Source organism: Cheilinus undulatus, linkage group 23 (genome assembly GCF_018320785.1).
Source record: "Cheilinus undulatus linkage group 23, ASM1832078v1, whole genome shotgun sequence".
In the NCBI taxonomy this organism is placed as follows: domain Eukaryota; kingdom Metazoa; phylum Chordata; class Actinopteri; order Labriformes; family Labridae; genus Cheilinus; species Cheilinus undulatus.
Window position 1 is genome coordinate 10,992,800 of NC_054887.1, and position 144,179 is coordinate 11,136,978.

A 144,179-nucleotide genomic window follows, 5' to 3' on the forward strand; every position below is an offset into this window, starting at 1 on the left:
CGCCACAGGCAGAAGGTCACTAACTGAGAAGAAAACTTCACTCATGGTGCAAAAGTGTCTGACCACAAAAGCGACTCTAACACCAGGAACATATGCAAAAGAACCCTCAGTGATTACTTCAAAACAGACATCAGAACACATTTAGACCAAGCGGGAACCTCCAGTCCTGAAAAATGAAGCCAATGTGGAAGTGCAAAAAAATTGCAATACAACGAGTGTCCACTTGAGACTGGCTGCAGGAACACACGAAGTCCCATCTGTGCACCTGTTAAACAGCTGGTTTCTGTCAACCACAATGCTAGCTAGCTAGCTGACAAGAAGTCGAGCTTAGTGGGCGGGTCATTACGTTGATCCAAAGTTTGGTTGAGACGGCGATTTCAATATGGAAGGCGCCACAGATTGGCTTCAAGAGCAGTTTGAGTCCGCCTATTGAAAGCAGACGGCTGACGTCACATCGGGTTTGTCCAATTCTTTCTACAGTCTATGATTTAGACAGTTTCTTTAACTGTTTAGTCCAAAAGTATGATACCCAAGGGCATGTTGGGGGGTAAAAAAACTACCAATGCAGTCTTTTCTCAATGACAACGTCTGTATTCGGAATAACTGATTGATAGATAATGTGTTGCCATTTATTTTGATAATTAACCACTTAGGTTATTTTTAAAATGAGTCTTCTGGAGTACTTTCAGTGTATACGTTACACACGTTAACCGTGCACATGCTGATGCAATGTTTCCAACGTTGCACAGAACTTCAGCGCCCTTGATCTGCAATCTGGAGATGAAATGGCATCCCTTTGCTCAACACAGACACTGAAGATATCAAGGATTACTTGGGAAATCTCCCTGTTATGCTGCAGTATGCATCAGAATTTTTGGTGTAAAACTCTGATTCCTGAGAATATTGCTAAAGTGTTAAATTTAGAATATCCATGTATAAAGGCTCACCATGTCTGATGTCACACCAGTTAACAGCCTTAGGACAAGAACGAGCACTTCTTGTAGTATATAGCACCAAATAGTTTTAAAATATACAGCCTAGCTCAAAATATAATAATATTATGTATTTCTCAAAATACACTGCCTCCCCTGATAACCTTTGCAGGTCAGATGAAATCTGCTCACGAGCCGGGCTGTATGACACACCTGATATAAAACAGTCCTCAATGTGTGGCCATACAACACACAGACACAAATAACATTTATGATAATGATAACAATGATAGGAAATGGGTCTCAGACGAGATCGGATCTTCATGCAAAATGGCCAACTCTTTGAATCGGCTCGTTCATGAATGACCCATCACTAAACCCCATACCATCAGAGATGCAGGCCGTTGAACTGTGCGTTGATAACAACCTGGATTGCCCCTCTCCTCCTTAGTCTGCAGGACACAAAGTCCATAGTTTCCAAAGAGAATTTCAAATTATGATTCATCTGACCACAGAACAGTTTTCCGTTCCAACTAAGTTCATTTTAAATGAGCTGATGATGTTGTTTCTGGATCGTATTGACATATGGCTTCTTCTTTGCATGATACAGCTTTAACTTGCATTTGTGGATGGCAGGGTCAACTGTGTTGACCGACAATGATTTCTGGAAATGTTCCTGAGCCCACGCAGTGATTTCCAGTACAGAATCATGCCTGCTTTTAATGCACTGCCCCCTTGAATTCCTGCTGTTGACGCCAACATGTTGCTCAGAGGATAAATTGAGCTGTGTTGTGTGGATACTGATTAAGAATTGGCTCTACATCTCTACTTGCTCTGGAGTACCTGAGTATGGTTGCATTCACATCTCCATGGACCCCGCTCAAGTGCAAATGAATAATACCTGACAGCCCCTTGAAGCAGACCACTGTGGTACCCTTGTGTTTAGACTTAACTGATGACTGGATTTGGGGTCAAGTGTGCTCAGATCTAGGCCAGGATCCCTGATGTGCAACCACTTTAAGTACACTTTATATTGGCTCTTGCTCAGTGCCATCACAACACTCATATTTGCCACACATTCTCCTCTAAAAGTAGATTGTACATAATTATGGGGTTCATCCTAGTAAATAAATCAAGATGAAGCTTTCTAGTGTAGAAGATGAACCTGATCAGGGTTTTTTAGCCTGCATGTAGGCTCTTTTTTGTTTAAGTGCTTATCTGTATGGAGGTGGTGACTTAGTGAAGGAGGAGAAAACATTTGTTATGGCTTTAAATGAATTACTCCGATAGCGGCCTGCCTGTGAAAGCTTTTCTCTACCCATCTTGAATATAAATGTTAACGTAGCCGTACTATTCTGACTCCTGCTCTCTTGATGAGTCACTGGTGCTCTCGGGGAGGACTCGCCTGTGTGGTCTGCAGGATGATAAGCTAACGCTGGCTGACAGACGTGAGCGTCTGCAGGTCAATTTCATTCACCCTCACGGAGCAGACTGCAGCTGTTCACACCATGTATTAAAATTCAGTGCTGCTGCGAGTGCTTACTGACACGATTATTCCACATAAAGAGAAAACGGCCTCATAAACTAACTTTATTTCAGGCTCCATAAAGGCGCTGGCCTGTGGGACTGTGTCTGATGAGCACAGCAGTTAACTAAAGGAGCAGACAGGTGCACCTTGAACTGTCTCGCTCATCAGCGAGGCAGCTCTAGGCTCACGGACGGAGCCATAAATTTACCCAACACAGCTGCCTTCACGGCTGCGTGCATCCACTGGAGGCTGAGACTGTGCTCTGTTTGTCCCTGTGCTAAAGCTTAATTAGCAGCTAATGACAGCGATTGAAACAGAGCTAACCTCTGGGCCATGGCAGAGACCTGAACACTCGTCCTTGTATCTCTTACTTTCTCTTAAAGCAGCAAAACAGCAACACGAGGTTATAACTATTTCTGGTTCTTTAAGCTGGGTTTAGGGGCAGTAATCACCCTTACTGGTGCCTGATGTTTGAAAAGCACAGAGGAAGGGCCATTTTGGATGCCTTAATGTTAGATAAACAAACCCTCTAAATGGACAAAATATGACAAAGTTCCTCTTTTGATGCCCTGAATGTAGCCATAATTTGAGAAAGTACCCTCCTTGGTGTCTGTCAGTAGATAAACCTTACAAAGATCCCTCTTTGTTGCCCTGTAAGACGACAAAATTTTGCATCAGAGGACTTTTTTGTGTTGGCTAATTGGGCAAAAATTGGCAATGTGCACTCTTTGATGTCCTGTTGGCATAACAAGTTCATCAATGTGCGCTCTTTAGCACCCTCTACATGGACAAAATTGAACAAAGTGCCCACTTTGGTGCCCCATTAGTGGACAAAACTCGACAGTGCCCTTCTGTTGTTCTCTAAGTTGACAAAACTTGGCAAACTGCTCTCTTTGCTCTCCTAAGAGCAGATCCGTTTCTAGTTTTGTGGGGGTCCTATGCAAGATGCTGTTTGCAGGCCCCTATTGCCAAACTCCTCCTAATCCATTAGATGATCCATGAACAGTCTACAACACTTGAATTATTTATGGTGTGCTGTTACACAGTTAACTTATCTATTTTAAGTTCTGATTTAGACAGTGTCTAAGTTTAGTTTCTGTTTTGCACTGTTGCTTTAAGAAGCTCAGGGAATCAGCCAGTGTGATGTCATGTGACTAAACCAGGAAATAGAGAGAAAAATGACAGCACTGAGGTGTATCATGGCATGTGACTCATGTGAGAGAATCCTGTAACATCTGCCATACGTCTTAAGCCTTTGATAGCATCGTGGGTATGTATGGTTCATTTGTTCGTAATCTTTATCCTCAGTCGAGTATTTTTAGGAGAAATGTTTAGTTTTGTGAAGTTTGATATCATGTTTGTTTAAGATGCATTAGATCCATTAGCTGTCAGGAATACACAAAAATATATAGAAATTGAAAATTTAGTTCATTATGAGAAAGAAGGTTAAAAACAGATGTAATTCATATAATTTTGCATATTTTGATGTGCTTGTGTGCCTAAAACTGATTTGTGCTTTTTGTTTGTTTTAGTTTCACACTTTTTCAGAGTCTTAAAGTTAGGAAAGAGTTTAGCTGTCTGTCAAGATATATACAGCACATGTATTGAGGACAGAACATATGGTCTTAACTTTTTTTTTTTTTCCTGTGGACAGACCTAACAGTCATATGTAGCTTATAAAATAAACACTCAATAAATTAATCAGAATCAATCCTAAAGTAATGTTTAGTTGCAAATATCTGAGAAACAACTTCCACTGGACGATAACAAAGCAGACATCTGCACAACAACACAGCTTATCATTGCAGCTTATTTTATTCTTGTATCTTACATTTATTTTTAAGCATATAAGGGATAAAAACATTTTAATTCTCCTTGGATGAAGCTGAACATTCAGCTTTGGTGCCCCCTAGTGGCTTGGGGGGCCCTGCCTAAGAGTGAAAAAAATAGACAAAGTGCCCTTTTCAGTTCTGTGCAGGTGAACAGAAGTTGACAAAGCGCTCTCAAAGTGGATAAAGTGTGGAAAAAAAATTCTTTGTTGCCCTGTTGTTGGAAAAAAAAACTTGATAAAGATTCTTTTTGCAAACCTGTTAATGGTAACCTTGCAAAGCAGGTGGATACGCCTGTTTCGGTGTTTCTCACTTGCGAATCCATCTTGCAAAACTCCCGCCTGAACCATTAGGGCCCAATTAGAAAGTGACAGGACCAATCAGCGACAAGGGGCAGTACTTTCGGGCACAGGGGAGTCGTGACATAAGCAAGCAGCATCAAGAGACGAGTGCAATTATGGCGCAAGACATTAGCATGGATGCTGCTTAAGTGCCAGTTTTATCAGAACTTGACATCATTTCTTCGTTAAAAGAAGAACAAAGAACAGCACTGAGTTGTTTTCTTTTCAAAAATGACAAAAGTTGTGTACCTACATGTCTACAGTCGCCATGATTCTCGTTATTCCTCGGTAGCTGGGCACATGCACCTCGGTCGCTGCTACATCACGTGTTTTGTTGCTCTGATTGGCCCGTAAAGATGTGACAGACAGAACGTTCATCCAGTCACACTCCGAGTTTTTTTCAAAGCCTCTGACCTTTCCCAAACACTTAGTATTGAAGGTTTTCCAGATGGATTTTGTCCTCCTAAAGGAGGACAAAATGTGAGAAAGTGCCCTCATAGTGGACACATTTAGATAACATGTAGTTCTGGTGGCCTCTAAGTGGACAAAAATCAACAAAGTGCCCTCTTTTGCACATGTCCAGTCATTAAAAAAATGCAATAAAGTGCCATAAATTTCTCAGTATTAGGTTAATTTCCAGAAGCATACACTTTGTGATATTAATAGTTAAATAATACCTCCTTTTCTTTTTTAATACAGTTGTGTTGTAGATTTAATCAGATAACAAAAAGTGTTTTATTTTAAGCAGGGATTTAGTATGTCACAATAAATATTTATTACACCCTCTGCAATGCAGGCGCTCTTTAATTATTTTCAACCCTGATCCTTAAACTTCAAATGGTTTAATGACAACAAGCTGAATGTTCTGGAGTGGCTGAGTCAAATTTTTTACTTAATTTTTGTGAAAAAGGCAAATTATATTGGTTATGATTGTTTTATAAAATCAATGAAAGTGTAAACATCTAAGGGGCTGAATACTTCTCATAGGCAATGTAGTTGCTATTTTTTTTCGTTTACTTTTCTCATCATTGTGCTCTCCAGCAGCCTGATCCCAATCTGAGTCTTTATCTTCTCTTACTATCCGCATTTTTTCAAACACTTCTGCTCCTGTCAGATCAAACCAGGTCAAAAATGCTCTGCGGCTGTTATCCACACGAGAGTCTTATCGTCAGAGCTGTGTTGATGCTGTAGGTGTTTGGCTCGGTACAGTAAAAATACTCCCTCAAATATTATTGCTACAGTAAACTGGAGCCTCAGTGGTCGCCTATCTCTCCCCTCCCTCCCACATATTCAGCCCACATAAGCCTCCACTCAGAATTACAGCACTTTGTGTGATTTATGGGCAAAATCGTGCCGTAGTCTACCTCATGAGTTTACGCTGATAGCTCATGGGAGTCATTCAGTTCAGGTTAGGGAGGGGAACAAAAAACGCCGGGCTGCTGCTTTCCTATTTCATGGTAAATCTCCAGAGAATGAGACAGAGGCGTGCGAGTCAGCAGAAGCCCTGTTCCTCTGAAAGCAGCAATTTATATGCACATGCTTTTTGTATCACCCAGTAATAAAACAGCTGATTAGGAGACTTTTTCACTTTTAATTGCCACTTGAACAGTGCTGTGTGCCTGTAGGCCCGCTGTGCGTGTGCCACTGTTGTTCAGAGCCTATGGAGGAGCACCACTTTGATTATATAGACCTATAGAGAGAGCCCTGCAGTGTGTGAATAATAGGACAATTTCAACCAAAAGCAAAAAACATAACCTGATGGAAATTATTCTTAAGTTAGTTTCTTATCTAGTTGAAGTTCAATTTGCAGCAAAAATATTTGACACATGGATTTTTGTAGATAAAAACATTTTGTCAGTACTTTCCTCAGCTTGATATTTGATTGATTAGAAGCTGCATATTGATTCTGTCCAGTTTCATCATTCTGTCATCAAGATAAATGTTAGACGTCAACCTAGGTAAGCTAAGAACATGGGTGAAGCCTGCTAATGGAGTTGCAACTGCATAATGATCCAACCTATGTTCCTCCCAATACATTTATTTGATAAAAGCATGCTAAAGTTCATAGCTGACAAGCTAGTGCTACAGTTCCCAAAAAAGTACTCACACCCTTGGATGTTTTACCCTTTTATTGAGCTTATAAATCAATCATGGTGAGTATAATTTGGCTTCTTTTGACCAAAAACATTACAAAAAAAGCTCTTCAATGACAAAGTGAAAAGAGATTTCTACGAAGTAATGCCTATTAGATTAAAAATGGAATGTAAAATAAGTGATAGCATACATATTTATTCTGTTCAAATCAGTATTTAGTGTCTGCACACTGACTAAGATTGCCCTCCAGGATTTTCCTATTTTACCGCACTCATTTTGCCCTGTTCCTGTATAAGCCCTCAAGGCCAAGCTGCCCAGAAGCATCCCCACAGTATGATGCTGCTTCACAGTGGGGATGACGTGTTTGTGGTGATGTGCAAAAAAGTGTGTGTGTTTGGTAGCTAATGGGCAAAAAAGCACCATTTTGGTCTCATCATACCAAAGAACTTTCTTCTACTTGATCATGGAGTCTCCCACATGCCTTTTGGTGAACACTTGTCCAGATTTATTTTGAGATTTTTTCGACCGTGTCTCTTGCAAAAAATTGCAATACAGCGAGTGTCCGCTTGAGGCTGGCTGCAGAAACACTGGAAGTGATGTACACAACACATGTTAAAAAGCCGTTTTTACACTAGAAATGAACTGGTTTACTACTTATCTGTCAATCAGAAGGCTTGCTTTAAGGCCCCATGCATACGGAGACGAATTCAGGCGTTTGCTCAAAAGTTTTTTGTCGTATCGGCATTTCATCCACACGGAAACAGCGTTTTGGGTGACTGTAAACGATACTTTTTGAAAACGGGTCCCAGAGTGCATAAATCCGTAAACAACTACCGTTTCGTCTCCGTGTGGACGGCTACCTGCATCTTTCTTGAAACGATTACGTCTCACACAGTGTAGCTTCCTTAAGGCGCCTGCGCTGGTCCGGCCAAAACAATAATAGCGGACTACACAGTTGTGTTCGTGCAGCAGAAGCTACTGAGCTTGTTATGGCTTTTACAGAAAAATCTGATGCTCCTTTACCACCACCGCAAAACGCATACACCATATGTTCTTAAATCCAACGCGGAGAACAACCAGAAGGGCAACTAGAAGAAAGTTTGTGTCAGTTTTCTGTGATGTTCTTCTCTTTTGGTGCATTTCTGGGGCAGCAACACAGCGCCATGTACAGGCTTGGCATATGCACTACAGCGTTTTCAGTCGTTTCCAGTGGTTTCATGCTTACATGGATATTTCCTGAAACGATCCTGTCTTTACGGAAAACTTTTTCAAAACGAAATGGAAATATATCATCTCCATTTGGACAGGGCCTTAGTGATAGCTTAGCTGACAGGAAGTCGATCTCAGAGGGTGGGCTCTTGTCTGCTATTAGGTTGATCCAAAGTTCGGTTGAGACAGAAATTTCAATATTGAAGTTGTCACGGATTGGCTTCTAAAGCTGTTTGAGTCTGTCTATTGCAATCAAATGGCTGAGTCTCTCCCATCTCAGCTGCTGAAACTTGTAACTCCTTCAGAGTAGCCATAGGTGCCCTGGTGGCCTCTCTAACTAGTCTCCTTATTGCATGGTCACTCAGATTGTGAGGACAGCCTGATCTAGGCAGATGTACACATGCACCATATTCCTTTCATTTTTTTTTAATTTTTTTTTTTTTGATGATGGATTTACTAGACTCTGGGAGATGTTCAGTGCCTTGGAAATTTTTTGTATTGATCCCATGACTTAAACATTTCAATAATCTTTTCTCTGAGTTGCTTGGAGTGTTCTTTTGTCTTCATGGTGGAATAGTAGCCAGGAATACTTATTAACCAGTGACTGGACTTTCCAGACACAGGTGTCTTTATATACTAGGTCTACATACTATACCTCAGGACACCGCGTCTGTCATTTCCAAAGAGAATTTCGAATTTTGATTAATCTGACCACAGAACAGTTTTTCATTTTTCCTTCAGCCTATTTTAAACAAACATTGGCTCAGAGAAGATGCCAGAATCTCTAGATTGTGTTCACAAAAGGCTTCTTCTTTGCACAATTCAGCTTTTTTCTAAAATTGTTCCACAATTTTTCAAAAAAAAGTCTTAAAAAAAAAGTAAAGTCTTTTCTAAATGTCTCCTTTCTCCTCAAAAGCAGTCATACCTGCAGCACTGGTACATTTTATCCATCATGTATCAAAAAACCTTGTTGAACTTCACAGGTTACTCTTTGAAGATGCGATTCAGTGTCATTAATTTTCACATTCCAGTACCTATTATTAAAATAGCTTCTTAACCAAAGCTGTGTTACACTGCGAACACCATTTGCAAAGGTTATAAATCCATAACCTTTATAGACCATTTACCTCACTGAATCACTTTAAAGCTGTTTTCATAACATTTTGTTCCACAGAGGGAAGAGTCTGCACTTGTCCAGGTTTACGTGGCTCTTGTAAAATGTTGGCTAAATTTGCTGCACCACAATGTGAAAGATGATACTGCGCAGCTGAAGATGAAGTAGATTCAATTACAGTTAGTGGTGTGGCCTTGAGCAATGCTGTCCTGAATGATATCCACCTGCAGCAGTTAATTGTAACATAAGTGAAAGTCTTTGTTTGGGCACATCGGAAGCTAAACCATAAGTGAGAACATAGTGTGATGTTTTTCTGCCAAAGGCCCTTCTGCTCTGTTTTTTAAACTCAGAAATAAACAACAGCAGTCCTAATCTCATCTCGGCTCTCATATCTGCCCCTGAGCCCTCGCCATGTTGAGACAAATCTCAGCATATGTGCTGCTGCTGGTTTTCATTCATGCAGCCACAAGCTAAGGTAGGAAAAATAGCTTAATTAAGAGCAAAAACAGCAGCATTTGTCTTTAAATGCAGTGTTGTTTTTGTTCTATTCAGGAAATAATATCAGTGAGCAATTTTTTTGGAATTGAGTTTGAAAATTAAAAAAGAAAATGTTGTTTGCCACAATTTCATGACCCTTTTAAACCGACTTTATGTCAGTGATCTAACAAGAGCAGACATAAATGCAGAATGAAAAAGATCATTTTCCTCTGCATGCAGCTGTAGATGGAGTCAGACATATCAAACCCTTACATTTAGTTTATTTCCGTGGATTTAACAAAATTAATATAGCATTTTAAAGCTCCTATGAGGACTTTTTGGCCGGCTACAGAGTGCAATCAATAGATCGTTTCCAGTCGTGTGATGCAGATGAATGTCAGATGGTCAGAGAACATAATTAGAATGGAGGAAAATTAGTAATCAACAGAAAATGTCTACATAAACTGGCAATGATGTCTCCACTTCAAAACAGGGATTTTTCCTACAGGTTAACTAATTTACCTGGTGTATAGGTGATACATATCCCCAATGACCTAGTCCTGCAGTTCTCCTACTACAAGTCTAGCCAGATGAAGGGAGACAAGAGTCTTGAGGAGTCTTGTTCTGAGCTAAGAGGGTGGCTGCACCTCTTTAACAGCTTTTCTCCCTCATTAGAATGCTTTTAATGGAAATGATTGGCTCTATTTAAAAGACACAGATTTCCCGTCACATTAAGAAAAGCTTCATCGACTGTGGAAACAGAGGCAAGATCAAGATTCATGTGATGGGCAGCTGGACCTGAATGTGCTGCGACAAATTGTACTGAACCAAAGTGAAGAAGACGTGTGAGGATCTGGAATAGATGCTGATGAACTGAATGGAGGTGGCTGGGGTGGAGGAGGGTTACAGTGTCCACACTGAAACAAATGGCTGGTCATATAGCCAGACAAGCTAATCATGCCAGCCATTGTCTGGACATGAAACCCAAAAAGACAGATTAGCCTCTTTTACTCTAATGAGGCCAATTCAGATTCAAACAGTGATGCGCAGTGGACAAAAGCACCGCTCCCTGCAGGATTCATACCAGGGCAGCAAGCCACAACATGGAGCTGTCATCTGAATTTTAATTGCAGCTGCAGCAGCCATAATCAGATTTTATTAGAATTCAGCCATGCAAAGCCAGCAGCCGTGATTCAGAGCCAGAGAGTGACATCCAGACATTGATTTTATACCCTTTCCTAAATTATCCAGGCAGCAGCACCGAGGGTTGTGTCTCTGTTCCCTTACTCAGTCTCACTCTTATCAGTTGTCATTATAACAAGCAGCAGGACTGCAGGGGGAGAAAGGGACCCTCTGTGAGCGTCCAGCAGTGGGCACGGAGCAGCGATGAACAGAAATTGATTAGCTGTGCGGCCGTCTCAGACAGCTCGGCTGTGTTTGATAGCTGATGACAGCAAAGCGAATGTCTGCAGAGATAATGAGGTGGTCTCCGCACGCTCAACATGTCAGCCTCCACCAATCAATGGGAGTGTGTAAACAGTCAATAAAAGCGTTCCTGCACGTGTGGATTTGGCACATTTAAACCTGCTGGTAGACACAGGACAGCTCTTATTGGACTGAGGCCTTTTCTAAAGAAAAATGGGGTTCTGGAATTCAGACAAACGAGCAGTGAATGGACTGCTACCAGAACTCCCAGTTTAACTGAAAAAAAACAACAGCTGAAGAAATTAATTCTACAGATTTATATCCTAAAGACATGTTTGAAGTAAATTCAGTGCTAGAGATGCTCTGAATGACCAGGAGCTGATCACTTTCGGATGATTTTAATCAAAAATGTGTGCTGAGTAGATCAGTAGTAAGCACTGTTAATCTAATTAAATCAAAATACAATACTTTTGACTAGAAATTCAAGACAACAACACCACCAATTCATCTGCTACTGCAGTGAGTCAGTCACTGCATTATAACATTACATTCTGGTGTGGTCAGTGTTGGTGAGGAAACCCCATACCATCAGAGATTCAGAGTATCAAGCTTGATGGTCCCTCTCCTCTTTAGTCCACAGGACACTGTCTGTGGTTTCCAAAAAGAAATTTAAATTTAAATTCATCTGGCCACAGAACAGTTTTCTATTTTGCCTCAGTCCATTTTAAATGAGCTATGGCCGAGAAAAGACGGTATATGGCTTCTTATTTGCATGCTACATGTCTAACTTGCATTTGTGGATGGCACTGCCGACTGTGTAGACAGACAAGGATTTCTGAAAGTGTCCCTGAGCCCATGCAGTGATTTCCAGTACAAAATCAAGCCTGATTTTAATTCAGTGCCGCCTGAGGGCCTTAAGATCTCAACTGTCCCCTTTTTAACTTTCTATGCCCATTTTTGCGATTTTTGACCCATTTTCACTTTTTTTTAACCAAATCTTGCCACTTTCAATGTGTTTTAGCTACTTTTCAACCCATTTCCACTACCTTAGACTTCCTCTTTTTAACTTTTCTTTTCACTCTTAGCCCATGTTTGCCACTTCTTAACTGCTTTTCATCTTTTCTGCATGTTTTTCCCTTTATGCCTTTCTTAGCCTATTTTCCCACTGTTATCCCATTTTTGCCACTTTGAACTCATTTATGTCACTCTGTAACTACTTTCCACCACTTTTTCTGCCAATTTTTGCAATGTTTTTGCCACCATTAACCCATGTATCCCATTTTTTGACTACTTTTCATCTTATTTTGCACATTTTTCCTTTTTTTGCTATTCTTAGCCCATGTTTGTCCCTATTATCCCATTTTTGCCACTTTTGACCAATATGTCCTTTTTTAACCAGTCTTGTCACTTTCAACCTGTTTTTGCCTCTTTTTAACTTCTTTTCATCAATTAAGATGTCCATTTTTTTTCAACATTTTGCCACTTTAAACTCGCGCTTGCCACTTTTTAGCTGCTTTCCATCCCTTTCTGCATGTGTTTCATCTTTTTGTCTTTCTTAGCTAATTTTTGCCACTGTTATCCTATTTTTCACTTTAAAGCCATTTTTGCCTTTTTTGATGAAGAAATGCCACTTTTAATATGTTTTTGGTACTTCTGAACTCCTTTCCACTATTCTAGACATCCACTTTTTCAACTTTTTGCCATGTTCAGCCCATGTTTGCCTCTTTTTTTTAAACTGCTTTTCATCTATTTCTGCATGTTTTTCCCTTTTTTTCTTTCTTATCACATTTTTGCCCGTTATCCTATTTTTGCCACTTTACCAGTATTTCCTTTTCTTTAAATCAAATCTTGCCACTTTTAACCTGTTTCTGCTTCTTTTTAACCCCTTTTTATCACTTCAGATGTTTATTTTTTCAACATTTTTCCAGGCTCAGCTCATGTTTGCAACTTTTTAATGGCCTTTCACCTTTTTTCTGCATGTTTTTCCTCTTTTTGACTTTCTTATCCTATTTTTGCCATTATAGTCCAATTTTTTGCAACTTTGAAACAATTTTTGCCGTTCTTGTCTCTTTCATAACTATTAATTCAAGTTTCCCTTAAAGTTATTTCAGTTCATTCTACTTTATTCTCTAGCATCCTGACGTTTGTGCACATAAGCTTAGCCATGAAGTCTGACATAACTTTTCTAATGGCTGATATCAATGTGACCATCGATATTGTTAACAAGGCAATTTTTTTTTTTTTAAATAAAAGGGCTTTACATTTGAAACACAGGCTTTACTGTGATACAGCTAAATAAATAGATAAATAAATGTTTTTTGTTGCTTTGACTGGTTATTATTTTATGTGAAAAATAAAATGTGGTTGTCACAAATGAACTTTACAATAGATGAGCTGACCTTCATGGGCCCCCATTTGGCTGTGCCCCAGAAAGCTCTCCCCTTTATCCCCCCTTATGGGTGGCCTTGGAAACAGGACGGGTGGAGTTAGTTTGGAGGCAAAAGTGAAAAGGGATGTAGGAGATTTGTCCAAAGAGCTTTTGTCTTGGTGTGAGAATCTGCTTTGACAGTAGGGTGTTGCGCCTTAAAGATAGCGACCTCACCATGCTGCTGCAGAAGCCTCTTTCTCGATAATCCATGCAGTCGTTGTTGTGCTGTTTGGACGTAAGTGCTGCACCTAGACACCAGTATAACATACACAGATGTCTGTAGCATCTGCTTAGCTTCAGATGGTAAAACAAACTCTGTCTGTGTGTTTTTATTTATTTCCACTTGGTATAATCTTCTCCCACACAGGCACGGCTGTGGTTTCTTTGTATATAAGAAAATAAAAGGACAGTTGGCACGAACAGCATGGCAAACTTCATCAACAGAAAGATCCAGGGTAAACAAACCAGCGCAGTGACTCAGAGGGAGACATATTCAAACTAAACATGATGTCTACAGGGTGGAAAAACTCAAATCCACTTTACAGCGATCACAAACCCTTGAAATGCGAGGTGAGATATGACTGGAGAGCGTAGCAGTCATAGGTGTTCTTCTGTTTTCTTTTAGCTTTGTTGCTACGCTACATGAACAACACTTTGTTTAGATGGAGTACTCCAGAAGGACCACCAACAAATATTCATATTATTCTTCTTTATATTACACAGCTATAACCAGAGACTCTTTATTCACTGTTAACTCGAAGGATAAATGTACCACATTAACTACAACTGCAGAGACAGATTTTTATTGTTTAACACCGAGAAAGATTTGGCCTTTCCTTTTCAGGGTTAATATCCATCGAGGGGATAATTCAGCGTTACATCACTTTTATTTAGTGCTTCATTTCTTTTTTGTGTTGCCAGATAAAGGAATGAAGGGGCCATTGAAGACTTAAGTGTTTTGTTGCATTTAACCCCCGACCTTCAAATGTACTCTGAGTAAAAGGACAAAAACATATGATGTAAGCTGCCTGCAGGGAGAACATCACATTGTAGTTATTCTTATTAAACTGAAAAAAGATCTGTGTAATGCTGCGGCTTTAGTACATGATGATCAAGTAGAACATGGAGAGAATGAAGCTGAAATACATTAACTGCTACTAAAAATACAAACTACATAATTACATTTTTGCAGGAGGACAAAAGAACACTCCAAGCAACTCAAAGAAAAAGTTATTGAACAGTATGTCAGGGGATGAACACAGAAAAAATCCAAGGCACTTAACATCCTCTTGAGTTCTGTTAAATCAATCATCAAGAAATGGAAGGAATATGGCACATGTGTAAAGCGGCCTTGATCAAGGTTTGTGGCAAGAAAAGCCACTGTTAAAGGAATCTCATATTAAATCCCAACTAAAGTAAAAACAAAGCCATGTGGGGGCGCACAGATGATTGAGTGGTTTAAGGCGCTACCCATGTACGTGGGCGGCCTGGATTCGAATCCAGCCTATGGCCCCCTTCCCCATGTCTCTCCCCACTCTCATTCCTGTTTCCAAGTCTATCCACTGTCCTCCTCTATCAAACAAAGGCATGAAAAGGCCCAAAAATAAATCTTAAAAAAAAAAAAAACAAAACAAAACAAAAAGCCATCTGGGAGACTCCATCAAGTTGAAGAAAGTTCTTTGGGCTGATTTGCTTTTTGGCTGTCAGACATGACACTGTGTTTGGCAGACACCAAACACCTCACATCCCCATAAACACACCATCCCCACTGTGAAGCACAGTGGTGGCAGCATCATGCTGTTGGGATGCTTCTCAGCAGCCGGACTCCTGAAGGCTCATAAAGGTAGAGGGTAAAAAAGTCCTTGAGGACAATCTTATCTTGCTGAAGGTAAAACATCCAAAGGGTGCCAAAGATGGTAGGGGGGTGCAAGGCTTTGTCTACTTTGAGGCTGCCAAAATTAGCAAATATTGATTAAAACCGTGATAAAACAGTTATTATAGTTGTTTATACAAAGGTCTTTTGACAAGAAAAACATGCATAGGCCTTTTTCTGGGTTTTTATCAGTGAATCAATTAAAAGCCATGTGGGTTTTTGACAACATTGTGTCACTTTTTCTTCTCTCTTGGATCTTCAGGTGGCTCTGCTTTTCTTAGGTACAAGTAGGGGGGACTCCTGCTAAGGCAGCTACATCTGCAGCTTTTGAAAGTGATTCAAAAATTAAACAAAGAAATAGAGACCTGCCCATATTTGACCTCTAAAGATAAATTACTAAAGGACAAAATCTAATTTATAAAGAAAAAACTTTTGGACCAAGTAAAATAAAATCTGAATGGTAGTGATTTCTAAAAGGTCATATTTACTACTGATGAAGTAAACAACTTAGCTTTGTGCTTGTTCCCAAGAACAAAGAGAACAGTAGTGATTTTACTTTAAGACAAAGCAACAAAACACCCCCATCCTATCGTCTCTTTCCCTCTCTAATAGATCCCCAGCTTGTCCCAGAAATCACAAAAGTGGTTCCTGGTCCCCACTTGTGCATGTGAGTGAACTGTCAGGTTCATCATCAGCCAGCCGCTGGTGTCAGAATAACGTGGCCAGGGTGGAAGACGCTGCTCGCGGCAGAAAGTCGTCTGATGGACTCTTGAGGACGGGTCACCGTTGTGAGCGAAGGCACCCCAGTAACACAGCATCCGATTGGACAGCAGCTTCTCGGGAGGCGACAGAGTGAAGTTGGCCACAGAGGCAGAGTTGAAGAGAAAAGGCAGCTCGGCGCCGTGGCAAACGTGCTGGTAGCAGAAGGTCAGACCTGACCAGACACGATGGTCTGATGCAACATGGTCGAAGACGTACATCCAAACCTCGCTGCCTGCTGCTGTGCCTGCACGTGACGACCTGCGGGCTGGACACAGGAAGACGTAATCTGTGACAATCTGAAGAAAGAAGAGAAAGATAATGTTAGGCACCAAGCTGAGCAGGATAGGTTGCAGATACATAAGCTCCTAATATTGTCTCCTGGTCAGCTGTTAATAACTCCAACAAGTTCAACACAAAGTTTATAAAACTAGGCTGTGTAGAATGAAATCAGCTTTATTGGCCAAGTATGTTTACAAGTCAAAGAATCTGACTCCAGTTTGCTTTGCTCTCAATGTACAAAAATTCAAAAAAAAAAAAAAAAAACAAAAAATGAAAAAAGTATTAGAAATTAAATCACTGTTGAATGACCATAACAGTAACTCCTTGAGTGTTGAGTGGTCATCAGAGTGACTCTGTGACTGTTGAGTGGTCATCAGAGTGACTCTGTGACTGTTGAATGTCATCAAAGTGACTCTGTGACTGTTGAGTGGCCATCAGAGTGACTCTGTGACTGTTGAGTGGTCATCAGAGTGACTCTGTGACTGTTGAGTGGTCATCAGAGTGTCTCTGTCACTGTTGAGTGGACATGAGAGTGACTGTGTGACTGTTTAGTGGTAGTCACAGTGACTCTGTGACTGTTGAGTGGTCATCAGAGTGACTGTGTGACTGTTGAGTGGCCATCAGAGTGACTCTGTGACTGTTGAGTGGCCACCAGAGTGACTCTGTGACTGTTGAGTGGAAATCAGAGAAACTCTGTTACCGTTGAGTGGACATCAGAGTGACTCTGTGAGTGTTGAGTGGACATCAGAGTGACTTTGTGACTGTTGAGTGGAAATTAGAGTGACTGTGTGACCGTTGAGTGGCCATCAGAGGGACTCTGCACAGTTGAGTGGCCATCAGAGTGACTCTGTGACTGTTGAGTGGTCATCAGAGTGACTCTGTGACTGTTGAGTGGCCATCAGAGTGACTCTGTGACTGTTGAGTGGTCATCAGAGTGACTTTGTGACTGTTGAGTGGTCATCAGAGTGACTCTGTGACTGTTGAGTGGTCATCAGAGTGACTCTGTGACTGTTGAGTGGTCATCAGAGTGACTCTGTGACTGTTGAGTGGTCATCAGAAAGATAGTCAGGAGAAAGAACAGGTTTTGTTACATGTTGTTTTAGCTTGCATTGCTCTGTAAGGGATTTAAACAGTTTTGGTCCTGGAGCTGATTGAGCTGGGTGTACAAAATTAATAGAGGCATTCATGTAAACTATTTCTGCAAGTGCCTTCCCAGCACTTGCACTGGTTTTAAATTAAAGGTACCTCAAACACATCATGAACTGTTAAAATGTTGCACCAAACATACACCAAATATTGCATTGCCTCTAGCCTGTCATCAAACCAAGGCTCACTGAGTTCCTTGTGACAGACTGGGGGCTTATTTAGGCCTGATACATCTTTGTTGTTATTTGTTATCTCTGTCCTTCATACACTGATGTGACTCACAGCATTCAAATAGTGATCACTGTCTTACAAAAGATGTTCTTTTTCTTGTGCTGTTCTTCCTACAAATACATTTCCTCGTCTCCTCATCACACGCACATGTTCCTTCTTCAGTCTTGGAGGAAAACAAAAAAACACTCCCACACCAAATCTTTTTAATATCTGTCATGTGTTTAGCTGTTTTAGCGTCAGGATATTTTTGTGTGCTTTTGGTTTTTATTATCTCATATTCCATTGGTATTTTCAAGACTAAAAGGATAAAACACCCAATGGGGTGAATACCTTTTATAGGCACTGTACACATGTTCTACAACCAGAAAGCAGGACATTTTCCTCAACTAAAGTTGTGTTTTCTAACATTTTCCTGGACTTCACTTTGCCCTTGGCCTTAGCATTGATGAATTACATTTTGGAGCTGTCCAAGCTTCAGTGCTCTGAGCCAAAGCTTTTATTTTGTTGGTAGGTCGGGAGAAAGAAGACTGCATTTGCTTATTCTTTAGGACAGTGGATCCTAGAATACAAGCTGCTGTGCAAGGTGAAAAACCATAAAGCATTGTTGAAGGATTATGCTTTCCATTGTCTCCTCTTGTTCTGTGCGTTCACAGAAAAGAAAAATAAACCTAATTAGCGTGATATCTACAAAGACACTGGCCAGGGCTAAACAAAAAAGATTGCTCCCTCTCGGCTAAAAAGAAGCAAAAAGAAAAATGAAGGCAGAACGTCTTCTTCTGCCTGTTACCTGGAAACCGGCGTGTCTTTTTCAGCAGTACACAACCTGCGCCCACACACAGCCGCAGATCTGACACCTGAACACAAACAGACACTGGCTGGAGGAAGCAGAGGCACACAAAGACTATTCTACTCATCCTTACTCACATATATTTGCCCGTTTCATGATTAATAAACAGGCACATGCTGTTCTGATGCTCATACATTTATCAGTGGGTAGAAACAAAGTTATATAACAAGCACCATGTTTTCAGTGTTCTGAAATTAAACTTTTCTTCCAGTTTCTCTTCCTCATCCTTAAACCTTTCAACCAATTTTTATCTTGCTTTTTCACTCTTATTCTCCTGTTATCTCGATTAAGCTAATGGCTATGAGGAAAGCCTGATTCAGTCTGAGAACTGCGTCTGACCACATCACAATTTGATTTTCATTTTGGTGCATGTTAATAAGTCAGAGCTTTCAGACAGCATGCATGCATGCTGCATCTTAAATGCCTGATATGAACAAGAATCTAAAGAATAGAGGGCTTGCCTTTTTTTCCTCTAGCCGCTGAAAGGAGCCAGGAGATGCACACTAGCCGCATGCATCTCCTGGCCAGGAAAACGATAAACAGAGAGCCGCATTTACCTTGTTTTAGTAGATATGTGCAACCGCAGTTCCAGAAATGGTCCCTCTTGCCTTTAGTCCACAGGACATGGCATCCGGGGTTTCCAACAAAAAATTTCGAATTTCGATTCTTCTGACCACAGAACACTTTTCCATTTTGCCTCAGTAATTTCCAAAGAGCTTTGGCCCAGAGGAGATGGCAACATATCAGGATTTTATTCACATACAGCTCCATCTTGGTATAACTTTTATTTGCATTTGTGGATGGCACGGCCAACTGTGTTGACAGACAATAATTTCCAGTGAAAATTCATGCCTGTTTTTAATGAAGTACCACCTGAGGGCCAAAGATCACAGGCATTCCATACTGAACTCTGTTCTTGTCTGTTCAGCACAGAGATTTTTCCTGATTCACAGAATCGTTTGATGATATTGTGTACTGTAGATGGTGGGATATTCAAAGTAGTTGCAGTTTTACATTGGGGAACATTCTTCTGAAATTGTTCTGCAATTTTTAGATGCACATCTTAGCTTCTGAATTACTTATCCATTCTTCTGACCTGTATCAAATCAACACCAACATAGTACACTATATTGGGATAAAGGATATTGTCATACCCTATTTCCCATTTTAAAATATATTGAATAATTCAATATATTGCCCAGCCCTGATAAAGCTATATCTTGGTGTGATCTGACAGAAAGATCCTGGGTTTGTGAAGGAGGAAATACACCCCACAAACCTATAAATGTTACAAAAGGCTCGACACTGAGCTCTCCACATCAGCTTCCTCTCTGACGGTCTGTTTGACATTTCTGCTGACCCCCTCCATCCTCTGGAGGGATGCCCTTTATGAAGAGATGCAGGAGGAGAGTGTATGTGGGGGAGGTTATGCTCCGGTTGTGACTCCAAAGTCTCCCTGCTGCTCCATGAACTGTGACTGAATACTAAATATGTCCAGGAGAGTCACCTCCTGACCCCCTGCAGCTCCCTGAGGTCTCCACCTCTGCATCAACAATCCTGAAGAAAAAAGAAGTATGATGGATAGTTTGTCCTTTTTCTGAGTGATGATGAACTATTTCACCACCAAAGCTACAAACTCACTGTTCATAACTATAAGCAGATAGAAACTAGTAAGGTCAGTTGACTATTTTAAACTGCTGGGTAGCTGGTGGTTTACCCCGCACAATCAAGTCTATCTTGATTAAATATTTGTTTTATAATTAGTTTGAAATAAAATCAAAGTTGCTGTTAAGTCCTCTTTTGTCATTTTAAAAATATGTAAGGAAATAATTTGTGTAGAAAGAGTTTCTAGCAGTTTTTATCACATTTTGGATTCTAACAGCATGCAAGCATCAGATGTCACTTCTTATCAAATGCTCACAATCCACACTGTACCCATTAAAACTGAATGCCTCCTGTAAATTTCAGTTTCCCTTGTTGAAAATATGACATGCGGCCCTTTTATATGGAATGTGGAGAAATGGAGGCATGGCCCTTTGAGCTGTGTGTTGCATGGTTTTGCCTCTGACACAAGTCAGAGCACAACTTTCAATCATGGATGTACATATTATTAATGCACAACTATCTCTACTTTGTACAGCAAGCTGACAAGCTCCGTTAAGAGAGGTATAGAACAAAACATCAAATCAAGGAAATGTTTCTGTCAGACAGTCCTGAATTTTGTCATCCCCCTGCTGTTCCTCGCCCATCTTATCCTGGGCAACAGAGAGGAAAACAGGGAGAAAATGTTACACACTGCATCACACTGCATCATGTCACTGCAGGTTGTCAGGATACTACACAGAGACCATTATGTCACTGACATCACATCTAGTCTACAGTGGATGGGAAAAATGCAAAAGTTGACATTGGGCCACGATGAAATTTATTCTATGATTACAGTCTATCTGTATTTCAGAGCCATAGAAGCAACGTCAGACATCCTGAGAGGGGTCTGGCTGCAGACCGCAGCTCTAAAAAAAAAAACCCCAAACCACTACGATGAGACGCCAACTCCATCAGGTTGGAAGTGACATTATATGCCAGTTGCTAAAGCAGTTTTGATTAAGCTACATCCCCAAATCTAAAGTACCTACGATAGTTACCTAGTTAATGTTATCAGGTAAGCTAATGTAGCTATGTTCGATTCACAGGTACTTTAGCTACGTTGGCTTTAACAACAATAGATAACATAACTATGATAGTTTTAGCAAACATAGAATAAGCTAACATAGCTTTATGAGCATTAGCTAAATCACTCAAGCTATGTCGCTGAAGCTACATCGCTACAGCTGTGTTGCTTAAGCTACGTCACTAAAGCTACATCCCTACAACTACATCCCTACTGCTCAGTTGCTGATGCTTATGTTGCTAAAGCTAAGATGGCTTAGGGTAAAGCAGCTGCTCTAGTTGAGGAGTTGATGTTGTTGGCTATGCAACCCAATGTAGCTACGTTAGATTTGTAGGTAATGTAGCTACATTAGCTTTAGCAACAACAGTTTAAGCATGCATTAGCTTTACAGCACCAAGCTACATAGCAAAAGCTGCATCACTGAAGCTATGTAGCTTGGTGCTGTCACTGAAGTTACGTTGCAAAAGCTGTGTTTCTAAAGCTGTGTAACGATAGCCTTGAAGCTAAAGCTGCACCACTAAGACTATGACAACAAAGCTACGCCATTAAATCCACATTGCTAAAGCTTAAGAAGTTACTCTAGCTGTGCTGTTAATGTAGGCCTGTGAAGCCATGGTAGATTCATAAGTAATGTAGCTAAATAAGCTTAAGCAAGGAAAGCTTTTGCTAATGTAGCACGAGCTAACATAGCTTTGTTAGCCTTAGCTACATCAGTAATGCAATGTCTGAAGCTATATTGCTATAGTGACAACACTTAAGCTGTGTTAAAAAACTTAACACAGCTTAAGCATGACTTTTCTCCCTGACTTTTTCTGTCCTGATCCTCACCTTAACTCTCGCCCTATCCCTAACTGGAAGTTTCATACAGTTTTATTTGTCAAGTTTTTGTTGTGCACCCTGCTTTAGGTTACAGATCATCATAGTTTTGTTTGTGAGCCTTAAGTTACCGGAGGCAGCAGTGAACACAACCACATCATCAGTTAGTGTTTCAGCAGTGTCAATAAACACAAAAATCTCCTTTTTATTAAGTTTGCGAATGCAATAAGGTGGTCTGAATGGACCTTCAGGGATTCAACTTTAGAAATTTTGCTCACACCCTTAAGATGTGTAACAAATATCAAAATGGAAGCAAATGGAAGCATAACAAATTTTACATTAAGATCAGTCATTGGACTCTTTTTTTGGTCAATAAGATTGTTTAAAATTAACTGGTACACTTCACTGAAAACATGCATCTTAATTCAACAGGCCAGCTTGAAATTCTATGTTCAGCTGCCTGACTTCTCTCCCTGACTTTTTCTGCAAAGGCTGCATCTTAAACAGTTGGGCTCTGGTCTTCATGCTTCAAAAATCTAAATGATGGTGGAGTAATGAGAAACTGTGGATTTGTTGGAGACTGTAAAGAAAAACTGGAGTTACAGCTCCCTCTGTAGGCTGATAATGGGAGCTGTTTAAAGCTCATAAAGTCTGCTGAATGTTGGAGATAATCTTCCTTAACTTCTCTGATTTAATTGCTGTGAAAGTGAACAATTGTTTGAAAGGCTCATTAGACGTGGAGAAGCAGAGGGAGTACAGGAGACAGCTGAGTCCTCGCTTCACACTGAGCTCTGACTGGGTGGCACATCGATCCGTGCATGGCTCCCTCCCTCGCTAAGCTGCTGAATGGGTGGTTATTGATGCATGTGTGTGTTTGGGTGTGAAAAGGCTTTGTGTGTCTACTTTCAGTCCAGAATAACACAGAAACCTCCTTAAATGCAGATTATAGTGATTATTTCTTTGCTCACTTATTGAAACACAGACAAATGCTCAAATATTAGATATTATAATCTAAATTTAGGCCTGCTGACAGTTTCCTGACAGCCACCAAAGAGCCTGTAATGTACAGACAAAGCCATATCAAGTGAAACAATATTAATTATATATTATTTGCTGATCAAAAGCAGCTCACTTCACTAACTTCTCTGTCATAAACAGATCATTTTTCTATGAAAGTTTTGTCTCTGATGCTTTAATTAGAGCTTCCTGTTGCTGAAAAAAGGGCATGCTCCTAATCCATTTTGCTAATTCCAATTTAGTCTTTTGAAAACACTTTTTGTTTTAAATCACTGTTTTTCACTGTTTTTCTTTATATCTGTGAAAGGAAAAACTGACCCTTCAGAACAAAAGAAGCAGGTTTGAGTTACAGATTGAGATTGAGAAAACTTAAAACTGTTCAGGTTGATATTAGTGCTCCCCCCCCCCCAGGACATGTGCATGAATGTGACTGGATGAATGTGAAAGGATGGCTGTGGTAGTGAGCTCCACTGTCTCTCCAAGCTCTGTCAGCTGTGTCGGAATACTAAATAGGTCCTGGAGTGTCACCTTTCAACCGTCTGAAGCTCCCTGAACTTATTTCACATCAACAATTCTGTCAGAAAAATGCTGAAAGGTTGTCTTTTCCTTTTGTTTTATTGATTGCAATTTGACACAATGTTTTTACAGCTTGAACCTAGAGATGCTCCGAGTGATCGGCAATTTTTGTAACCTTGCATAGCAGATGGATTGGTCAGATCCCATGTCTGCCATTGGTGGACCCATCTTGCAAAGCTCCATTCTGAAGCATTTGTTCCCAGTCTGAGATGGACCAGACCAATCAGCATCATTTGAGGGGACCAACACGGTAGCTACAGAAGGTTCAGTTGTACTGAAAATCTGGTTTGTACAGTGCCTATAAGAAAGTATTTTCTTCAAACTAATTTAAACGTGTTATGACCCGGGTGTCTGAACTTTTTACACTCCAATATCCATAAGATAAAGTATATGAAAGTTTATAAATCAAATACAATGTAAATAAGGATGTGCTCAGTGATTGAGTATGTACCAAGGCAGAGAGAGAAGCAGCAAAATCCCCAGAGCAGAACAGGCCATCAGTGACAACTGAATGATTAAGTCAGAAGCAGAATGAAGGAGGAGCTGGGGTGGAGGAGGGCTGCAAGAGGAATTTGTTGAAAAAGAGACAGAGCTTCACCGGCCAAGAGCAGTTTAAATAAGGCAGCATGAGCGCGATTAGCCAATAGCATGCTTAGAGCAAATCAGCTGGCTGTCAGATGATGAGGGCTTGCATGAGGTCAGCTGATTTCAAATATGGCAGCACTTGACTCCCAAGCCTGCCTGAACTAATGCTATAGGCTCAATTTAATGGCTGACAAGGAAAATAAACAATCATTTGCAGGTTTTTGTAACCTTGCAAAGCAGATGGATATGCCTTTTTCCTTGTTTCTCACTGGCGAATCCATCTTGCAAAGCTCCTGTCTGAACCGTTTGGACCCAGTTAGAAAGTGACAAGACCAATCAGCAACTAGGGGGAGTACTTTCGGGCACGGCAAAGTTGTGATGTAAGCAGGCAGCAACAAGTGGCCAGTGCAATTATGGTGGAAGAGCTTAGCCTGGATGCCGCTAAAGCACCAGTTCTATCAGAACTTGATGATATTTCTTCATTAAAAGAAGAACAAAGAACAGCAATGAGTTGTTTTCTTTTCAGAAACGACAAAAGTCGTGTACTGACATGTCCACAGTCGCCATGGTTTGCGTTTTGCAGTTCTATATGGAGTTTATTCCTCGATAGCTGTGCACACGCATCTTGGTAGCGGCAACGTCTTGTGTTTTGTTGCTCTGATTGGTCCATAAAGATGTGACAGAACGTTCATCCAATCACCCTCCAAGTTTATTTCAAAGGCTCTGCCCTTTCCCAAACCATGTATATTGCAGCTTTTGGCATGTCAGGTTTAGGTTTTTGGGGATACCAATCGAATTTCAGGGGACGCTGTTTTGCCCTGTCTACCACGGTACTGCTGTTTGCTGCTATAGCCTATCAGGGAGTTAGAAAACAAGTTGCTGTTATTAATATGGCTGCCAATATGTTAACAATGTGCAGAGTTGTCTCAATTTAGTCACAAAGATCACATGAATAAATTCTTCAAGTCAAGATGTTTGTTTACAGAATTAGCATGGCAGCACCGCCTTGTGCTGAAACTGTGAAGTACAGTACAGTCAGGCCAGAGCTTCATGTTAAATGTTGGTCATATTTCTTTTTATTTCTAGAATTTACTGTGCGACAATCTAAATTTGGACACCCCTGCTTTATGAGGACTAATATTTTGATATTATGGGGAATTTGCTTGGAAATTTTTGAGATTTTCATGAACATTTTTGGAATCTGTTTATGTATTAAAGAGACCTTCATTGGAAGTTTTGGGGGGAATTTGCTATGAATTTTGTTTCCATTTTCACAGGAATTTAGAACATTAATTTGGACGTTTTGGAGAATTTATTTGGACATTCTTGGGCACTTTTGTGTGAATTAGGAGATATGTTGTCATTTTTGGCAATTTTATTCTTTTTTGGGGGGGTGTTGTATTGTCATGGAAAATGTATTTATTTTACATTTATTTGTACATTTCTTGGGAATATGGCTGTGAATGGGTGGGTCCTTTTGAAATATTTGTACATTTTTATGTAATTTGGTAAATATATTCACATATTTTTGAAAATAAAATAAGACATTTTAAGGGAGTTTGCTTGAGAATATCAGGAATTAGCATGCATTTTTAGGGATTTTTTTATTTCAGTGTTTAGGCTTTATGAAAATGTTTTACAGAAACATTTGGGGAATAATTGAAGACATTTTGGGGTACTTTTGATGATATACTTTTAAAAATATGGTTAAGAATTTTTGGTAACTTCTATGAAATTTTGGGAATTCATGGATTTTGGTATAGAAATGTGTGAAATCAAGAACTTCTAGTGGAACTTTTGTTCATTCTTGGGCTTAACAAGTCCTTGCTGTCCATTTATGAAAATAATTATTTGGCAACAACTAATTCCTGTTCAAAGATAAGTCTGAGCTTTTAAACTTTTCTCTAATAAGAGGGAGAACTAAAAATGCATTCCAAACAAAAGCTCAGATCTCGGGAGGTTAATGTATGACATGGTGAGGAAATGAAAAACCAGAGGAAATTCAAAATAACACGTGGAGACGAGTGATTATCTACTCAGTGAGAAAGTGGAAACTGGTAGCACAGCTAGCAACTGAGCTACACATGGACATGTAGGTTATCCAAGCTAACATCATTTCCAAAATACTGGCTGTTTGAAACTACTGGACAACTGAGGCTTGAACTACCACAGTTTAGAGGAGAAACTAACTAGAAGCTAAAAGGCATTGTTACCAACTTTAAAGAAATAACTGACCAAGTTTGGACAGATGGAGCAGAGAATAAATGATGTGCAGGAGTAGAGCGCCAGTGCTAAAGATTTATACAGAGAAGCCTTGAACCTTCATGAAGACTTACAATCTAATCGAACCGACTGTTGGTATTTCAGTCTTACCAGTGCCCCACAAGATTTATTAGCAAGAATGTAGATCCTTTAAAAGAACATGAGGAAGAATGAAACCAGGTTTCACAACTTAAAGAGTCACCCCCCTGCTGGTCAATAGAACAAAAGCAGGTTCTCCTGTTCTCCACTTACCTGGGCGAGCATGTTCCTGCGGTCGATGTCCTTATACAGAGGCAGGTATTTGTGCAGGATCCTCAAAGCGTGTTGTTTGAAGATGGCTGTGATGTACACTGTGCTCTCTATTGCAGACACAGGCTTACTAAATACTCCATACACAAAGATCACACCTTCCTCTGAGGTCGTACCTGTGGGAAAGAAAAAAAAAAAAACAGCCTCAGTCTGTAGACCTGATCTTGCCTGAAGCTTTCTTGTAACATCCTTTGTTTTACCGTCTTTAATTCCTCCTCTGCATGTTTATTTCATGTTATGCCTTCAGGCAGTTTTATAACCCAAAATGATCAGGCTCCAGTTTTAATCTTTCTAAGCTGCTTGTTTTCCTTAAAAGCTGTATTAACCAGAGTTTGTAACTACATCAATCTTCCACTAAGAGCAGTACTAGAGTAAATACACTCAGTTATAATTCATCAGCAGGATTTGAGACTGCTTCATAATACATAATAAGGTATTGTATTATTAGAACCCACGGTCAACTACAGTGCCTATAAAAAGTAGCCATTTTAAAGTCTAGGCACAACTTCTCTATTGGATTAAAGTCTGAGCTTTGACACAGCCACTCAGAAACATTCACCTTGTTATCTTCAAACCATTTCTGTGTAGCTTTTGCTGTATGCTTTGGGTCATTGTCCCGCCGGGAAATAAATCTTCTCCGTGCCATAGTTCTCTTGCAGACTATAAGATTGTCCTCCAAGATTTTTCTATATTTTTCCACATTCAGTTTAGCCTCTACCTTTACAAGCCTTCCACTCCAGCAGCTAAGAAGCATCCCCACAGCATGATGCTGCCACCATAGTGCTTCAAAGTGGGGATGGTGTGTTTGTATTAGTATGCAGAGTTTCTTAAAGCACTTTGCAAACATCTATTTCATAAAAGATGATGTATAAAAGTTAGCATTATTGTACTGTTAATGAAACTGTATGTATTGTTTTCTATGCCTGTTTTGTCCCCTTACCCAGCAGCACTTGCTTCTCCTTCTGCCAGTGCCCCTTCAGGAAGGCTGTGACTGCTTGTTCCTTAATCAACTCTCCATCGATGTGTGGACCCCATGTCTCAAAAACCTCCAGGAACCTGAACGGGTTCACAATCTTTGAACCTGAGATCAGAAACGTGCCGCATTAGATGGTAAATGAAAATTTCCACATTAAAGAGCTGAGAACTTTATTATAAAGACCATAGCTATAAAGAAAAAGTGTAAGAGCAACAATATGTCAGAATTTTGCACTCAAGTTTTTCTTTGATATTCCTTTTTTTCCTGGGAAAGATCACCAAAACAAAAAAACTGTAAAGGAATTCTATTATGACGTAGGCAGCTGCTGTACACCTGGAATATTTACTCTCAAAAAGACAAGTCAGGTTGGTTTCATTGCTGTTGACAAAAGAAGTACCATAAGTCTTGCCCCTTCTTGTTTATGATTGGCCTGTAAGGGGGAAATGATATACAGTACTATCCACACTAAGCAAAGCATAATTATGCCATAACTAATGTGAAAGAACTTCCCTATTTACTATGAATATGCAGTAATAAGGAGGTTGTTTAGGGAAAACTCTTAGTTAACGGCCTATAAATTATGGTGTAGTAGAACAAGGTACTATCAAGCTCTTAATATTGACTAATGAGCAGTTAGTATGCTACTAATTAGCATGCTAATAAGCAGCTAATTAACATGAATATTGTACCCCAAAGTGTTCATTTTATAAGCGGATCCTGGACAGACTCTTGCATGCTATAAGGACGCAGTATTAGCCTCAGCCAAAGAGTACTGAGAACAGCTAACTGGCTTCTTTTAAACTGAAGGCTGGTGAGTGAACTAACAACATAAAGCATTGAACATAGAGCTCTGCGGCCAAAGTCACATCCTGCTAAAGGCAGGCATCCATGGAAGTCAATATAAATTAGATAAACATAATTTTCCTGTTGAAAGTTCTTGTTCTGTTTGATTGACTTTACTGCTCTAAGGTGGAAAAGTTGCATATTGTTGCTTTAAACACACAAAAAATAAAAAATAAGCCTGCTTCTGTTTTTCAAATCATTTTCTCAGCAAGTAAAGATGAAATTTTGTCTCCAGTGTCTTCCATATTTTTCCTGTGAGCTCAGACAGAAAGCTGCAGCTGCGGCGTAATCATGAGTCAGCGATGCTGATCAATAACACCGTCACCCCTGCTGATATATTACAGTCATTTTGCACTGTGAGGCAATAAAACCCCTTTAATTACCCCCTCAGGACCATCATCCTCAGTGTTTATGATTTTGCTTTCCTTTGAGTCATAGCTCAGGGTAGAAATGATGTCTTTCATCATCTTTTTGGGATAAACATACGATATCTGCCTTCTTATGTAAGTGTGTGGGAAGCCCTGAGCGCTGCTCTAAATTTGGTGAGAGTGGGCTGCTGGTGTTCGCGGCGCCCTACTTGTTTTCATCTGGGCGGCCAGGACGGCCTGTGGAGAGAGATTCAGCAGGCAGACGATGTCGCTCACAGAACAATTGGTCTGTTTGGCAAAGTCTTTCCCCAGCTTCAGGGCATCATGTCTGGGACAGAGGCAGATAAAAACAGAAAAACATTTCAGACTGAGGGTGTCTGTAACTGTAAGCACGCTGGAGACAGTCCCATGAGGTTAGAATACAAGAAAACACTTCCTTCCAATTCTTAGAAAATAACACTGATTGTTGCTTTTGACAGCTCATGCATTCAACTATATATTGCATCCTCTGCATAGGCACAGATCCGTATCCTAACCTGGTCTTGAGAGGGATGGAGAAGGGCAGACTCTGCAGGACGGCCTGTTTAAAGAGAGGCTTGCTGCTCTGGATCATCAGTTGGAGACTCACTGACTGGGCACCTGCACTCTCACCAAAGATGGTCACCTAGGCAGAGAAATAGAACACAGCAGCACAGCGTTAAAATCACCAAATAAACTTAGGAGGAATTTCTTTGTTGTAACGATGCTTCATGGCAATCAATCTTACATTATTTGGAAAGCCTGTTTAGTTCCCTTTTAAATGGTGCCACATTTGTAAGGAACAGGCATTTGTGGGATGAGCAGCAGAGCTGAGTATGTGGGTTGCACCCATGAAAAATTTGCCAAACAGCTTATTTTGCTGTTGACTCTTGTTTTGAGTTTCTGGTATCCCCAGGTGACACCTGTGAGCATGGGCCCTGCTGCAGTGGTTAGTAGGTGTCTATTCATTGCTATACAGACTTTACAGTTATGTGGAGGATTAATTATTTACGCTCCATTGCTTTTGACCCACTTTCACACAATTCTTTTGGTTTATAACACAAGACTCTGATTTAATTTTCCTATGTGAGTCTGAAATGTTGATTAAAATTTATCATTAAAGTTTTGGTTGGCCTAAGAATATTTTCTTATTATTTTATTTTTTGTGTTTCAGTTATGATTTTTGCATATACAGTGCCTATTAAATTATTCATCCCCTTGGAAGTTTTACCCATTTATTGATTTTATAAATCAATTTTGGTCAATAAATCTTTCTTCTCCTGTTTTTTTTAAACAAACAACCTCTTGAAAGTGAGAGTGAAAACAGACTTCTACATAGTAACGTCAATTTAATAGAAATATGTCATGTAAAATAAGTGACTGCACAAATATTCACTCCCTTCAAATCAGTTTTTAGTAGATGCACCTCTGGCTGCAATCACAGCACTGAGTCTGTGTGGGTAGATCTCAATCAGTCTTACAGATCTGGACACTGTGATTTTATTCCATTCTTCTTTTCAAAACTGCTCAAGCTCCGTCAGGTTGCACGGGGATCGATGCATAAACAGCCCTTTTAAAGACTCATCTATTGGACTGAGGTCTGGGCTTTAACTTAGCCACTCAGAAACATTCACCTTAATGTCTTTAAACCATTTCTGTTAGCTTTTACTGTATGCTTCGGTTTATTGTCTTGCTGGAAAACAAATCTTCTCCCAAGTCGTAGTTCTCTTACGGATTGCTGGAAAACATATAATCTTACAAGCCTTACAGCACCAGCTGCCAAGAAGCATCCCCACAGCATAATGCTGCCACTACTGTGCTTCACAGTGGGGATGGTGTGTTTGTGTGGATGTGCAGTGTTTGGTTTCCACCAAACATAGCATCTTGTCTCATGGCCAAAAAGCAACATTTTGGTCTCATCAGACCAAAAAACTTTCTTCCACTTGACTATGGAGTCTCCTACATGCCTTTTGGTGAAATCTAGTCCGAATTTATTTGAGTTTTCTTCAGCAGTGGCTCTCCCATAAAGCTTTGACCGGCAACAGTTGTTGTATGCTGAGTCTCCCAACTCAGCTGCTGAAGCTTAGGTGTCTTGGTGGCCACTCTCACTAGTCTCCTTCTTGCATGGTCACTGAGTTTGTGAGGATGGCCTGATCTAGGCTGATTTACACATGTGCCATATTCCTTCCATTACTTGCTGATGGATTTAACTGATCTCTGGGGGATGTTCAGTGCCTTGGAAATGATTTGTAACCATCCCTTGACTTATACTTTTCAGTAACATTTTCTCTTAGCGGCTTTGAGTGTTCTTTTGTCTTCATGGTGTAATGGTAGCCAGGCACACTGATTAACCAGTGACTGGAACTTTCAGATACAGGAGTCTTTATACTACTTTTTTAGTCAAAAAAGCCTAATTATAGTGACCATGACTGCTATATAATATCATTAAAAGGGTAAAATATCCAAGATGGTGAATACTTTTTATAGTGAACATTTGAGAATGTGTCCACCAGCTTACCTTACCAGGATCACCTCCAAACACTGCGATGTTCTGCTGCACCCATAGAAGAGCCGCCTGCTGGTCCAAGACCCCATAGTTTCCCACAGCTGAGGTGTGCGGGTCTTTCCCTGACACCAGGAACCCAAAGGCACCTTGAATCACGCACGAATTCACATGATCAGAGATTCCTAATTGACTCCAACCAGACAGTCATTTCCACAGTGCTGCTGTTCTCAGCTGAGCAGGAAGGCAGAGTAATTACCAACAGACTCAGTCATTTAAAATAATGGCACACACACATTGTCAAGCCTCATATACACACACAACACGCTCCACAACAAAGACACTGTTATTGTAAGTGAGTGATTAATGACTTCAACAAGATGCCTAATTATTGCCTCTACCACAGATGCTGGATTCACCATATCTCTCAGTGCAGTTAACATTATGACATAAATAAACAAAATTATGGTAAAAGCTTTGTTCTTTTTCTCTATAATATTCTTTAGAAAAACTAACTTCCTTACCCAGTCTGTACTCTATACTAACAACAACAGTGTCTGTAAAGTTGCTGATGAAGCGTCCATCGTACAGAGGCTTGGAGGCAGAGCCAACGATGAAATCCCCGCCATGGATCCACACCATGACAGGCAGCGTGCTTTTCAGAGGGGAGCTGAAGTTCACATCAAGAGGGACGAAGATGTTCAGGTAGAGACAGTCCTCACTCACCTTTGGGGGCAAAAGAGAAAGTATTTTCTACATTAAAATTCTTGTTCAGACACTGAAATGCTGTTTTGTCAAGATACAAGCTTTAGCTATGATGTTGATTTACCAAATTAAGTTTACACATTAAAATTTCTTTAGCCTGGTGACACTGCAGCTCTTTGTCACTGACCAAGCTGAGTCAGCTGTTTAGCTGTAGCTTATTGTGCCTTTAAATGGGGTCTTTTTCTATTGTGTTCATGAAAAGAGACCATATTAATGCCCCCCTTACAGAAGGCCTCACAGCTGATAAAACCAAGCCATGAGGTCAAGGGATCTGCCTGCAGAGCTCAGAGACAGGATTGTTGCAAGGCACCGATCTGAGGAGGGCTACACAAGAAATTCTGCTGCACCCAGAGGCCTCCATAATTCTCATTGATGAAGTTTGGCACAGCCTGGACTCTTGCAGGAGCTGGACAAATCAAGCAATCGGGGAGAAGGGCTTAGGTAAGAGCGGTGACTAAGGTCACTCTAACTGAGTTTCAGAGATCCTGTTTGGAGATGGGACTAAGTTCCAGAAGGGTAACAGTAACTGTAGCCCTCCACTGATCTGGGCTATGGCAGAGTAGCTTGCAAAAAGCAGCTGGTGGCCTGTTAGACTGTGAAAAACAAAATTCTCTGATGAGATCAAACCACATTGAACTGTTTGGCCTCAATTCTAGATGTTATTTCAGGAGGAAACCAGACACTGCTTATCAATACCATCCCAACAGTGAAGCATGGTGGTGGCAGCATCATGCTGTGGGAGTGTTTCTCAGCAAGGACTAGGAGACTGGTCAGGGTTGCAGGAAAGCTGAATGGAGTAAAGGGCAAACATATCCTCAATGAAAATCAGCACTCAGGACCTCAGGCTGGGCCAACGGTTCCAGGTTCAACATGGCAATGGCCCCAAGCACACAGCCAAGACATGACCCCAGGCTTAGGGAGTGTAAAATAGACTAATTACAGAGCTTATAGAAGAAATGTTTAATGTTTCTTTAATGTAACATTAACTATATTAGTTTAAATTGTACAGTCTTACCATCTCTTGTTTAAAAATTACATGATATATCTTAACAGATAAGGAACAGCTTTGTTCACAGGGGGTGCCAACATCAAAACAAAGCTGTTTCTTTCATTTTAAAAAATGTTATTTTCAGGGTTTGGGGCCCTTTTCTGCCACACACGTATAACTTGACTGTTGCATTCACTTTAATTCACCTTTTTACGTGAATTGTTAAGAAAGAAGTTTTCCCTTACTGTTCGGGGACATTCCTCTGTGATGGGGCCACTGCAGGCCTGCACGCATGCCGCCCTGGGAAAGGAGGCATCATAAATCCCCGGCCAAGGACTTGCAGGTCTGGGAGGCTTCCAGCGATATGCCCCAACAGGAGGGTCTGCATACGGGACTCCATAGAAAACATGGGCCTTATCCACTGTTACCCCCTTGATCTGTCCATTTTTAGTTAACACCACCGGTCCAGGAGCGGCATTTGTCTCCCGGCTGACTGTTTTATCCTTGGTTTGCTCTGTGATGGAGAGGTCTGCAGGGCGTCCCAACTCCTTTAGGGATTTTATCTCAAAGTCTCTGTTGATGATGAACGGCTCGTCTCTCACCAGCTGCCCGGAGTAGATACTTCTCAGAAAGCTGACAAGGTCGATTTCATCATCATTTTTTGTCTCATCTCCAGAGGCGAGAGTTAAACTTACTGTGCAGAGCAGCAGCAAACAGAGCCAGCTCTCCATATTGTGATAGAATAGTCTCCCTTTAGACTCTGCTGCTCCGATCATGTGCCATATAAAGTAAAACTGAAGCAGACGAGAAGCAGCTTGAAACTGTCCACACACTGTGCACACTGGTGACTCCAATTTGGCTCATTTCTTTAATTTATCAGACAAAAGGTGCTCTGTGTGACTGCTGAGAGCCATCCAGTAGACCCTGAAATGACACTGTGATGCGTGACAGCTAATAGAAGACAGGTCGTCTTTCCTTACCCTAATGTAATCATAGTGTCACACAGAGAGAGTAAGAGACGAAAAGTAGTACAGCAAGCTAAAGGAAGGAGGAAAACTTGTTCAATTTGATCCTTTTTTGTGTTTCTGATGGTAGGTGTCATTTGTCAGTTAGTGGTGTTTCACTGTCAATGATATCCGCCCAGCTTTAAAGCATTACATCAAGGTTTACATCACCACCTACAGGGCTTCTGCAGCAAAGCATGCAGCAGTGACTCCCATGGGGTCCTAAAATCATTATAAGGAGTCATGGCTGTGCAAGATGTGCAGAAGACAAAAATGCATAAGACGAAGTTGCCCTTTTTCCTTCCATACCATCTAACGAGATAAACATATATGAGATAAATATATGCATAGCACATAAATGTCACCACTAGGGGGCTCTCAATCAAAACAATAACAAAAGATTACACCCAAGGTCGTAGGCCCAAGTCAAGATGGGTTGATGCTGGGTGTCAAAGGCAACCTGTCAGACATAGAAGAAAAGCAAATGGCCTTTTGTTCTTACAACCCCTGTTCCAAAAAAGTTGGGACATTGTGTTAGATGTAAATTAAAACAGATTGATGATGATTAATGATTTGCAAACCCATTTTTATTACAAAATAGAACACAACAAATCAGATGTTGAAACTTACATTTGAGCATTTCATGAAAAATATTTAATCTGATGGTAGCGATACATCTAAAAAAAAGTAAGAACAAATGACTGGGAAGAGAGGAGACCATTTGCTGGAGAGGAATGTTGTCCCATTCTCGTCTGATGTACGATTCTAGCTGCTCATCAGTTCTTGGTGCTTACTTCCTGGGTTTATGATGCTCTAAATGTTGTCTATTTGTGAAAGCTCTGGACTGCAGGCAGGCCAGTTCAGCACCTGGACTCTTCTAATGTTAAGCCATACTGTTGTGACTGATGCAGCATGTGATTAAGCATTTTCTTGCTGAAATATTCAAGGCCTTCCCTGAAAGAGATGTTGTCTGGATTGGAGCATATGTTGCTCTTTAACCTTTTCTGATAGTTTTAACATTTATTTCCATCTCTTAAACCAGCACCGGAGCGGAGTCCCTCCTTTCCCTCATGGAGGTTTAAATTATTTATTCATCCAGATCATCATAAGAGGGATTCAAAAAGGGTGTGAACTCCTCTTTAACCTCTAAAAGATTTACTGTATTTAAAAATATGCTAACATTGGTAGAATTACCTTAGGGGACAATGCCTTTATTAAATTAGGCAATAAAAATAAGTTTATAAAACCCTTCTTCACGCATTACACTTGAGTTTTGGAAGTGAAAATATTTTCCAGATCTTTTAAGCGATTAAGCTGTTCTCTTTGGTCACTATTCTCAATCTTACTTTATCTTAAATTCATTTTTGATAATACATTAGTTTTGAGGTACAGTAAAAACCTAACAATCACAGTACAGCTGAAAAAAACGGCAGGATTATACAACAAAATTTACCAGTACATGTGCTGCAGAGAAGTGTGTGATGGTTGTACAAAAATATGAATTATCTAACTTATTATTTAAAAACTTACCTCGCCAAAAACTCACTTCCTAGAGAAGCAGGCCTATCCGTGTTACTGTTACAGAGTACATGTGCTGCCATGATTGTTTCCCATCAGTACAGATAAAAGGGGGGATTTCCTGACTCTGATCAGGTACCTGAACGCAGCGCACACCTGTCTCTCATTAGGACTCAGTCACCGCCGGCCTAGCATCGATGCTAATAAACACAACATGCTTTCATTTGACGGAATTACAAAGAAAATGTGAGAAAATAAGAACTTCCAGTCAGTGTTATGTTCCCTACTTTGATCATATTCTGCCTATTAATCAGGTTTTATGATTTCAGGAGCTCCTTAGAGTTTTCGTTCATCTTTTTATTACTGAGTCATCTTTTGATTTCGTTTGGTGAGTAGCGCTTAGCACCGACATGTTAGCCTCCATAATAGCAATTTTGATATAACGATGTTAAAATGTGTTTTTTTCTGCAGGACGCAGTGATGATATTTCCTTCTCAATATGCTGGATGGCCAAAGACGATATTTTGGAGCGGTAAGCATGAGAAAGACAAGTTTTTCAAGTCTACAGTAGTCACTTTATGTTTGCTGCATACTGCTGGTCCGTTTATTATTCAATATTTGAATTTATTTTACTGAAAGAAAATATTAAATAATTTTAAAAAGTGTTAACTTCTTTTAAAGTAAAAAAAAAAAAATGAAATACAAGGTGATTTTGTTTTTCATGATCAGAAATATAAGAGCAAGAGTTTAGAAATGGTTCAGTTCAAATTTCCCTTTAGATTTAGAAAATATACAATAACTGGACAACAGAAGCTATTTTTTAAAAATATTTTTTGAGAGACTTTAGTCATTGTTAAAGCAGGAGAGTTGTATTCTGTGTTGTTTTTCCTTAAGCAATCCTTTATAGACAATCACTAGAGGTACATGGAAAAAACATCAGAATCAGTTTTATTGGCCACGTATGTTACTCAAGGGATTTGAATCCTCAGCCTCAACTGTCATAGGTCTGTTGTTTCAGCCTAAAACTCCACTAATTCATTAGTATATGGACAAAATTAGATTCAATCCAAATATGGCCTGTTGAAATTTTCAAATCACAGCATATGCAATATTTCTTTAACCTGAAATGTGTGTCAAAATACCAGATTCAGTTTTTTTTTTTTTTTTGCAGCAGCAGCAGCAGAGACATTATGCATAGATATCATGCACTTTAGTGCCATTTTTTTAGAATAGTCTGCAAAAATCCTGTCTTCATTTTTGTATGTTTTTTTTGTAGACAATATGAAAATTATCACTTGCCTCAATACAAAAATTGAGGGGAGTGATAACTTTTTGTCAGTATTGTTCAGCTGTTCTTTAATATAATATTGTGTTGGTTTAAATATAGAATTATTTAATGCTTGTGTTTGTTGTAAAAACATAAGATGAGGAAATAAAAATAATCACGTATCAAATTACAATTGCTATACTGGGGAAAAAAATTGCTATTAGATTATTTTCCCAAATCGTTCAGCCCTAGTTGATATGCTGATATTCACAACCAAAATATTGGATCTTTGTCTGCTTTGGGCTTCCCTTCATAATTTTGAAGCCTTATGATAAGACTGAAAGTCCCAGACAGTACACAACTAAAAGTTTTAATCACATATTTCTGTCATTTATAGTACTTCAGACAGGCTGCCATGTATTAAATCAGTATCTAAAAAAGAAGAATATTGATATTAAGATTAAATATGGAATGATCTTTGATATAAGGGGCAATGTTGGGTTGACCAAAGTGTCATTGTTTTCTATCCTTGTAGTCAAAACGGGAACATATGGCTGAATGAAACATCTGTAAAATCCATCAACAAGGTGGGTAAATTAACCTCACTGACAGTGTCTCCAGCTGTGGAAACGAAGCTAACAGTTCAGTATGGAGGCGCAGTTCAGGCATGGACCTTCAGTATCAACCCAAGTGAGCATGTTTAACTTTTAGTACGTGTGTCCTCCTCGTTAGCATCAATAGGTATAAAATACGAGATGTTTTACTCGCTTTAAGGTACACATTTCACTAAAGTTCGAGGCCTGCGGGAACCAGAAACCAACCCAGCAAGTTTCACTAAGGTGATTATGATATTCAAGACACAGTTTAATGCAGATGGATGCATATTGCATTTTTTAAAGCAGCTGTTCTTGCTTTTGTTCACCTGTCAAGGGCGTCCTGGATACATTGAGCTCAGACGAGGTGTTTGCGTGTGAAGACGGTACCATATTTTTTCTCCAGGATGAACACTTCTTCCTTGCAATCGGTAATTTGTTGCAGTATCAAACTTCTGTCCCTTTTTTCCACAAACTGAAAGACATCTCAATGACTGACTGTGATTCTGAGCATGTTTATGCAATGTGGGAAGTGTTTCAATGGTTGTTCCAGTCATTTTTAGCACCTTATGACTGAAACTACAATTTTCTAAATCTAGGTCACACTCGCCGTCTCCCCCTGAAGCTGGCATCCAGGACCCCATCCTCACTGGATGTGTCCTGGGTGGAGAGCCAACAAGGTTTCGGCAGCAGCCACACTTTGACCCTGTACCACACTGAACAGGGTTCCTATAAGATTCTAAGCACGGACATGACCACCAGCAGCAACTACCACTTCACAGCTTTGGACTCCTGCAGCCTGTATATGGCCTGCGTGGAGATCACAGGAACACAGTCCTTCACCTGTCTCTCCACTATTACAGGTATGATTTAAAGGTTAAAGATGACCATGTCTATGTAGCTTTTTAGAATGATTTTAATCAGATCTGAAATCTGGCCAGAAATTGGGCTGAAAATCGTTCTGTGTGAAGCCAGCCTAACCTATGCTCTAAAATGACTTCATTGTACGCTTTGTCCACATGGGGTGCCGAAATCCACAAAAAAGGAAAATTCTTCACAACTGTTTGGAAAAAATGTTTCCTTAGCTATTTTGGTGAATTTTATAAGGACAGAGTCCCTTGTTTTTTTTTCTCTAATTCTGTCTCTGCCATCAGACCCTGACGTTCCCAAAGACTTGAAAGTCTCATCGTGGAACAGCCGCAGCATAACTTTATTGTGGGACTTTCCTAAGAACCACAAGTTCTCCCTCTTCTTCCTCACTGCCTTCTACTTGAATGGTACAAACCACATCATCCAGAAGGTGCGTCACTGGCACAAAGAGGACGACTTTGTGTTCACCTTGTCAGACCAAGAGCCCTGCAGCAGGGTTACGTTTGGCCTGCAGACAGTCTGTCAGGCAGGGATGGAAACACGCTACAGCAAGATGGTCTTTAACGATGGAAACTCTGGTGAGTCCTTTTTTCCAGTTTAATTCAATTTTTAAAGGCTTTTTGTCCTCACAAGCAATTCAAGGCACTTAGAGCAGCAGCATTACAAAAATAAAAATGGGAGTTGAACAGAAAATCACAATTGCAAATATAAAAAAAATCTATAAAGAATAGAGACGTTTGTAGAAACCTATGTACACAGTATATATGTTTTTATACAAAAATTGAACACTATAAAGAGTCAATTTTAAACAAAGGTGTCATATATGACAGCATTCATATATTTGAGCCGAGCTGTACAAGAACAGTAAGACATTGAAAGCCATGAATGGTTGTAGCACAAAGAGACAATGATTTCAACTGTAAATAAAAATATATAAACAGGATATTGTGAAATGGGCAAATACTGAGTAAACAGAGTGGTTGTGGTACAGTCAAATATAAATATATGAATATACAAGATAAAAAATGTAAACAGCAGCAAGACTGGGTAAACTGGGTAAAAAAGGTCAACATTACAGGAGTGACTTTTTAGTGGTCATCAGGGTACTGTAGTTCAGGTGACTGAAATCCTTTGTCCATTTACATAACATTAGACCACTGTATTCCTTAAATGCAGGATTAAGGCCCAAATGAGGGAGAAAAGCTGTTAAAAAGTGCCACCAACCCCTGCTGTCTGGTCAGCTTTACTGTGTATCCTCTCAAATTTAATAGACTAGCAGCTGTTTATAATACACAATGAATATCAGCAAATTATGTGTCAGATTGTGTGTAATGTGTGATAGTGGCAGTTTCAATCATGGTCATGTGTGGGTCTTGATATTTTCATACTGTTATATTAGTAGTATCATTATATTAGATCAACCCAACTATTCGGCTAAAAGTAATGGGTATTAAAAGTGCATTTTATGCTCTGGATATTTCAGTTAATGACAACTAAACCAGTGAGCAAATGTTGTCAAAAAGTGTTCCCAAAATAACACATTTTAACTTAAGCCTTTGTATTTGCATTATGCACTTTGCATATGAGATCGTACTTGTTGTCACCACAAGGTATAAATATTGTTTGTCAAGATATCACTTATTTAACTCTTATTTTTTTTAAATAATTAAGTTTGTGTTCCCAAGATGATGAGAAAAAATCTTTGAGATGACCAAATATTCAAGCTGTCTCAAAAACAAAAAAAGAAAGAAATTAAGAAAAATAAAATGTATGTGGACTTGTCTTTCTGCAATGATGTTCTTTTATTACTTTTATTTATTTTGTCCTATTAAATTATATTTTGTTCCACTTAGGGTCCAGATGGCAAAATTTTTACTGAATAAGTTTGAGTGGTTGGACATTTTTAAATTTGAGTGATGATTTCGCTTCAGGAGGTAGAGATGGGTCCTGATCCCTAACCAGGTTAGAACCACTGCCTTACAGTGTGTGGCATTCTTGCTGAGCTAGAATATTGGCATGAAAATGTGTTTAAGGACAGACCACGACCATCAGTGTGAGACCTGAAACATATAAAACATTATATTTCCAATTTACGACAACTTCCTGCTTTATGGCGTGACATCAGAGTTCATATTGACAGGAATTATAAAGTTATTAGACATTTCTGTCTGCATCTGAACTTGATATGTACAAAAGGATTGGAGGCATAAACACATTTCTAAATTGTGTCACTTCTAGTTGCCAGTAGGAGGCGCTCTGATGAGTGTTGTGCATGTAGGCTTGTTCAATCTGAGCCTAGAGTCTTGCTTGCCAAATTAAATTACACAGAATAACACTAAAAGTTTAAAAGATTTTCCTGTTGCACAAAACTAAGCTTTACTTTAAAATTCAAATCAAAGTTGAGGACTTCCTGTTGGGATTTCATCCAATAGACTTTTTTTGTTGCTCTCATCATGATGCATTGTCTATGCAGAAATCATAAGTCTAGGTTGAATGCTCTCTGGGGACTGAATGTTTAGAATTTTAAAAATTATACTTCAATGGAAGAGACTTCCTGTTGTCCCAAGGGGGCGCTGTTACAAAATGAACAAATTCCAAGCATGAATTGATTCATGCTGGGAGTGTTATCATACCTGTGACGTTTGCTGATGATTGATGAAGGCACTGCAGATTTATAAGGAATGTATTTTTATGCACTGCTGACAAGTTCTCAAACTTTGAGCCCTGATTACGGCTCTGCCCTACAGTGGAAATTCAGGTTTTTATAACTTTTGTTGTCCAGATGGTCTAAAATGAGCACCTAAAATCTGAAGTTAATCAGACGATGTCTCTTGATGGAGTTTGTTAAAATGTGAAACATAAAAGTTGGTAAAAGTTTGAAACTTTGACCTTAGACTGTGAAATACTCCATCTACATTTTTTGCCATAAAGACATTTTGTTTGGACATGATTTATATGCGTCCTGATTTCCTTGCAAATGGTTTAATCCCAGTCCTGGGGTTACATTTCTGAAGTTTTATGGAGCTGTTCAGTGATGCAAATTTTGGTGGGATTTTGGACATGCTGAAGCCTTCAAATTAGCTATTAATTTGGTAGGAGAATAATGATTCTCTAGTTTGAAAGGGCTCTTGTGCCTGTTGGTGCTGTGGCCCTGGTAAACACAGTTACAGAGATTAAAAACGTAGAACTTTTAAGTAAAATCCTTTCTGTACTCCCAGTTCACTCCAGCATCCAGGCCTTGCGTCAGTCATCGTTTGGCCCGGACAACTACACCCTGAGCTGGCAGGTGAGGAACACCTCGTCCATCTCCATGTTCAGAGTTTACCATGAGGGGGAGCTGCAGGGAACTACATTCCTTAATGACTACACTGTGGAGGGTCTGAAGCCATGTCAGCAGTACCAGGCCAAAGTGGAGGCGCTGTGTGGAGACAGCGTTATCATGAGCACCAAGACCATTGAAACACACACAGGTAATGTAAACAGTACTGATGATATGGCTGAATTTTCTTGTTGGAGGTGGTGGGGGTCTTTTTTTGCCTTTATTTGTAAGGGATAGCTGAAGACAGGGAATACGGGGAGAGAGAATGGGTGGCAAGACATGCACCAAACAGCGCCACGTTTGTGAATCGATTCCGCAACCAGTGCATGGAGGACTCTGTATATGGACATCTAATCTGCCCTCTGTGCTAAACAGATGTCTATTGTTTGTTTATTTAACCTTTATTTACCCTCCTGAGACCTGAACTTTTGTTTAGAAGACCTTTTAAGTTTCTCTCACTTATTTTGCATAAGTAGGAACTGATGAGTTTAAAAGCCCAGCCTTGAATTTGAACAGGAATTGGTTTTGACCAAAAATTATGTAAAAATCTCCTGAAATTCTTGTTTCTGCAGAAAATGCTGCACTGGTTATAATTTTGAGCATATGTTTTGGCTCCATGTCCATCAGTTGTTGGATGTCTTCAGACAGTAAGAATTGGTGTCAGCCATTGAGAGAGGCACGGTGGAGTCATTTTTATGTTTATTTTGATGATGCACATCAAGGACTTCTTAAGCCAATTTGTTGTAATATTTCAAAAGTATCCAATAAAAAGTGCCCAAGAATTTTGTCAAATATTTCCATATGTAGTTTTACTGAAACGCTACATTCCAACAAAAAAAAATCTGTAAATTCTTTAAAAAATTCAAGCAAATTCCCCAGATTCTAAAGAAAATAACAACTATAGTCTCTCATCAAATATGTTTCCCAAAATCCCATGAAAATGTCAAAAATATCGAAGCAGATTTCCCCGGAAACTTCCAGTTAAACACTCCAAAATATACAAACATATCCCTTCAATGTCCAAAAAATTTCTGGTAAAATCCCTAAAAATTTCCATTAAAATTCCTAAAAATGTCAAATCAAATTCTCCCAACATTTTAAGCAGATTGATTTAACTTCTACTGATATTCTGGACAATTATCCAAAAAAATTCTTACTGCATCAATTATAACTTTTTAGTAGGACCCGACGGTATAAAGTCCTCATATGCACATGCAGGGTCTTGGATTTGAAATCTCTTTCTTAGGGGTATTTTAGTCAAGACGACAGCAGTTAACAGAGCTACTGTAAAGTGAATAGTATGTTGCTGTCAAATACAGAATTTCTTCTGATTGCAATTCATCAATTCAATTACTTTGTTTCAAAACAGTGTTCAAGTCCATGTTGATGATATGAGGCAATTCCTACTAGTGTGTTCATTTTCCAATCAAATGAAGTCAAAGAGATGATTTTCTCCCTCCTCCTCTCTCTGGCTCACTTGCCACCATAATCAAGCATGTGCCTGTAGGAACAAATAAGGACTGACATGATTCATGTGCATATTATGAAATTTAATCCTGGCGTCACCACCGTTCATGTGTACCTTATTTCCATCCATCTGTAAAACAGAGGAACTTGCTGTTCTGTTTTGTATTATCTTTTATTGAAAGTGAAGTGATCGGAGGTAAAATTAACTGAAATTACTCCTGTGTGACTTTGATTAAATAAAGGATGATGGATCATCAGGTCAAGGAGTTTATTCTGAAGTGGTTTGTGTGGGAGTTTAAATTTGAGAGAAAAGCGTGTAATTCAGTTATTTACATGAAATGAATTAGATCTTTTGTCCAGTGCAGTTTAGACCAGTCATGCTGTAATGTGCTGTCTATACTATGTCTCCTTATAGAATTAAATAGCAGACAAGACCAACAGCACAAGAGACATTGTGTTTGTAAATAGCTATTTAAAAGTCTGAAACAACTTCAGGTGTTACTAATTGAAAACCTGCAGCTTACTACAAAAATCAAAGATAGAATCAGCAAAGATTAAGTGGTACTGCTCTGTCTACAGGGTCACAAAATTAAACACAAAGTTCCATGAGTAATGAGTATTAATACTGGTGTTGTATGTGTGTGCATATCCAGGACCTCGTGGCATATCAGAGCTCAGCTATCGCTCCAATGACTCCACTGCCATTTGGATATCCAACACCATGAACCAGCGAGCTGTGGCCTTCCTGTATGAGCTGTCTTTGGAGAATGGCCCAACCATCAAAAACAGCAGAGTGTTCGACACAGAGCTCCATCTCCCTGCGCTGGAAGAAGGGAAGACCTATGTCCTGGACGTGTGGGAGGAATGTGATGGACAGTGGGAGTCTGAACGCTCTCATTTGTGTTTTGAAGGAACAAATTCGTCCTCTGGGCTCCTTGTGAGGGCGGCTGAATCTGCTCTGGACCTAGGTCAGCACTGTGGCTCTAAAGGGGAATTTAAGTACTTTATTTGACTAAAATATAAGAGTAACACTAACCATTTTTGACAGCAACAGTGTTAAATTTGTCAACAAAAAATATGACAAAGTGTTTGTTAATTTCCTTTTTCCATGAGGAAGATGAGACAATGATGAGCTGAAAATAGATCTTTTAATGATAAAATCTCAGAAAGGAAAAAAGAAAACAGAAAAAAAACAAGACATTAACACTTCAATGTGTGAGGGGCACAACCCTATCATACCTGCTAAATTTGAAGCCAATCAGATGTTTGATATGAGTTACACCAACTTCCTGTGAAATTGGCGACATATAAAAATGGTCACTTTGACCAGTGAGGCATCTTTCAATAAAACGTGTCAGTTTTGTAGCAAAATATTGAGGACTTTCCATCCAAATCCAAGCTTGATAGGTTCAGCTCAGGAAAGGAAAACACAAATGGATCATACGTGTTGCTTCCTGTGGACAGCAGGGGGTGCTATTGTGGTCTTTCTATTGGGATTTGGGCATGGCTCCAAGGGGCTTTTTGTAGGTGTCATGATGACCTAACCTGACACATCAGATGGATGTGTGAAACACATCCATCTGGGAAAGCTTCAATGGGAAACGTTTGAGAAAAGGCAGAGGCTTTGAAAAAAACTCGGAGTGTGATTGGATGAACTTTCTGTCTGTCACATTTCTACGGGCCAATCAGAGCAACAGAACACATGACGTAGCCGCTATCAAGCTGCGTATGCGCAGCTACTGAGAAATAATGCGAAACATGGCGACTATAGACATGTCAGTACACGAATTTTGTCGTTTTTGAAAAGAAGACAACTCACTGCTGTTCTTCGTTCTTCTCTAACGAAGAAATGTCCTCAAGTTCTGATAAAACTGGCGCTTTAGCAGCATCCACGCTAATGTCTTCTGCCATAACTGCACCAGCTCTTGCTGCTGCTTGTTAACGTCACAACTCTGTTGAGCATGAAAGTACTGCCCCTCATCACTGATTGGTCCTGTCACTTTCTAACCAGCCCAAACGGTTCAGATGGGAACTTTGCAAGATGGATTTGCCAGTGAAAAACAAGGAAATGGGTGTATCCATCTGCTTTGCAAGATTAATGATGGCCCATATGCAGACATAAAATCATAAGCCTACATTGAATGGTGTTTGGGGGAATTAATGTTTAAAGTGAGATAAAGTTTCAGAGGATGAAATGTTCAATTGGCAGAAGGGGGCTGTGACAAAGTAATGGTATTGATGATTGATGTATTGACGATCAGTTTATGATCATGACTGTGAAGTTTGGTGACGATTGATTAAAACAATCTAGATTTTCTTGGAATTACTGAGCTGAACTCACTGAAAAAAGTACTGAAAAATAGCCCAAATTTGAGACCATGTGACGACCCCTGCTCTTTGGCGAAAACTCAGAATTGTATACCAAAAAAATTCTGGTGTCAATCAGTTAAAATCTCTTGGAGTAGTTCGTTGAAATGTGCGACCTGTCCATCAGTGAAACATAAAAATTTGGCCCTTAGATGTTTGTCTTGTGCTTCCTGTACATTTTAGAGGATTGTCTCAGAGACTTGTTTTGTCTAGGCCTGATTCATATATGTACAGATTTTCATGCTTGTAGCTCTTACCAATTTTCCTCATCTCATGTTTGGGATTTGCAAAATTCCACTGTCAAACTTTCCAGAAAATTGTCCCCAAAACAAGCTGCTATGGGCCAAAAAATGAATACAAATAAAAAGTAGGCCTAAATTTGAGTGTGATTGACATTTCTTTGACAACTGTTTATTTTCTAATAGCTCTAATCATCAATATTTCCATTTTTGTGTCCAATTAGAACTACAGATCGATATTTCAGGGATGGGTCTCACCATTGTCCTGCCCTGGTCTCTGCCTGAGGATCTGCAGGATGACGCGTCTGAACCAAGAGCCAAAATGGGGGAGATTTTCAAAGATAGGGTAAGGAAAATGCCTTTCAAAAACACTTAACCACAGACTGCTGATCTTCACTTGACTCATGGCTTTAAACGTTACTTATGTCTGTCTCTACTTAAAGAACTAGGTGTTTTTTGTACAGCTAGCATATATTCTTGAAGCATTTTGTCTGTTTTGTGTTTGTCTTCAGCTTCAGGAGCTTTTGCAGGACTTCAGTCATCCAGCTCGTGTTGAGATCACCACCTTTGAACCTGCAGACAAGCCAGACCAAATGGAGGTTCTGTTTATGTCATTTAATGCATCCAAAAGTGATGAGGATGTTCCTCTGTCTGTGGAGGATCAGCTGGAGTACATTCACTCTTTAAATACAACAAACTTCTCTGTCACAGACGGGGTCATTCACTGGGACGGTAGGTTGATTGATCCAAGTCATCAGCTGTTTGCAAAATCTGTATTTATAGCACTCTCTTATTTTCCTTGGCTAATTTGTACTTGTTTTAGGTCCTGATCTTTGTGCCTCCTCCAAACACAAGTTGTGTCCTCATCACTCTCTGTGCATCAACACTTTGGGCTCCTTCATTTGCATTTGCCAACACGGTTTCTATGATGTGAGCTCTGTCATCAAACCTCGTGCTGGTTTACATCCACAGTGCAATGGTATATTCTTATTTTATATATCCAATGAAAAGCTTTTAAGAATCTGTTCTAAAAAGCAATGAAAGAGATCTGATCAGGTTTTGAGTGAAAACTTCACTTCTCACCCAGCATTTAGAAGGAACTAGGCCAGAAAAAGTAGAGGCCAGTATTATGTTTGTCCTTTTAAGCTACTGTAGAAGCATGGCAAATTTGATGAACCCTCTTTTCCAATGACATCTTTATTCTATAGAGCACCTTTAAAAACACATTTACAGACTGCAAGGGCAGGGACTTGATTCACTTAAGAATGGCTTTCTGTATTTAGAATCTGCCTCAAGAGTAACCAATTATTCCTGTACTCTTGTTTTGAAACAGAGAAAGGCCTTTTCAGCCAGTGTCTGGATAAACTGGTGACTGGAGGAATTGCAAAACCTTACCTGACATCTCACCTGGGCGGAAAGGTGGATGTGAAGCTGAACGATGGGCGGTGCTCAGTAAAGGAAAGCGAGACCTTTTACTACTTCAACACGTCACGGAAATTCTCTGAATGTGGAACAGAAAGACGAGTGAGTTGCAAAGAGATTAAAATGTATTAAATAATTTTGTTCTAAGTGATGGAAACACTGTGCAGTTCAACAAAAATGTTATCTAAGAATGTAGGTACAGGTATATTTTCTGATGCAATAGATGTATAAATTTGTCTTACATGTGAGGATCCAGTCAAGCTTACCCACATGACCATTTTAATGGTTGAAAACAGGGTTTCTGCAGATCCTTAAAACACCCACTGATCTGGGCTTTATGGCAGAGTGACTAAATGGAAACCTCTTCTCAGTGCAAAACACATGAGAACACACAGAGAAGAGCAGATTCCCAAAATACAGGTAGGCCTTGTACTGTAAAGAGAGGCCTACAGTTTCCAGCATGTGGATAATCAGACAGCCGACACTTAGCATGTTAATGAAGTGTGACCCCACTGCTGTGTCGTACCGTGTTTGTGTTGATTTCAATCATAGACTCACCACTCTGATAAAAGTTAAACACAGTGACACACCAGACACATCGTAAATTGACCTCATTGCTGAGCTATAGCTCGGAAGATAAATGCATCTTGCACATTGCAGAACACTCCTTTCTCGAGGTTTTCTTGTGAGTTCTGAACATTTTCAATAAACCGAGATCTTCTCCTGTAAGATGTGAGTCTGCTCATTGATGCTGCTGATTCTGTTCCACCTTGTCAAACACACTATGCATAGCACAGATGTTAAATACAGGCTCACTCATTTTGGAAAAAAATCTGAAACAGCAAAAGATAACTTGTTTGTCATTTGAAACAAATTGATGTGCGTATAATTTAACATTGACTAGTGCTGTAATTTAAAACACTTTTGTCTGACATGAATCACGAAGAATTAAAAGGTGATCTTGTCACATGGTGTAGCCTGGTTAGACTCATTATGTTTTTGTTGAAGTGTTAAGCTGTAGAAGACGGTCAGATTTTGTTTTTGCATTATTTAGTCCAACCTGATTGACTTTGATCATGTGGAAACATTAACCCTTTCATCTCTAGGCCCTTTAAGTGTTCAAGCTTGAAACGTAGCACAAAAACTGACTTAGCTATGTAGCTGCTTTGTGAGCTTATCTTTAGCTACATTATCTCTGTAGTATTGCTAAGTTAGCTTTAGCAACATGAGCTTTAGCAAATGTAGCTACAGCTTACTTAGCTTCACAGATAACATAAATACATAACTCACGTTGCTCCTTTGTGAGCTTAGTTTTAGCCATGTAGCTCTGTTTTTACATAGCTTACGCAGCTAACGGGGCTATGTTTGCTGCATTAGAATGTTTTCATAGAGGATGAGGTTTTTTCTTCCTATAAGACCGATTACTCTACTTTTTAAACATTTTGTTTTAAGGTTTTGCAGGTCAGGATTTTAATTTTTGAAATACTAAGCATTACGCTAACCCTTACCCTACATGGAAGCTTAATCCAATTTTTTTTTTCAAAAGTTTTAGCATGTATTTCCATTCTCAGATATACAGCATCACAGATGGACTCAAAAGTGTATTCTTACTCATTTTAATGGCAAGATTTGTGCTGGAAAAGCACACTGAGATTTTCTGGGATGGACTCAATGTGATTTTGCTAGTCTTCAGAAAAACTAATAGTATACTAAATAACATGAAGTGAGGATAACCCATAAATGTTACTACTGACTACCATCTGCAGTTACTGAATTTTTTTGGCTCGAAGTGTCAGTAGACACCACCATATATCATAATTTGCTGTAATCTCAGACTATATGAGATGTGTTACTTTATTTTGCACGTTTAGGTTAATAAAACCCACATTGAGTACCAAAACAGCCTGGCTGTATCGCTGACTACAGAGCACATCATCAGCCGAAGGGATCTCAAAGTTGTCTGGAAGTGCGTCTACCCTCGACATTATATTCGCAACGCTCAAGTCGGTGTGGATATGGAGTGGTGAGATTAAAAACATAGGTTGTTTTTTCTCTTTGCATGAATTAGACATCAAAGCATCGCTCTTGAGAAAGAACACGAACATATCTGTCTTTGCAGGCTCTCCTCTCATGCCCTGGTAGAGTTTAACTCATCGCTGCAGCTCGGCCTGACCATGGGCCTCTTCACTGATCTGTCGTACACCAACAACTATACGGATGCCATCAGCCTGGAGCCCGAGGACACGCTGTTCTTTCAGGTGGAGCTGCAGACACACAACACTTTTGCCTCAGACGTCCTGCTGCAGGTCGACTCATGCTGGGCCACTGAGAGCACTGACCCGCAGGACATGGTGCAGGGTCTTCTTCTTCAGGATGGGTAGGAGAAATTGTGAAAAAAAAAAAATGTTTAGAATCTGCATTTATTGCTTTAAAAGTGAAGTGTTCTCCAGCCACATTTTTAACTGACAGAAAATAGAGAACCAGTTAAGTTATTATGGACAAATGAATAAAACAGATTGTTTTCTGTGGTTTCTCTCTGCCTTTTGGTGTCTCATTCAGGTGCACAACATTGTAAAAGTACATAACATCCAGTTGGTGAAATATAAACAAAACATTTGTTTTTATAAATTTATGGAATGCTTGTTTTCATGCACTTTGAATGTATTTTATGTGTTTGAGCCACGTCAAAGAAGAAACTCTGTCACATCTTGGACAAAGTCTGTCTGTCTTTCTGTGTGTCTGTCCATCCGCCTTACTGGTCTGCTCTCTGATTGAATGTTGTTGGTTTTCCTCTGGAGGCAGTCTGACCTCACCTCCTAAATTTAAAACATTTATGCTCACAGTTTTTTGTTCGTGGAGGCTCGGATGCAGTAGGGAGCAGTAAAGTAATTGTGTTGACACCACACACTTGAGGATTATTTGGAGCAAAAACTGTTTTCTTGACAAATCTCAACTCAGTAAACAAACCCTGATCATCTGACGGGGCTTATCTTGTCTGAAGTTGGGCTTAAACTCATATAGTGTGTAGCCAGCCTAAGGCCTTGCCCACATGTAGGCAAATATTTTCAAAACTGATGTTTTAAACATTTAAAAGCAATAATGACTATTATTGTCATCCCCAGCTGTCCTGTTGACCACACCCTGCACTGGCTCTCTGTAAACGGTGCAGCCCAGCAGAGCAGATTTTCTGTCCAGATGTTCTCCATGCCTCAGCGGCTGCCGATCTACATCCACTGCCTGGCCAACATATGTGGACACCATGAGGACTGTACAAAGGTAAAATAAAAGGTTTCTATTTGACTGATTAACAACTGAAATTTTTTGGGGTTCAACTAGAAAACCAAGGAAGGCAGAGAAAACCCACATCATAAAAAGCCTTAACAATCCAATTTGTGCCTAAAATTATTGAAATATGCTGGTTGTCAAACAAGAAGATGATTAATTTTCTTCGTGCTGTTTAATTTATTGTTACTGCTCTATAAAAGTTCCCTCTTTTCTTGTAGAATTGCACCAAGGAGCAGCGCAGAAAAAGATCAGTGAGTTGGATAGACAGAACGGGGAAACAAGCCGCTGTCGTGTCTGCTGGACCTCTGCTGATCAACAGGAGGCTAAAAACACAAGTGTCACCATCTTACTGTGAGTTTATGTCATGGAGAGTTAGCAGATCACAAACTTTCTGTCTTTCAAGACTGTCAAGAGCTTCTGGTAAAATATAAAACTACTTCCTTAGCTCTACATCTTGAAATGAGTTTCTTACTTTTGATTTTAGTTAAGGTTTGGAGTTATCTATTTCATCCCTCCATGATACCTCGCGTAAATTCTGGGTGTGACTAACTCTTTTAAAATGTGTTTTTTCTGATATCCATGATTCACTTGTCACTTCTTCAGGTCAGTAATAATTCCAGGTTGATTTTGGAAGAGATGAATCCAGATGCAGAGGGACATTTATTGATGATGGGTTTAACTGAACCCCAGGGGATGTTCAGTGCCTTGGAGTTTTTTGTTGTCTATCCCCTGACTTGTACTTTTCACTAACATTTTCTCAGAGTTTCTTGAAGTGTTCTTTTGTTTTCATGGTATGATGGTAGCCAGGCATACTGATTAACCAGTGACTGGACCTTCCAGAAACAGGCATCTTTACTCTGCAATCACCTGAGACACATTTACTGCACTCTGGTGATCCCCATTTCACTAATTGAGACTTGTATACTTTTTATAAGCACTGTATATCACTAGAAATTCCACCAAGATTCACATCTACAGTAGCGTCTCCAGAATTAAGTCGCAACTTCTTTGAGATTTTTTTATGTCCAGTTCATTTGCAGTTGAATGAAAGCACTGTTTTTTATTTTTTTGCAGGGGAAGAGCACATGACGATGATCTTCATCATGGCTGGATCAATCGGCTTTTTGGGAGTTACTGTACTCTCAGTGATTGCAACCAAAGCAATCATGACCTACTATGAAAGATTATGACTACAATAAAGTGTTTTTTACACCCTCTAACTGTGTGTTTTGTGTCTAATCTGGATAATTCACTGTAATGATGCAGCACAATGTTCAAACGAGTAAAAATGAAAACCTATAGAAGTTATAAATTCGAACACAGCATAGCGAAGATACTCAGGGACTCATTTTATGAGTCGGTATTACTGTTTTTTTATACTAATTATCCCTTTTTTAAAGAGATGATTGTCTAGTAAAACAATTTCTTTGGCCAGTGGATCTTCGGCCCTGCAGTAAGCATGGTGAAGTGTTGTAATATAGCAAATGAGCAAGTTCACACTGCAGTTGCTTCAAGCTAAAACATTCTTTCAAAGGTGGACATACTCTTAAACAATGCCTCAAATGGCCAGTTTTTATATGGTAAAAATTTCCAAGAGAAGTTCATCATTGTATGTCTTGGAACAGCCATGATCTCTATTTAAAATCATACCAGTAATTTAAATTTGCATCAACATGATGGCTTTCCTATTGGCCTTTGTGATTCCAAGCACCAACTGAAGGAATACTGATGTTTAATATATCAACATAGTGACACCTGAAAGTCACAAATGACACAAAGCTTTCCAAAGTGGTGAAATCTGACAGCACAGCCACAGGCTGCAGAAGAGCTCTGCTGTACCCATCATCATGGAAATGGGGAGTCCAGCACCAGAGAGGGAAAATGTTTGTGCTTTTGACTGACTACGAAGATACAGAGTCCCATGTACAAAGAAAATAATGATAAAATTGGTCCGTCCCAGTCACTATCAAATATCTGAAACGGGACACTGCAAATATTTTTTAAGGTTCCAACTCTTCATAGAACAATTGACCAAAAAAGTGGTGGACTCAGGATGCTTAAAGAGCAGGGGCAAAAGTTGTCAATACATTTAAAGTAAAATAGTTTGAAACCACGATTGTTATTAAATGTTATTATGATGATTATACCTACTGCACCTCTAATAATGCAGAAAGAAATTAACCATTTGTTTGGTTTACAAAAATACACAAAGAGGGATTGCGTTTTCTCCACTATTGGACATTTGCCCTACAACGCACTTTTCAGGTTTTAGCCTCCTAGTAGGCACCCTAGATGGCACTTCATCATATGGGCTACTGGTCACTAGAAAGGAACAATGGAGGACACCAATCATGTTTTGTCTGCTTATAAGGTACCAAGGAGGGCAACTGCTAAATTCTGTTCCCGTAAGATGGCACCAAAGATGATGCCTTGTCACATTTTGTTCACAGAGACCAGCATAGAGAGTACTTCATCAAATTTTGTTTTACTGAAGGACACTCAAATATTATTACAGAAGAGTATTAGGGCCACTGAAAAAAAAATTGAGACAATTTTTTTTTTTTCCACTTGTGAGAAAAAAGTCAGAATTCTGAAATTAAAGTCAGAATTCTGAAAAAAATGAGACTTTTTTTTGCATTTGAAGAATAAAGTCAGAATTCTGACTTTATTCTCAGAATTCTGACTTTTTCTCACAAGTGAAAAAAAAAATTTCGTCTCAATTTTTTTTTCAGTGGCCCTAATACTCTTCCGTAAAATGTTATCTATCTTGTCTACAAGATTTTGGTCGCGTAGACTGACATAGTGCCATCGTGAACGACCACAAAAATCGTGTAGTCCGGCTTTTAGAGGACACCAAGTCAGATTTTGTCCACTTTGAGCATCAATGAGTTGGTCAAATTTGATCAGAGTAGAAGTACAACAGTACTTTAATAAAAGTTTTAAAGAAATAAAACTGGTTAAAGGGTGGCTGTGGAAGAACAGAAGGCTTTATCTAAACAAAAATTAAAAGGAGGCGTTGACATGATCATCAGTGGAATCATAAATACACTAGGTAGCGATATCTCCGCAGTCTTTTTTTTTTTTTTTTTTAGCCCGAAACGGATGCAAACAGGAAATACATGAAGAAGAAATTCATCGTCACTACCGTTTCTAAGCAAAGATGGCGTCCTTCGCTGCTGGAGACGGCATGAGTGATGCACAAACAGGGAAAAAATCAAAAAAGACCAAAAACCAGGGTAAGTTATGAATTATATCAAGGTAGTTGCTTTATGTCCGTCAAAGACATCCCGTTTCCCTTTGGGAAGATATAAATTTGGACGGTTTAATGACGTGTTAGCTGTGAGCTAGCAGGTTAGCGTTCATGTGCCGTAAACATGCGGGACGTTGAAAAATACTTGTTAAACGCGTCGATTTCACACGAAGAGAAAAAATAGAGAGGACGTTTTTCTATGTATTTTTTACTTCTTTAAGTAGAGAATAAAATGCACTTTGTTTTAAAATATGCCGTGTTATTATAGGATCCAGCTGCTGTCTTTAACGTAAAGATTTCCCTCTGAACCCTTCATCTGTCCAACTTTCCCTGTGTAATTTTTTTAAGTAACCTGCCCTGCGCAATATCACAAAATACATATAAACATGCTGGCAGACGGGGTTACTTCACATATTAAAAAATACAGCACAAGTTTTCCAAAACCTTTCACCTGTTGAATTTGATAAATGTTAACCCAGTTCCGTGATTCCTTTGAACTTTTTACCAAAGCGAAAGTCGTATGAGAAAAGAAGCAGATCCATTACTGTCATTGTTCTGGTGTCTGTGTTTTACAGTGGATGAGTCTGAACTCTTGACTGTTCCTGATGGATGGAAAGAGCCGGTGTTTACCAGAGAGGATAACCCCAGAGGTCTGCTGGAGGAGAGCAGCTTTGCCACACTGTTTCCTAAATACAGAGAAGCCTATCTGAAAGAGTGCTGGCCGCTGGTGGAGAAGGCGTTAGGAGAGGCTGTGAGTTCACTGAATCATTACAGTGTTTTCTTTGACTCAAGAGACCACATAAATTATGTTGTGTGATATAATTAGGTTTTCAGCATTTGATGCATGAACAGCAATTAGTTAACATCCATAATTGGTGCATTAATATTTTGTTTTTAACTGCAATTCATTGGCTGCTTTGTTGTTGGGATGCATCATATTAAAAGGGTTTTCTGGGCTCAGATATAAAGGCAGAGGTGGTACCATTCTGCTCCTGCACTCTGAAATTTCTTAGGGGTTTGGAGGCATGTTCCCCTGGCAGAAAAATAAAAACATGTTAAAGTTAATAACATCAATCTAGGGCACTTTGAGAGCAAAATTAAGAAGCTAAATCTGAATGTTAATGCTAGACTACTGGACAATCAAACCCATATTACTCTGCTATGTATTCAAGGCAGGTTGTTATTTTCATCAGTGTATTTTAAATCAATTGACATATAAATAGTGCAGTAATATGCATTCGTTCCGTTCATACAGTTTTACAATTTGCCTGATTAATTTGCTTCAAAGAAAATAAATTCCTTGAATTAAAGTAAAGACATACATTCAAGGACTTTTTATTGACTAATAGTGAACTAAAATGTTTTTGACTTTTGTGTTGAATAACACTAGGCTAAAACTTTAAAGGCTAAATTGTGACCTAAACTTAAATTCATATTAATCTGAAGACTTAGACTCTATTTAAAATAGCAGCAAAAATTAACACTGAATTATACAGCTGTACCGTCAGGTAAACGTAGTTTTCTTGGGTGCTGCACATTCAAAGTGGTCTATCACGAGCTCTGAACAGTTTGAATGAAGCCCCAAATGTATAAACCAACTACCCAACTTGTCTACTTCCCTGCTCCTGTCTCAGCTTCACTTGATTCAACCTTTCTTTACACAAGAGACACTTGTTGTTCTTTATAATAAAATATGTGTACATCAGCATCAGTGTAGGTGTTGGCTTACCGAACATCTGCAGATATCCAGTATTGTGCATCCTTACTTTATTGTCCTTTTGGTTTTGTCACACTAGTGTATCTGTGCAGCCACAGTTATGTAAAATAAGTCCACCATTGCTCCTTTATGTCTGATTTCTCTTCAGAAGTCTCATGGACAGCTCAGTGGACAACTCAGTAGTCACGACAGGGATCACGACAGCAGCCATTGAATCTGATGCACTGACTATCCTTATCAGTCGCTCAACTGGAGAGAGAAGTGCGATAAACTTTTCAAACTAACTGCTGTTCAGTTAAAATTGCGGGAAGTTGTAGTTGAAGGCACATGTGTCGAGCATTTGTTTATGTTCAAGGTACTATTCCACTGGGTGGCGATGGCCTGCTCCAGTTGTTTTTTCCATCGTTCTGGTGCGAATTTTTTTTTTGACTTATTGCAACCACATCAGAGATACCACGTGCTGGCAGACTTGGCTGATCCAGACAGCCAACTGGAGGGTGTGCGCTGCAAAAAGTTGTCATACCGCTGTCTATCATTGCTTTTGTCATATTTCAGCATCATCTTCTACAGAAGAATGCACTTTGGATTCGTCAATTTTACATGCTTGGAAAACATCGGCAACTGTCACTGGTGCATGTCATGTTTTTTTGCTGATGGGTCAATGGTTATTAACATGGTGACCATTGGCTGTTTCCAATGTTGGATAATGAATTGGTGCTTCATTACTTTTTACTGATCCCTCATTTCCTTTTCAGTCCATAACAGATTCCTTTGCTATGGTTAAGTTCATGCTATAATCTTTGATCTGTTGGATGTGCTTTATGTTCTTTCAAAATAAAAACCGGTCTGTATCCAAACAGGAAGTCAGTTGCTCTTACGACAAAAAAATCCAAAGCAAAACAAGAAGTTTCAAATGTAAAATAGTAGAATTTCAAAATGCCAAAAAATGTGATTAACTACACTAATTTTAATATTAATTGCAATTTGAAAAAAAGTGATCACTAGATAGCCCACTCATAATATGATTAAGAATCATCAGACTTGTGTGATTACTTCAATGCTGTCTTTCTGGTATTTTTGACTTGCAACATCATTTAAAGAGAAGATGAAAGGTTTACTAGAAAAAAATCTGTGTAATCATTCACAAAAACTGAATACCGACTTAACAATGCACCCCCCTCAGAGATGTCATGATACCAGAATTTTGATACATTGCTTGTCAAAACTAAATGCTGTTGATGCCTGTTTTGACACTACTGCAACAAAAATGCTCTCCTGGATGCCCAAAATGGCATTATCTAGTTTTTTTTATTTCCATAAAAGGACATTCAGCAAGCTCTGGTCCTTAAATCTAACCTTTGCCTACAGAATGAAATGAATGTGTCATCACACACTCAGTACAGTCCTTTTCTTGTGTAATTTGGATTTCTATTTATTCTTTCAGCACATTAAAGCCTCCCTGGACCTGATAGAGGGAAGCATCACAGTTTGCACCACTAAGAAAACTTTTGATCCCTACGCGATTGTGAGAGCGAGAGACCTCATCAAGCTACTGGCCAGGAGTGTCCCGTTTGAACAGGTTACCACTACATGAAGGACACTGCCTCAGTGGTTGTGTTTTTTTTGTTTTCTATCTACAAACTGTATCTTGATATTTTGCAGCACATACATTGTGTTGAATGTGTGACTAGAGAATGTAGCTGAGTGTTTTGGTCCTCTGTTTTTGTTTTTTTGTTTAATGCCTCCAGGCTGTGAGGATTTTACAGGATGACATGGCGTGTGACATCATCAAAATTGGGACTCTGGTGAGGAACAGGGAGCGGTTTGTGAAGCGAAGGCAGCGCCTAATTGGTCCCAAGGGCTCCACCCTTAAAGTGAGTCCAAATCTAAAATACACAAACGGGATCAGCTCATACCTGCTAGGATGCAGCACACGCACCTCAGGGAGTTAAAACACTCCCAGAACAATCAGGAGCACCCTGGACGCTCTCATGTGTGTTTTTAGAAAGAAACGAACAGACTTAAACTTTGTTCAGAAGGAAACCAACAAAACCATCTGGAGCCTAGAACACCATCTGATTGGATGTCTGGGTGTAATGTAACGTCTGGCTCTAAGCTGAAATCTCCAACCATCTTAAAGTTAAGTCTTGTACACCAGCTGGACTTAAGCCCAGCAAGACTTCAAAGGAAACCACATTGGTAGTACGGACTGATTGATAAGAGGTCTGAAGATGAGAGAGAGAGAGCCTGCCATCATTAGTTAACAAATCCATTTGTAGTGTACTAAGACAAAGCTCAGAAAGGTTTGTTTAAGTTGACGAGCCTTGTTTAGATAATCTGCATGATTTCCCTATAACACCAGCGTGTGCCAAACAAAAACATGGAGCTCCTCACCACAGCAGAGGAGCTGATTGCAGAGAGTGTGTGCCCACTTAAAGGACTCTAAAAAAGACAGCAAAGAATCACAAATGTGATGGGCTGTTAAAAACACCCCAGGAAGCATTTGTTTTGTTCATGGCTTCAGTGTGAACAAATCATAGTTTTTTGGCAGATCTGACTTGGTCTGTGTCTGAGGTGTCTTTGTGGATACACAGCACTAGGTGGCAGCATTGCAGTATGTGTATTAACAGGTAATTTCTATGAAGACTATATGAAAATATTTACATTTTCCCTCTCTCTCTCTCTCTTCTCTGCAGGCATTGGAGTTATTGACTAACTGTTACGTGATGGTGCAGGGCAACACGGTGTCGGCTGTCGGGCCCTTTAGCGGCCTCAAAGAGGTGAGGCCTGTGTGTTCCTGTGCTACCTGAGCTGGAGCGCATCAAAAACTCCCTGCAGGTTTAATTAGGTTCAGTTCAGCTCAGGTGGTGATAAAAACAATCCCAATATGATAGGATCAAGCAATTAAAAAGAAGACATCGTGGAGCTTGATATTAAGGGAACAAATGATGGAGTATTGGGTGCACAGTTGATAACTTAACTAATTGATACAACAAATTATATTGAGTTTCTTAAATTATGTAAGCTACAAACCAAGTAAACATATAGATTTAAGTTAACATTTTTGGGGGGCTCAACTTAAACAGTTGGCACAACCTTTTTAGTTCAGCTAACTTATAAAGATACAGTATCTATAAAAATCTTCACCCCTTGGATTTTTCATCTATGTCTGCAAGGTCCAGTCATTGGTTAATCCTGACCACCATGACATCATGAAGACAAAAGGTTGATACTGATGTTGGCCGATGCATTGGTGCATCCCTTAAAAATAATTACATCTGAATTTTATCTGCTAAGCCTTAAAAACTGTAAGTGCTGATTTCTTTGCTGGCTAACTTTTCATCTGCAGTTTCATGATTCAGAACAAAAAAAAGTGTTACATGCAAGAAACATATACACTACTGTAGTTCACAGTTATCAGCAAATGTCAGTCCTCTGCCTCAATTTCCTAGTATCGCTGCTATTCCAACTTAATTATGTTGCATGGCTCAAAATGATTTCACTAAAATCGGGGCAAAAAGACTGGGCACTGGAAGACCGGAAGAAGGTGTTTTGCATGGATGAGTCCAAGTTTGAGATCTTTGGATCAAACAGAAGAACATTTATGAGATGCAGAACAAATGCAAAGATGCAAGAACAATGCTTAAAACCATCAGTCAAGTGAGGTGGAGGCAGCGTGATGGTCTGAGGTGCTTTGGAGGTGGTAGAAAAGGAGATTTGTAAAGAGTGGAAGGGACCTTCAGGAAAAGCTATCACGAGATTTTGCAATGCCATGCCATTCCCTTAGGACAGCACAACAGGATTTCATCCTACAACAGGATAATGACCCAAAACACACTTCCAAAAGGTCTGCAAGATATTTAAAGAATAAGCAGCCTGCCAGGATTCTGACTTTAGTGGACTGGTCAGCACAGTCTTCAGATCTGAACCCTATTAAACTGTTGTGGGAGCAGCTTAACCGTATACGAAGGAAGACTCCATCAAGCCAATCCATCTTGTGGAAGATGCTTCAGGAAGCGTGGGGTGAAATCTCATCAGATTACAATGAAAAACTGACAGCTAGAATTCCTAAGGTCTGTAATTGCTCCAAAAGGTGTTTTTTTCTATGAAGGCAAAGTTTAAAGAACATTTTTAATTAAGATCTTTATTTCTTACTCTGACAATGTCAGTGTGTCCACTTCGTTTGCTGAGTTTTTCCATAGAAAAGAGAAAAAATTCCAAGTGATCCCAAACTTTTGAGCTGTAGTGTATATATTTTAGTATTTTTTTCCACAGAAAAGTTGAAAATTTTGTGGTGAAAACCCATGGTCAGGTTTATAACACATGAATATTAAAAGTAAAAAAAGGAGCTTTGAATTTATCATGACCCTTTATTCTGTCGTTCAGGTCCGTAAAGTCGTGATGGACACTATGAAGAATATTCACCCCATCTACAACATAAAGGTAAGTTCATGCTGCGGACAGAAACCTGATCAGCTCAGCCTGGCTGCAATTGATAGAGAAACATGTTTGGACAGAAGGTGTTTTTGCCCAATGGAGATGTTTTCCATCCTTGTTCTTGATTTCCCGACAGAGAAAAATTCTCTCTGGGTTTGTTGCCAAGGCTGGCTCAGACCCGAGCTGAGGGCACGATAGAGCCACAAACATGCTGTTAGTCGGGGTTTTAAATGCTCCTGTCTCTACCAGTCACAAATGATGAAAACGGCCCAGGTTCAGGAAAACTAATCCAGACGGTTATTGCGGCTACTCCACAAAAAGTAACACGGGCAGCCTTGCAGTCTTTTTGGTAGTCTTTGGAAATAAAAGCGGCACAGTATCCAAACAGGAAGTCACCCATAGTTTAAGAAAGTACAAAAATCCAAAGCAAAACAGAGTTTTAAATGTAAAATAGTGGAGTTTCAAAATGCAAGCAGAAAGATTAATCGCAGTTTAATAATAAAAGATAATTTGGCAGCTGTCGTCTGGACATAGATGTCTTACCAACATGCAAGCACATTTTACCTGCCTGTCTTTGCAACACCTTTCTCCCTGTGAGTTTTCTGTTTGCAAAGGAAAATGTTTCAGACTTGCAGAAAACTTTTGCTACAAACACATCTGACTGTCACCACTACATCAGTGTGAGTCTGTAATTATAGACAGTAGAAGAAGCTGCAGTAAAACTGCCATTTTTCTGTTGATTGCCACTACAACATCAAACAAGCATCAAAGTTTTAATTATTTCCCCCGTCCATCCCCACCACCCTGTATCACCTTCCCCCTTGGTCATCAGACTCTGATGATCAAACGAGAGCTCTCCAAAGACCCCGACCTGCGGATGCAGAGCTGGGAACGCTTCCTGCCCAAGTTCCGCCACAAGAATCTGGCCAAGCGCAGAGAACCAAAGAGGAAGAGCGTGAAGAAGGAGTACACACCGTTCCCCCCATCACAGCCAGAGAGCAAGGTCAGCTTAAATACGCACCTAAAAGTGCCTCTATTTATCTATGAAATTAATAACACTCCTCACAGTAAGACCTAGTATAGAACATCACATGTAATTAAACACGATAACAAAGAGGAAAATTCAAACTATTCACCTATTCATACCAATCTACTTTAAAAGATGTTGTTGACTGTGTTTGAAGGTTGACAGGGAGCTGGCCACTGGAGAGTTCTTCCTGCGTGAAAGTGTGAAAAAGAGAAAGAAGATGGAAGAAATTAAGGTGAGACTGATGGGCTTCATGACCTGTTGGGCTGCAGGGTCTGCTCGTGGGTTATATCCACATTAGGACTGGGCAGTATTTGTTTTTTTAATAGTTAAACCTTTCCGAAATTTTAACGTGGAATACCGTATTATCACATTTGAAGAGTTGCTTGAATAGGTCAGGTTAGGAAGCTGTGGCTGCCATTTGGAATGAATAAGAACAGAGAAAAGTTTTTCTTAACAGCTTTAAATGGACTTCTACTCTGCAGTTTCCAACAGAACAATTCTACATACACTTAAAACTATTTTAGCATATTTGCAGCATTTTTTAATTTTGCTCATTACAAAGAAGAAAGTAATTTGTGCTTAAATTGCAAAATATTTTGATATGAATAAAGTGCATGGGCTCAGTCAGGAAATATATTTAACAGAAATTTAGTGGAAAAAAAGATTAAAGGAATATTTTGGGATTTTTGAAGTTGGGTCTGCAGGCTTCTACAGGGATAATAACACCACACCAAGCTAAAACAAAGACAATATTAGCGATTTCGGCTCAAGTGATGATGGTGGGGCATTTACTGTGGATACCAGAGGATATTTGTATGAGCCGGGGTACACCGAAGAAGAACTTCGACAGATAGAGAGTTAGCGGGCTGAAAGAGCGGAGAAACTTCATTCGAAAGTTTTGAGAGATCCTGGGTTACCTGGTGGTGTAGGTGTGGAAAATGGGAACCAATGCCCGGGATCTCGGGAGCCCGCAGACCCACATAGCTGATCAGAGGATAACAGTGTGTAGCGGAAGGAGACAAAGTGCTGAAGCTGCATCATAAATCAGTGCCTGATAAAGAGGGTTTTTTTTTTTTTTTTTTGAGAAATGAAGTGCTTTTTCAACACAGTGTACAGGCAAGCCAACATATTTTCTTGGCCTATTTTTATGTAAAACTCAAACTATGTGGATAAAACATTCCCATCTACAGCCATTATGCCGCGGATCTCTGAGCTTGTAATAACCACAGGATCAGCCTTCACAGAAATCACTAGAAGCTAACGCCGCTGCTATAGCCAAGCACCTCATGCGACCCAAGTTAAAAAATCCAAAAATATCCAAGGTCTTCACTGTAAACAATGCTGTAGGAGAGAAGGTGTTAGGATTTAACAAGGGGCCGTGCTAACTGGTGACTTTCCAGCTGAGAGTGACGGTTGTTGTCAAAACAGTGTTAAAACAGTGAACATTTTCCCATTATTTCTAATAAATGTTTTGAAGAATAATTGAAAATTAAAAAACAAAAGGACTCTTTTAACTTTTGATATCCATTATTTCCCAGATGCATTTGATGTGTAGTCACCAGATAACATGGTCACTCATTCAACTGTGACACCAGCCTTTGAAGTGAAACAGACAATAGATCCAGTTGTTTTTATTGTCCATGCTGGTTAGCAGTTGTTGGCTAATTATGCAGGCTACATTACTTACACGTATGTACATATGGTCAGGCTTCCTCTTACCTGGGATTGTAGAATCCAAAGTGAGTCTTAAAACTTGTCTTTTGGGAAAAGAGGATGGGCTGAGTATTTCAAGGCTCCATTTAGAGTGCAGGCAGTACGTAACTGTCAGACACAGCAGTGTAAACTTTACTGACAGTAAGAGCTAGCGCTGCTAATGCTAATGAGCCACACACCGCCTGCGGCATCTGTGTCTGAGACAGCACACGTAGGAAAAAAACTTGTCTGCGGTTGAAAATACACTTGAGGATATAATGAAGTACATTTGAAAATATGGATTCTTGGAAATTTTGAACTGATTAAGATTCGTCAATATATGCAATTCTGTTTGTTTTTGAAGTTGAGCCGTGTGAGGTATGTAGCAGTAGCAGCTGTATTAGTCTCCAGTAATTTCAGTGAGCATTGCTCCTTTAAGAAGGACTCGCTGGTTGTACCAAACATGAAGTGAGGCTACACAGTATAACAGACGGGTACAGTTTCTCCTTGGAATTTTGGTAAAAGTGGGACACAAAACAATGTTGGCACAAACATGTGCACTGTTGAAAACTGTGAAGCATTTTATTTTATACCCAGAAAGCATGTTTTTGTGTTTTTGTCACTGTTTTGCAATGCGTAACTGGGAGCCAACGCCTACATTTCAAATACACAGAGGCTTTCTGGGTAAAAACAAATGCTTCAAAAGTTTTCATTGGTGCATTTGTTTTTAAATTAACACCATGAAGGATGAAACAACCTGACTACAACAGGACCCACCCCAGCCCTCAATAAGTGGCACAACATGATTAAAACAACAAAAAGATATCAAGGTAAGAAATCAAAGTGCACAGGGTTCCATTAATCAGGGCTTAAAAGGAGAATAAAATACCAATAAAATCAACTAAAAATTCACAATTAAATAGATCTGAATTAGGCCAGGGTAAAAACAAGTTTAGGACCCAAGTGTAGGAATAAATAGAAGAATACACAAGTAAGTGTGCAAAGTATTTTTGTACACTTATGTATATGATGCTTATGTATCTACAGCTGAATCTTGTGATGAAAAAGCAGAACAAAGGGTTGTTTCATCACATCTGGCCATTCTGTGACTTGTTCTTCTTTTTTAAGATTAAACAAGCAGAAGCTCTGACCAAAAAGCAAGAAGAGCGAAACAAAGCGTTCATTCCTCCTAAGGAGAAGCCGTTGATGAAGAAATCAACTAAAGGTAAAAACAGAAACAAACCTTAGTTGAAGAACAATGCAGAACCCATTAATGCTGTATTTTGTTATGCTCATGTTCCCTTTTTTCTGTGCCAGCCCCGACAGAAGGGAAGCTGGACATCGATGCCATCAAGGAGAAAGTGAAAAAAGCCAAAACAAAGAAACTGGGAGCCCCAACAGTGAACGCAGCAGCTCCTACAAACACAACCAGCAAAAAGAAGAAGCACAAAGGCTAGCGTCAGATTTAAACCACCACTGAACTGAGCCAGCCTGTACCATGACTCATGGTATCTATTAGACTTTAAGAGGACACAGAAAGACGGGACTTGTGCTTGGGTCACAAACTCTTGGACTTTTTATTAAAGACATTTAAGGACTTTTTTCCATATTTACATTTATGATGAGACCAGCTCTCTCAAATGAGATGAACCAACACTGATAATATTTCCCTCTTACTAACTGTGTGGTCAATATTTTTATGTTTTAAAGATAGATGTCTCTGTTATTAAGAGTTATGTGTGTTGAAAAGAAGTAAAATTTAAAGATTAACTAGTTGGATCTCTCTTTAGTAGGTTTCTCTCATAAACTGGAGGAAAGATTTTAGGCCGTCGTCCACAGCTGCAGGGTTTTTTGTGTTTGCAGCAGTCATTTTTGAATAGTTTCCCCATCATCAGTATTTTTTCTGGGGGAAACTATGGAACAACGTTGTGCCCATAAATGTCACTTCTTAACTTATCAGCGCACAGAGCATTTTGAAAGCGACTTTACAGAAACCAGGGGAAAGTGGGAGCCAACTCGGGTGTCATTTGCTGAACAAATCAGGCCTGTCAAACTGCTTGTTTAACGTCTGCTACTGCTTGTGTGTAAAAGATCAGGTGTGCCACTGTCAATTTTTGCGTGCCAGCTAGAAATACTAGGCATATATACACTGCTTTTTTTACATTCATGTGCACATTTGAACCACCTTCATGGGACTTTAAAGCAATCTAAGGACAGAGAAAATCAAGGAAAACACTGCAGTCATTGAATTGGTTAAATGCTAGTCCATGTCATTTTAGGTGGTCTATTCATAGCAGAAGATGTCGGGATAAAAGTGTCGGACTACGTGCGCTGCCACAAAAGTGAGGATGAGGGCGATGGGCCGGGTCACCAGAACTGCCAGGTAGTTGGATCCACTGCTTCCTGGAGTCAGCAAAAAAAAGAAAGAATAAAGAATGAGCTGGATCCTTATCTGTACAATGTAGCAGCTTATGTAAGGCTAGCTACACACAAGGCAGTTTTAAAACCAGTGTTATATACCAGGAGACCAGCTTGGGCTATGTAGCTTCTGGGTGATATACTACAACATATGGGCTGTTGCTGATTGGCCCGCATTGAATACAGCTACTAGAGCATTCCTCCAATCACACTCCGAGTTCATCATTGAAAGGTTCTACCTTTTTCAAACACTGTTTTGCCGAGATGGATGTCAAATTTATCATGGATATATGAAACAGTCTCAAGTGTCAGGTTAATCCTTGAGCTGTTTTTCTTTTCTAATATTCCACTTTGGCTCTTGCTGCAGTTGTGTTTCTGTTTGCTGCCATGTTGGTTATGCTACCCAGCTCTCGTTGGCTCTTTCTTAGGCAGCCCAAACTGGAATTATGATCTAAAACATATTTAAAGCCCCCACAGAATGCGTTTGGGAAGGGCAGAACTTTTCAAAAGATTCTCAGAAGGTGATTGGATGAACGATCTGTCACATTCATGAAGGGCCAATCAGAGTGGAAATACAAAATGAGGTTGTTTGCATGCACAACTGACACGAAATGCTGCCAGAGTGCCTGATGTGGATAAATCTCTGGTCGAGAAGAATGGAAAACCTCTTCTTTGCCAAGAGAAGCTTTCAGTGTGACACTTTGCTTTTGTTTTCATGAAGTAATGTGGAACAATTCTGGTAAAACTGCCGCTATACTAAATCTAAGTCTGAGGGAATCTCTTGTGGTAGCAGCCACCATACACAACGGCTTTCAGTACAACTCAGCCAACCAGTAACAATCGTAAACTCATGCTGAGACCAGTCAGGAGAAGAGCAAAACATCTTTTCAGTCATGAAAAGATTTAAGTGTTGTTCTTTGCTCTTTATTTAATAAAGAAAAGTGGTCAACTTCTGATAAAACTGATTATATAATAAAGTTACATCTGAGCTAACTGCTGCACCTAAACTCACCTGTAGCTAATGCCTCTCCCTCAAATGATGCTGATTGGTCCAAGCCGTGTTCAGTATGGCACAGATCTTGTGGATTGGAGCTTTTAAAGATCGATTAGCCCAATGAAAGATGTTGACTCTGCCCAATCCATCAGCTTTGCAAAGTAAGGGAAGCTCACCCCATGCTGAAGGATTATTTGGACAGTCCCTCCGGTTTGATTGGCAACAGATCAGGCCTGGAATTGTCTGATGTGTAGCAAGCCTAACCAGTCTTGTATGGCTAAGATATAGAACAGAGTCTGAACAACATTTTGCAGACATAGCTAAGCGTAATCCTTTTTTAATCATTTTTGAGATGCCAATGACAACATTTTGTCTACCTACCCATCTACTTTGCACAGATACAGTGGTTTTTGTAGAGACATTAGATGTTTAGAGTTGCTTTGGCAATTCTACTTGTGATTATCCAGAAGGTGAGTCATAACGGACCATTTATGAACTAGATTCTGATGACTTCCACTGAAGTGTTCATATCTCATGAGCCAGAGTCAACCTGAATCCTGACTCAGGCCCTGTGCTCAAGCATGGTACATTTACATTCACACTTGACTTTGAGCTCAAGAGTACTCTGATCCAGGCCCCTAGTTTGAAAGCCCCTTTAACTTGATTCAGGATCAGCACATGAAGGACTTATTGTAACACCAGTATAACCCATGGCCGAGACTGTTCATATAGGCACCTTCACATCCAGGACAGGTTGCTCCATTAGATTCATACGGTTTGCGTCCCCTCACATTGCCCCTGCACAGAGAATCAAAGTTATTTCTCAAGTCTTTATCATTGTTTGTAGATACTGAAGATACAGCCAGTGCTGATTCTGGTTTTGAGTTTGTAATGTTTTTAACAAAGCTGACGTGTTGCATGATGTGTATAACAGCAAGAACATCTCCAGCCTAAATGTGAATGAATTCACTAACTGAAATGAAGAAGAATAGTGTAAAACTTACGCTGGTGCATAGTTGCAAACAAAAATGACCCCTTCTCTACGACCAAAACCAGATTCTTTGACACCATTTGGGCACAGATTGGCAGCGCAACCAACCTTGTAGCTGCTGGCCCAAACAACCTGGAGACAATAACAGGGTTAAATGATGCTGGCAGGACACACTCTTTCTCTTTAAGTCATTTAACACACAAATAAACATAAAGTCCTTGTTCAAATGTTGGCAGAGAAAGCGCTCAGACCTGCGTGTAGTGGCCGCAGACTTTGGTGCACGCTTGGCTGTTGAAGTCATAGTATTGCTTTTCATTCACCCAGCTTTGAATGGCACCGGCCACATCAAAAGATGACGGTGGGACACCTGTCCAGATGTTTTCTCCTACAGAGGTGAAGTTAGGGTGTGCACGGCGGGGGTTGTGGTCAAACAAACATTGCTGTGCCCACCCTTTAGCAGTAATGGCCAATTCATCGTCCCATGTCTGGACAAGGAGAGAATGAACAAGCAGAAATCTTTAAAACAAACCCCTCTTTGTTTTTCAGAGGGTTGGTTCATCCAAACAGGTTCCAGTACTTCCTTTTTGTGCTTTTTTCTCAGTTGTGAACAATCACAAATTGATCTGAAGTACAGGATATAGCTTTCAAACTTTGACCTTGATTTCATTGTTGTATACGTACATGCTAGTTGTTGCTGATTTCTCCTGCGAGCAACTGAAAATGGGCACCTCCAGTGTTTGGAAAAACGCAGCATATTTATTGACTTGGACTTATTGAAGTGGGCTGTTTCACAAAACCATTAAATGGGTACTAAAGAGGATGAATGTCAATGAAAATATTGTTCTGAGACAACTTCTTTCTTTAAATTCTGAGAACTCTTGTTTCTTTTTACTAAACATTTTTTCAGATTCTGAGAAAAAAAACAGAATTCTGATAAAAAGTCAGAATCCTGAGGAAAACGTCAGAATTGTGAAAAATGTTCAAACTCTAAAATAAAAGTTACATTTCTGATTAATATTTTTAAACAACTTTTTTTTTCAAATTCTGAGGAAAAAAGTCACAATTCTGGGAAAATGTCCAAATTTTGAGGTTAATTTTAGAATTTGGGCAGATTATTTTTAAGCAAGACTTCTGAGGAAAAGTCAAATTCTGAGCCTTCCAACTTTTAAAAATTCTTTAAATAAAGCCAGAAGTCTAAGAAAATGTCCAAATTCAGAGACCAATGTAAGAAGCTGGACTGATTTTTTTTTTAAATAACCTTTTTCTATTCTGAGAAAAAAGTCACACTAAAGAAGAAAAGTTGAATTCTGTCAGATTTTTGTGATTTAGTCAAATTTTTAGATTATTTTTTAAACTGTTTTTCATATTCTGCAAGAATGTGAAAAATCTGAGAAAATGCCAAAGTTATGTGATTTTTTTCACATTTGGACTGAATATTTTTAAACACAGTCCAAGTCTTAGTCTTTCAATTTAAAAAACATTTTTGAGAATAAAGCCAGTATTCTGTAAAAAAGTAAACTAAGTCAGAATCCATAAGGTCTGTGAGAAAGAAGGGTATAAAGTCTGATATTAAAGTCAGATTTCTGATTATATTTCTTGAACAACTTTTTTCAAATTCTAAGAAAAAGTTGAAATTCTGAGATTAAAGTCAGAATCCGGAGGAACATGTCAGAATTTTAAGAAAAGATAAAAAAAATATTAAGATTAAAGACAGATTTCAGGGGGAGAAAAACATTTATTTTTTTCACTTTTTTTTTTCTTGGCAAAGTAGTATGTTACAATTGGGACTTTTTTTTTTTTAAATTACTGCAATAATGTCAAAATCCTGAGTATTTCTCAAGTGCTGTTTAACAGAACAAGGCAGAGACTTGTTAGGAAATAAGTGTCGGAATAATTATGAGAATAGAGTCAGAATTCTGACTGCCTTTTAAGTCTTCTGACTTTTTTCCCTAAATTTGAAAAAAGGTTGTATCTAATAAAATCCGTAAAAACAGTGGCCCTCATTGTCTTACATACATCAGATAAACAGATGCATAAAAAATAGAACATCATCAAAACTGTATTTTTTTCCTGTAATTTATTTAAAACTGGGATAATTAATTATATCATAGATTTATCATAAACAAAGAGAGACATTTCAAAGGATTTTGGTTTTACTTTTGCTCATTGAGGCTTACAGTTCACATAAATAATAATAATAAAAAGATATCAAAATATTCGGGATAACTTGTCAGTTATTGCATTCCTGAAAAGAGCTCTAATAGTGAATTAACAGACCATGAGATGTCTGCCTACAACAGAATGTCATAGATGAAAACCGGGATGAATATCAATCTAATCTTTCTGACAATGTAAGATAAGGAGTATAATAGGCTTTGTTTTGTGCACGTGTGAGTCAACCCTTTAAACATCCACCTTTCTTAACAGACAAGCTCACAGTATTCATGAGCATTTCTAGATTTCTAGATCTATGGATCAACCTTTCAGTCTCAGCCTGTCTCCTGTACACTCCTTAAACATCAGAAGGCTGACAAAAGAATCACTTATTTGAGCCTTACTCATTTTTTATTCACAGGTGTTGAAGAGGTTTATCTTTCTCTCCACTTCCTTCCTCCATTTCCTCACAAAAGAAGAAGATATAATCAGATATAAAAATACCCATCATACCTACCATTTCCTTCATGTTACTTGCAGGTGGACTGACGGACGACCTCGCCCTGTTGTGCTCCTTCACATTTTCATCGATGAACTTCCTGTCTGTTATTTTTGGCAGTGTTATTGAACACACGCCAGAGTTCAGGAAAATCAAAGCCCACATTATCAGCTTTAAAATGCACGCCATGCTTCATAAAATGAATCCCCTCCAGTGACAAGCACCAGAGAGTCTGTGGTTTTTGAAACTCACTTTGTTCTAAAGCGGAAGTAACACTCTAAAGAGGAACAGGATATATATGCTGCTTTTCAGAGGGTAGCTCAGGTCTAAACATGCCTGAAACCTCACACTAAGCACAGTATTTGCTATCACTGAAGGAGTGTGATGTTCAAAAGTGTAAAAGTTTGATCAGTTTGACTTGGTTGCTTCAAACCGCAAAATAAAAGTGCAGTCCTTCATTTTTTTGTCCTCAATGTAACACTTTTATTCATAAGACTGGCCAGTTGGTCAGCTTTGCAGCATTTTGACTCCCTGTATTTATTTCAAACCATGTTATATGGAGATTTAAATATTTATGGAATTTGTCAGGCCTGCCCACAGAATTTACTAGGCCCCTGAAAACCCCCATCATATGGGCCCTCCCCTGTTGTGACGCCAGTGTCCTGGCTAACAGTTTTTTCACCATTTTTCCCACCAATTTTTGCCCCTCTTTCTTGCTCAGCTCACTTTTGCTCCTGCTACCCCATTTTTGTCTTTTTTAAACCAATTTTTGCCCCTTTTTGCCAATTTTTGCCACTCTTAACCATTTTCCCAACCATTGTTGCCCCTTTTCACCATCATTCTGCCCAGTTTTACCCTTTTTGCCATTTTTTCCACCTTTTCCACTTTTTGACAGCTTTTCACAATTCTTTCTGCCTGTATCTTCCTTTTTTGCCTTTCTTGGCCCAATTTTTGTTGCTATCATCCATTTTGTTGCCACTTTTTAACCAGTTTTCACCATTATTTTCCCACCCATTTTGTCCCTCTCAGCTTGCACAACCCATTTTTTTCTGCTGCTATCCCTTTTTTCTTTGAACCAATTTTTGCCACTTTTTAACTCCTTATAATAATAATAATAAAAACTTTATTTATAGAGCACTTTTAAAAACAAGGGGTTACAAAGTGCTTTGACATGGTTTGTAACAGTAACAAAGAAACTAACAAAAGACAGAGACAACAGAACAATGACACCCAGAAACATCAACAGAACCCAACAGTTCAAGAACAGAAAACATGATCAAGATAATAAACTAATAGCATCAGTAAGTAGATGTCACAGACACCAAGTAAACCATGATATCATAACATCATTAGTGTACAGGCAGTGTAACCATACAGCTAAGACATCAATGATCAGTAGAGCAGGCCTCATAGGTACCATAAAAACAATAAAAACATAGGAATCCAGGCAACACAGGAATCTTTGATAAATGCAGAGGCTGCAGTAGCGAAACCAAGAATCAAGAAACGTTCAGCATAGACGACACCAGATGGTCAAAATACACTGCTTTCCACATTATTATGCAAATGACATTTTTCTCTTGTTTTCCTAAATACTAATGCAATTGACAGTCCTCAAAGACAGACCTAAAAACCTCAAAATGCACAGTCCCACATTATGAAGCAGGCCACAGGTTTCAAGCAATATGGGAACGAAAAGGGTCTCTCTGCTGCTGAAAAGTGTCAAATAGTGTAATGACAAGGAATGAAAACATTCGATATTTCATGAAAAATTAATTGTGATCAACGTACTGTGAAGAAATTTGTGGCTGATTCAGAGCACAGATGGGTTCGTGCAGATAAAGGCATAATGAGGAAGGTTTCTGCCAGACAAATTCATCAGGTTAAGAGAGCAGATGCTAAAATGTCATTACAAACCAGCAAACAGGGATTTGAAGCTGCTGGTGCCTCTGGAGTCCCACCAACCTGAAGGTGTAGGATCCTCCACAGGCTTGCAGTCATGTATAAACCTACTATTCAGCCCCCCTAACCAATGCTCACAAGCAGAAACAGTTGCAGTGGGCCCAGAAATACATGAAGACTCATTTTCAAACAGTCTTGTTTACTGATGAGTGCCGTGCAACCCTGGCTGGTCCCGATGGAGGAGTAGTGGATGGTTGGTGGATGGTCACCATATCCCAACAAGGCTGTGACGTCAGCAAGGAGGTGGCGGAGTCATGTTCTGTGCTGGATTCATGAGGAGAGAGCTGGTAGGCCCCTTTAGAGTCCCCAGAGGTGTGAAAATGACCTTGACAAAGTATATAGAGTTTTTGACTGACCACTCTCTTTCATGGTACAAAAAGAAGAACTGTGTCTTCCGTAGCAAAATTTTCTTCATGCATGACAATGCACAATCTCATGCTGCAAAGAATACCTCTGTGTCATTGGCTGCTATGGGCATAAAAGGAGAGAAACTCATGGTGTGGCCCCCATCCTCTCCTGACCTCAACCCTATTGAGCATCCTCAAGCTAAAGATCTATGAGGGTGGGAGGCAGTTCACATCAAAACTGCAGCTCTGGGAGGCTATTCTGACATCTTGCAAAGAAATTTCAGCAGAAACTCTCCAAAAACTCTCAAGTTTAATGGATGCAAGAATAGTGAAGGTGATATTAAAGAAGGGCTCCCATGTTAACATGTAACTTGGCCTGTTAAGATGTTTTTGATTGAAATAGCTTTTGATTGAAACAACTATGACCTCCTTATGCTGCAAACTCAATAAATGACCATTTTCAGTTCTTTACAACCTAAAAAAATATTTTAAAACTATGTTGTGCATAATAATGTGGAACAGTGCATTTTGAGGTTTTTATAAAAAAAAAAAAAAGGTTATCATTTATAAGTTTGTTCAAAAAAATTTAAATCATACTCTAACGGCTGATGACTTGAAAAATATCCTGTCATTTGCATTAATATTTCGGGGGGAAAAAAAAGAAAAATGTCATTTGCATAGTAATGAAGAATGCGGTGTAAAGTATGATTTCGAGGACAGACAACGTTAATTCAGCCGGGCTCACAGCCCGTTCTGGTCGTGTCTGCTTGTGTCTGAGCCGTTTCAGTCACAGACACATGAATCAGTTAGATTATGGAGCTATAACTGAGTAAATAAATATGCATCCTCCACATTTGAGACAACACTCCTTTCTTCAAGTTTTCCTTGGAGTTCTGAACATATTTGATACACAATGATCTGATTCTGTCAGCTGTGATGCTGCTGACCCTGGGTCAGTCTGTCACACACACACTGAGCATGGCAGAGATGTTAAATACAGTCATAACTCTCTCTATCTCAAAAATCAAACAGACAAAAAAGATAACTTGTCATTTTGAACAAAACTCTTAGCATATACTTTAACATTTTATTTCAGTTGTGGTTAAAAAACTTTAGTCAGACATGAACCATGTAGCCTAGAATAAAAGATGATCTTAAAGAGGGGAGATTAAAGTTCTGCTTATGATTTAGCCTGAGTCGACTCTTTACTATGTTTCTGTTGAAGTGTGAGCTGACTGTAGACTGGAGAGGTTAAATTCAGATCGAAAACACTAACTTTTTCACTCTTTAAATGTTGGCTATTATGAAAGTCTGACAGGATTTGATGTCTAATTTACAGTGCTTAAGAAATTTATTAGACTACCTGTCATATTTGTCTCAAAGACCATCCAGCGTCATGAAGTGCTTTAATGCAGACTCTTTCATTTTCAGTGAGCTCTCCACGTTTGACCATTTTGAACAGGAATGAGGGATTTCAAACTGAATTCACCCAAATTTGAGCCGGCTCACTGGGCTTCTCTGAGAAGTCAGAAATTAATCAAGCATAACATTCAACCACTAAAACTCATTTTTCTCTTCAGGAATGCAAGTAAATAACTATAATCTGACATATTAATCAAGAAATATTAATGTGCTTTACTGTTTTTAAAGATTTTTTGTAAATCAGTAAATTTGAAAAATTATGGATAACAATAATAATTATATTTTAGCATTAAAAATATCATTTGGGTTAAAGAGCCTCTACATATTGGTGTATTAACTATTGCAGAAACATAATAAATGATTTTGATAATTACCAATGCTGTTTATTTAGGGCAGCTGTGACATAAACCTTACTTTGGTTAGGGTTAGGGTGGTCTAATAAATTTGTTAAACACTGTATCTTGGATCTTGTACAGAAAATATTATGTGTCTTCTAGAATCTAGAAGATGGTTTAATTTTGTCTTAGTATGAATTAGTCTGACTTTATAGACTCCAATCATGTGGAAACAGTCAACTTGAGAATTTTTCCTCAATTCACAGTTAATTAAGCCACTTCATTTTTAGTAAAAACTAGTGCAAAATACACTTGACTATAGGAAATCAAGCTTTTGAAGCTCAAAGATTTCTAGGGGAGGACCCGCAGACTCCCCACACACGTCTGAAGTAACTCTACATGCCTCGCTAACTACAGGTACATTGTGGTTTACTTTTTGGTAGTTTTAAGTTTCATTGTATCATCATCATCATCATTAAGAAAATATAAGGAAAGGACAGATATACCCTTACAGAAGAAGATTCTCCAGGAAGGAGTGAAACAACAGACATCAGGAAAAAAAAATGGGAGGAAATGTGTGATGAGCCAAGAGAGGAGAAGAGGAGAATTATTACAGAAAAGGCTGAGGTTGGATTCAGATTTGAGGAATCATAAAATATGAAGTAAATGAAAAAATAAAAAGAGAGAGAGGAAAGAGAAGAGGACATGAAGACACTACTGGTTTTAAGAGCAGGTGCCAAGAGTTGACGTGACAAAGATACATATAAAACTTGATCTTTTAATAAGGTCATAAATCTAAAACTTTTATATTTTCTTCTTTCAGTGCAGCAAACTTCCATCCAGGAGTAAATGAGTGAAGCAGAGAGAGAAAGGGAGAGAGTTAAAGATTAGAGGAGGAAGAGAGAGCAGAAAACAGAGTGAGTTAGAAAGGAAGTGATCAGATCGTTCCTATTTATTAGTTATTCTGTGCCTCATATAGGTATTTATATTATATTTAGCATTTTTAGTCATAGAGCAGTTGATAATAGTTTGTTGTTTAAGTATTGCCAGAATGGGCCTTTAATAGAAAAAGAGTGATTTCATACTGGTTTGCAGTGAACACTGCCCTCTGTTGGCTGTTTATGGTAAGCAGCAGCTTATTTTAAAAAACTAGTCATTTTCTGCAAGCTCGTGGAGTGGGCAGTTGTGTTCTGTGTTTCTGTAGATCCCTGCTTCTCATCCCCTTAAAGAGGTATAATCTGTAAGTCTTCCTTAATGTTGATGCACATTAGAGCTTTATTAAATGAAGTGAAAGCTTTCTTTGTGTCTATGAACACATTTTAGTTCTTTAGTGATGGAAGCTAGCTGTTAGCTTGTTGTAGTGTTAGCTAGAATGGAATATGTTACAGCTTTTGCCTTTTACTTTATACACATGCTGTGTCCAACTATTGCTAATATTAAGATTTTGGATTTACTGTTTACATGGAATATATTTTGAATGTTTATTTTATGCATTTGTATAGGGACTGAATGCCCTGCATTGTTTTTCTGTATTACAGTTTTACAAATAAGAAATGTGGCTCATCAGTAAAAGCTCTGAAGAATGGACACGCTTCCTGAATGCTGACTGAAGCCGTAAGTGTTTAGCTCGCTGCATAGGCTGAATAGACATATTTAGCTGAGAGCAGAAGATAAGTTGTTAATTCTGTTATGCTATTTGCCCTTGGGAATTTTAAAAACATACGTAATGGGGTTACAGGTGTAAACTCAACACTTATGTGTTTATTGTAAGATAAAGTGTACCTGATTCAATCAAAAGAAATTGTTTTTAATGGGTATGTTAAGTTTTCCCAAATAAAATATGTGCATTCTATGAATACAAATGGCGTAAATCAATGAAAATGGCATCTGTAAAGCAGGAAAAATCTCACCGGGAGAACTCCCCTAGTCTTGGGCTAAGCCCCTGATGTTGGCAACACCTAGCGCCGCCCCTGGTAGCCAGTGTAAAGACGCTAAAATCGAGGTGAAATGATGTTGTCTGTTAAAACCAGTTAGAATCCTATCTGCTGCATTTTGAACCAGTTGAAGGCGAGAGAGGGATTTTTGGCTGACACCTGACAGGAGAGAGTTGCAATAGTCCAGACGTGAAAAAAATGAGAGCGTGGATTACCTTTTCCACATCTGACTGGTGGAGAATTGGTTTTATTTTGGCAATTGTGCGTAAATGAAAAAAAAAAAAAGGACTGTATAACTTTTGGCTGTGAAGCTGTGTAGAAACCACATTTTCTGAAACTTTAGATAAAAATGGAAGCTTTGAAATAGGTCTAAAACTGTTAAAATCAGAGGGGTCAAGGTTGGGTTTCTTTAAAAGAGGTTGGACCACAGCATGTTAAAAAACAGAGGGGACTACACCTTTTATTAAAAACTATTGATTATTGATAAAATACTGGGCCCAACCATGCTTAAAACCTCTTTGAGAACTTTGGTGGGAATAACATTGAGACTAACCTTGCAAAGCAGATGCATACGCCCATTTCCTTATTTTTCACTGGTGAATCCATCTTGCAAAGCTCCCATCTGAACCGTTTGGGTCTGGTTAGAAAGTGACAGGACAAATTGGCGAAGAGGGGCAGGACTTTCGGGCGCGGCGGAGTCGTGACGTATGCAAGGAGCAACAAGTAGACATGCCATGTTTCGCGTTATTCCTGTGTGGCTGAGCACGCGCACCTCGATAACGGCTACGTCATGTGTTTTGTTGCTCTGATTACCCCGTAGAGATGTGACAGACACATTGTTCATACGATCACACTCCAAGTTTCTTTTAAATCCTCTGCCCTCTACCAAACGCTTAGAATGAAGATGTCAGGTTACATAAAGGCTGCGCGTAGCTGTTTTCATCTGGGCTAAAATTTCAGCTAAAAAGGACAGGGACACTGGCTCAAAACTGCTAAAATAATTAAGAATTTCCCTACTTGCGTTTAAAATACAGGCTGGGGGTCTAATATTATTCCTGATGTCCTTGACTTTGTAATTAAAGACAACTAAAAACTTCTCACATCTCATTAGAAGTATCAGTAAAAAGGGAAGGGGAAGGTGTGGTGATAGATTCTAAAACCTTAAATAAAACTCGGGGGTTAGAATGACTAAAATTAAAGTAGAATAAAATGTTGCCCTTGTGTCTTCAACTGCCTTTTGATAGCTCTTCATCAATAAAAACTTGCAAACGTGTTTTTTCCACTTCCTTTCTTTTCTTCTACAGTCTCTTTTCAATTCATTTATGGACTCTGTTAGCCATGGCTGTGGAGCTATGAAATAATCGTGGAACATTACTAGATGTAGATGTTTTAAAGTTAAATGCAAAGCCTGAACTACACTCCAGACATGGCTGCTGCACTGTGTTTCTCCTCCCAGTGGTTCACTCAAGAAATAGTTCCCAGTATTTGCTTCATGTGTCGTAATGTTACATAATTATACTTTATTATTTCATAGTGTGGTGAATGTGCAGGTCACAACTTGTCCACGAGAGCGTTTTGAAGTTGTTGGATTGTGTATTTGATGAGTTTGATGAGGGAAAGCAAAAAATTCCATCTGCTTCCATAGCGTTAACTGTGCAGCTGGTATATCGGTCCCCCCAGATCTAAAAAAAAGCTTGCACGGACAACTAAAGGAAACGAACCTATTACTAAGACTGCAGGAATTATGGCAATGGGCGAATTTGCCAAAATGTTGAAGTATCCCTTTAAGTTTAGTAAAGTATAGCTAATAAATCAGCAAGTGACATTTCCCCGACAATAATTACAATCACAGATATTTACCAAACCATGCAGCACTAACATAAACTGAGTAAATACACACACCACAAGCTTTCATTAGAATCTGTGTTTAATTACAAATAGTAAGAGTGGTAGTCAGTACATGCATCAATCAAACATTCAGTGCTTGGGACAGAAAAATCTAGTGTGCAATCACGCAGGGAACTGATCCATTCAACAGCATTGTAGCTTACATGCCAGGCCAGTAGTTGGTAGTTTGTCCTTGTGACAAAACAACACAAATCTTACTCACACATGGCTTAAAAAACCTACCATGCTTTGCATACATATTATTACATTTAACAAGTAATTTATACAAAGGTGGTTTAGTTAGAAGGCCTAGACCTGTTTTAGAGCTTTATCAATAAAAGTAGATTTTTTTAGTGTACTGTGTGTCTTGGGGCTGGCTTAGCCTATCTTAAATAAAATCAGAAGAGGCTTCAGCAACAAAAACACCAGAGAAAAAAAAGACTAAAATGAGCAGTATTTGGTTAACTTTGTAAAGTGCATCAAACACAAATGAAATCTTTTTAATACTATTATATTATTAATATAGAATTTAACAAACTTCAATCGGCAGAACAAAATAAATATCTTTCACAAGAATTTACACAAGCTTTAATAACTTCACAATCACTATGTCCCTGATTTGAATAAACATCACTTTCACATCACTTTGAATTTTTCTCTTCATTCGCAACCTTTTTGAACAGTCATTTTTAAGTATTCAGCATAAACATGGTTAGAGTACAACTTCACCTATACACCCTGTTTTGTTAAATATTGAAGTGGCTTCTCAAAGTTGGCCCCAGTGGACATAAATTACTGTTAAAGCCCTCTGAAGTCCTTACATTCACTATTTTTATGATGGTGATAAGAGAAGTAAAGTTTGTCGTGACCTTTAGATATCAGTGCTGTAATGGCAACTTGTAAACTTCTGTTTTTTCTTCAGATTTGTCTCTGCAGAGACAGCCCACATAGAAGTCTGACACGCCTCGACAGGAGAGAAATGAAACTTAAAACTACAGGTGCAGTAACAAAGAAGTGAACACAAAGAATGACTTATAAAACCATTTTTTCAGACATGAGTTGAGTGCGCTATCACAGGTTTGTTTGAGGGGGGGAGGTTCTTACATGTAAATATGTTTATAAATGTGTATCTCTTTTAATTTTGTAATACCAAGATTTAATACTGCTACCAAAAAGGGCAAGAAAACCAGGGATCTTATTTTAAGGCCATATTGCCAATGCTGATATCAAGTCACCTGTGCGTACCTGCAGCTCATCAGATAGAAAGGAAGAGGGAGAAGAAGAAATCAAGGATCCCTTCTATCTATGAGGGGGTAAAGACGTCTTGTATTAAATATGAACCTTTTCTGTCATTTTAAGTTTTATGCAGTTAAGGCTGTTGATATTACTCTGCACTCTATAATTTTGGATTTTCAGACCTAACAACAACCCTCCTTGTGCAGATCAGCTGTTTGCAAATTACAGGAATTAAAAATGCAGACGTCCTGCGCGATAATTACAAATTACCAAAGGGTAATCCCATGCAAATAGGGCTTAAGTCTGATGTCTGTTAAAACAGTAATATGCAGCGAGTGTACTCACTTTGCAAAGCATCTCTGTTTGCTTGTCTGTGGTTTTAATACATGCTGTAGCAACTTGCATTACAACCTCCTCAACAACTGATTCCACCCTAAATTACAGAGATGCCGATTAGCATGGGATTACCTGTGGACCTATGTGTGCAGAAACATGACAGGTAATCTTCCCTGGAATTTTTACTCTGCAAATTTCATGGTTGATTCACAGGGCATTATAAACTCAAATGTTGTGTGCAATTATTACAAATTATCAGAAGTTCGTGAATAAAAAATAATCCAGTGCGAATAGGTCTTAAGTCTGATGTCTGTAATAACAGCAACATGCAGCGAGTGTACTTGCTTTGCAAAGCATCTCTTTTAGCCTGTCTTTGGCTTGAATACAAACTTCAATGACTCATAAAACAATGGCCTAAACAACTGATTTCACCCTAAATTACAAAAATGCAAATTCACAAAAGGATAAGTATTACCTGTGGACCTACAGGTGCTGAAATATGTTAGGTAGTTTGCCCTGGAAGTTTCCCTCTTCAAATTACCTACATGATCAATTTGCACAAATTATAAAAGCAGATGTCCTGAAGAATTTTTACAAATTACCAGAAGCCCCTGACTAATACTAATCCCATGTGAATAAGGCTTAAGTCTGTTGTCTGTAATAACAGCAACATGCAGCGAGTGCACTAGCTTTGCACAGCATCTTTTTTAGCCTGTCTTTGACTTTAATCCAAGCTGCAGCGACTCATTATACAACCGCCTAAACAACTGTTTAAAGGTGTGTTGAAACTCATGCCTTGCTTGTTTTGAGTCCATGATAATTCAGAGTGGGCTGTGACATTTAATGAAGTTGTTGAAGCAGCTGTAAAATATGACAGCACTGTTGGATCACAACTGAAAAATGCGTTTGGTATCTCATTGTTGTTAAGACAAACACAGGGACGTGGCTCTTATCACACAATCTTAGGGACTATATGTTATCATATCACCCCAAAGAAGTCTGGTTTATTTTAAATTCGTCTGGAGAAAGAAAAGGAAAAGGTAACGACAGTGCAACACAGATAAAATATGTAAAAAATATAAGATTTGACAGAGAATCTACATAGTTAAGGTCTTGAAAATGTTTGGTTTAATCTGAGTAATACCAGCAAGTTTAACTCAGTTATGGAGGCATATTGGTTGCTACTGACACAGCTTGAACGGTTTGATTTGTGGGAGGCATAAAACTTTTCTAAATCAGTGATTTTGATTTAGTGAAAATAGTCCACTCCCTTTACATCAGCTCTTACTTTATAACATATACTTAGCATAACATATACTTTTTTTTTTTTATCTCACATTGTTTTCATGTCAACATCACCTCTTTTCTCAGGTCACAGTCTTATCAGAGGAGCTTGATTGCCTTGCTGGCATGGATGTTATCATGAACTAAAAATAAAAGCTGGCACTTTGTCTCAGATGTGATTCATCCAGTTCATGACAGTGTACAGTAACTCTGTGTGTCTGGATCCTTGATTGCAGGAACCTGCTGCAGGAACTGGTCCCAGTTTGGTTTTTGAAGTGGTAGCTCTATCTGGAAGTGGTTCCAGAATCTGAAGAAATGATAGGAAAGAAAAATATCCAGGCATGAGCAACACATTGGAGACATTTTGACACTTGTGCAAATTGTTAGTTAGTTAGTTAGTTTGTTAGCAACATAACTCAAAAAGTTAAGGACGGATTTTTATGAAATTTTCAGGAAATGTCAGAAATGGCATAAGGAAGAAGTGATTAGATTTTGGGAGTGATCTGAATCACCATCTGGATCCAAGAACTTTTTAAAGGATTCTGTACTATTGGGAGATAGGGCTAATGGCGGAGGTCTGTGCTCTCCGAGTGCTTTTCTAGTTATTTTTAAATTTTATTTCAGTTTGTGTTCACAATTACTTTAATTTGCATAATAAACTTCACTTAAACTCTAATATCTAAATGCACTTTTAAATTTTTAAACATCTTTTGCCTGTCACTATTTGTAATCTATCAGTAAAACAGAAACATTTGTTAACTGTTTAGTAAATATTAGGGCTGTCAAGATTAACTGCATTTATCCTGGTTAATTAAGCTCCCAAAGTTTTAAAATCGTGATTAATCACATGATTTATTGTCCTTTTCAACACACTTTGGTTAAGCTACTGTGACATCTTCCTGCAGCCACAGTCATGTAAAGTAAGTCCCCCACTGCTCCTTTAAAAACTCACAGACGCCTCAGTAGACAAGTCAGAAGTCATCTTCTTCTGGTTAAGCTCATGTTAAGTAGGAAAAAAGGCTGTGCAAACATTCAGTTTTCACATAAATAATGAAATTCTGTAGTTGTGGTTACAGGAAAATGTCTTATTTCCCTTATTTTAACTGTAAACTCTGTAATGTTTGAGATAAATTGTGTGTACTTGTGGTGGTAGATGTCCGGCTCTCGACTTATGCGGTTCTGGAATCCGATGTAGAGGTCGTCCCAGAGCTGGCCGTGCAGCACCAGCGATCTCATCACCCCGATTCTGTTTTTGACCTGTGAAAAACAAAGAAACATTAGGGTTACTGCTCTGTAAAAGGGAGATACAGTGCCAGTAAAAGATGCCAACCCCTTGGATGTTTAACTCTTTTATTGATTTAATAAATCAATTATGGTCAACATAATTTGACATTTTTTATATCTCTTTATTTAAAAGTGAAAACAGTTTTCTTCTACAAAAAAAGCAAATTAAATAAAAACATGTAATGCAAAATAAGTGAATGCATAAATATTCACCTCCTTCAAGTCAGTATTAGTAGAGTCACCTTTGGCAGCAATCACAGCACTGAGTCTGTGTGGATAGGTCTCTGCACATCTGGACACTGCAATTTTACTCCATGCTTCTATGCTAAACTGCTTAAACTCTGTCAGGCTGCTCTAATATTTTGCCACATTTATTTTGTCTTCTACCTTTACAAGCCTTCCAGCATCGGCTGCGGAGAAGCATCCCAACACCATGGTGCTGCCACCACCATGCTTTGAAGTAGAGATGGTGTGTTTGCGGCGATCGTGTCCATCAAATGTCTTGTCTGATGGCCAAAAAGCACCATTATGGTCTCATCAGACAACAGAAATTTCTTCCACTCTACCATGGAGTCTATCACAGACCTTTCTATCTCTAGACAAGATTAATGTGAGTTTTCTTCAAGAGTGGGAACTTTTATACTTGTCAATAACATTTTCTCTGAGACACTTGGAGTGTTCTTTTGTCTTCATGGTGCAATGGTAGCCAGGAATACTGATTAACCAGTGACATTCCAGACACAAGTGTCTTTATACTACAGTCATTTGAGACACATTCACTGCACTTGGGGATCCCCATTTTAGTAATTGTGAGACTACTAGCATCAATTGGCTGGACCTCTGTTAAATTAGGTCAGGCACTTTAAAGGGGGTATAAATTTGTGCAGTCATTAACTTATATATCTGTTTATAATTTGACATTAAGGTTTTTTTGTTGCCTTTTTGGGGGGGTCAAAAAAGGTCAAATCATATTGACCGTGACTGATTTATAAAATGAATAAAAGGAGGTGAGCACCTTTAATAAGCACTGTGATTCTGTTTTAGCCATTCTTAAACACATCTCAGTAAATATTTTCAGGATTTTCATCACCCTGCCGTGTCTTACCTCCAGGTAGGAGTGCTCTCTGTCAGGCCTCTTGGTGGGGAAGGACAGATCCAAAAAGTCCACCAGGTAGTCATAGCCTTCACGGATGGGTTCAAAGTTATCGTCTGTCTCAATCACCTTGAATAAACGATAGTGAATAATGGGTATTTGCATTTATTTAACAAAATTATATGCTGTAGACCAGACTCCCAGGACAGCCATGTTCCTGAAACACCACGTTGAGGGTGGAAAGCTCAAAAATTGTGCCTCATATTCTAATATTACAAGTTGTGACAACTCTTGTTGTTATATTTCTTTTACGAGTTATAAAGGACTAAAGTATTACAACTATTGATTTTGAAAATCCACAGGAGTCTTGGACCACATTTCAAGTTGGAAAGCACTTGTATTCAACTTGTATAAACTTCAAATAGATTGAAGCTTTAGCCCATGTCTGAATTATCATTTATGTTAGACTGTTTCAACCTGTAGAGGGCAGTCACTATGCATGTTTTGGTGTCTACAAAATGTAGATTTAAATATTTTTAATACAAATACAAATGTCAAGATTTGGACCCTAAATGGTCAACAGTACTACTAAAATTTACATTGGTCTTTATTTAAAAAGAGGTCTGAGGGTTTAGTTTCTCTTTCAGAACAGTTGTGAAAGTCTTTATCTTTTAGGTATTTGACAGTAAAACACGATGATAATTTTTGAGCTTCACAACCTGAGCATGATGGTGTCAAAGGCGCATGGTCTCAACAGGATTATGGCCTACTTGTCTGGTCAGTTTATTTACAGCAAACATTTTAACAGTAATTTGGAAACATGCTGTTTCCAAATTACTGTTAAAAAAAGGGAAAGCAAAACATGGGAAAAATGTGCCGTCGGCTCTCTAAGGTAGTTCACTGTTGAATTACTAATCAAAAAATGATAACTCTAGAGAGAATAAAGAAAATACCCTTTTTGCAATTTAAAGGGCCTAAAATCATAAAGAAAAAACTAGGAATGTATGGTTTGAAAAGGAAAAAATATATATATAAAAATGTAGTTTAAAAAGTCAAGAATTTACAAGGAACTTGAAATTTTCGAAATTGAAAGTTGTCATTTATGTGAATTGATAGGACATTTTTAGTTTAAAAGTTGTTAATTTACAAAAAAAATAAAAACCTAAAACTCTGGAATTTAGAAAGTTTTAATTTACTAGAAATAATTTCAAATCTTGAGTTTAAAAAATGGTTGATTTATGAGAACCAAAACTTAAAACTTGTAAGAACTTAAGTCACTGACATTAAAGGTAAAACATTTCTAACACAAAAATCTTAGGGTTATGAGTAATGAACTTAAATTTTCACATTAAAAAAGTAATTTACAGGAACAATGACATAGAATTTATGTAAAATAAAAGTTGCAAATTTACCATAAACTCAAAATTTATAAGTTTAAAGAGTCCAGTATGCATTCAAAAAGTAATTTCCAAAAAATTATCGCAACATTTTTGAGTGCAGAAAGCAGTAAAATTAAAAGAACACAAACTTAGAAATTTTGTGAATATGTTTTGAGTATTAGAAAAAATAACTAAAAAATTATGTTTTGAAAGTTGTACATTTCACAAATTAATACTAAAAAATTTCAAGTTTTGAGTCATAAATTTACAGGTATCAAAACTTGGAATTTTTTGCATTTAAATTTTTTTAATTTATGCTAGATGAACTGCATTTTTTTTTGTTTAAATGTTTATTAATTTCCCCTTCAAAAAAAATTTGAGGATTAGAAATTAAGAAATGAATAAGAAAAAATATATTAAAAAATAGTTAAAGAACTGGTTAATTTATGAAAACCAAAACTTAATACATTCTGAATTTACAAGGGAAAAATATTTTAGAAATTTACATTTAAGACAGTTGTGAATTGACCAGAAATAATTTCAAATTTTTTTATGTGAAATGTCACAAATTTACAGGAGCCTAAACTTTTGTTTGTGAAATTATTAAAATTATATTTTAATTCAATTGATTAATAAGTAAAAAACTTGTTATTTTAGATCAGAATCATCACATTATCATGATCATATGGTCTTGAAGAGACATTGCTGTAAACTGTCCCAATTCAGAGGAAAACAACAACAACATTAGGGAGACAACTGTTCAATCTGTTTTATTTCTTGACAATTTATGACTTTATAAATTTGACATTTTTTAGTTTATAAAGTCAAAATTATTTTCTTTTAAAGTGAAGTTTGGTTTCTTGTTATTTTAAGACTGGATGATCCCAGAGGTTTTTCCTTCTAGAAAACGAACGGATTGTTTTTATTTTTTTTATTCATGAGAGTTACTCATATTTTCCTATTTGTCTTCCTGATTAGGTCACACTAATGGGAAAATGAATGTTACAGCACAGTGATCTATGTTTATTTATTTATTTATGTTTTTTTTATTTTACTGTTTTCTTTTTTCTTTTTTCAAAAACATAAAATGAGACAGAAAAAAAAACAAAACATTTTTTCAATTATCTTTTTCTTATAATATGTCAACTCACCTGAGAAGGCTAAGGGCACATTTCTCCTGTGTTTGGCTCTCCTATTTTAAATGCTAAATTGTTCTTTGTCACTGACTGGACATTCAGGCTAAAAGAAGATAGTCACTACTTTTCCATGTTATAAGCTCACAGTGAAACAGTTTCAGCTTTAGAAAGAGCAGCAAAGAGGAAAGAGAGGATAAAGCATTGGAGCAGAGCAGATTGAAAGCTGAGCTACATTTCTCTCTGCCTCATGATGTTGGCTTGAGCACATTTCTAATATTGTGTTTGAATGGTGAGAGTCAGCACAGAAGACTTTTAGACTACTGAGTATGATATTCAATCATGTTCATTATCGCTGTTGTATGAAACCTTGTGTGGGGTGGGGGTGTCCAGGATGCCCTTATTTTACTCCATGCAAATTTAGTTTTGTTGACTTCCTATGCACAATTTTCTCACACATAGTATTTGCATTTTTAGTATAGTGCATTTGCTTTGTGTTTTGTTCCTGGTATGGTATGTCACGACTCCATGTAGGCTGGATCATTGATGCTTGTCCCTGGGCATGCTCTGCCACTTACAGATGTCCTTATTCACTTGTTTTTCTGTAACATAAAACTGTTTGGATCATCTGTTGGGCCACTTCTTTGTTTCATTACAATCATGATTAATTCATACGATCCTTTTGTAAACCCACTGAGTCACCCAAATCTTCATTCACAATGGTGTTGAGGTAACCTGATGTGCCAGGAAAGCTTTTTCACATATCAATGGCATGGAATACATTTCACACCCATTACCTCATAGAAGGTGTGAAAAGGAACCCTGCATGGCCGGATAAATTCACCATGTCGGATAGATATTTTTATCTTTTATATGTCTAATGACAAAAAAAAACTTAATAGATATCTACATTTTAAAAAAGTTTTAATTAAAATGTAAATTAACTCCATCAAAACTTGATGGAAACTATGGCTGCCTTACAGAGCCAGAACACTGACTGACAGCTGGCAGTGATCCTCGAAAGTGAGGCAACCAGAGGGCATCCGGTCAAGTTCCTTCAATGAATTAAAGCAGTGGCTCTACCCCAATCTCATAACCCTAACCCTAGGTCTTTACACACTCAGTTTGTTATTTTTGGATGTATTTTTTTAGATCCCTAATTAAAAAAAAAAAAAAGTCACATACTTGAACCTTTCACACTGAGTTGTGTTTTATTTGAATTCACTGCGAAAATACATAGAATGTGGCAAAGTGTTTTGTAATGTGACAAAAAATAAGCCGTAAGGATGAGTCTGTAGCTTTGTCGCTCCTTAAAAATCACTCTGGATAAACCCATCCTGACAGAGAACTTCGTACGGCACTAGCTGGTACGCCACAGCTGTGCCACGTAAAATAGATGGAGAGTAGCTTTTTAATTCAGTCTTTATTAGGGTGGTTTTAAATTAGGAACAAGCGCTGCCAGCCCTAAAAAGGCCGGCTCTGGACACAGGCCCTAATGGTGAAGAATTTCTTGCCTTTCACTTCCCAAAACTTATCGCCATGCAGTTCTAAAAGGTAGCTGATGCTGTCCTAGGCATCGTCCACATAACTGAAAGCTATAACATGACTAGTAAATCAAAGCTTTTTGCTTTGCCTTCTAAACAAATCTAAGAGAAGAAAACTTTGGTGAATTTCTGAATCTTTTTGAGAAGAGCCTAAAGGGATTTAAAGGGATACTTCAACATTTTGGCTTTCCCTCATCATACTCATCAAATACACAATCCAACAACTCCAAAACGCTGGTGAATGTGCAGGTCACAACTAGTCCACGAGAGTGTTTTGGAGTTGTTGGATTGGGTATTTGATGAGGGAAAGCCGGAATACTGTCTGCTTACATTGAGTTGGCACAGCAGGTCCGAACTCGACAGCAGCCGATCTAAAAACAGCTTGCACCGACAACTAAGGGTAATGAACCTATTACTAAGACTATAGGGATTATGTCTCAAAAATGTTCATCATGTCCAGTGTTGCCAGATACAGCTGATAGTTTCCAGTCCAAAACTTGTCCAAAAACCGCCAGAATGCACAAAAAAACACCCAGTAATCAATATTTAGTGCTTTTTCTTTTTACGAACGTACAAAACTCCATAAAAGTCCAGTGACAGCTTAAGTACACCAAAAATAACTCCTATAACGACAAGCAACAACAGCCAACCATCACAACATACTGATTTCAGGTGCATGACCACCTTCTGCATCACTATTCCTCAAAAAACAGCAGATCTTATGAAGCTCAACAAGGTAACAGAATTAATCTGTATATTTCATATCATCGATACAGCAACTGGTTAGGATTATACACACACTCTACCTTCAGAGAGATAAATAGACTTATCACAATTATTATAATTAACAGGTGACAGACATGATTGTATTATTTCACCTTTAGATGCTGGGGGTTGCTCCTTTAACACACGAAACATCTGATCATAACAGCTGTCTACATCAGCGTATGTGGCAGATGGGTGTGCATTACAATAACATGAGGCTAATTCATAACTCCTCTCACCAGAATGTTTTGCTAGCTATAATGTATAAAACTGAAGCGTTCAACTGTTTATTTTATCAGGACCCCCACTCTTCCTATACAACAGGACACTTTCCAGCTTTGTATAAGCTTTCGCTAACTCAGTACAGGCTACTGAGGGCCGTAGCCAACGCCAAAAACAACAAAATTTGCTGTCTTTATCTGTCTCCGAGAGTTTAGCTCTCTTGCAGACACATAAAAACACACATGGCCCGACGTGCACACAACCATTTCTCGCTCGCGTGCGCTTTCTCCCAAATCCCATCACGGCTTCCTACATTGAACTCTACAGGATACTCAGAGTGACTGACAGGCTTTAGAAGCGCTGCAGTAAGTTTGATACGTTCACTGACATCAAGGAGAACTCACTTACAGCATAACTCATTTTACTTAACTAAACAAAACAATTAAGAATGTAAACCAGTCTGTTAAGACGCAGTTAAAAACCCGCCTAACTTAAGGAAAACCAGCCCAAATTATATCAACCCGCCCAAGCCCATTTTTAACCGCAAAAGTGGCCGTAAAACTGCCCAATTGGGCAGAAAACCGCCCCCTCTGGCAACACCGATAGGGATTATGGCAATGGACGAATTTGCCAAAATGTTGAAGTATCCCTTTAAGAACAAATTTCTTCCAAAGATCAGATTGTTAATGTGGCCTATTAGATCTTATAACACTAACTATGCAACATGTGTCATGCCTAAAGGTTGATGATGCATCCTATAGTATGAACGTCACAAAAAGGCCTCAAAATAATATATGAATGTCTTACCATTGGCCCTGATAGAGTTTTAGAGAATCAAACCTGTCATTGGTTTTCTTTTGAATTGTTCCTGAAAGACAGTTTGTGTGGAAAAGTTCACAATAACTGCTAATACTTAAAGCAGTTGCCATTCAAGTACCTGTCATCACTTTAGGGTTAGGGAGTTCGAGTTGCCCTCATAAACAAAGGCTCTGATGAAAAGATTTGTAACACCCTTTGGCCTCTTATTGACAGAGGGAACAAAAAAGTAGGTAAAAGAGCAATGCATGGGAGAGAGAAAAAAAAACAGACAAGACAGCATGCAACAAAGATTTCTGGGTGGGGTTGAACTTAGGTTGAAGTCAGAACTCCTCCTCACCACCTTCACAAAGCTACAGATTGATTTGTTCCCCAGGAGTGTGCACAGATTTTGAGTGCCCTTTTTGCTGTTTTTTAAGGATTCAAGCCAATGGAATGAAATAGCTCCATCTTTACTTGGATCCCCAAAATGTCTGTGCACTGCCCTGATTATACCAAAGAGTAGAAAAAAGGAAGGGAAGCCAAAAAGTCTGCTGAGTAGCAGAGAGAATCCTGCTTTTCCTGTTTATTTACCCGCACAACAAGGTTGTAGTTTTGAAAGCCTGCCCAGGTGTAATAAAACTGGATCCAGCTTCGATGCCTAAATATCTCACTGCTGATGGCACTGTTCAGCTCATCCACATACAAGCGGAAATCCCAGTCGTCCTTGTAGATTTTTGCACTGGCTGGGGGATTGATGATGGCCTCACTGTTTGATAGTGTAGGGAAGGAAATTAACATTTTACTGTCACATTTACTGCTAAGAGGTCTTAAGATGAGAAAAAGGAGATTAGATTAACTCTAGATCATTACAGATTTTAAACTTTTTGTTGTTTTGGCCTTTTTTTAACAAACCCCAATTCCAAAAAGGTTAGGATATTAAAATCATAATAAAAACAGAATATAGTGATTTGAAAAACCTTTTCAACCTATATTCAGTTGAATACAGCAAAGATATGTCCTGCTCCGAAAGATACACTGTGTGTGTTTTTTTTACATACACACATATTCTGAATTTGATGCCTGCAACATGCTCCCAAAAAGCTGGGACAGGGGCATGTCTTCTTTTTAACTCTCCAAATATCTGGGGACTGAAGACACAAGCTATTTAAGTATTGAAAGTGGAACTGCAGGGTTGTATTCTGTGCTTCATAGAACAGCATACGTTTTAAATGGGAATCAGGTCTAGGCCCAGTGTAGGCCCCGCCCCCTATTCCCGTGAAGCCAGACTGCTGTCATACGGAATTTCATACTACTCATATGGAATTTGTCTCGCTGAAATAGACTTCTCTGAAAAAGATGTCGCCTGAATGCAAGCCTATGTAGCTCCAACACCTCAATGTACCCTCCAGTATTTATGAAGTCTGCACGGCTGTGCCAGTTACCCATGCCATTGGCACTAATACATCCTGATTTGCTAATTGCTCTCATGCTGCCTTATTCAAACTGCTCTTGTCTGGCTATGCTCTGCCACGCTCTCTGCAACCCTCCTCCACCCCAGCTCCTCCTTTATTCTGCTTCTGACTTAATCAGTGTTATTCTGTTGATGCCTGCTTTGCTCTGGGTTTTTCGCTGCTGCTCTCCTTGCCTTATGCTTTCCTGATCGGCACAATCACCCTTTGGTTTATCCTGATTTTTTGTGTGATTTTCATCCAGCATGCTGGATAAATGCCCAATCTCAGCTGTTCGAATGCTGCTTTTTCCTGGCTGGAGTACACAGAGTTTGGGATTTATTTCCTCAATTCAAACTATTTCCTTCCACCACAGGCAGATTTGGGAATGAACACACATAGACACACAGATAGATTGATTTTGACCTGTCATTGGGGTCTTTGAGAGCGAGGGCAAGGTCCAGGACAGCACCTGGCTTGGGCGTCCATGTCTTGATATTTGGTGCAACCTTATTGATGAGTGCATTGAGGTCCTCTGCCTTGTTTTTAGTGTTGGTATCCTTGATGTATCTGTGCACACAAATCAACACCAGTCGAACAAAATATGATATTGGACAAAGATAACATGAGTAAATACAAAATGCCATTTTTGAATGATAATTTATTGACCTAGCTGTGATTAACCACATTTTTTTCTGAAAAGCTGAGTTCAATTTCACTAGTCACACCCTGTGACAAAGTGACATCTAATAGTCTGGAAAGGGTTACAAAGCCATTTCTAAGGCTTTGAGACACCAGCAAACCATGGTGAGAGCCATTACCCACAAATGAAGAAAACTTTGACCAGTGGTAAACCTTCCCAGGAGTGGTCGGCCTACTAAAATTACTCCAAGAGTGCACCAACGACTCATCCAGGAAGCCACAAAAAAAGACAGAACATCTAAAGACCTGCGGGCCTCACTAGCCTCAGTTAAGGTCAGTGTTCATGATTCAACAATAAGAAAGAGACTGGGCAAATATGACATTCACAGTAGAATTCCAAGGCCAAAACCACTGCTGACCAACAGCTGACCAAAAACATCTTGATGATCCCCAAGACTTTTGAGAAAATATTCTATGGATTGACGAGTCAAAAGCTGAACCTTTTTGAAAGGTGTGTGTCCTTTTGCATCTGGAGTAAAACTAACACAGCAATTCATAATACGCACATCATACATCACAGTCTGAGGTTACTTTGCTGCTTCAGGACCTGGACCACTTGCCATAACTGATGGAACCATGAATTCTGCTCTCTACCAGAAAATCCTGAAGGAGAACATCTGGCCATCAGTTTGTGACCTCAAGCTCAGGAACAATTGGGTTATGTAACAGAACAATGATCCAAAACACACCAGCAAGTCCACCTCTGAATGGCTTAAAGAACAAAATGAAAGATTTGGAGTGGCCTAGTCAAAGTCCAGACTTAAATCTGATTGAGATGCTGCTAGTGTGGTTGAATTAAAACAATTCAACAAAGAAGAGTGGGCCAAAATTCCTCCACAGCAATGTAAAGACTCACTGCCAGTTATCTCAAACCCTTGCTTGCAGTTGTTGCCTCCAAAGTTGGAACAACCAGTTCTTAGGTTAACCGACTACTTTTCCACACAGTGCCAGGATGGCTTTTGGATGGCTTTTTTCCCTTCATAAATGAAATCATCATTTAAAAACTGGAATTTGTATTACCTCTGGTTATCTTTGTCTAATATTAAAATTTGTTCGATAATCTGAAACATTTAAGTGTGACAAATATGCAAAAAATTAGTTGCAAATATGTCACTATATTCACTCCAACCCTCTCTTCTTGGATCATTACTCTCTGTCCATCCTGCTTTACAAACTTACCGGTCTGATGGATGAGCCTCCACAAAGTAGCCAGCAAACGGGCAGTAGATCCTGGGCTCCAAAGTCTTTACCAGATCAGCTTTGTAATTCAGCAGCTTCTTCCTTTCGTTCTTGATGAACCCTTCCTTCCAGGTGTCTGAAAACAAGCAGACAGTTACTTACTGCAGAACTCAATAATATGAAACACAATATGACTTCAGAAATGACTGATTTGACCATCATCTAGATTCTTGGCAGAGGTCACCAAGGTAGTCAAAAAGCTCCCTTATAGTAAGGCCCCAGGTATAGATGGGATCCTGAAGGCTTTGGATGTTGTTGGGCTGTCAAGGCTGACGTGCCTCTTCAGTGTCTTCAGCGAATTTGTCTAATGATGCTGTAACGTGTTAAAAGAGGCAACTTTGCATGGCTATGAATGTGGTGTGCCTTGTAATTTTGGCTTGATCTTACGTGTCCCTTGGTTTTAACAGTTTGAAAAACACTTATCTAAGAGACATTGTTGCAGTAAGGTAAAGCAGCTAAAGGGCACAGTTACCAGTGTATTTCCCTCCAGAAAAGGTCATGGGGAATCCAGACGCTCCTCCAGCAAAGTCAGACATCATCAGATCCACTTTCTCCGGGAGTTTGCCCCCATTTGGCCTGGTGCAGTCCACGGTGTTCAAGATCATGTGACCTAAAATGACAAGACAGTTAAACACAGTTTAACAGACATAAATTGATACACTTTACAACTTTATACGGGATACAAAATAAGGTGGCAATTTAACTGTTTTTATTTTAATTAACATTATCAGTATACATTTACAGAGCTCTGTGTTTCTGCACAAGTATGACACCTTTGATCATCAATTTACAATTTGTAATTGCAATTAATCTCAGAATTTGTACAGTTACTCGCGATTAAATGCATCCTTTTTATGGCACCCTAAAATTCCAGTATTTTGCATTTAAAACAGTTTTTGTGTCATTTTGGATTTCTCTACTCTCTTAAACCGGCTTTCTTTTTGGATACAGACCTGCTTTAGGTAGATGCAAGACTATAAGAGCTTAACTATGGAAAAAAGAACCTGCGATGGAGTGAAAAGGAAATAACGGCTCTGTAAAAAGGGGGTGTAGATGATGTTTGAATTGTCCACTGAGGTGTTTGTGACTGTTTAAAAATAAATGAGACATTAAGGAGCAGAGGTGGACTTATTTTACATCACTATGGCTGCAGTGGCTCAACCAAAGCGTGTTAAATGGGTTGATAGAGCATGGGATTAATGTAATGAAAGAAATCAAACCTGGGGGTGGGGCTAACCCCCCACATGACATCATGAAGGAAAAATCTGAAAACAGCTTGTTTTAGCACACATTTTCTGAGTGACTATATTCTATATAGTTTTGGAGTGTTCTTTTGACTTCATGGTGTAACGGTAGCCAGAAATACTGATTTAAAACTATGCTTAAGTTTTTGTTAATATTTTTTCACATCCATTTTAACCCATGCAAAAAAATGTTTATATCGATCACAATGCAACTTGTTAAAAGCATGCACCTTTATAGTCAACGATGATGCAGGTGTCCATTTCAGGATGTACACCGTCCATCAGGATCATAAATCTCAGGTGTTCATCAACCTGATGGAAACAAAGAAATACGTTACAGATCAGAGTGTTTTAGCTGTTACATGGCAGTTTTCTAATTAGATATTGTTCTTTAAAATATATACGCTGAATCATGACATCATGCTGTCCCTTTTAAGGCACTACATGTGTGCAGCATCGACTCACATTTTGCCAGACACCAAAAGGGACCACATTGATGTTGGTCAGCTTTACTTGGCTTTGCTCCAAATACCTTTTACATTCAGACACAGAGAACAACATAAAAATTTAAAGATTGGATACTTAAAGCACTTTAAAATACTTTAATTTAACCAAACCATCACTGTACTCACCAAAAGACAGGTCTGGATGTGTCACCAACATAAATGGGGAGATCTGGCCTCCTTTCTGATAAGACCTTCAGGGTCGGGTAACTAGAAAAAATGAAGGAAAGTTTAGGTGCATGAAAACCCAGCTAATTCAACAAGCAATGATAGAGAAAAGAAACATCCCTACGTTTTGCACGAAAACAGACAAGAACGCCATAATGAAACTTAACTCCTAACACCTGTGCTGTTTTCATGTAAACGTATAGCTACTTTAAACATACTTTCATTCGTTTTGCACTGAGGAGAGGCTTAAATAAATAAATAAATAAAGTAAAAAAATAATGCACATTAGCGTATTAGGGTCAACCTACAGATTAAAAAAAAACAAAAAAACAAAGAGATATGTTATTTCTTTTGGCAATAAGAATGTACATTTTTGGGGGAAAGAACCCACAATTATTGAGATTATAAAGTTAAATATTTACAAGAAAACAAAGAATTTCAAAGTTTAACCCTTAAAGCCTATTACTTCATATTGGATACACAATTTTGTCAGACCTCTGTCTAATTAACATGACCAATAATTTCCTTAGAAACCTCCTGAATACAATCAGATAATTGATAAAAATGTCCTCCAGTGGATTATCATTTGCCAAAAGAATAAATAGAATAGAATAGCCTAATGTCTAATGTATATAAAGTGTATAAAATGTGATAAAAAAAATTGTGAGATTTTATTGCAATTTGTATTTTTTTGAAATATAAGAGAGAAAACTCAAAATTTCTAAGTTCAAAAAGTCTTTAATTTTGACATAAGAAATTCAACAATTTCAAGGTTGTAAAATCATCAGTTCACATCAGTATAAAGTCAAGATTAAACAAACAAAAAAACCCTGAAAACAGACTTTAAAATCTCAACAATTGTAATTTTTGGTTTGCATACATTTACAACATTTAGAGTTTAAAAAAATGTTTTTTTCTCATACATTATTGATTTTTTAAACCTGACAATTACTTTAAAAAGTTTTTTGAAAATTAATAGATCCTATTTTTTTTCAGAGTGGCCCTAACACACTCATAATAATGGATAGTTTTAGCGTAGATATTTTGTCAAGAACAAGGGCATGTAGGCCTATTTCAATGGTATTCTGTCAGTGAAAACTGTTAAAATTGACGTGTACTTTTCCAGTTGGGTCCTGGGGGGACCCAACTTTGCTCTGATATGCATCATCAGCTGTGATGCCTTCTATAGAGAGGTGTGTGCATTTCCAAATCATGTCCAATCAATCTAATTTACCACAGATTGACTCCAATTAAGGTGTAGAAACATCTCAGCAAAGAGAAATGGGAGGAACCTGAACTCAATTTCAAGTGTGTTTGTAAAGGGTTTGGATACTTATGTAAATGTGATATATCAGTTTTCTATTTTTAACTGAGTCGCAAAATTTTCTGAATTTCTGTTTTCAATTGTCATGACGAGGTACTGAGTGTAGATTAATGAGAATAAAAAGATTGTTTTTTCAACTGTACTCTGTATATTGGAAACGATTTTTGACTTCCTGTAAGAAAAGTCATTTAGAGGCCTTTTTGCATTTGGAAGTCAAATGAATATTTGAATATGAATTTCCAAGCATTTGCATCTCTTGTTCTACCTTGACTCTGCAGGAAGAAAAACTGGAAAAGTAACTCCCCAGGCCTTTTGAGCATTAGCTTGTCTCATGCTGCATGGTTGCTGATGTCAAGTTGTGCTGGTTATATTTATACACTGACTCTGAAACTGTCGTCCATCGTCTGTTACTTTTTATCATATTCAAATTTTATTTGCTTGCTTCTGTCCAAGGCATTTTCAGCCCAAATTCCAAAAAAAGTTGTGGCACTGTGTAAAATGTGAAACAAGCAGAATGCATGATTCACAAATCTCATAACATGAACAACATATCAGGTGTTGAAACTGAGACTTTTTCATGAAAATAAATCAGCTCAGTTTGAATTTGATGGCAGCAACACATCTAAAAACAGTAGGGACAAGGCAACAAAAGGCCGGAAAAAGTTTGTGGTACTGATGAAAGACAGCTGGAAGAGAATTTTGCAACTAATTAGGTTGATTGGCAACAGGTCAGTAACATGACTGGATATAAAAGCAGCAGTTTAGAGAGGCAGAGTCTCTCAGATGTAAAGATGTTGAAAAACTCTGTTGTGGAACAATATATTTCAGAAAAATATCCCATCATCTACAGCTCATATGATGAGGCTAAGATTCAGAGAATCTGGAGAAATCTCCCCAAACAAGGGACAAGGCCAAAAGTCTGTACTGGATGCTTGTGATCTCCTGGCCCTCAGGCAGCACTGCATTAAAAACAGGCATGATTCTGTACTGGAAATCCCTGCATGGCTCAGGAACACTTCCAGGAATCACTGTTTGTCAACACAACTGGCCATGCCATCCACAAATGCAAGTTAAAGCTGTGTCAAGCAAAGAAGAAGCCATATGTGAACATAATAGAAAACTGTTCTGTGGTCAGATGATTTAAAATTTGAAATTGTTTTTGGAAACCACAGATGCCGTGTCCTCTGGATTGAACAGTAGAGGGACGATCCAGCTTGTTATCAGCGCACAGTTCAAAAGCCTGCATCTATGATGGTATAGCGTTGCATTAGTGACTATGACGGCTTAGCCTCCAGCTTACACATCCGGAATGACCTTATCAACGCTGAGAAGTATATAGAGGTTTTAGAACAACGTAATCTCCCATACAGACAACGTCTCTTTCAGGTAATGCATTGCATATTCAACAAGACAATGCTAAACCACATATTGCATCCATCACAACAGCATGGCTTCACAGTAGAGGAGTCCATGTGTTGAACTGTCCTGCCTGCAGTCCAGACCTTTCACCAATAGAAAACATTTGGAGAAACATGAAAGGAAAAATACGGCAATGAAGAGCCGGGACTGTTGAGCAGCTAGAACCATACATCTGACAAGAATGGGACAACATTCCTCTCCCAAAACTCCAGCAACTGGTCTCCTCACTTCCTAGACATTTATAGACTGTTGTTAAAAGGAGAGGGTATGCTACACAATGGTAAACACAGCCCTGTCCATACTTTTTTGACATGTGTTGCCATCAGGTTCAAAATGAGCTCATGTTTTTTCACAAAATGGTAAAAGTTCAGTGCATTCTCTTTTATTTACATTTTGCTCAGCGCCCCAACTTTTTAGAAATTGGGGTTGTACACTGCACATATAAGGTATGTCAGTATTTTCATCAGCATAATTTATATCATGTTAATAGTGCATTAATATGGGTTTATAGGCAGACTGAAGTGGGCCACCTAAACAATAATAAAGCTCCCATATATTTTACCTGAGGTGGTCTGAGTGCATGTGGCTGATGTAGACGAGGTCTGCTGCACACAGTCTGTCCATGCAGTCAGCTGGAGGCTCATGCAGAAGCCACCAACCTCGGGCGAAAGCAGGACCCTTCAGCCACGGGTCGAACATGAAGCGCTTCTCGCCAAGCTTCAGCTCCATGCAGGCGTGGGTCATGTATGTCACCTAGGCATCATCATAAAAATGCATGTAAAAACAGCCAAAATAGGACAGCTGTACTCAGCACACTGGTGGACAAAGGACAACAAAACATACACAGAGAGCATATTTCACCCTCTGTTCTGTAAAAGATATGTGCGATTCATGTGGTGATAAAAGTAGACGATGTGGGGGGCAGGATCCGCACCTTCACTTCTCCTTCCTGGAGCTCCTGACACACTCGAGGGTCTGCAAGCCAGGGATCCACCGGGGTCAATTCAACCAGCTGAAGCCCTCCATCCTCCATAAGCTCCACCTCTGTGAGTGACACAACAAATACATTTCTAATGATGAAATATGTCTGCAAATGCATCTAAAAGATAAGCACAACTCTCGTTTTTTATAAGCTTTACTTAAAAAAAAAAAAAGATTTAATTGTGAATGATTGCTGATTGATGTCATCATGTATTTTTCTCTGGAGTTGAGGTTGATGAGGAGTGAGCCATCTGACAGCAGCAGAAACTTCGCAGCAGCAGTGGAGAGTACTATTTCATCATGAAATTAACTTCTAGGAATTTTGGTGGGGAGGAAATTGATGTCGATGTTGATGATTGTTAATATTCATTTTAAGCAGAGCTCCTTGTCTGCTACTGTCTCAGCCAGTTATTGTTGTGTTCTTGAGTTGTTTTGGACAAATGCAAATGTTGTAAAGCCAAAGAGGCAAAGCTAGATAAGCAACTTTTGTGTTTAACAAGGAGAAATGATCACATCTATCAGAGGAATGTGTGGACTACCTGTAGCTACTGAAACAGACAAGAAGTATCTATAAATAACCTACAAACCAGATGATTAGTGACAAGATTGATTGTTTCCACATAGTTGTTTTTGTTGCCTGTTATGGGGCTTTTACTGTTGCAAAACGATTTGTATTTTAAAAAGATCTGCAAAATGCATACTAATGCATGCAAAGGTCCACAAATGCACACCAGAAACTGCAATAGGAAGACTAATTTGCAGGGCGTTCTAAAACTGTCTGTACACTTTCTAATAGTATCACTCACAGTTAACTGTGGAATATCCAGCAGGGATTAAATTTCAGGAACCATTTTATTGCAAAGGTGGCATCCATCACAGTACCATCCATTTGCAAATGGTGACTGCAAGGCTAGAGCGCAAGTCAGAGCTCTAATCATCTACCGAGGAAAATAATAAGTTAAAAAACACTGAAATGGTTAAGAAAAAAGAAAGAAAACAGCCATTAAGACATTAAAATTTTTTGTTTCCTAATTTCTCTGATGTTATCATCTCCTTTGACTGTTTTTGTTTTCACTTTTGAATGGATATCCAGTTCTGTGAAGCCGTCTCTGTTGAATAAATCAACCCTAACAACAGGATCTTTACCTTTTGACTATTTGCACAGCCATCTGGTTGTTTTATCTGTTGTGGGTTTAATTGAAACAATCTGCAAACATTTGCCATGAACACATCCTTGTTGTCATCCCTCTGTGTGAACACATGCAGGTTAAGGGAGTTGGTATCTCGAATAAATGGTTTGTGCGCTCTCCTTTGGCTGTTCAAATATTACTGTATATCATCTTCACAAAGTCATTAACGTTTGCTTTTGTGCCATGATTCAGCTTATCAACAGTGTAATAAGTTAGATGCAGGTAGGCTTGCCAACAACTCTGTTTGAATTTAGATGGTTTGTTACCAGCAAAGTGAGGTCTAACGTAAAGAAAAATCCATTCATAAAACCCAAAGATGATTAAACCCTCAGACCACTCTTCGATGAAAACATATGTACACGTGCATTTAATTGTACCATTAATCATCTAGGGTCCAAGTGTAAAGTATATAACTTCTACATTTTGTGTTAAAAATACACCTGGTGACTACCCTCTACAGGTTGAAATCATATACTGCAAATTAACCGTCTGGAAAATTTTCTACCGGCTTATCTGGTCCTCTCTGATGCCACTTTTTTCCCCAACCATGAACTTCCACTCCACTCGCACTCCACCAAAGCTCCTCCATTGCCTATCATACACCATATGTGAACACAATCCAGAAACACAGACAACAAACAAAGTTAATTTAAAATTAGATTTACAGATCACTGTTTTCATTCACATTTTACACAATGCCCCAACTTTTTTGGAATTATATGCACCTAACTTAGCACAAAGAAAGCATCACTAATCAACAACAGAAACAAACAATAGAGGCATGGGTTGTTACATGTGGTAGATTGGTTGATAATAAAATGACATTTGTCCCAATTCATCAGCCTGATGGTTTGGCAGTCGAGCTCATCATGAATAGAGTCATAAATGGAGGTATGTAAATGAACTCATTGAACTTGGTCACCCCCCCCACCCCACCCTTTCTCTTTTGTTTGATAAGTTTGCATGCAGGTGAGGCAGTGTAACAGCTGACTGTTACATGATAAATGTCCAGGAGTAGTTCGCTGGACTCCATTCTTCTATGTTTTTTTTTCTTTCTTTTAACTTGTCATGTGAATGGGCAACTAGTAGAAAAAGGATTATCTCTTTCAAAGTCAGAGAATGTGTACAGGAAACATGAGTCATAAGAGGGGCTGTGCTCTTAAGAGGCCTGTCACCATTTAAAGGGCCTATAACAAGTATTCACCCCCTTGGGTGTTTTATAAATCATTCATGATCAATTTAATTTGACTTTTCTGCCAAAAAAAAAAACAAAAAAAAAAACTCTTTGGTCAAAAATGAAACAACGGAATAACAAGTTTCTCCTGTTTTTCAGTCTGGTTTCAACCAGGAAATGATCTGAAAGTACACTGACCAAGCAGTTTTTAAAGTGAAATGAGACATTCAGGATCAGTCGTGGACTTATTTCACTAGGCCTGTAGTACCAGAGATCAGGGCAAAAAAAACAGCTGTGGCTGCTTGAGGTGCTTAGGTGTCGGCCTTATACAGTTACAGTTAACTTGAGCCTCTCCCAAACTGTTGGGGTCTTCAGGTACCAGGTTTAAATCGCTGCTTTTGTAAAGATTTGATGCAGACTTTACAGCAGACAGTGAAGCACATGCATAGCACATTGTCTCACTCCCTTTTTCCTCTCCTGTGAGCACGCCCGATCATTCAGGTTTATGACCTTGATTGGGGTTAAGTGTGCCAAAGGAGAGTCCTTACAGAGAAGCGACACTGAACTCACCAAGCTCATCCTGTAGGAAGCTGTCAGGAGGGTTCACGTACTTCATCAATGACACATTCAGCTTCCAGTTGTGTTTGGTGCATTTGACAGTCCTGTTGGAGCAGATGACAGACATTTCACTTATGGTCCGTGTGTTAAACAGATCAGACCAGCAGCCTTGTGATGAGTGGATAAAACAGCTGCACCCGGATTAGTACTCATAAGTTACACTTACTGGATGATGTGGGGTCTTTGCACATATTTTATAAAATATTTATCGAGCTTTCAGGGCTGTTGGGTGGTTGAAATTGATCAGAGACTCTAAGATGAAATAATTAAATAATACTCTGATTAACATAGGTAGATATTCTGTCTGCATTTTGCTTTATTTCTGGGCTCTTCATTCTCATCTAATCATCTGCTGTTGTTTGAAGAGAAGTTCCTGTGGGTAAAAATGACATACGGTAAAAATTAGGCACTTTTCTTGTATTGCGCTGGCAATATAACAGGCTTTTAAGGGATCAAAATAATCAAGGTATGCTTGTAAGACAAGGTAGGTTTATGTACAGGGCACAACAGAGCAATTCAAAGGGCTTTATAGTGTTTAAAACAGAACAGAAAGGGTATTTAAAGACAGCAGAAAGACACTAAAAATGCAGTGGAATAAAATAAATGTTGGACTGTTAATTCTGATCAATCTCTGATTTTCTGTCATTAATTTCCTTTTTCTTGTCACGATTTAAAATTCTACTGCTAGCATTTAAAATGGTCTCTTTTATTTTGGGCTTTTGTCCCAAACTAAGGGGCATCGACTCCCTGTTAGGACATAGACCTGCTTTATTTTGAAAGACAAGTTTATGATGTAAATTCAATGACGGAAAAGGGAGCTTGTCATGGATTTGAAAGGGAAATAAGGAAACAGCAATAAAGAAGGGGTGGGTGAGTGCTACGTGGGGTCAAAGTATCCAACACTGTGTCGCAGGATCAGGTGCTCTTCAGGAAATGGACGAAGATATCGCATTCAAAGAAGGGGGAAACAGGGACTTGCCTTTTGTTTGTTAATAGAAGTCCACAGTGTAGGAGGCAGTCAGAACTGAAAGTCCGAGGCACTCTGATATACTGTAACTAAAATCCTTTATTCAAACAGGGATGTCAACGCGTTCTGACTTCAGATAGTCTTCATCAGGACATAATGAGCAGATGAGACACATGTGCTTAAATAAAAAAGGGTCATCATATGACAAAATCCCGTGACAAAAGCGTCACCACAACATATAAAAACATGCAAAGATACTGCATAAAGCTCTTATTGGAATAGTGGTATAAATAGTTCATAATGACATATCACATAAGGGCTTTGCAAGTTTAAATGAGGAAAAGTCCCCACAAAATGGATTCACTGCAAAATATGTCAAAATTACACCCAACATGGACTCAGTAAAATTTTACTGAGTCCATGTTGGGTGTAATTTTGACACATTTTTGTTATATCAAACTTTCTTTTTATATTTTTTAAATTAAAAAAATGCAGTCTGAAGCTTTAGCAAAACCTCTCTGAAATTCTGTGCTTAACATTCAAGCACACACTACATAAGGCAAATTATTACCATTAAGTTCAACTTTGTCTTCTGCTAACAGAAAAAACCCACAACACTTAAAACTAAGTGGTAGTCTTAGTATAACTAAAGATGCACGACATTTTCAAATTACTCATGATAAACTTAAGCTGCCATCTCTCAAGATTTTGAGAACAGAATTTAATTTACAGCATTCTAAAAATATATATACTTCTCTTTGTATTTTGGAAAGAAAAGGTGCAAAACTTGGATGCTCTAGCTTAGCACCCTTTAAATGCCAATTTTGAAGTATAACACACATGAAACTTTGCACATCATTAACATTTAGTGGTTCGGGCTTTGTAGTTTGTTTGTAGAAGTCTTTTAAATGTTCGTAGTTTCTGTCTTCTGTCGTACCGGATGATCTACTGCCAAAGTCACAAGCTACTCCGTTAGCCATACCTAGCGTATGGTGCGTGCTGTAAACCTGACTCAGCTGCTGTAACTTCAGCTACTGGAAATCACACTTAAGCCTTCATAAAACAAAGACCTCAGCAATTCTCGGTACCCTTCGACATATGAGCAGTTGCTTTGCTTCCCAAGTGGACTGCACTCATGTTTTTAGTTCATGAATTGAAAATTGAACAGTACAGCTTACTGTTCAACAAGGAAACGAATGCTGTCATTTTAATGCGTTTGAACACAATAGTGGAGTTCATCGTTCACCAAAAATATGAGTGCAGTCATGGAACCCACTTATTTGAACTCGTTTAAGCACAACACTGATTACATTATCCGCTTCTCCAAAACCCAGCACCATTTTTATTATCTCACTGGACTACTCTGAGCAGCTGCTCATTCCTGTCTTTCCCTATATTGAGCTTTCTTTTACACAAAGATGTTAAGGATGCACGATATCACTTTATTGAGGCCAAATATCCTGATCAAAGTCCTCCTCAGTAACCAATGGATAAGGGGAAAAGAATGGCCCTTATGCCCTTTTCAAACACTGAACAACTGTCTTTTATTCATCTGCAAGTTTTCTTTCTTTCTTTTTTTTTTTTTACTTAGTTTCAGTTATTCTATATTTAACTGCTTTATTGAGGCATGAAGGTCGATATCTTCAGATAATATTGCCCACCTGCCCTGTCAAAGGGTTCATTCAGCCTAGCATATGGAGGAGGAAGAGTTTTACTGCTTAATGCCACGCTTGTCTTGCTGTATAACCTGGAGTAAATAACTATCTGGTTGATCATCTACCGAGGCCTGAACTTCTAAATCAATACACCATGTGATTACATGATTATGACAGTAAAACTTTAACAAATGCGTGCAAGGGCACAGCCGCTTGGTTTTCTGGCTGATGCAGACAACCCATGGAGAAAACCTTTGTTCTAATCAAAACAAACAAATCTAGTTTAAAAAGGGTGTAGAGTTATGGATCCATCTGTCCTGCCAGAGATCTTTGTACATCACAGCTGGATCAGTTCCCTCTTAATTCTGACACTATGAAATGGCAAACTAAAAAATTATATTATGCAATGATCATCAGGTTGTTGGAAAAAATAAATAAAAAATGGATTTAACTTGCAAACACAGTATTTGTGCATTTAAAAAAGTATATGAGAAATAAGTTGGGTTCGTTAATCAGCTCATAAAAAAAAAAATCATATGATCTTTATTTATATATCATCCACCAGTAATGTGTCACTACTTTTAGGACTTGAAAGAAAGCTCTTTTTCCTCTTTCAGAGCATAAAACTTTGGAAACTGACAGTGTTTCTTTATGCAGAAGTAACTTCCTGCACCCCATCTGGAGTTTTCTGCGGCAGCATATCATCTACAAACAACCAGTACATCAAAGTCTGCTGATATGCGACTGCAGAAGACTTAAAATATAAACTACAACTTGAAGTTTTTCAGGTTAAGGTGAGGCCAGAAGATGCCAGAAGGCACAAATGCATAGCTACAGAATCTGCTATGAAGCATTCCCTTCTCTTAAGATCAATACTAGTTTGTCTCCGATACAAAAACATGATTAATGTAATGAGAAGCAGGCCAGTTCTTCACAGTTAAATGTGTTACCATTAGGCTGTTACCATTAGGCTGTTATCATTACAGGTATGGTGCACAGCCTTGATGTATTTTTAGCGTTTGGTCTGCAGTCAAAGCTTACCTTCCATCCAAGTCTTCAATGTCTTTGATGAATAACCCTGCTTGGTGTTTGCACTGGTTCTTGCATGCTTTAAAGCCATCGTTGCTCTTGTATATGATGTAACATTTCCCGTCTTCTGGGCTTTTCTTGAAGTTGATTCCGTCTTTGAGCGTGCTGACCGCTTCAGCATCCAGTGAGAGCAATGTCTTCGCAGTTTGAGAAGTCATTTTACCTAAAGATGGAAGATTGGTTTAACTTTTTATCACAGAAAAAGGCAGTTTGATTTAGTCTCTACCACAAAACAGACTTGACTGTGACCTCTGAAGAAGAAAAGTCTGGTTTAGGGTCTGCTGTGGGGGTGTGGGCGTTATTTAAGTATGCAGGTCAACTGGTCAGGCGACAAGGCAAGTAAAACAAAGCACAAGTTTCTGTACTATGGAACAGGAATCTGTAATGTGACACAAAAAGCAATGACAGCGAGGGGCCTCTGAATTCAGACATGAATAATAGGAGGAACAAAAACAGGTCCGGAGGCATCATTTGAATAAAGAGCTAAGGACTGGCAACACCTGAATGTCTATATGGTCCAGTTCTTCCAGTTATCCTGCTTCACAGCTACAGCACAACTAGACTGGAAACTTTAAAATGACATTAAACAACTTTCATGAAATGTTAATGTTCAAGTACAGAGTATTGGATTCGCTTCACTCTTAAACTAAGGTTGAATGAGTTCCTGTTTGGATACAGAACTGTTTTTTTTTTTTTTTTTTTATCGATCCACAATTAGTGAAATAGGGATCACTTGAGTGCAGTGAATGTGTCTCAAGTGATTGTAGTGCAGAGACACCTGTGTCTGGAAGGTCCAGTCACTGGTTCATCAGCATTCCTGGCTACCATTGCACCATGAAGACAAAAGAACACTCAAAGCCACTCAGAGAAAAGGTTAAGTTCAGATAAATCCATCATCAAGAAACGGAAGGAATACAGCACATGTGTAAATCTGCCTTGATCAGGCCGTCCTCACAAACTGAGTGACCGTGCCAGAAGGAGACTAGTGAGAGAGGCCACCAAGACACCTATGACTACTCTGAAGGACGTTCAAGCTTATGCTGCTGAGATGGGAGAGACTCTGCAGACAATAACTGTTTCTCAGGTTCCTCACCAGTCAAAGCTTTATGGGAGAGTGGCAAGAGAGAGACATTTTTGAGGAAAACTCAGATTTGATCTGAGTTCGCCTAAAGGCACGTGGGAGACTCCATGATCAAGTGGAAGAAAGTTCCTTGGTCAGCTAAGACCAAAATGGTGCTTTCTGGCCATTAGACAAGATGATATGTTTGCACTGCACATCATGACAAATACACCGTCCCAACTGTGAAGCACGGTGGTGGCAGCATCATGCTGTGGGGATACTTCTTAGCAGATGGCTCTGGAAGGCCTCTAAAGATAGAGGGTAAAACTAATGTGGCAAAACATGAGAAAGTGAAGGAGGGGAATAATTATGTAGTCACTTATTTTTCATAAAATATTTGTTTAACTTAAATTATTGTATTGTTTGTTTTTTTTGTCTCTTAAAGAGCATTGATCTCAACACCACCTCAGAAAGAGCCTCCATCTGCTTTCTAACCACACATTATCATAATGACATCTGTTTATTGAGTACATTTTGAGGATCTGATGGGAAATAATCATCATCCAGTGCTGACATTGTAATAAAATATGTAGTGGCTGTTTCAGTGATTTGAAGGGCCCAGGCAAAGATTAAAAGAAGGCTCTTCTCCATTTTTGCAAAGAGAAACCAAAGCTAACGAACATTTTAAGGGAATTCTTTTTTCTCCTCAATTACATTCTCAAAAACCCACCGGTATTACTCATTTCCTCTCGGATGAGTAACAGTAGAACTAAAGTCACCATGATGGCTGCAATGCCATCCTTTGTCACATTTAAATACAGGGCAAACTTTTCTCTCCATGCACTGCTTGCATACACCCACAAAGCTAACTGATTTTATCCTTTCGCATAATTGTTAAACTTTTATTGCCATAAAAGCATAATATTGACTAGACAGTTTCAGGCTTCAGTAGATGATTTACTGGAGACTCTGACTCATATGTGAAAGAAGGATTCAAATATGCAGCAATTAAACTTTTCTTCCTTGATATTGTCACTTATTAACTCACCAGAACCCTCTGATGTGCCATCTGGTCAGTATCATCCCTGAATATAGATATGTAACCCCAATTCCAAAAAAGTTAGGGTGCTGTGTAAGATATCAATAGAAAGAGAATGCAATCTTCCAAATGTGGGTTCTCATAAACCCACATTTTATTCACAATAAAACACAGACTACATATCAGATGTTGAAAATTAGACAGTTTGCCATTTCATGAAAAATATCATCTCATTTTGAATTGGATGGCAGCAAAACTTCTAAAAATAAACTAGAGACAGGGCATCAAAAGTGGTACTAGTAAAAAACAGCTAGAGGGGCATTATGCAACTGATCAGGTTAACTGGCAACAGCTCAGTAACATGACTGGGTATAAAAGGAGCATTTTAGTCTCAGAATCAAAGATGTGAAGAGCTTCATCAATCTGCAAAATGACAGGACCTTAAGTAACCCATAAAAGTGTTTTGACTTGTCATATGTCGCTCTGGATGCCATCTTGAACAGTTTTTGTGCAGACATTCTCACACAAAACAGCTCGGCCATTGTGCTGCAAAAGAACTCAAAGAAAACATATTTTCCAGATATTTCTGAGGCTGTAAAAAATGTGTACATAATGATTAGTGGGTAAAGTTTAATTTCTAGTAGTTAAATGTTGCATTTTTGATGAATAAATAATGGAAAATTATTAAAAATATACATGTTGCCTTGAGGCAACACCGCACCATTATGGAATACTGCCAACACTGTACTGTGATGGAGTGCACAATGATACCATTACATTTTGGTATTGTGCATTTCAATATAAATCTGTGATTACTGAATTAAAAACAAGGACAAGGACAGTGAGATTGATCACGATGAGAATGAGGAAAGTGAAAAGTGATGTGGACCAGGATGAGGACAGTGAGGGTAAATGTACAGCAATGAATATTACCAGAATACAGTAAGATAGATATTAAAAATAATTATTTTCAAGTTAAAGTTCAAATAACATGAATTGCAACCTGTTGCAGCTACTTTGCAGTTCCAATATGCTTTAAAAAACTTTTTGTTCAAATTTTAAATCATGTTTTTCTTGTTCATTCCATTCCATAATGGTGCAGGGTTGCCTTGAGGTAACGTGACCCAAAAAGGACCCTTCAAAATAAATTTTCATTTTTTTTTTCTTAGATTATGTTTATTTAGTCTATTGTATGACAAAAAAACACCACAAATATTTTTTTTTCCACCTGGCATCATATTGTGCACCATAGAGGGTTAAAACAGGCATGATTCTGTACTAGCATGGGCTCAGGAATTACTGTCTGTAAACACAGTTCATCATGCAGTCCAAAAAAATTCAAGTTAAAGCTGTGTCATGTAAAGAAGAATCCATATATGGACCCAGTCCAGAGATTCTGCCTTCTTCTTTGAGGCAAAGCTCATTTGTAATGGACTGAGGCAAAATGGAAAACTGTTCTGTGGTTACATTAATCAAAAATTGAAACTACAGAGGCCTTGTCCTACAGACTAAAGAGGAGAGAGACTATTCAGCTTGTTATCAGCACACAGTTCAAAATCTCTGATGGTATAAAGTCGCATTAGTGCCTATGGAGTGGGCAGCACACATCTGGAAAGACTCTATCAATGCTGAAGAGGTTTTAGAGCAACATATGCTCCCATCCAGACGCCTCTCTCTGGAAAGCCCTTGCCCTTCTTCACTAAGACAATGCTAAACCACATATTGCATCCATCACAACCACATGGCTTCACAGAGGTAGAGTAGATTGAGAGTGTCCAGACCTTTCACCGACAGGAAAGATTTTGAGCATCACAACACGGAAAATCTTGTAAGAAGACAAAGGACTTTTGAGCAGCTAGAATCCTACATCAGACATAATGGGACAACATTCCTCTTCTAAAACACCAGCTCACTTTCAAGACATTTACAGAAAGAAGAGGAGATGCTACACAATGATAAAAAAATCTAATCAGACATGAACTAATATTTAGCATGAAATGACAATGTTGCATTTTATTTGTATTAACATTTTATGTGGCGCCCCAATTTTTGGGGGGAATGGAGTTGAACATAGATCTTGCCTGATATGAAATGATTAGGAATAGCATTTTCAGAACTTGAGATAAAATGCCTTGCGATGTTATGAACACATTTAAAAAGGCTCTTATTTAAATCAAGGAAATCATTTCGGGGCAGGGAGAGGCCCCTGCCTTTCTAAAACTCTGTGTCTCATGGCTGTGACACGTAAGTTATATCGCACTGCAAGAAGCTTTAATTAAATATTTAAAGTCTACCAGGAAATTGAGGGTGTTTCTGTGAGTTTAGCATGAGTCAAGTATCTGAAAATATAAACACAGAAGAGAAACTTAACCACACAGATTAAATCAGCTCTAAAATATAAAGAACTGAAAACATGGTCACTAAAAGCATCAAGAATAGAAATAACTACAGGACACGGTGTTACACTAAAAGAGAGAAGATGCAAAAAGAGGAACATTCAAGAGAGCTAAAGCAGATTGTACAGTCAAGCTGAGGAAAAATTCATGAAGAAGAATGTTTTTTTCCTCTTTTCATATGTGGCAGATTGGTAAGAAGCTTTCAGAAAATAAGACTTCAGGAAGATTTTTAAAGGGGTAGCTAAATATTAGACGCACAGTATATAAATATCACCTCTGCTGCTCTTTAAAACCTCCTCCTCATAAGGTCTATTTACTAAACAGTAAACCATCATTTTCATTTCATGGATGAATATCACACAATGAGGGTTTAACCTCTGCAGAGCATCTATGAGTGTGTAACCACCCCACATGTTTCACGTTATTCTATTTGTAGACAGAACCACTGATGCACTGTCCTGGACTCCTCTATTTAGCCTCGGATGATTTTATAAATGGGACCTTTGTGAAATTAAACCAAATGCAGAGTTTCAGATGAGGTGCATCTACCCTGGCGTTTCAGAAATGACTGGATGATGCCTGTCTCTAATCAGCCACAACTTCCTTCAAGCCTATGCTGCTTTGTAGATGTCATTATTATCCATGATGTCATAACCATTCAATTTAGACTTAGCACGAGCTGCTTCAACGTGAAACAATGATATATGATCATGTAGGAGACGTTTAAGACCTTGTTTTGCGAAAAGCATGCTGTATGTACTACATTACCCACAATCCTAGTGTCACAGAAGTGTGTCTAATTATCTAATGAATGAAACTAATGCGTTCTGTCTGTCAGTCTGCAAGAGAACTAGGGTATTGCAATTAGACCTGCTGCAATTTTCAAATCTCAGAAGGTGCAATGTTTCTTTAACCCTTCGAAGTCCACTGGCTAGTTTGCCATTTTGTTAATTTTCTTTTGACAAAATAAAACACTCAGAAAAATGTATACCATGCTCATGTTTGGTATAATCTTTTTCAGCACTACCTCAACTTTATAAAATGAAAACTATACTTTTCTAAGTTTAATTTACTATACCAGATATAGGGCCTCCAAAAATAATTCTGAAAAAATACCGGTGCCAGTCCTGTACAGCATGGTCCACTGTCCCCTTTGTGTAACATAAATTTCTATATCAGATTAAAATGATCATATTTCCTGTTTTACTTGGCCTATTGACATCAAACAAAAACTGACAGAAAGCTTAAAGATCATGTTTTCCACACGAAGTGATTGCAATGCAAAATGTGGCTTTATTATCATGCTACATGTGACAAAATAGTGCATGATGAAATCACGCTGGCGGGATTGCGGACCCCTAAGAGCTACCCTGAAAGTTACAGTTTATTTTTTAATTTTTTGCAGAGATATTACGCATTACATATCTGTACTGTATTTCTGTGTTTTTCATTGCACAAAGCTTGGTTTTAAAATACTACTCATTGTTAATTTTAGGAGTTGTACTGCGTGAAGTTTCACTGTAGAAGAAAATGAGAGACAGAGACAGATTGTTGGAAGAAAAAATCAAATAATTACTTATAAATACATGAGTTAACAGGGCAATTTTTAGCAGTATCTCTCCTTTAGTGCAGCAGAATTGTCCTTTTGTTAGGGCTTTTTATGTGACCACAGCCACTGTGAGTTCCTTTTTCAAAGTGTCAAATGCAGTGTTAAACGGCCACTTAAATGTGAGTCACACGGTCTGAAGTACAAAAGTGTGAATCAACTGAGACAGTTCATATCTGGCCTCATGGTGCTCAGTACCTCCAGGTACACTTACAGTATCTAGTCATAATCACACAAACAAAAGCACATCAGTTATGCTACTGTCCACTGACATGAGTTTAAGCTATTTTCAATCAAAGTTTTACTCTCCTATTGTCAAAAAATATATATAGTATTTAGATCATAGAAATAAAAAATGTATCGTAGCGCATGCCTCCAACACAGCTCTAGGAAGAGATCTGTGACTTGCAACAACCCTGTCTCTGAGCTCTGCAGGCAGTTTTTTTGACCTCATGGCTTGGCTTTTGGTCTGATATGCACTGTCAACTGTGAAGCCTTCTATAGAGAGGTGTGTGCCTTTCCAAATCATGTCCAATCAATCTAATTTACCACAGGTGGACTCCAATCAAGGTGTAGAAACACCTCAGCAGAATGAAGAGAAATGGGAGGAACCTGAGATAAAGTTCAAGTATTTTTTACAAAGTTTCTGAATACTTAGGGTCAATGCGATATTTTAATCTATTAAACTGAAATCTAAATGTAGCCTGGACCATGGCCACCTTGGCCACTCCCAGGGGTGAAGCGGAGCAGGTGCCGGATTCTTTTGGTTACCTTGACACTGTGAACATACTTCCACATGCTCCTCCAAGGCATTGTCCATTTCAGGCCACCACACAAATGACCTGGCCAGGCTTTTCATATGGGAAACTCCAGGGTGGCCCACATGTAGCTCTTCCATGATCTGCTCTTTGAGTTGGGACAACCACCCTAGATCCCCAAAGGATACAGCCATCATGGATGCTCAGCTCTTGCTGGCACTTTGCAAAGACCTTGAGCTCCTCCTGTTCAACTGCATCAAGAATCTCCATAACTGTGCAAAAACTGTGTCTCTCTCTGTCCATACTTTTATTTCTTTGCAGTTACGGGAGAGTATTTCTTTGCAGTTACGGGAGAGTTAGCCAGCCTGTATAGAAAAAACACATTTCTGGGGGGAAATCAGTGTAAGCTGGAAACTCTGGGAGGGAGAGGTGGCTGAAAGAATCTGCATTTGTATTGTCACTTCCTGCTTTGTACATAATACTGTACTGGTATACTGAGAGAGTTAATGTCCAGCGTTGCACTCTTGCTGAGGCCATGGGTGAAATTCCTTTTGACTTACCAAACATTCACTCACCATTCGCAGTTTGTGGTCTGTAAAAATAGTAAAAGGGCGACCATACAGGTACAGGTGGAAATGCTTTTAAGCAAAAACTACAGCAAGCCCCTCCTTCTCTAGCTGTGAGTACCCCTTTTCTGCTGCTATGAGAGTGCGTGGCAAATACCCTGTGGGCTTTTCCACTCCATCCTCCTTGTGATGTGAGAGTACCGCCCCTACTCCATAGGGCAATGCACCGCAGGAAAAAACAATGGCCTTGTGGGGATCAAAATGCACCAGCAGTGGTGCTGAATGTTGCAGTCTTTTCACCTTTTTGAAAGCTGTCTCTTGAGCGTGCTGCCAGTGCCATTAACTTTCTTTGTGCAGGAGCTGATACAGTGGAGACAGGACAGTAGAGAGGTCTGGTAAAAACTCCCCGTAGTAGTTCAAAAAGCCGAAGAATGATCTGAGCTCTGCAACATTCTTTGGACTTGGTGCCTTTATTGCTCTGACTTTTCCCTCTATTGCTGAAACTCCCTGAGCTGAAATCTTGTGACCCAAGACACTCAAAGCTTGAAAAAACACATCTGCTAAGTTGCACATCAACTTGTACATCTTTGCACCGCACACCGAGGAGAACTGACGTTTTTTTTTTTTTTTTTGCCTCCTCAATGATTTCTTGCGGAGAAAAAGTGTTCATGTCATTCCACATACTCTATCCAGTCTCCGTCCGTTTTGCCACAATCCATGTAGCCATGGTGCTAACTCTGCGCTAACTTCTTCTTCATGACTTAATCTACAAAGTGGCATCTTTTTTGCAGTCCTTGTCGCCAGTTGTTCAAAACTTTGCTTAATAATGCATGCACACTTGGTCACGATTCAAGGAACTTTAGTGAGAAACTTGGTGCAATTTACAGCAGCAATGACAACACAACATTCTGAAGGAGCATCAACATAAAAGAACTTCAGTTTCTCCCTGAAGGTCAGTGGCGGCTGATCAATAAGGGGCGCTAGGCCACTGCCCCCATCACTCTCTCCACCAAGAGAGGACAGGATGAATATAGATAAACTCTACCGTGCACTGTATAAATATGATTTATTAAGAGATTAAAATGTGTAATCTGCAATATCAGTGGAACACAAACGTCCTACGAGTTTGCTTTTACTCCCTGTTCAATCATTTCCTCCCTGGGTCGCTTGGCTCAAGCGCCCACAGCCTTCTATAGAATGTACTGTATATAAACTGTTTGCAACAGACAATTTTAGTTACTTCGACATTTATCACCATGCAATGTTTAATACTTCAACCTTTGCAAAAGGCTATTTTTTCTATATTTATAGTTGCAACTTTTCGATTTTGTTAATTTGACAAACATTGTTTTGCAACAGGCATTGTTGTTGCAGTGACCTTCAATGTGTGCAACACAATGTTTTTTTTTTAACTTTGACATCTATAGGTTTAAAGTGGTAAAAATGGGCAGAAGGCATAGATAACTGGGATTGTAAAAGTAGCAGAAATGGGTTAAAAAGCGCCAACATGTGTTTAAAGTGGCAACGATTGATAAATAGTGGCAAAAATGTGCATAAAATGAAAAAGGGTTTCAAAGTGGAAGAAATGCATGGAAAAGGTGGTTAAATGGGGTTAAAAAAGTGATAAAAAAGGGTTTAAAGTTGCAACAATGAGTGGAACGGGAGGTAAAATGTTACCTTACAAGTAGCAGAAATGGGTTAAAAGTGGCAAAAACTTGTCCAAAGTGTAAAAACTGGATTAGCAGAGGCAAAACATAAGCAAAGAGCTGCTAAAATGTGTTAAAGATGGAGAATTGTGCAGGGAGAGAGGTGTAAAGGGGTTACAAATGGAAGAATTGTTTTCAAGTGGCAAAAGTGGGCAAAAAATAGTGAAATGTGGTTAAAATTAGCAAAAAAAAAAAAAAAAAAAGGACAAAGGGAGTAATGAAAAGGGGTTAATAGTGGCAGTGGTCAACTGAGGCAACAATAGATGGAAAGAGGGAAAAACAGGCAGGTAAAATTATATTTTAAAAGTAGCAGAAACGGGTTAAAGTGGCAAAAATTGATTAACAGAGGCAAAAAATTGAAGGAAAGTCATTAAAATGGGTGAAAGTGGCAAAAGCAGGCAGAGAGATGGCTAAAAGAGGTTATAAAGGCTCTCTGGACTATTCCCTTCTTTTTGCAAAGCCACTTCACATCTTTTATTTAATTTTACTTTTTTTTTGCACACTTTAATAGACTGAATTTGAAAAAGAAGGCTGTTAATCTGTATAAGTTTGCTTTGTATTAGTAAATTATTTGGCTTTGCATTTCAGCTGTTGCTATCACCATCTCCCTACAGAAATCTGGTTATCAGTAATAATAAATACTAACAACACCTATGCACCCAGTGCCACCAGTTTAGTTTCAGTTTCTATTCTTACAAATATGTGTTTTTTTAAATACATCTTTTGATTCTACTAGTGACCAAAATGCAAAGTAAAAACAGTTTAATACTTTCTTCTTGATGAGGTTCTTAAAGGGTTAAAAAAAAATCCAATTTCTTTGTGTAACAAACTCTTTCCATTCTTGAAGCTGCAACACAAGCCTTCAGTAAAAGTGGTGGTAATAGTGACTGTACACCTTTATTTTATGAGAAAAAAACATTTATTTATTTATCTGTTCTGACATGCAGGTAAAAACATAGTTATTGTTATTTTTTATAAATATTTTTTCAGCTAGTTATTATTTTCATTATTGTTTGTATTTTTTAACACTTAATTTTTATTCTTATTATTTAATCATTACTATTTTATTTTCCTCTTTATCATTATTATCATGTAATGTCACTGCGTTTATATATTATTTGGTCTCAACTGCTCATCTAAAATCAACATCACACATATGTTACTGTAATGTGTCATTGTCTTGCACTAATAGAATAAAAAAATATAAGATGGAAAGTAACTCCATGGAAAATAAATAGTCACAAGAGTGACTGTTTTTTTTTCTAGTATTTTAAAAAAAAAATTTTTATTTTATTTTATTTCATCATTCTTACCTAACTGCCTTTGTTTCCTGCAGGGATGGAAAATACCACCTATGCATCCCTGTCAACTTGTGTGCTTTTTTTACTTCACCTAGGGACCACCTAGGGGTATATATGTGGTTATATATATATATATACACACATTTTAGTTTATGAAAAAAAATAGCATTATGCCATTTGCTGCTCATGGTACTAAAACTGTCAGATGACCGTTAAATCACGATAAATATAAGACGGTAAAGGAAGGTAGACGTTTAAGTTAGCATTAATAAAAAATCAGAGTACGGTTTAAACGTTTGAAGCTCTTTAAGCTCCATTAAGTTTCACGTTGAGCAGACGTGAGTGTAATGATTACTCATGCCAAAGAAAGACGCCGATAAGGAGCTTAAAAGAAATAAAACCGTAGATTTTCTCCGTTATGTGACCAAAACCATTCAATGAGATATAAATATATCAATTTTACAATCCTAATGAAGCTAAAGCCACCAGAGCCCCTGTTAACATCTCATTTAGTATGTATGAAAGCAGACTCACCTCTCAGCTCTTCAGCCACTTGCGTTGAACTGTCGCAGACTTCAACGATGGAAAGTCACATAAAGACTATTGCTGTTTCTGCGCGCCTCCGTGTCACTCATGACAAATAACGAACGTGCAACGACGACCTGAGAGCTGAGGTTAATGGCAGAGGAATAGAGGATGAGATTTGATCTTATGTGAATGATGCAGAGCTACTGGTATAACTGGTTAGGCGCTGTTAGAGCATGTTTTATTTGGACTGCGAGCGTGCGCGTGTGCAACGTCACAGAGCATCAAGCAGGTTACAGAAATAAAAACGAGTTATTCAGCTTTACAAAACCGTAAGTCCAAAAAAGCTAGGACAGGAGCACGTTTGCAACTTTATTGCATCACTCGTTTTGCTATCTCAGCGTCTGAGGACACAAATCTGAATAAATTGATAAACATTTAAGAGTGAGAATGTAATTCCAAAAAAAGGGGCACTGTGTAAATGTAAATAAAACTGAGTGCTGTGATCAAATCTCATAAATCTTTATTTTATTCACAATAGAACATAAACAAGGCTGTTCACAAGTGAGGGATAAAGGGGAAAGCTTTCTTGAGCCCAGGCAAACGAGGAGCCCATGGAGGTCAGCCAAATCCTGGTCCACTGTAAAGGTATGCTGTGAAAACCCTTATTTACCTTGACAATAACAAAGCAGAAGAAATATTTATTTATTTATTTATTATATATACAACAATCTTTACGGGGTAAATCTCTTCACTTAAAAATGGGTTAAAAGTGGCTTTAATTGGCAGAAAAGGTGATGTACTGGGATTTAGCAGAAATGGGGTAAAAATTGATAAATGGCTAAAAAATAGTCTGAAAATTGCTAAAATGGGTTTCGAGTGGCAAAAGTGGGCATAACAAATGGTGAAGTGTGGATAAAATTGGCAAAAAATAGGAAAATGGGGCATTGAACGGGATAAAAGTGGCAAAAATGATGAATAGAGAAAAACAATAGAAGGAAAGTCACTAAAATGGGTCAAAAGCTGCAAAACCAGGCAGAAAGAGAGGTGAAAAGGGGTATAAATGGCAAAAATGGAGATGACATCAAAATGCAGTTTGAAATGGGCAAAAATAGGCAAAGGAAGAGTTAGGGGTTAAAAGTAGCAAGAATAGACAAATAAAAGCAAAAAAAAAAAATAGGCCTAAAGTTGATAAAATGGGTTCAAGAGTGGCAAAAACAGGCAGAAAGAGTGGTTAAAGTGGTTTAGATGGCAAAAATGGGCAGAAGTGGTGGTGAAACTGGATGAAAAAAGTGCCAAAAATGGGTTTGAAGAGGCAAAATGGGCTGAACAAAAAATGAAATGCAGTCAAAAAAATTGAGTAATGCAATGGGTCAAAAGTGGCAGAAAATGGGTGAAAAAAGTGATGAAGATAACTTCAAATATGACTTAAATTAGTAATAAGAGGCAAATTGTGCACAAGTTGTGCGAAAGTGATGAAAAGTGTATAACAGAATGCAAAGATGAAAATAATAAGAGTAAAATAGGCAGAAAAATGGTTCAGAAGTGACAGAGATGTATGGTAACATCAGAACCCAGAAATAGTTTCAGCTCCAAAATAAGGTTACTGTTAGCCAAGATGCTAGCACCAATACTACTAATCCAACATACAGTTACACAATCAGTAAATCACAACTGGTATGGGCCTGTTCTCTGGTCTTTCCTGGGGCAGTGCATGTGTGTTGGATCAGTAGCATTGATGCTAGCGTCCTGGATAACAGTTAATTCATTATGGAGCTGAAAGTGTGTGAAGCTTTTATTGGGTTCTGACACCCAAATTACTTTCATGGCCATTTTTGACTCCTTTTTGTCACTGTTTCCACCCATCTTAGCCTTTCTTAACCAAATTTGCCATTTTTAACTGCTTTTCACCATCTTCTGCCCCTTTTTTTGCCTCATTAACCCCATCTTTGCTTCTGTTACCACTTTATTTTTTGGAATTTATTTGCAATAATTTGAAAAAGTTATTTCAGTTTTCAGTTTTAGTCAGTGTACCCATCCACATTATTAACAATCTGTCCATCTTTTATTATCATTGTATATATGTTTAGATTTATATTTATATTTCTTAATTCTCTGTTTAATATCCAACTTCCTGAAAAGTCCAAGGGCATGTTTTTCTGTGTTTTGCTATCCTATTTTTAGAACATGATTTAAAACAGCTTTTTTCTTGATTTCGGATTTTTTGTTCAAAAATGAAAGTTCATTGGCCTTAAAATACCCCCTATTCATTCTTACCACCAGCAGCTTTAAGCCAGAGTGAGAGAGCCAGAAATGATATATGGGCTGTTGTTTATGTAAGAGGCTTGCAGGTGAGTTCTGTAATCAGGTCACACAGAGGAAGTTAGTGCACAGCATGGACAGCAAGTAAACAAGGCTTTTGTCTTCTACAACATATTTGATATCCTAACTGAAATGTCCGTCTTAAAAACTCGACATATTGCCCTGGCACATAGTACACTTTTGAAACGTGCAATCTGATGTGTCCTTCATGTGCTTGCAATAACAAGACGAGGCTGTGTTGTGTTGTTAATGCCCCACCTTTAAGACAAAACGCAGGAATGTGGAATCACTCTCCTGCCATGTGCTGCCAACCGCCAAGTTTGAGCGTCAGCCAAAAAGCTGCCATGTTTCTGTATTTACACGAGGCTCCGGTTTCATTTGGTTGTCTTGTTAGTTTATGACTTAGAAGCAGCTGCAGAGCCACCTCTGATCTAAGTGAAGCTTCACACAGACTCTGACAAAATGTAGTTGTTAACTGATGTTTTCATTTTTAAGCAGTACTCGAGTTGAGGGGGGATGAGGAGGGATGGCATCCCCCCCCAAAATAAAAATGGTCAAAACCATGATAAATATAATCGAGGTAATGTAGATACAATGTTGACCGAACAAAAACTTCACTTGGTCGTTACGTTAGTAAATCAACCCCTCACAATATCTGTTTTTGGAAATCAGCACCATCCGTGATCAATGAGGTGCGTGCTGAGTGCGCTCGCTCTCCCATTCTCTCTCTCTCTCTCTCTCCTGAGCAGCACAGAAACTCTAATCACGTGTGGCCTGTATATTCACCTGTTATTCTGCAACCTCTCTTGTCAAAAGTCAGCTCATACTATCCTTTAGTTTGTGAATTTATGGTAAAACTCTGTAAAGCTCCCGCAACAGCTGACCGGCAGATGTGTGACGTAAACAGTGAGCGGAGGCGGAAAGATACAAAATGGCGAAAGCTGCATCGTAAGTTAGTGCCTGACACAGAGGGGGTTTTAAGGAGAAATAAAGTGCTGTGTACGTTTTTGACACAGCGCACAGGCGAGCCAACATATTTTCTTGGGCCATTTTTTCGTAAAACTCGTTAATTTACATGGACAACATGTTTCCATCTACAGCCGCTATGCGCTGGCTCTTTCTGAGCTCGTAATAACAACAGGATCAAATTACACGGAAATCACTGGAGGCTAATGCTACCACTATAGCCAAGCACCTCATACGACCCAACTTCAAAAATCCTGAAATATCCCTTTAAATGGGCAAAAATGAGAGAAAAAGGTCAAAAAGCAGGCAAAAACAACAAAAAATAAGTGTAAACGTGACTAAAATGGGCAAAACTGTGAGAAAAATGGTCAAAAAGCAGGAAAAAACATGGCAAAAGTAAGTGTAAAGGTAACTTTAATGGGCAAAACTGAGAGAAAAAAGCCTAAAGGCAGGAAAAACAGCAAAAAAAATAGTATAAAAGTAACTTAAATGGGCAAAAATGGGAGAAAAAGAGTCAGAAAGCAGCAAAAACATGGCAAAAAAATCAGTGTAAAAGTGACTAAAATGGGCAAAACTGTGAGAAAAATGGTCAAAAAGCAGCAAAACCAGCGAAAAATCAGTGTAAAAGTGACTAAAATTGGCACCCGTGAGAAAAATGGTCAAAAAGCACCAAAAATATGGCAAGACAAATACAAAATACATATGTATTAATTCACTAATTTTGAAAACCTGGCCACAGCCCTGACCACCCCCCCTGATTTTTTTTTTTACAACTCGACTACTGTTTTTAAGGGAAAAAACTATACAAACCTACAGATGAGGACAGAATTATCAGCCCACCAATGAAAATTTAAGTGTTTCCCAAGTATTTCTTAAGTGCTGTTAAACAGAGTAAGACATTTTGAACACAGCTTTATTAAAGATCGTACTTCTATTTCCAATGGGATTCAAGTCAGGCTTTTGTGCAGGCCAACCAATAACGTTCACTTTGGTCTTCTGGAGGTAGTTCTTCACACTGAGCCATGTACATTTTGGGTTGTTGTCGTGTTGGATAACAAAGCGACAACCCAGACCCAGTTTTTTGCTAACTGCTTGAATCTTTCATGATCTTTTTCCATGTAGAGCTCTAGTGATTGTCTCTATCTAATACAGGTTCCAGTTCTCTACTATCACTAAAAAAAACACTGCTAAACAGAGAGCCAAAGTGGAATGGTGACCATGGGTACACTTACATTTTACTGCACACCCACATGTATGAGCTCATGACACATAAGGGCATCATTTAATTCCATGGGAGGAGCTTAAGAAGATGAAGATCATGTCTGCCAAGATCAATCCAAACCTGATGTGATAAAAATGATTATAAAACACCACTAAACACCATACCAAACGATCTGCCTTGACATACTCATTCATCAGACTGAGACCGGTGTCTTGCCCTGTGACACATTCTTTGCCAGATTTTATTCCTCAAACATTATGAGGTAGTCTCATCTCTTCTCTTTGCAGATGATGTGGTTCTGTTGGCTTCTTCAGCTGGGGCCCTCCAGCAGGTATTGGGGTGGTTTGTAGCTTGTAGTTTGAGGGTCAGCACCTCCAAGCTAAAAGCCATGTTTCTCTGGTGGCACACAGTGGACTACACCCTCCAGGTGGGGAGTGAGTCTTTGCCCCTAGTGAAGGACTTCAAGTATCTTGAGTCTTGTTCACAAGTGAGCATAGAATGGAATGAGATTGGTGGATTGGTGCAGTGTCGGAGGCAGTGCAGACATCAGAGAGAGCTCTCAATTCACCGGTCAATCTTTGTGTCAACCCTTACCTATGGTCATGAACTCTGGGTAATAACCAAAAGAATGCAATCAATGCCTTAAGCTCAGCTGCCTCAGAGATAGAGTGAGAAGCTCGGACACCTGGAGGGATCTTGAAGTGGATCTGGTGCTCCTTCACCTTGACAGCAGCCAGTTGAATTGGTTCACGCATCTGATTAGGGTCCTGGACGCCTACCTGTGGAGGTCTTCCTGGTACGCCCAACTGGGAGGAGACCCCAGGTAGATCCAGGACTTGCTGGAGGGATTATACTGTACATCTCATCTTGCCTTTGAATTCTGAGGAAAAACTAATTCTGACTTTAATCTTAGAATTTTATTTTTTTCTCAGAATTCAACAATAGAAAGTTGGACCTCAAAACAGAAACATTCAGTGGCCCTTATGGTATTTGTGACAATCTCTCCATATAGCAGCTTTAGAAGTCAGGCTTTACACCTCTGAGGTCTATGGTAGACCGCATCTTGGCACTCTGAGTCTTCATTGAGTCCTTTGGGAATCCAGTAGATGGCTGGCTGCAGCTTATGTTGACTTCTGGAAGGCGTTCGACTCAGTGAGTAGCAATGCTCTCTTGAGGATTCTGGAGCTCCACAGGATCCCACATTTACATTCATTCCTGCCCTATATCATATTACAGAGAGTGCTGTGAGGTGTCATGGCTCCACCTTGAACATCTTCACACTTTATTCTGGGGTGAGGCAGGGATGCATCTTAGCTCCTACGCTCTTCAGTACTTGAATGAACTGGATAATGGGGTTAGTGACAGGGGCGGTGAACTGTGGTGTGTCATTTGGCAATGTCCAGATCACAGATCTGTGATCCTTGCAGAGGCTGTAGATGACCTTGTGGAGGATCTTGACTTGCTGAGTGAGGAGGCTGAAACATTGAGACTGCACCTCTCCAAGGCCAAAACAAAGAACCTGGCACTTTGGGATGCTTTGGATGCTGCCCTCAAATCTGTGTCTGTGAATGGGGAAAGTGTGGAAATTGTAGAGTGTTTCACCTGCCTTGGCAACATAATCCATTGATCTACTAACACTGAGGCTGAGATGAACCGCAGACTTAGACTTGCACATGGGGTAATGGTTTCGCTGAGAGAGACAACGTGGCGTTATCTGAGCATGTGGACGGAGTCTATCGGTCCTTGGTCCTCCTATACTCTTGTGAAGCTTGGCAGATGGACTCCTGGATGGCTCAGCTCCTTTGTGAGGACTTTTCTTGGGTGCTGACATGCTCAGGACAGCAAGAATGGGAAGGGTAGCAACTGGATACAGGAGTTGCAGCTGCACCTCTGGATTGCTTTCCCGGGCCCATCACCTGGTGGGCTGGAACAGACGTCCAGACACTGCGTGCGTCATGGAGGGGTCAGCTGGGTGTATACCTGGAGAGATTGGGCATGCTTGGCACAGGTCTAGACGATGGTGGTTCTGGCGTAGGGGTTTCATTCATTCACGAAACTAGTTCAGCTGTTTAATAATGGAGCTGAAGCTCAAGGACAACACCTCACTGTTTCAGTCTCAAATATCTACAGTAATAAGTCTTTCATTCATTGAATTGATGCTACACACGCATTAGTAGTGTTATTTTTCCCAACGCTGCAATAAAAGATATCACTCATGAGGATTAAATGACTTTCTCAGGACAGAAAAAAACAATCAGTGAATAGGCGCTCTACTAGGTTTACAAGACATGGGCTTTGTGTCATTTTTAATGTCTGAAATCTGAGGAGATACTTCTATAGACTTTTTGGAAAAAAATATCTGCTGTGCCAGGCTATCTCATCTCTTTTACTGGCTGGTGATTTCCCCAGCCACGAAAGGAAAAACATTTTGAGCACCAAACCTGGTTCATGTGATCAGATAAAAATGCCACAAAATGTAATGCTGTTTTTCAGCATACATAAAAAAAAATCTCCACTTGCAAAACCAAAAACTGTTCAGTTTTACTGAAGTGTCATATACAGGCACTTCTATTCTCCATTAGTGATTTACTTCAGAAAGTTAACTTTCCATTTGTTTAAGATTCATCTCATACAAAGTGAACAAGACTTTTTTGTTTTAATCTTGATGATTACAACATACAGCACAAAAATCCACAGTCTCACAATATTAGAATATTGTGGAAAAGTCCAATTTGTTTCCTGATTCTGATATTCTGGTTCAGTACACACAACAATAATCATGGGGAAGACTGCTGACTTCACTCTTGTCCAGAAGACACTCACCGACATGAATTCATAGCAACCCATGATGTGCACAAACGTCAGGATGCCTGGGAATAAAGTAGAAGAGATTGAAACAGCATCAAGGAAAAAGAAATGCAAAATAAAGGCAGAAATTGGCAAAGAAGTGGCAAGAAATGGCAAAAAATAAGGTGAAAACCAGTAAAAGAGTGGCAAAAATAGATTAAAGAGGAATAAAGCGGGTGAAAACCAGCAAATATGGTTAACTAAAAGCAAAAAAGGGTAACATTTCAGTAAAATGTTGAAAAATTGGTTAGACATGGCATAAATGGATTAACAGTGCCACAAATGGGATACGTGGTAAAAATGGTTGGCTTTTTATAAAAAAAAGAAAAAAGGGTTAAAAAGTTACAAACGTTGGTTGAAAGTGGCAAAAATGACTTTAGTGGGTAAGCAAATTTGGCAAAAATGAGTAGAAACAGTGATGAAAAGGAGTTTAAAAATAGCATTAATAAATAATTTGAACTTCACCATCATGCTGGTAGTCGAGTGGTTAAGGCGTGCGCCATATACACAGGCGACCCGCTTTCAAATCCGGCCCGTGGCACTATTTCCTGCATGTCTCTCCCTGCTCTCTTCCCTGTTTCCGACTCTATCCAATGTCCTATCAAATAAAGGCAAAAATAAATCTTTAAAAAATAATAATAATGATAATAATTTGAACTTCATAACCTAATAATAGCTTGATACTCTTTTGAGCTCTTAAATGAAGTAACCGTTAGCCAGGACAAGAGCACCAATTCTACTGATCAAACACACATGCATCAATATCATCAATAAATCCCAACTGGAGAGTGCCAAGTTTTAACCCCTTAAAGCCTGAAAATACAAATTATAGCCAGAAAATTCTAGTTTTTTTGGAAATGGAATGTTTATTTCACTTTGTACTGAAATCCAAAAAAATCAAAATTTCCATAAAATTTAAAATATATTTTTTTGTATATCATTTGATACTTTAGGTGTTTTTGGTAACTGATAATCCACTTGAGGGCATTTTTTATCATTTTTCAAATTGTATTCATAAGTTTTTTTTAGTAATTTATGATGATATTGACTGGATAAAGGTATCATAAAGGTATGTATCAAATATGTGACAACAGGCTTTAAGGGGTTAAACTCTTTTCACCGATTTTCTTGCCAATTTTTGAGCCTTTGTGCCACGCCACAACCCATTTTGACACTTATCTCTCTAACCCCTATTCCCCTAACCTGGCATGTCAGATGTATGTGTTTCACACATCCATCTGGAAAACCTCTCATACACACATTTGGGTAAGGGCAGAGGCTTTCAAAAAATACTTGGAGGGTGACTGGATCAACGTTCTGTCTGTCACATCTTTATGGGCCAATCAGAGCAACAAAACACGTGACGTAGCCGCTACCGAGGGGTAAACTCCATACAGAACTGCATAAAGCGAAACATGGCGACTGTAGACATGTCAGAACATGACTTTTTTCGTTTTTGAAAAGAAAACAACTCACTGCTGTTCTTTGTTCTTCTTTTAATGAAGAAATGTCATCAATTTCTGATAAAACTCATGTTTTAGAAGCATCCACGTTAATCTCTTCCGCCATATCTGCACCGGCCTCTCGTTGCTGCTTGCTTACGTCATGGCTTCGCCACGCCCGAAAGTACTGTCCCTCGTCGCTGATTGGTCCTGTCACTTTCTAACCGGGCCCAAATGGTTCAGACGGGAGCTTTGCAAGATGGATCCACCAGTGAGAAACACAGAAACGGGCGTATCCATCTGAAAAACAGATTAAATGTTAAGTTATCCTAAAACTATTTCAGTATTAATCTTTTTTTTTTTTTTTTTCCTTTTTTTGAGTGGGTTTAATAGCTGCAGACATTTAATGCCAAAAGATATCCTTAAAACCACGACATCTTTTCTTAATGATCTTCTGGGCCCGCATAGGAAGCTTTGGGGGGCCTGATGTGGCCCTCAGGCTGCCAGTTGAGGATCAGAGCTGTAAATCAATCAAGTGTTGGTAATGCATTCATATGGGTGTTTTACATTTATATTAATTTTACAGTTTGGCTGATTACATTAGTTCAAGAAAAACTGATGTAGTGACTAAAAGTAAAGACTAAAATAAAAGGACTTTTTATTCATTAACACGAGATTAAAATGTTTAGAAATATTTAAATAGCAGGGCTCTTCAGGGCTGCACTCCACGGCTTCCTGTCCCAGTTTTTTTTGGAACCTATGGCAGGCATCAAAATCAGAATGTGTCTTTCCAAAAGAACAATAAGTTTATCAGTGCCGCACCCCAACTATTTGAAGTTGTGCTTTTTTCCCCCATCCTTATGGCCAGTGGTTCTCAACTGGTGGGTTGCGACCCTTCGCTCTTTGAGAACCACTGCTTTACGCCCGTTTCAGAACGGGAGTGTGATGCGCGCATCTTGACCATGACACACGTGGATTTTCAGTTTGATTGCATGTTAACAAGTCACGGCTTTCAGACTGCCAGCATGAGCGTCGCAGCTCACGTGGCTCGGGCGCGGAGAGTTCAGAGATTCGAAGTCTTGCCTATTTTTTCCCGCACCGCGAGGCGGCTGGTGACCATATTAGACAGGAAAATGATAAATAGAGAGCCGTATTTACATCATTGTGGCAAATATGCACATAGAATATGTTTACAATGTGTTTCTTGATAACTCTGAGGAAGGCCACAAGCTTAAATGCGCCTGTTTGATAAAGTTGTTCTCTAAAGATCTACTATTAGTGAAACTTTCTGTCTCCACATTGGTAGAATATGTCACGGGAAAGATAAACACCAGATGAGTGCTTTTCTGGTTTGTGCTTTTCAAAGTAAAAGCCCGGTTTAGTATTTCTGTAGAGAAACTCCGTTCACTTGTACAAAATGCTTTTATTTTGAATAGTTCCTGACAAACTTCCTCAATATGCTAAATCAATAAGCATGTAGGGGGTTTATTCAGGTAAAACTCGTGAGGAAGGACAGGGCTTTGAGAGCAGGAAAATGCGGCTGACACGTAGCAAACTCGCGCCCTGTGTGAAAGCCGCACCGGGAAGCAGCGCAAAACACACTCCCAGTCTGAAACGGGCGTTAGGCTTTGAAACGTCCATTTTCAGTCCACTCACCAAGGATTGAACTGCCTTTATTCAACACGTGAACTTGTAGCAGAAGTGACGCACGGCAATTAAAGCTGTCTTTATCAGGGTGTGCTGGTAGACTGGTAGAGGTTCAGGAAAGGAAACACGTTTCTCCTTATCAGTCATTCTCTACCTTGTGTTTGTGTTGGGATAAGGCTGGGCAAATATGGAGGGTCTGTGATTTATTAAGCTGAAATGGGGTTGTCAGAGAAATGGGATTGGGCTGAAGGAAAGAGACAAAGGAGCCTTTTGTTGTAGAAAAATCTTAGAAACACTAAAAAAGCAATATTGACATTTTTATTATTGTCAGGTACTTTTACTTTTCAAGCATGAGTTAGGAACAATAAGAGTTTTAAATTCTTCACTTCTTTGAAACATACAAAGGGAATTTATTTTATCAATGCTCACAAATGGCAGATCCACTAGAGCAGACATTATGCAGCCCTCTCATGCAAACCTTTGTTTCTTTTTAGAGTCAGAGATGATCATTTCATTAAACACAACACTTTAGTTAGAAGAATTAGATAAAAAATGGTATCTCTCAGCAACATTAAGTTTTGTATGACTGTGCTCAAAAGAAACAGGAAGTTCTTTGAGGTTGTATAGTCAAGACCAGTGACCTGACTAAACAAGCTCTTGGTGAGAATGGCTTTTAAATGTGGTTCGAAAATAGGTGTGATGTGCAGATACTTTGTTTGCTGTGTTTCAGGTTTGCTTTGAGGGGCATTGTAAGACTTGTTGTCACTGAGAAGTTCCTTTAATTCCCACCCTCTGCCTGTTGTTTGTTACTTTGTATTTTCTTCATGATACTATTTCTAACAAATAACTAAACCCTGTTACTGGAACTAAAAACCCATGTCTGGAAGGCCCTGTCACTGGTTAATCAGTATTCCTGGCTACCATTACACCATGAAGACAAAAAAACACTCCAAGCAACTCAGAGAAAAGGTAACTGAAAACAAAAAGTCAGGGAATGGATATAAAAAAAATGCAATGCACCAACCATATCTCAGATTTCAGTTAAATCCATCATCAAGAAATGGAAGGAATATGGCACACGTATAGGCCACCAAGACACATTTGACTACTCTGAAGGAGTTACAGGCTTCAGCAACTGAGATGGGAGCGACTCTGCATACAACAACTGTTGCTCAGGTTCTTCACCAGTCAAAGATTTATGTGAGAGTGGCAAAGAGAAATAACCTGACATGCCAGATGGATGTGTTTCTCACATCCATCTGGGAAAGCTTTAATAGGAAACGTTTGAGAAAAGGCAGAGGCTTTGAAAAAAACTCGGAGTGTGATTGGGTGAATGTTCTGTCCGTCTCATCTCTACAGGCCAATCAGAGCAACAAATCATGTGACGTAGCCGCTATCGAGCTGCGCGTGCGCAGCTACTGAGGAATAACGCAAACATGGCGACTACAGATATGTAAATTCTCAACTTTTTTCGTTTTTGAAAAGAAAACATCCCACTGCTATTCTTTGTTCTTCTTTTAATGAAGAAATGTTGTCAAGTTCTGATAAAACCAGTGCTTTAGCATTATCCACGCTAATCTCTTCCTCCAAAACTGCACCAGCTCTTGCTGCTGCTTGTTTACGTCACGACTCTGCTGCGCCTGGAAGTACTGCCCCTCATTGCTGATTGGTCCTGTCACTTTCTAACCGGGCCCAAACAGTTCAGATGGGAGCTTTGCAAGATGGATTTGCCAGTGAGAAACCTCTGCTTTGCAAGATTAAAAGAGAAAGCCACTGTTGAAAAAACTGAGATTAAATCTTGACTAAGGTGGGAGTCTCCATGGTCAAGTGGGACAAAGTTCTTTGATCTGATGAGACCAAAATACTGCACATCAGTACAAACACACCATTCCCTTGTGTGAAACACAGTGGTGGCAGCATCATACTGTGGGGATGCTTCTTGACTCCCATCCCTGGAAGGCATGTAAAGGTAGAGGGCCAAATGAATGCGGCAAAATCATGGAGGACAATCTCATTCAGTCTGCAAGAGAACTATAGCTTGGGAGAAGATTTATTTTCCAGCAAGTCAAAGCATACAGGGAAAGCTACACAGAAATAGTTTAAAGAAAGGTGACTGTTCTTGAGCAGCCGAGTCAAAGCCAAGACCTCAACCCAACAGAGAATTATTGGCTGGACTTGAAAAGGGCTGTTCATGCCTTAACCCCATGCGACCTGACAGAGCTTGAGTAGTTTCAAAAAGAAGAATACATTTAAAGTACATGTCAAAGTTTACACTGATGGGAAATAATCTTAAAGGATTTTAAACTATTTCAAAATGAGTGGTTTCTTAATCATTTGTACAGAGGACTGTGAGGTTAATCAGTCCTGCAGTGTTACTCATAACCTACTTCTATCTTTGTTTTCCTCATCATCTTTCACTTGCTTCCTGGGAGAAGCTGAGACACAAGGATTCTGTAGGAGTCTCCCCTCTTCTCGGGCTGAATCCATGGGCTAGCAGGTGGTGGTTAGATAAGATACTCTGTCCCAAAACAGCTAAGGTTGTCTCCCTTAGTTTGCACATTTTCAGCTCATTATATCTGTAGACCTTTCACATAGACTGACTGACACCAGACTGAGGTCAACACTTGGTGCATCAGTCTGGGTAAGCATCTCAAGGTCTGATATTTTACTTTGTTTAGTCAAGGTTAAGGTTGCTCTGATTTCATAAAAGACTGAACTTCAACTCTAATTCCACAAAAGTTGGGGCATTGTGTGACTCAAAACAGAATGCAATAATTTTTAAAATCTCGTTAACCCATATATTATTCACAATAGAACATAAACATCAGATGTTGAAACTGAGACATTTTACCATTTCATGAAAAATATTAGCTCTGTTTGAATTTGATTGCAGCAGCACATCTAAAAAAACAGATGTTACAGTTTTAGTGACTGATAGGTTTTTTATTATCTATTGTGAATGAAATATGAGTTTATGAGATTTGCAAATAATTGCAATCTGTTTTAATTTACATTGAACACACAATCCAATTTTTTTGCTATCAAGGTTTTACTTTGTGCTTCGTCAAAAATCAAATTTGAACACCGCAATCACAGTTGATGTCACTTTTCTGAAGAGGCCATAAGTAGCTCACCCTATTGTGCCATCGGGGTAACCTTAACCTTGACGCATGGTGTTAACCCCGCTCTGGCGTCAGACAGTCTTTGAGAAAGAGCTACAGATAGGAAGAGCCACATATTGTATGCAAACTGAGGGAGATAACCTTGACTGTTCTGGAACAAACAGAGCATCCAATCTACACAACACCTGCTAGCCTGCTGATTCACAACTTTCAGTCCAATGAGACTTTCATGAGTCCCCACTCATGACCTCTATGCATGAACTCAGGCCTTGAAGTAAGCATTCATGAGAATATTTGTGGAGACACAGAAATATGAAAGAGACAGAAATAAAATTTCTTTGTCAAAAATTACATTTTATTTCACCTTAATTACTCACCATTCTTACCAAATCAATGAAAATACAGAGTGTATTTCAGAAAATGTTGCGTGAAATTTTAAATAGTTTAAATACACCACCATCTACAGTTAGGCCTGCCTACAAAATTAGCTGAGCCCCTCAAAACCCAGAGAATGGGCCCTCCCAAGTTGTGATTACCTCCGCCGAGGAGGTTATGTGATGAGCAGGGTTTGTTAGTTTGTTAGTTAGTTGTTTGTTAGTTTGTTAGCAACATAACTCAAAAAGTTGTGGACGGATTTTGATAAAAAATTTTCAGGAAATGTCAGAAATGGCATAAGGGAGAACTGAATAGATTTTGGGACTGATCCAGATCACCGTCTGGATCCAGGATTTTTAAAGGATTCTGTACTATTGGGTGATAGGGCTAATGGCAGAGGTCTGCAATCTCCGAGTGCTTTTCTAGTTTATTGATGGAGTCAGTGCATGTGTGTTGGATCAGTAGCATTGGTGCTTGCACCCTGGGTAACAGCTACTTCATTTTGGAGCTGAAAGAATGTTGAGCCGTTTTTTGGATTCTGATGTTCAAATTACTTATTATGCCATTTTTAACCACTTTTCATCACTATTTCTGCCCATTTCTGCCACATTTTCCCCCTTTTTTATCCATTTAAGATTCTGAGGTCATTTTAGTGGCTCTTCGAGTAGAATACTCGAAGTAGTGCATTTTTTTTTTATTTATTATATTTATGCGATGATTTGTCACATTAATTCCCTGAATTATTTGTCCCAGGATTCCTACCTCATGGTGCTCCTTGTTTGCACAAATCTTCTCATTCCTGCCTAAAACATGCGCTGCTCTCCTCCACTGTCTCAGTGCACACATATCCACACCTGTGTTCATGCTCTTGCTTAGCATGTAAGCCACACAAAATTTCTCTCTCTACTCAAAACAAAAAGACAAAAAGCAGATGTAGAGAAAAAATACTTCAACTACACATAGATGGAGAAGTATGCTTTTATATCTGTTTGTGCAAGAGCTGTGCTCACTCTGCAATAAGTGCATGCTGGTGTGCAAGAATTTTCAGAAAGCATTTCAGAACAACTGGTGCTAACTTTGACACTGCATTTTTTCACTTAGCATCAGTCTGCTGTGTGAAGATTTTGGGACAACCTCATGTTATGAGCAAAGATTCCCATTTTACATGCTTGCACAGAATAAGAAAGCATTAAATTAGCATCACTAGCAGTGGCATTAATTTTAGACAAAACGAAGAAGACAAAAAAATCCTAAACACTTTGATTGAATATTTAAAAATCACCATGCATATGTTGTGCAAAATCTGTCTGGCAGAGCGTTTCTTCTTATATGCGGACTATGCAAATGCATAGGGCCCCCCACAAGCCCATAGGGGGCCTCAAAGTTGAACGTTCAGCCTCATCTGAGAAGAATTAAAATTGCCTGTCTTTATCCTTAATATGCAGTGGTGGGTAGAGTACACAGTTACAGTACTCAAGTAAAAGTACTGTTACCTAAAAATGATAATTACTCAAGTAGAAGTAAAAGTACTCATAAAAATAAGTACTTGAGTAAGAGTAAATAAGTACCTTTTAACAAGACTACTCAAGTAGTGAGTAACTTCATGAGTAACTTCATTTTGTGTAGTTTATAAAACATATTACATTTCTACATGCCATTCAGGGGTAGCAACATAAACTGTACATTACCATAAATAAAGTAGCGTAACTTGCCAAAAATTAAAGAAATTAAAAACTTAATAAATAATGCAGCAGTCAAATTATGTTTGTTAATCACAATTATGAGATGAAAAATTCAATACAATGAAATAAAACAGACTCTTTCTCTCACAATAGTTATCTTATTTCTACATGATGATTTCAATCTCACATACATGAATTTATACCCTGCAGTTCTTACCTTTTTATCACATAATATTCATTGTATCATGTGCTAATGATTTTTGGCTCATATTTGTGAAATTAATCTTATGAACTGGCCTAATTTCTGACTTTTTGCCCTTTTTAATTTAATTTTTACTTTTTAGCTCCAATTTATGAACTTTTATCCTGATTACCACTCAACAAATTTGGCAAGCCAAACTGAAACTGAATAAACCAAAGACAACTCTGGCCCACCAGCCCCACGTTATAACCATGTTAGGTATAATCAGTTTGCATTAAATAATGCTGTGTAAAATCACATTTGTGGCAGAGTTGCAGAGGTGGTTGGTTTAAAAAAAAAAAAACTGCTCAAGTACATGTAACGGAGTAAACGTAATGCGTTACGACCCACCTCTGCTTATGTGCCGCTTTTCAACTGTCATACTGGAAGACAACCGAGGAAGACTCCACTGTCGCAAACCAAATCATAAAAAAAGCAAGACTGGAATTTGCCACAATACATATGGACAAGCCACAAAGCTTCTGGGACAATGTCCTTTGGACAGATGAGACAAAACTGAAGCTTTTTGGCAAGTCACATCAGCTTTATGTTTACAGATGCAAAATGAAACATACAAAGAAAAGAACACTGTAGCTACTGTGAAACATGGAAGAGGCTTGATTATGTTCTTGGGCTGCTTTGCTGCATCTGGCACAGGGTGTCATGAATCTGAGCAGGGTACAATGAAATCTCAAGACAATCAAATATGCTACCCAATGTCAGATAGCAGTATATACTTAAAAAAAAAAAAGATTTCAAAAACGACTCTGCTCTTGGGCCTGAGAGTAACTGTTCCGTTGGTGTAGTTGGTGACCGCCCGAGACGCCTTCCTACAGAAGGTGAGTAAGGTGCAACCCAAATTTCATCCACACCATTCCACACCCATGCCAGTATTCTCAGCCACTCAGACAAATGCAGTTAGAAAATTTAACCCTAGTCTTCGGTTATGGAATACTCAGGTAGGTGAGTAAGGTGCAACCAAAATGCCACCAGTGTGATTTGTTTTCAACAGTGGAGTCTTCCTCGGTTGTCTTCCAGTATGGCAGTTGAAAAGTGGCAATGGGCCAAAGTGGGTTAAGAAAGGCAAAAATGGGGCAAAAAAAGGTTGGAAGGATGGTGAAAAGCTGTTAAATAATTGGAAAAAATGGGTTAAAAGTGGCAAAATTGGTTGAAATTGGTAAAATGAGTTAAGAAATGCAAACAAACGTTGGCAAAATGGTAAAAAGCAGTTTAAAAGGGGGCAAGAGAGGGGCAGAAAAGGGTGGAGGAATGGAGAAAAGTGCTCAAAAAGAAACGAAACTTCTATTTTCCCTCATCAACCTGACCAATTTAAGCTCTCCTCTTCATAAATCACTTCTACCCGTACATCTGTAAAAGCTCACTATAGAGACATGTGTCATACTTCAGTGATAGAGACCATCGCTGAGACACTGGAGATAAAATGACCCTGTTATTTGTCAGAAAGAGGCAGTTTAAATTTTGTGATCTTCTACATTTGTCCTGGTCTGACCTGCTGATGAGACTTTTTTGCCTATAATGATTCTAATTATTTGAAGTACTAAAACTGACAGCAAAAACACATGATTCTTGTTTTCTCTATGGATATTAAGTTTAAACTAAAAATAAAACACTGATTGTTAACTGTTAAATAAACCTTTAAGGTTTCATAAATATCTCTAATTGTAAATCTGATAAATCTCCAGCATGTTGAGTGTCAAACCTCTGGACTTTATTCTCTTTTAAACTTCTGTCATCATTTATGGTCCAAGTATCTTTAAACGTGTAAAATAAAGCTTTAAATTTTATCTTAAAATATTAGATGATTTAGATTTGCTGCATTGAGTTCAAATTAGTAAAAGTTGTCAACATCTGTTCAGCACTCTCAGTTTTCATTTACAGACTCTTATCATCTGCATTTTTAATCAAACAGTTTAGTAAACCTCATTTAAAGTTTCATTGTTCCTATTGTCTTGATATCCGTTATTATAAATTAAAAGGAAATCTATAATATTTCAAGCAAATATATACATGCCAAATGTTTCAGTAACGTTTAAAACACATATATGTATGACTTAAATTATTTTCCCTCTGTTTTTTAGCAGTTAAAAATAACTGTAATGTATGAGCCTTAACTTTTGAAAACCTCTCTTTTTCATTAACAAATTCATTTATGCCTAATTAGAAATCAGCAATCATACAACCATCATTAGTTAGTTTAAGCATTGCTTTAATTTATGATTAATAACTATATATTTGTCCATCATGTCCCCCCTTTAACAGCTGGATATCAGCAAGTTTTTCCCTTTATCTCCTCTGTGGGTGCCATGGCCTCTCAGAAGGTATCTTCTGGAAACAATGTAAGAACAAATATTTAAATAACTAAATCTTCACATATTCCACACAAAACCATGTGATTAGGTACAAAACCAACCATTTAGTGAGTATGTAAACATTAACATCAAGTTTCATATCATCAAACGCACCGTGCTTCATAATGTGTGAGAGGAAAGAGGGGAGTTATCAGTCCTATACTGACCCCCTTTGGTGACTGAATGCAAAAACATATAAACATGTAGTCAAGAATACATCTGGTTGAAAATTACAATGACAAAATAAATCTGTGATGTAATCTTAAGTCAATATAAGTGAACATTCAGAGAAATCTGCTCTAAGTAAGGAATAAAACCCTTTGTAATTTCTGCATCAGAGGCCTCCTACAGCTGACCGTGTTTTTTTTCCTCCTGTTTGGACCTCTACAGATTTAATTATCATACAAATAATATGAAAACTTTCAGATGAAGAAGAAGAAGAAAGAAGTTGGAAACCAAAATGGGTCATCATCGCATCTTTGAAAAAAATGTAGGGTTGTCCTGAAAACACCAGGGGGCAGTGTCGCTCCTTTCTTGCTGGGTTACAAAACGGAAGTCATCCTATACGCTACTGCAGCTTTGAGCTTTCAAATTAAAAGCCTTAAACACATTTAGCGAGGATAATCCGGAAGGTTGTCTTCATTTAAACATGACATGAACAAATTCCTAAATGACTGATGATATAAATGAAAAAAAAAAAAAAAAAAAAAAAAAAAAAAATATATATATATATATATATATATATATACATATTGTCTGTTCTCCCTCAAACGTATGGATATAACGGAAGAGATGTAGCTGGAGCTTTAGAGAAAGAGCACACAATATTTTGATTGGTCTCAACATTTTTACAAGGCTTGGTGACTAACAATCAAGCCCTAAATGTTTATTTATAAAGCCCTGACTATTATAGGTTATTTATCAAATTTTAGCCCAGACACTATCATTATAAATGCTCCTCTGAATCAATGGGAACAAATTCCTACTGATATAGGCTACTCTAAAATCTTGTGGAAAGCCTTCCAAGAAGAGCGGAGGCTGTTATAGCAGCAAAACTCCATATTAAAGTTCATATATTTGAATAAAACACTACAGTCACTGTTGGTTTAATGGTCAGATGGTCCAAAATTTTTTTGTTACTTTTGTCATATAGTGTACACTTTGCTAGCCCTCAACACCAGAATCCATTATGGATTTTTTGATGCACAAAACCACATAACCACCATGCCCTCATCGTCAGAGATGAGATGGAAAGTGTTCCCATGTTTTCTCTCCTGTGTTTTGATTTATTTGGAGTTCATGTGGTCTTTTAGTGCTCATTAACATGGTATTTTAATGTTCACACTGGTAAGAACTTCCCCTCCTGACATGACAGAGGAAACCATAATCACATCAACTGTTAGCATTGTTTGCAATTATTCTAATCAATATGATGAAACCAATGGATGTCTCGAGCATTAACGCAGAGATGTCAGAACCACTTCACCACAATCTCCAACATTAGATGACATTAACTGATGCTGGAAATACACTTATAGCTCCAAATGAATCCACAACAAAAAAGCTACATGTTGATATTTGAGCCAAGAAATACATAAATGGCACAGGTTGTCTCTCAGTGATATCTGTGTGCCCCACCCTTGTACAGATGCTGTTACTCTGTCTGGGATAAACCAATCCTGTTGCTCCTTTCTCTCTCTCTCCCCAGTGTCTGTCCATTTACCATTTAGAATTAATGATGTTTTCTGATACCAAGTGACTGCACTTTTGTGCGTGCATCCATACTTTGCAATAATAGATGGAAGTTAAGAGGAAGTCATCATGGTGTCTGGGGAAGAGTCGATTCCTCTTTCAGTGACAGGTGGCAATGGCAGTAACACTCAGAATTCAAAGGATGGATGAATGGATGTACATATTTTATTGATCCCAAACTTGGAAAATTTGGTCTCACAGCAGCGGGTTATCGATCAATATGGAAATCATGGAAGAATAAATACACTGGAAATAAACTCTAACAAATAGAGAAAAAATAAATATGTATTCAGAAATTTAACATAGCAACCTCTACTCAAAAATGACTTATCCTAACTGTACTTGTATATAGTTTTGTTTATTTATATTTCACCCCTGCATATGCCCATTAACACCTAACAAACTTCTTACTAAGCACTTTATTTAAAGTAAAAATAGGCGAAAAACCACGAAGCCGTTTGATCCTTTTATTCTGAAAACGCCCATACCGGAAATCCTGTGACGCAATCGCAGCACAGCTGTTTTCAGGAGGAGAGGCTGATTTTAAGAGTCTTAAACCATATTTTCTCTGTTTTACTGGCTAAAACCGAGACGTTTTCTCCACGCATTTCGTCTCTTTAGTTTTATCTTCTGTCAAAATTCGGTTTTCAGTTGTTTATCTTTTCCGGTGCGCAGTTTTTGAGCCCAGCAGAGGACAGGATGGTTCTGTCAACATCACAACAAGTCGCCTTGGCTTTCACGGCCGTGCTCTTCACGTTTGTCGTCCTGCCCAGGATGTTTGGAGTCGGAGGAGGGTCTGGGACGAAGGAGACCAGATTTGACCCTCGTTACACCCGAAAAGGTTACTAATTTAACTGTAGGCTCGAAGAAACATGTCATGTAGCAGCATGCTAGGCTCTGCGCCTGCTCGTTTTGCCTCGAGCGTTTGTCTGCTGTACGTCAGCTGTCGCGTGCACTTAATGCTGTTTATTAAAACAGCGCTTGCAATGTAAAACGACGATAATGTATATTATTGGGCTTTTCGATATAAATGGGGTCGTCAGCAACTAATTAGTCTAACTATGATTACTTACTTAGTAGAATGAACCATTTATTCGTATTATTTGCTTTAGAAACGGACAAAACAAGGCAAACATGATTCTTCCATAGATAATAGACGTTTTCTTGATCAAATAAAGACATTAAGTAATGAAAAAGTGAAGGTAATTTTTCATGTACATTACATGTATTTTATCAGCAGTCACACCAAGCCTCTTGAGTTATGGACAGCACAGTTAGAACCTGCTGACAGTAAGCAAGAGGACCAAGTAAAAGATGTTAAGCTTCTAAACTTAGCACAAAATGTAAGCAAATTTATGTTTGGTCGATCATTTCAACATAACAATGCTTCCCAGCAATAAATCTGGTGCTGTTAAGAAGCTGGTTTATTTCCCTTTCAAATTGTACCACGCTAACAAGGATCATGCACTGGTGGGATGAGCAGCAGAGCTAAACAAAGAGCTAGACATTACATTTTGATTCTGTTTCCATGTGACTTTGGGTTGAGCCAGTGCAAAAAAATATATAATACTCTACACTCTGTTGCTTCAAATCTCTCCTATGTATTGCCTTGCTGCTGAATCTAGCAGGGAAACCGTCATGCTTTGTGGGCAGGATGTTCAGAAATTGTTGAGAAATTTTCAAGAATGAAAAACAGCTTATGATACATCATCTGGGATGGCTTGCATTTAGGCATAGTTTTTCCTCTGACTTGTTATGATAGTGTTTTGATGAACCACAGGTCCAGGCCCAGGCGCAGTGCGAGGCCAGCCCATCAATATGAACGCCCCGGGATCTCCTCAGAGCCATGAGAATGTGCAGCAGATGAAGAAGCTGATGGAGCAGGAGATGAAGAACGACAAGTACAAATCCAACAACAACAAAGGCTACGTGTTCACTCTCATGCCTCTTTATGCTATTGGAGTGGGCGTGTTTGCAGCTTACAAGTTTCTGAAGGTATTAAAAGATACATTAAACAGTAAATTAAAGCAGGAAGTTGTTCATTTTTACGGTTAACGATGAGTGTAAAATGTGTGTTTGTTTTTGCTCAGATCAATTATTCAGATGATCAGGCACAAAAGGATAAATTTGTCAAAGGAGCCAAAAAGTCAGTGGAGGCAGGTGTGTATCGCATGCAACAGGTGTTTTTTTTGTTTGTTTGCATATGTGTTTTCTTTGGTCAAATAGATTTGGTTACCACAAATAATTCAGATGAGGGTTTTTTTGTTTTATCTTGGTGTATTTGTTTTTGGTGCAGAAAACCAGTTGAACGAGCTGGAACAAAGGCTAGCACAAACAGAGAGGATGCTCAACTCCATCCTCACACAGCTGGACCCGCTTACTAACTGGTGAGTCATGACGGCGGTCACACACTGTCGACTTCATGTTTGATTAAAGGCTTTAACTCATAGTTTCTGTAAATAATCCTGGAACATGAACCTCTCAGTCTTGTTTTTATCATGTCACCTTTGAATGCAGAGTCAATAAAATTACTATCAGGTGATTTGACTACAGTGCAGGTCTCTTTGCAATGTTGTTAAAGTTCAATTCTGCACTTTTTGGTAAGTTTCCTTTTTCATTCATTTTTGTAGTTTTATTTCCAGATTCCTTACAAGGTTTGTAATAGCATGATTTTAAACCTATGATATTTGTGAAGACCAAGCAATATTGATATCTTTTTTAATACCCAAGCACAAAATGACAGAAGCCCAGGCCACTGGGTTTTGGGTAATTTCTTGTTTTAAATGGTCAAAATTTGCAAGCAAACTCCTGCAGGCTGTCTCTATTACACAGATATGTTGCATTTTTCATGGATTCTTCTCCCAACACACCTGTCCTATGAAATGCAAATTTTTTTTTTTTTTTTTTTTTTTTTTTTTAAGCTTTGGCACTTGTTAAACTAAATGATCTGATTTATTGATCAATACTTACTCATCTGACTACTTAAATTAAAGAATGAATTCACCAAAAATTTAAATATGACAAAAACACTGGTAACATTCCCAGCATTTATGTGGAATTAAAGCAATGTGCAGGATTATTTATTTATTTAGCAGTGTGTATTGATTAACATGTCAGTAGATATGCCAGCGTTAGCCAATAAGCCACAATGCCTATAAAAAGTATTCAACCCCTTGGATAGATGCTCTTTTGGCTGCAATCACAGCACTGAGTTTGTGTGGATAGATCTCAATCAGGTTTACATATCTGGACACTGCCATTTTGCTCCATTCTTCTTTGTAAAACTACTCTCTGTCAGGTTGCACAGGGCTTGGGTGTGATCAGTCCATTTCAAGTCCTGCCTCAGGTCTGAGCTTGACTTGGCCACTCCAGAACATTCACCTTGTTGTCTTTAAACCCCTTCTGTGTAGCTTTCGCTGTATGCATTGGATAATTGTGCTACTTACAAGCAATAGTTCTCTTGCAGAACCCTCTACCTTTACATGCCTTCCAGGGCTAGCTGCCAAGAAGCATCCCCCCAGCATGATGCTGCCACCACCATGCTTCACAGTGGGGATGGTGTGTTTATGATGCTGTGCTAACATAATGTCTTTTCTGATGGTCAGAAAGCACCATTTTGGTCTCATTAGACCAAAGGACTTTCTTTCACTTGACCATGGAGTCTCCAACATGGGAGCCTTTTGGCAAATTCTAGCGCAGATTTAATCTGAGTTTTCTTCATCAGTGTCCTTCTCTTTGCCATAAAGCTTTTATCGGTGAAGAACCCCAGCAACAGCTTTTGTATGCAGAGTCTCTCCCATCTCAGCTGCTGAAGCTTCTAACTCCTTCAGAGTAGTCATAGGTGTCTTGGTGACCTCTCTCACTAGTCTCCTTGTTGCAAGGTCCCTCAGATTGCAAAGATAACCTGATCTAGGCAGATTAACACATGAACCATATTCTTTTCATTTATTGATGATGGATTTAACTGAACTCCCCTGACATTATACTTTTCAATATCCTTTTCTCTGAGTTTCTTGGAGTGTTCTTTTGTTTTCATGGTGTAACAGTTGCCAGGAATACTGATTAACCATTGACTGGACCTTCCAGAGACAGATGTCTTTATATGAATCACTTAAAAGATCACTAGCACCGACTGGCTGGACCTCTGTTAAATTGGTTGAATTAGGTCATCACTTTAAAGGGTGTGAATATTTATACATTCACTTATTTTACTTTAAATATTTCTATTTAATCAACATTACTTTGTAGAAATCTGTTTCCACTTTGACATTTGAAAAGAATTCTTTTTTTTTTTTTTTTGGTCAAAAAAGCCAAATTATATCGACCATGATTTATGTTAAAAAAAAAAAATCAATAAAATGGTAAAACATCCAAGAGGTGAAAACTTTTTATAGGCACTGTAGTTTCTATCTGCAGTTTCTGGCTAGATGCTTGAATAAGCTCCCCAAAAAGAACAAAATGATACAAGAAAAGGTGTAAGGAAAGAAAAACGAAGGAAAGGAAAGTAAAGGCCCCTTTTTAAGTTGAGCAACAACTAAAATATACTGAGCAAAATTTGGTAGAGGACTTGTCGAGTTTGAATTACATTCCTCAAAAGTCTAATGGGCCTAACAGTCTGAAACCAACACTGGTTAAAAGGCAGTGTTATCACTGCATTATCAGAGTGTTTTCCTTTCTTATCAACACTCATCTCATGTTGTCTCTTAAGTGTGAAGTCAGTGGCTCAGGAGCAGAAGAACGAGATCATGTCACAGCTTCAGACGATTCGAATCCTGATGAAGAAGAGAGGAATGGACTGTCCGCCCCTGAACATCAATGGTGAGCTGACTGATTGTCTTAAAGTCTGTTTCTAATACAGTCTGCTTTTTTCCCCTCAAATCTTATTCATGCGATAACCAATCACACTGGTTTTTGCCTATGGTGGACACACAAGCTCAGGGATCACAATTCATAACTCACAAATGTCGTTTGCAAGCTGATGGTCAGTGGTTGAGTCTGCAGAATACAAGCTAGAAAATCAGACTGAAAATGCGGTCATGTTTCATGTTGCAGTTACAGCTTGGAAATGTGTCAGCGTATTATCAGTGTTGCATGTTGTGTTGTGATAACAAATATTTGAATTTTACCAATGCAACCACATCTTTAGGCAGTGTTTTGCATCTAACCTATGCATGTGGTGGAAGTTTGATTTTGCAAAAAGAAAAAAAGGTGAGCATGAAAACCTTGAAGCCGTGTCAATGATTGCATGTTCCTTCCTTGTACAAGACGTTCCAGTACTCTAATTTCATGAGCACAAGAACATTTTCTCCCAACACACACCAGACCACTCATTATTTCCTGTTTTAATGGAGTGTGGTGTGGTTTTCTAATGAACTTCCTGCCTCATGCTTTACTTTAAAAGCTATCTAGTGGTTCAAACAACAGAATTCATAAGCATGCAAAGCATTACATTTTATTCATAGTTATCCTACTGGAGAAGCAGAATGGAAGTCAGTGAAATTAACTTGTATAACAGAAAAAACTCAATTATTTTTGACTTTATTCCATTTTCTGATTTTCAGAGGCATCCTGCGGCCGTAATCTGGACGATCTTATCGAGTCAATCGGAGCCAAAGACACCTCAGCAGCGGGAACTTCTCCACTGAACAAAGAAACTTCTGCAGAAACAGCTGAGGCTTCTGGAAAAGTCTATGAAAAGCATGTCAAAGCTGAAGATGATGCTGCCACAGAAGGAGAGGAGATGAAGGAACTCAGCACAGAGAAATCTGGAGGGGAGGAGGATGAAGGAGACGAGGATGTAGGAGAGGAGCAAGATGAGGAGGAAGAAGGAGTGGAGGACTCAGACCTGATGCCTTCACTAGAGAGCCCGTACGAGACAAACATTGAGGAGGTCGGAGCGGAGCAGGTGGGGTCAGGCCTTCGGAGACGCAACAGGCCTGAATAAACTGACTGCAGGACTTCTGCACTGTATAGACATGTGACAGATTATTACGATTATTTATTAACTGAAAGGCTTTCATTCCCAAAGGCTGTTAGCATTTTCATCGACAGGTACGCTCATTGATCACTTTAATAGGTATACCTGTTCAAATGCTCATTAACACTAGTATCTTAGCCAATGACATTGCTGCAACTAGTGCTAGTAAGATAAATCTGGTACAAGGCATCTTTCTCTTTTTGAGACTAATTTTATTTTGTACCTTGTCTCTGATACAGATAAACTTGACACACTTAACTAAATAAGCGGAATCTATTTGGGCATTCATATATACATAAGGTGCTTTTCGGGCAAACAAACTTCGTAGGAACTAGGAACCTTTTGGGCAATTTGTGCCTTTTGACCTCAGGAACCAGGGCCTATATCTGGTTATGGGGTAGATAACCTACCCCTTCAAGCATCCCTTTCCAAAGGTCCAGGAGCTGTGGTGAAAGGTGATAAACCTCTGCCACTCACTGATCTCCTTTCTTTTTTTCTTTTCTTTTCTTTTCATTTCTTTTCTCTGTAAAACCCTAGAGATGATGATGACGATGATGTAAAAATCCCAGTAGATCAGCAATTCGTGGAATACTAAGAGTAGACTGTCTGGCACCAACAACCACAGCATACTTAAAGAGGCGTAAAGCACCTAAAAGCACCAGAATGGAAAAGCCACTCTTTTCCATTCTGGTGCTTGTTTTGTACTTCTGCACATCGTCATGGTTTTCAGCTGACATAGAGTCAAAACTACCACCTCTTTATCAACCACTAGCAAACCAAATGTCTGAACAATTTTCAATCAAAATCAAGTGTTTCATTTAAAATGTGGCACTTTTTGGACTAGAAATGGAACAAAAGATGTGATGAAACACCATGGCGATGTTCTTCAAAAGCATATCATAGATTTTGCCACATATTTTTTCCTGCTAGGTACACATCCAAGGCCCCACTGGAAATGGCTTACGGGTCCTGACCATGTCTGCATGCCTAAATGCATTAATTGTTGCCATCTGATTAGATACTTGCATTAATAGGAAGCTGAACAGTTGTACCTAAAAAGTGATTGTTAAGAGTATATTGCGTTTAGATGACACTAACATCACAAGAAAGCTCTCTAACACTTAAGGCTCTATTTCCTGCAGCTTCTCTGTCTGCTTTTATAGAGAAAATGTGCTGCTGTTTTTGCATCTTGAGCCTGCACCACCTTGCATCACTACCCATTTCTTTCACTAGAAGAAACTGTGAAGAAGGACACTTTCACAGCAAGATTCATAAAAGTCTTAAATGATGCTTTGTTGTTTTTCTTACACTAATTTTTTATATTTATTATACCTAAAGGGGATGCCACTAAAGCTGCTGGATGTAGATAGCCTGCAGAATATAGAAGTGTATGTAGACGTTTGAACCTATGGCATGATTATACATCCAAACATAACTATGCATGTATAATTTACTTTTTCTTTAACTCCACTGTGTGATTGCATGAGGTTTATTTATTCAAGGAAAATGACAATCATTCTATCAACCAGAAACACACTCTTCTGTTACTTTAACATATTTTTGCATGTTGTTGGAAGGTATCAGTTTATACTTTGCCTTAATTTTAAGCCACTTTTTAAGATTTGAAATGTGAGCAGATACAGAAGGCGTCGCCTTGACTTCTGTCAAAACAAAACCAGAAACCAAAACCAGATGACTTTTACAGCACAGTAGTGATAAAACAGTCATGAACAGTCATTAAGGTGAGCCTGCAGTTATTATGACATCATACTTCTGTGATAGATTGGCACCGAAAGTTAAATTCTTTTATTCACTTTCCACTGAATATTTGTGACCCACCTTTAAATGTACCAAAATGTGGTTTAAGGGTTGAGTTTGCAGTGCCTATAAAAATAATTCGTCCCTTCAGATGTTTAACCCTTTAATTGATTTTATAAATTAATCATAGTCAATACAATTTGGCCTTTTTGACAAAAAAAAACCTCTTTAATTTCAAAGTGAAAATAGAGTTCTGCAAAGTAATGTCAGTAAAAAAAAAAAAAAAAACTAGAAAAGCACCGCAAAGCACCGCAGACCTCCGCCATTAGCCCTATCTCCTAATAGTAAAGAATCCTTTAAAAATTCCTGGATCCAGACGGTGATCTGGATTACTCCCAAAATCTGATCAGTTCTTCTTTATGCCATGTCTGACATTTCCTGAAAATTTATCAAAATCCATCCATGACTTTTTGAGTTATGTTGCTAACAAACAAACAAACAAACAAACCCTGCCTATCACGTAACCTCCTTGGCGGAGGTAAAAATTATGTAATGGTACCAGTTAATCAGTATCCCTGGCTACCATTACACAATGAAGACAAGAGAACACGCCAAGCAACTCAGAGAAAAGGTTATTGAAAAGTATGATAAGTAAAATAATTTCCAAGGCACTGAACATCCTCTGAAGATTGGCAAACAGAGAGACACTGTTGAAGAAATTCAGATTAAACCTCAACAAGAGTTTGCAATAAAGCATGTGGGAGACTCCATGGTCGAGTGGAAGAAAGTTCTTTGGTTTATGATGTTTTATGGACAGACAAGATGCTATGTTTGGTGGACAAGCCAAATTGTATTGATTGATTTATAAAATCAATAAACAGGTGAAACATCCAGTGGGATGAATACCTTTTATAGGCACTGCAGGTACAAAGTTGGAAAAAAAGCCTGATGTGTTGCATTTGTGTGTCAAATTAGAAATTTAAAGGATGCCCATGAATCATTGCCTTATCAGTGCTAGTATTTGGTCTGTAGACTCTACAGGATATTTGAGTTGGTGTCATATTTTCACTGTT

The 144,179-nt window shown here is 38.7% G+C and overlaps 6 protein-coding genes across 6 annotated transcripts; 3 read left to right on the forward strand and 3 right to left on the reverse strand.

Annotated features, from left to right (window-relative positions):
• Window positions 1–15,855: 15,855 nt before the first annotated feature.
• LOC121505775 (cAMP-regulated D2 protein) lies at window positions 15,856–33,943 on the reverse strand. Its single transcript, XM_041781329.1, has 8 exons — window positions 33,458–33,943; window positions 31,984–32,185; window positions 31,475–31,608; window positions 29,475–29,602; window positions 29,148–29,266; window positions 27,692–27,832; window positions 26,695–26,867; window positions 15,856–16,308 (listed from the first exon to the last, which is right to left on the reverse strand). The coding sequence occupies exons 1-8, from the start codon at window positions 33,941–33,943 to the stop codon at window positions 15,856–15,858; spliced, it is 1,836 nt and encodes a 611-aa protein (XP_041637263.1).
• Window positions 33,944–35,855: 1,912 nt separating this feature from the next.
• On the forward strand, window positions 35,856–51,780 carry LOC121505835. The gene is made up of 19 exons (XM_041781390.1): window positions 35,856–35,980; window positions 36,064–36,122; window positions 36,206–36,266; window positions 37,537–37,691; window positions 37,776–37,840; window positions 37,932–38,025; window positions 38,194–38,457; window positions 38,749–39,042; window positions 41,683–41,934; window positions 43,904–44,218; window positions 46,081–46,202; window positions 46,369–46,588; window positions 46,680–46,835; window positions 47,190–47,380; window positions 49,150–49,301; window positions 49,398–49,655; window positions 50,401–50,554; window positions 50,782–50,914; window positions 51,638–51,780. The coding sequence occupies exons 1-19, from the start codon at window positions 35,949–35,951 to the stop codon at window positions 51,751–51,753; spliced, it is 3,093 nt and encodes a 1,030-aa protein (XP_041637324.1). The 5' UTR covers window positions 35,856–35,948; the 3' UTR covers window positions 51,754–51,780.
• Window positions 51,781–53,707: 1,927 nt separating this feature from the next.
• Window positions 53,708–64,459, forward strand: krr1 (KRR1 small subunit processome component homolog). The gene is made up of 10 exons (XM_041781209.1): window positions 53,708–53,799; window positions 54,389–54,564; window positions 56,975–57,109; window positions 57,279–57,404; window positions 58,227–58,310; window positions 59,917–59,973; window positions 60,800–60,970; window positions 61,152–61,229; window positions 63,818–63,914; window positions 64,007–64,459. Exons 1-10 carry the CDS (start codon window positions 53,724–53,726, stop codon window positions 64,144–64,146), a joined length of 1,140 nt encoding a protein of 379 aa, XP_041637143.1. The 5' UTR covers window positions 53,708–53,723; the 3' UTR covers window positions 64,147–64,459.
• glipr1a (GLI pathogenesis-related 1a) lies at window positions 64,243–69,983 on the reverse strand. The gene is made up of 5 exons (XM_041781210.1): window positions 69,764–69,983; window positions 67,344–67,577; window positions 67,106–67,224; window positions 66,838–66,899; window positions 64,243–65,092 (listed from the first exon to the last, which is right to left on the reverse strand). Exons 1-5 carry the CDS (start codon window positions 69,932–69,934, stop codon window positions 64,974–64,976), a joined length of 705 nt encoding a protein of 234 aa, XP_041637144.1. The 5' UTR covers window positions 69,935–69,983; the 3' UTR covers window positions 64,243–64,973.
• Window positions 69,984–77,677: 7,694 nt separating this feature from the next.
• cmah (cytidine monophospho-N-acetylneuraminic acid hydroxylase) lies at window positions 77,678–115,538 on the reverse strand. The gene is made up of 15 exons (XM_041780292.1): window positions 115,394–115,538; window positions 104,380–104,590; window positions 100,669–100,760; window positions 97,688–97,797; window positions 97,316–97,506; window positions 93,972–94,052; window positions 93,805–93,871; window positions 93,570–93,651; window positions 92,568–92,705; window positions 92,036–92,171; window positions 90,581–90,724; window positions 89,298–89,472; window positions 82,878–82,994; window positions 81,630–81,745; window positions 77,678–80,795 (listed from the first exon to the last, which is right to left on the reverse strand). The coding sequence occupies exons 2-15, from the start codon at window positions 104,583–104,585 to the stop codon at window positions 80,678–80,680; spliced, it is 1,773 nt and encodes a 590-aa protein (XP_041636226.1). The 5' UTR covers window positions 104,586–104,590; window positions 115,394–115,538; the 3' UTR covers window positions 77,678–80,677.
• A 20,341-nt stretch (window positions 115,539–135,879) lies between these two features.
• ccdc107 (coiled-coil domain containing 107) lies at window positions 135,880–143,338 on the forward strand. Its single transcript, XM_041780231.1, has 6 exons — window positions 135,880–136,212; window positions 137,152–137,366; window positions 137,462–137,531; window positions 137,668–137,758; window positions 140,080–140,189; window positions 140,933–143,338. The coding sequence occupies exons 1-6, from the start codon at window positions 136,071–136,073 to the stop codon at window positions 141,313–141,315; spliced, it is 1,011 nt and encodes a 336-aa protein (XP_041636165.1). The 5' UTR covers window positions 135,880–136,070; the 3' UTR covers window positions 141,316–143,338.
• The last annotated feature ends 841 nt before the right edge of the window (window positions 143,339–144,179 follow it).

Coding starts and splice junctions, on each gene's coding strand:
- LOC121505775 (XM_041781329.1), bottom strand. CDS start 33,943: ATGGAGAGCTGGCTCTGTTTGCTGCTGCTCTGCACAGTAAGTTTAACT. Junction 27,833..29,147: donor GGCCGCCCAGATGAAAACAA/GTAGGGCGCCGC, acceptor TTCTGATCTCAG/GTTCAAAGATTGTGAACCCG. Junction 16,309..26,694: donor GCAGGAACATGCTCGCCCAG/GTAAGTGGAGAA, acceptor TTCTTTCTTCAG/ATTGTCACAGATTACGTCTT.
- LOC121505835 (XM_041781390.1), top strand. CDS start 35,949: ATGCTTTCATTTGACGGAATTACAAAGAAAAT. Junction 37,841..37,931: donor ACCCAGCAAGTTTCACTAAG/GTGATTATGATA, acceptor TCACCTGTCAAG/GGCGTCCTGGATACATTGAG. Junction 50,555..50,781: donor ACCATGAGGACTGTACAAAG/GTAAAATAAAAG, acceptor CTTTTCTTGTAG/AATTGCACCAAGGAGCAGCG.
- krr1 (XM_041781209.1), top strand. CDS start 53,724: ATGGCGTCCTTCGCTGCTGGAGACGGCATGAGTGATGCACAAACAGGG. Junction 53,800..54,388: donor AAAAAAGACCAAAAACCAGG/GTAAGTTATGAA, acceptor TGTGTTTTACAG/TGGATGAGTCTGAACTCTTG. Junction 54,565..56,974: donor AGAAGGCGTTAGGAGAGGCT/GTGAGTTCACTG, acceptor TTATTCTTTCAG/CACATTAAAGCCTCCCTGGA.
- glipr1a (XM_041781210.1), bottom strand. CDS start 69,934: ATGGCGTGCATTTTAAAGCTGATAATGTGGGCTTTGATTTTCCTGAAC. Junction 67,225..67,343: donor TCTGCGGCCACTACACGCAG/GTCTGAGCGCTT, acceptor TATTGTCTCCAG/GTTGTTTGGGCCAGCAGCTA. Junction 65,093..66,837: donor AACCTGTCCTGGATGTGAAG/GTGCCTATATGA, acceptor TGCTGACTCCAG/GAAGCAGTGGATCCAACTAC.
- cmah (XM_041780292.1), bottom strand. CDS start 104,585: ATGACTTCTCAAACTGCGAAGACATTGCTCTCACTGGATGCTGAAGCG. Junction 97,507..97,687: donor TCCAGGAAGGAGAAGTGAAG/GTGCGGATCCTG, acceptor GATGATGCCTAG/GTGACATACATGACCCACGC. Junction 80,796..81,629: donor CCGGACATCTACCACCACAA/GTACACACAATT, acceptor TCATTTCTTCAG/ATTCTGGAACCACTTCCAGA.
- ccdc107 (XM_041780231.1), top strand. CDS start 136,071: ATGGTTCTGTCAACATCACAACAAGTCGCCTTGGCTTTCACGGCCGTG. Junction 136,213..137,151: donor CCCTCGTTACACCCGAAAAG/GTTACTAATTTA, acceptor GATGAACCACAG/GTCCAGGCCCAGGCGCAGTG. Junction 137,759..140,079: donor CTGGACCCGCTTACTAACTG/GTGAGTCATGAC, acceptor TTGTCTCTTAAG/TGTGAAGTCAGTGGCTCAGG.